This window comes from Bubalus bubalis, chromosome 6 (assembly GCF_019923935.1).
Source record: "Bubalus bubalis isolate 160015118507 breed Murrah chromosome 6, NDDB_SH_1, whole genome shotgun sequence".
In the NCBI taxonomy this organism is placed as follows: Eukaryota; Metazoa; Chordata; class Mammalia; order Artiodactyla; family Bovidae; genus Bubalus; species Bubalus bubalis.
In genome coordinates this window covers 107922491-108064119 of record NC_059162.1, presented here as the reverse complement: position 1 = coordinate 108064119, position 141629 = coordinate 107922491, and the positions used below count along the sequence as shown (strand labels likewise).

At 47.0% G+C, this 141629-nt stretch overlaps 5 protein-coding genes and 2 long non-coding RNA genes across 13 annotated transcripts; 3 read left to right on the top strand and 4 right to left on the bottom strand.

The window, feature by feature from the left end:
• Positions 1 to 1006: 1006 nt before the first annotated feature.
• On the bottom strand, positions 1007 to 3669 carry LOC112585720. Its single transcript, XR_003110263.3, has 2 exons — positions 3102 to 3669; positions 1007 to 1787 (listed from the first exon to the last, which is right to left on the bottom strand). It is a non-coding gene; the product is annotated as an uncharacterized LOC112585720 (long non-coding RNA).
• Positions 3670 to 19450: 15781 nt separating this feature from the next.
• On the top strand, positions 19451 to 28951 carry ZC3H12A (zinc finger CCCH-type containing 12A). 3 transcript variants are annotated; one of them, XM_006077570.4, is made up of 6 exons: positions 19451 to 19607; positions 20432 to 20906; positions 25016 to 25155; positions 26088 to 26322; positions 26822 to 26928; positions 27332 to 28951. In XM_006077570.4, the coding sequence occupies exons 2-6, from the start codon at positions 20512 to 20514 to the stop codon at positions 28204 to 28206; spliced, it is 1752 nt and encodes a 583-aa protein (XP_006077632.3). In that variant the 5' UTR covers positions 19451 to 19607; positions 20432 to 20511; the 3' UTR covers positions 28207 to 28951. The 3 variants fall into 3 exon arrangements, with proteins under 3 accessions (XP_006077632.3, XP_006077633.3, XP_025144848.3); XM_006077571.4 differs by lacking the exon at positions 19451 to 19607 and adding an exon at positions 19671 to 19890; XM_025289063.3 differs by lacking the exons at positions 19451 to 19607; positions 25016 to 25155 and having other exon boundaries at positions 20768 to 20906.
• An 8404-nt stretch (positions 28952 to 37355) lies between these two features.
• Positions 37356 to 63100, bottom strand: MEAF6 (MYST/Esa1 associated factor 6). Of its 3 annotated transcripts, XM_025289061.3 has the most exons (8): positions 62927 to 63098; positions 61616 to 61731; positions 58109 to 58196; positions 57876 to 57921; positions 44169 to 44361; positions 40295 to 40324; positions 39473 to 39506; positions 37356 to 38974 (listed from the first exon to the last, which is right to left on the bottom strand). In XM_025289061.3, the coding sequence occupies exons 1-8, from the start codon at positions 63014 to 63016 to the stop codon at positions 38966 to 38968; spliced, it is 606 nt and encodes a 201-aa protein (XP_025144846.1). In that variant the 5' UTR covers positions 63017 to 63098; the 3' UTR covers positions 37356 to 38965. The 3 variants fall into 3 exon arrangements, with proteins under 3 accessions (XP_025144846.1, XP_025144847.1, XP_044801176.1); XM_025289062.3 differs by lacking the exon at positions 40295 to 40324 and having other exon boundaries at positions 62927 to 63088; XM_044945241.2 differs by lacking the exons at positions 37356 to 38974; positions 39473 to 39506; positions 40295 to 40324 and adding an exon at positions 40340 to 43473 and having other exon boundaries at positions 62927 to 63100.
• On the top strand, positions 62080 to 77834 carry LOC123334165. Its single transcript, XR_006551987.2, has 3 exons — positions 62080 to 62199; positions 72510 to 72639; positions 77668 to 77834. It is a non-coding gene; the product is annotated as an uncharacterized LOC123334165 (long non-coding RNA).
• Positions 75496 to 92808, bottom strand: SNIP1 (Smad nuclear interacting protein 1). Of its 2 annotated transcripts, XM_044945240.2 has the most exons (5): positions 92599 to 92808; positions 91566 to 91802; positions 89476 to 89578; positions 78104 to 78708; positions 75496 to 76978 (listed from the first exon to the last, which is right to left on the bottom strand). In XM_044945240.2, the coding sequence occupies exons 2-5, from the start codon at positions 91790 to 91792 to the stop codon at positions 76714 to 76716; spliced, it is 1200 nt and encodes a 399-aa protein (XP_044801175.2). In that variant the 5' UTR covers positions 91793 to 91802; positions 92599 to 92808; the 3' UTR covers positions 75496 to 76713. The 2 variants fall into 2 exon arrangements, with proteins under 2 accessions (XP_044801175.2, XP_006077631.3); XM_006077569.4 differs by lacking the exon at positions 92599 to 92808 and having other exon boundaries at positions 91566 to 91871.
• A 90-nt stretch (positions 92809 to 92898) lies between these two features.
• Positions 92899 to 99980, top strand: DNALI1 (dynein axonemal light intermediate chain 1). Its single transcript, XM_006077567.3, has 6 exons — positions 92899 to 93071; positions 93590 to 93735; positions 95957 to 96126; positions 97271 to 97449; positions 97779 to 97943; positions 99857 to 99980. The coding sequence occupies exons 1-6, from the start codon at positions 92991 to 92993 to the stop codon at positions 99890 to 99892; spliced, it is 777 nt and encodes a 258-aa protein (XP_006077629.2). The 5' UTR covers positions 92899 to 92990; the 3' UTR covers positions 99893 to 99980.
• Positions 99981 to 101576: 1596 nt separating this feature from the next.
• On the bottom strand, positions 101577 to 126014 carry GNL2 (G protein nucleolar 2). 2 transcript variants are annotated; one of them, XM_006077566.4, is made up of 16 exons: positions 125793 to 126014; positions 124027 to 124111; positions 122738 to 122832; positions 121034 to 121173; positions 117821 to 118005; positions 115018 to 115084; positions 113949 to 114107; positions 113301 to 113414; positions 109567 to 109695; positions 108723 to 108827; positions 107787 to 107945; positions 107460 to 107573; positions 104063 to 104523; positions 103649 to 103734; positions 102461 to 102546; positions 101577 to 101773 (listed from the first exon to the last, which is right to left on the bottom strand). In XM_006077566.4, exons 1-16 carry the CDS (start codon positions 125854 to 125856, stop codon positions 101621 to 101623), a joined length of 2202 nt encoding a protein of 733 aa, XP_006077628.4. In that variant the 5' UTR covers positions 125857 to 126014; the 3' UTR covers positions 101577 to 101620. The 2 variants fall into 2 exon arrangements, with proteins under 2 accessions (XP_006077628.4, XP_044801174.2); XM_044945239.2 differs by lacking the exons at positions 121034 to 121173; positions 125793 to 126014 and having other exon boundaries at positions 124027 to 124044.
• Between the last annotated feature and the right edge of the window lie 15615 nt (positions 126015 to 141629).

The window sequence follows — 141629 nt, the reverse complement described above, 5'->3', positions numbered from 1 at the left end:
CACTGCAGAGGGCACAGGTTCAAACCCTGTTTGGGGAAATAGGATCCTGCCTGCCATGAGATGCAGCCAAAAAAAATGTCAGCTTTAACTATACTCATCCTGCCACTATGCTTCCATTCCCAGTGGACCGTTCTTGTCTACACATCCCCTCATCACTCAAAGGTCCTTTTAATGATGTCCTTGAGCTAAAGACAGCTTAGGGAGATGGGGGGTGAGGGGAGAGGTCTGATGAAAGATGGACGAACACCCATTCCCTGCCAATTCTTGTGGGCCAAATCAATTCATTAAAATGTTATTATCAATAGAATCTTCTCAAAGTAAGCCAGACTCCTCGGGTTCAAATCCCAGCTCCACCACTTACCAGTTGTTTGTGTGGGGGCAAGAGTCTTCTGGGCCTCAGTCTCTCAGTTAATAAAATGGGAACAATTAAGTGGATCAGCCACACGTTTTCATGGAGATCTAATAAAATAAGCTCTAAGGAGCACCCAGGGAATGGTCGCTGTTCTGCTTCAGGTCTGGAGGTCTGAGGCTGTGAAGACGAAGAAGAGGCTGGGCAGGTGATACCATAGTGACCTCAGGTCCCTGTTCAGCGCTGTTGCCATGAAGTCACTATTAACAGCACTCCCGTTCATTCTCAAAAGTGTTCTAATCTGGATGACTAATTATGTGATCATCCTACTCCACACCCCCCACTCCAGTGAGGGGGCCTTGGAGCTTGCCCCCGGGGTTTTGGGAAACAGGTCATGACTCTTGACCTGTTTTCTACCCGACCACAGAATCCTACCCCTAAGCCGTAACCTCACGCTTGGCTCAGGCTGCTGCTGCTGCTGCTGCTGCTAAATCGCTTCAGTCGTGTCCTGAAGAAGCTCATTACCTCAATAAGCATGATAAAGAGACGGGGTGGGGAGAGGCCTGGGAAAGGCCAACAGTGCCCGGAAGGTACTGGGAATGGAGTCTGGGATTCCAGGCCTCCTCTCTGCTGCTGGGGCAATTTACGCAACTCCTGATCCTCAACTTCCTCTTCTCTCTGGGGAAGGTGGGGGAGGACGGATTAGCCACAGCACTATCTCTACCAACGGCTGCAAGATCAGATCAAACCCACGACTGGATGTGAAACCGTTTTGCAAACGGTAAAGTGTTGCTCATGGTGTGATGAGAACCATCGGGAGGTCACTGACATCTGCTTAAGCCACCGAAGTAGAGTCTCCTGGTTCTCTTCCTGGAGGTGACCAGAGATGGGGACACAGAGGGGCACAGAGGGGCACAGGCAGGGAAGGGGGTGGTCAGGCTGGTGCCTCCACACACGCAGGTGCTGTAACTCACAGCCCCTGCCCTGCAGACCCTGATCCACCTCCCACAGGCCCCCAACACCTGCACAGGGCCCTCCAGCCCCCTCAGAGACCCATCCCCCAGGCGGCAGCAACGGCTGGCCCCCAAGCTCCATCCTCCCATCAGCAGAAGTCACCTTCTCAGAAAAGCTCAGAGAGGACATCTAAGTGGCTGCAAAGCAACATCCTTTTTATTCTAGGCAGAATTCTTCCAGTATTTCCCAAATTGTACACCAAGAAACACTCTCCCCACCTCAGGATTTAATGACAGTTCTGAGAGTGGGACCAAGTGGGTGAGGCTCCAGAGCAGCTCTATTTTATATCTTCTTTCCAAGGTTTTGCTTGCACAAGAATTTCCATTGTTAAAATACTTTTTCTGCTCCTTCTCTTCTCTTCTGTCCTTCCTGAACCTTTAGGTCCTAAAACCATCAGCGGCAGCAGAGCAGGGCAGACTCCAGCCTAAGAATGGAGAAACATGGTGGACGAGAAGGGGTGTCACAGCAGAGTGAGGAGGGGCCCATGTAGGAGGGGCAGGTTCAGCGCCCCAGCTGGTGGGGGAGAGCATCTGTCACAGAGGGACAGCCTGGCCTTGAGTGTTGGGGGTGTCAGAGGCTAAGCAGGGTGAGGAAGGGAGGGGTCAGTCACATGGAGGGGGATGGGCCCAGGGTGGGAAATGAGAGGCCAAGCTGGATGAGGAGGGGGCCTGGCTGGGCGCCTAAGGTGATGAGGACGGGCTCTAATGGAGGGAGAGGGTAACCCTGCCTGGGAAATCAGACTGTGAAACAGGGCCCTTCAGAAAGAGGACGGACAGCCCAGATCACTACCTCTCAAGCCTCCTCTTCTGCCTGCTCAAATCTAGTCTAAAGCCAAGGAGGAACTGGGGCCCTTCCCAAATCGACAGAAGTCATCAAATATTCACTGAGCACCAGCCATGCACTGGGCAGCATGCTGGGTGCTGGGAGGGAGCCAGGATGGAGCACAACAGCCCCCGAGGGAAAGACAGCCTGGAGCCGCCATCGTAGAAGAGGAGTGATGGGAGCACGAGGGGGACTGGGGTGGGGGGCGGGGGCGGGCAGTGGGACCTCTCCCAGAACTGTCTGGGGAAGAGGCAAGTTGAGTGGTAAAGGAAGATAACTTTGTCAAGTGGGGCGACTCTAAACCTTGATTTCTCCCCCAGCCCATTCTCACCTTCCCAGGTCCATCCTATCCCCAAGGGTGAGAATCACCAAGGATCTCATTAGAGGCCTTTCTACTCTGGGCCCCCAAGGACTTCACCCTAGGCACAGGCCCCTCAGACAGACAGGGAGCTTCAGGGGCGCCACCTACTTTTGTCTGGACCCCACTTCACCTGGGGGCTTGCCTCCATGGTAAGGTCCGCCCCACCCAACCCTGCTTCTAATTCTGACGTTCAACATCTCTCATCATTGTGACATTCTGCCTGGGGTTTAATGAGTCCCTCTTGCTTGCTTTATGAAGAAAAATGCCTCACTGAAAACCTTCCCCAATACCGCTGAGGCACTGATAAAATCTGTCCCGGGAGAAGCGGACCAGGTCAGTGAGTTGGGGGCCGCACCAAATCCCTCCCTCAGGCACAGGCTCCCTTCCTAGTCCTTTTTTTTTTTTTTTTTTTTTCTTTTTCTCAAAAGCCCTAAGCTACAATCCTTCCTTTGGGGCCCCTCCGTCCTTCCCACAGCCCAGCTGAGATCTTCACTCATGCACCGCCCCCTCACCATCCGCCCCCAACACACCCACCCCTCGTACCCACCCCCTCACCTTCGCACCCGCCCAGCACAGTAGTCCTTAGCCTGACTCCCCAAAAGTCTCTTTCAGCAGAGACATGCTGGCAGGGTCCTACTCCAGGCGGTTCCTTTCAATTGGGCCTCAAGGTGGTGTCCAGCCTAGCCGGCAACGGGACTATTGAGCTCCCTATGACCTTTCTTCCTGCAAACGGCCCCCGCGGGAGAAGTCGAGGCTGGACCCCAGAAAGGACTTCCTTTGATTAAAATGTGGCAATGACGTCTTCCGTGCACCGCCTCCCTGCCGTTACCGGGAGGGGGCGCCACAGCCCGGCCCACGGGCCTTGTAATTAGAAATCGGGCTGTGTTAGCCGAGGAGCCCCGAGGGTCTGGCGGGCCCCGGCGGGCTCTGGGGCGCGCGGACCTAGAGAAAGCTGCTGCAGGAGCCAGAGCCACCTGGTCGGAGGCGACACACCCGCGCAGAGCGGCCGGGACGCGGGAAAGGGAGTGGCGACGGATTCTGCCTAGTCATCGCTTGCGAAGGCTCGCGTCACCTCTGATGTCAGGGATTCCAGGGGCTTCTTTCCAGTTCTAGGCTCCAGGAAAGAGCGTGTCAGGGCGCAGAGGTTACACAACTTCCCCCCAGGTCGCGTCGGAAGGGACCCGCAGAGCCGGGATTCAAACCCACATCGGCGGGCATGTGTCCGCCTGGGTGGTCCACAGGTGGCCCGGCTCCGCGTAGCATCCTTCCCAAACTTATACAGCACAGCCCGCGCCGGCCTTGACCTGACTTCCTTCTTTCTAGCCTCTCAAATGATCTTTCATGGTAATATATCCTTGGCAGATTTTTTTTTAAAGAGAGCCTCCTGAATTCACAAATGTTTTTAAATGAATTCAGGTCCCAAATTCCCGGAGTAGGGTGGGGAGGTAGAAGATGATGGAGAGGCTTTCAGTGTGAAAGTTAGTCAAGGGCGCGGGGGCCCTCCTGGACCTCCCGAGCTGGCGCTGCGGAGACACGAGGGCCCCCCGCGCGCCTCCGCAAGTGTCTCCTTTTGAAAAAGCACCGATCCTTATGCTCTGAGTGTTTTGAGTCCGATCCATTATGAGAAAAATCTCCTTTTGAGGATGGACATATTCAAATCCAGATGTTGTCCTCGCAGAACAAAAAGCTCCCTCCAAACTCTCTTTATGATGAAATAGTTTCTCATCCTTTGAAGGGATAACATCTCTTGATAAGTGGAATTTTTTTCCCCTAGCCAAGAACCTTCTGTTCTGAATATGTTAAAAGCCGATTTAATAGCCTGTCTCGCTTCCGTTTCTGATGCCAGGATGGCAGCAACAGGGTAAACTGTCACCTGCTGCTGGATTCAATACATTTGAGTATGGCTTCACTAAGAAAGCTGTATTTTTTTTTGTACACATCATTTATTTAGATAGATTTCTGTAAAGTCAAGACATGCATTCTAATAGGGCAAATGTAAGATGAAATACAGATTGTCAGAACAACTTCTCAAAGTGTACACTTCATTTTGCTGATTCAAAAAAGCTTGAATAACAGCTTTTCAGAAAGAAGGATGCATTATGCATGAAGCGTACACACTGATTTAAGACAGTCCCAGTTTCTGAAATATTCATTTCATAAAGTACACCTTAAAATAGGGGAAATATGGATTACATATTTGTTGACTATAATATATGTGTATATAGCCAACAAAGGGTGGTTTTATCAGTACGGCCTAGTATTTTTGCTGAAACTGGGAGCTTGAAGCAGGAATCCTTTCCTCACTCCACTTGCATACTACCAGTGGTGGGGTGCTCACTACCTCCGAACACAATCATTTTCACTGAGGGACAGTTCTGTCGGAGTTGGTTCTCAGTGCTTTGTCATCTCCACGTTCTGCCCTTGGAGCCAGGCAGGGTTACTATTGCTCCCACCTCTGCCCCTCTGAGTCTCTTCTTCAAAGTCATTATCTCCCATTCCTCACTATCCTTTGCTCTTGCTGTCCAGTCGCTAAGTCATGTCCAGCACTTTTGTGACTCCATGGACTGTAGCCCACCAGGCTCTTCTGTCCATGGGATTTCCCAGGCAAGAATATTGGGATGGGTTGCCATTTTCTTCTCCATGGGCTCTTCCCGACGCAGGGATTGAATCCATGTCTCCTGCACTCACAGGCAGACTCTTTACCACTGAGCTACCTGGCAGTTCAGTTCAGTTCAGTTCAGTCATTCAGTCGTGTCCGACTCTTTTCGACCCCATGAATTGCAGCACTCCAGGCCTCCCTGTCCATCACCAACTCCCAGAGTTCACTCAGACTCACGTCCATCGAGTCAGTGATGCCATCCAGCCATCTCATCCTCTGTCGTCCCCTTCTCCTCCTGCCCCCAATCCCTCCCAGCATCAGAGTCTTTTCCAATGAGTCAACTCTTTGTATGAAGTGGCCAAAGTGCTGGAGTTTCAGCTTTAGCATCATTCCTTCCAAAGAAATCCCAGGCTGAGCTACCTGGCAAGCCCCTCGCTATCCTTTGCCCCTCCACAAACTGGACTCTGGTCTCTCCTGTACCCTCAAAAATACAGCAACCAGAACTGAACCCTACCTTCCAGTTGTCATCTCTCTCATCCTCAATCTATACCACCAGAGATGCTGCCTGAAGTCACATTAGATTGGGGGCAGCCATCTTAACATGGGATTGTTCTGAAACTTCAGCCAAAACCTTTTCTTGCAAAATCTTTTCATTTTACATCCACCCCTATTCCGTTTTACTTCAGGGGATTTAGTCTATCCTTTCACCTGCTTTACGTGCTTTTGAACCCTGCTGCTGCTGCTGCTGTCGCTTCATTTGTGTCCGACTCTGTGCGACCCCATACACGGCAGCCCACCAGGGTCCCCCATCCCTGGGATTCTCCAGGCAAGAACACTGGAGTGGGTTGCCATTTCCTTCTCCAATGCATGCGAGTGAAAAGTGAAAGTGAAGTCACTCAGTCGTGTCCGACTCTTCGCGACGCCATGGACTGCAGCCCACCAGGCTCCTCCGTCCATGGGATTTTCCAGACAAGAGTACTGAAGTGGGGTGCCATTGCCTTCTCCGTTTGAACCCTAGTATGAGTCATTTAAAATACCAGCCACTGGAACTTCTTTGGTGATCCAGTGGCTAAGACTGCACTCCCAATACAGGGGGTCCACTTTCTATCTCTGTCAGGGAACTGGATCCCATGTGCCACAACTAAGATCCAGTGCAGTCAAACAAATAAATGTTAAAAAAAAAAAAAAAAAAAAAAAACAGCTCCCGGACCTAGTTTTAAGTCATTTGCAAATCGAATAAGCATGCTTTCTGCACCATCACCCCCACTGCTTACAGAATGCTGCATGGTGACCTCACCCAGCCAGCCAGTGGCTGGCTCTGGGACTCAGTTGCCTCGTCTACTAATGACAAGTGAAGAGGCGATCTCTAGCACTAGAGTCCGTGTACAGTGTGGGAGATGCTGTGCCAAGCCTTTCACCTTAATTAACCTCGATGTTGATGACTCACCAATTCTGTGAGGGAAACATTATCATCCTCCCCATTCTGCAGATGAGAAAAACAAGGCTTTTCCAGATTTGAACCTGGTTCTGTCTGGGACCCAGTCCAGTGCTTTCAGCCCCAATGGTTCATTGCTTCTTCAGAGAGATGCATCTTTGATATGGTGCAGAATAGAGCCATTTCGGCCCCAACAGCAGTCCTCTTATATGTTATTAAACAGCACTCCTAGGGCACCCCTCCAAGATCCCCACATCCCGTGCATGGATCAGAAGCAATATAGAGTTGAAAGTTGAAGGGGAATTCAGCAAGGAATAACAGATGCTTCAGTTAGGACATGTGTGTGTCTATGAGTCTGTAAAGGTGTCTGTGGAGGTGTCTGTGTGGATACTGATGATCAAAGACAAATGATGGTTACAGAAAAATAGGCCCCTGCCCCCCCTCTTTCAATATGCCTTCAGAGTGAGGTGGAGTAAAAGCTTCAAGAATGACTGAAATGAAGGTGTTTGCCAGCTTGGTGGAATTGGGATGCTTGGCGTCAGAACTTCAGGCAGGTTTTTGTAAGTAAATAAAGCAATGCTTCTTACACACCTGAGTTAGTCTGGGAGTCAGGCCCACCATGCCCCAGAACCAGAGCCACATGGCCTCATTCCATATTCCCAGCCCTTGAAAAAGATGCTATTTTCAGAGGTCTGCTGTGAAGCTAAAAGGTTTTAACCTGTAAGTGAGAGGTTCCCCCCAGAACCTACAGGGACAGTGCTTCAGTTCACATTTGTAGTTTTTAGGAGGTGCCCCTGCCTAAACTGCAGGAACTTCAGGCCCTACCAAACCTTCTCTTTTTGCTTTCCCCATTTTGTAGATGAAGAAAAATGTGGCACAGAGATGTCAAGCAAGTTACCCAAGGTGTCAGGGCCGGAAGTCAGTGCAGTGAGTCAGGATTTAAACTCTCAACCCCCTCAGATGAATCAACGAGGGCTTGAGTTTTCCCAGGGGATTCATGTCTTTAAACGCAATACTAGCTTCTGTTTCAATCTTTGTATTTTAATCAGCTAAGGAATAGTTTGTAGGGACTTCCATGGTGACTCAGGGGCTAAGACATCATGCTTCTAATGCAGGGGTCCAGGTTCAACCTCTGGTCAGGGAACTAGATCCTGCATGCCGAAACTAAGGCGAGGTGCAGCCAAATAAACATTAAAAGAAAGAAAGAAACAGTTTGTATTGTTTAAAGGGAATGGCTTGAGAGACAAGAGGGCTTGTCAAATAGTGATTTGCAGTTATTCAGTCCTCTTATCACTTGGCTGAACACAGACAGCTCCTCATGTAGCTTTGCCTATGAAACGATTTTAAATTGTTTTTATTACAATAAAAAATTTATAGACTATACCCATGAGAGAAATCACTGTTTAAAGACAAAAATCCTAAAAAACAAAATTTGATACTGAAATAGAAATACAAGTTAATACGGGAAAAATATTAATGAAAATATTTCTGTGACCAGTCGTTAACATTCCAAGCTCCCAATGCAGGGAGCATGGGTTCCCTGGCCAGGGAACTAGATCCCACATGCCTGCAACTAAAGATCTCGCATGCCACAACTAAAGACCTTGGCATAAAAGATAAATAAATGAAAAAGAAAATATTTCTGCAAATTCCTCTTATGTACACAATGCTCACATCTGATCACAATTCTCGTCTGTTATTTGATAAATACTGTTGGGACCACTAAGTATCCATCATGATAACTAAATTGGGCCCCTACCTTACACCTGCACCAAAACTAATTCCAAAACATTTTTTTTAAACTATATATGTGGGAATTTCCTGGCAGTCTAGTGGGTAGAACTACACACTTCTTCTGATGGAGGTCCAATTTTGATCTCTGGTTAGGAAAATAAGATCCTGCAAGATGCACCACTTGGCTAAAATAAATTTAAAAAAATAAAAATTTTAAATAAAAGTATATATATATATAATTGTGTTACAAAAATGGGCAAATTTGTGTCATAATCCTAGAGTGGAAAAGGCCTTCTTAGGTCTCACAGAAAACCCCTAAACCATAAAAGAAAATGATCTGTTTCTCTACATAAAATTGAAAAAGTTTTCCTGAATTAAGGAGAAAAGAGCCACATATACAAAGTCAAATGACAACTGACTAATAGGAAAGGAAAATATTTGAAATCTATTACAAAGAGCTAATTTTCCTTATCTATAAAGCGCTCCTTCGAATCAATAAGGATAAAAGACCAATAATTCAAGAGAAAAATGGGCAAAGGATGTAAACGACTGGCCACCCCTCAAAGTGCAAATCCGCCTTAAATGTAAGAAAAGAGAACCTTTGTCTTCACTTACAAATAAGTGAAACACAAGGAGGTAAACTATTTTGCATCTACTCGGCTAGCAAAGATCAAATGTCTGGTGACCACGGTGGGGCAAGGATATGGTGACACGGGCCATTTTCATCATTGCCGGCGGGAGGGTAATGGTACAGTATATATGAAGAGCAACTTAGCAATATTTCTCTAAAGGTCAGTGCTCACACACCCTTTGTTATGGGCTGAATTGTGTCCCCCACACCATATTTACATGCTGAAGTCCTAATCCTCAGTACCTCAGAATATGACACTATTTGGAAATTGGGACACTACAGATGGAATTAAGATGAGATCATACCAGGTGGAGGAGGCTTCTCATCCAATATGACTGTTGCTGCTGCTGCTGCTAAGTCACTTCAGTCGTGTCCGACTCTGTATGACCCCATAGATGGCAGCCCACCAGGCTTCCCCGTCCCTGGGATTCTCCAGGCAAGAACACTGGAGTGGGTTGCCATTTCCTTCTCCAATGCAGGAAAGTGAAAAGTAAAAGTGAAGTCGCTCAGTCGCTCTTCGCGACCCCATGCACTGCAGCCTACCAGGCTCCTCCGTCCATGGGATTTTCCAGGCAAGAATACGGAGTGGGGTGTAAAAAGGAGAGATTTGGACACAGACATGCGCACACAAGAAGAATGCCATGTGAACATCAAGGCAGAAATGAGGTGATGCAGCTACAAGCCAAGGGACACCAAAAAGTGTCAGCAAACCACCAGGAACCACAGGAGAGACCTGGAACAGACGTTCCCCGACAGCTCTCAGAAGGAGTCACCCCGCCCCTACCTGATCTCAAACATCCTGCCTCCCGAACTGTGAAATAATATATTTCTCCTGCTTAACTACTCAGTTTGTAGTACTTTGTTACAGGAGCCTAGCAAACTAAAGCACTCATTTTATTATTTTATTTTCTCTACTTATTTTTGGCTCCCCTGGGTCTTCGTTGCTGTGTGCGGGCTTTCTCTAGTTGCGGAAAGTGGAGGCTGCACTCGAGTTTCAGCGCTCCAGCTTCTCATTGCGGTGGCTTCTCTTCTTGTGGAGCACAGTTCTCGGGCAGGCGGGCTTCGGTAGTTGCGTCTCTTGGGCTTAGTTGTCCTGAGGCATTTGGGAGCTTCCCAGTGAAAGTGAAAATGAAGTTGTTCAGTCATGTCAGACTCTTTGTGACCCATGGACTGTAGCCTACCAGGCTCCACCGTCCATAGCATTTTCCAGGCAAGAGGACTGGAGTGGGTTGCCATTTCCTTCTCCGGGAGATCTTCCCGACCCAGGGATCGAACCCAGGTCTCCCTCATTGCAGGCGGGCGCTTTACCGTCTGAACTACCAGGTAGTTGGGAGCTTCTCAGACCAGAGGTCAAGCCCGTGTACCCGGCACTCGCAGGCAGATTCTTACCCACTGGGCCACCAGGGAAGTCCCTAAGACATTCTTTGACCCAGTCAGATGAATTCATCCTGCTTTGTATTTGCACAGTTGCAAAGTGATGAGCAGATGACGGTCTACCTGCAGTGCTGTTTGTATAGCTAAAGGTCAGAAACAACCTAAATGTCTATCAGTCACATATAGTCAAATAAAGGACGGCACATTCTTACAATGGAAGATTCTTCAGCTGAAAATTTTTTAGTAATGAGGCGGCATAACACATATTGATTGGAATTATCTCAAAGGTCTATTAGGAAGTAAAAAAAAAAAAAACAAGGTGCAGTTGGTTATAGAGAGGGCCTCCTCTGTATAAAAATAAAGAGAAAGTAGGTGTGTGAGCAAATATATGCTTGTAGTTGCACAGATTCTATCTGGAAAGATACATAAGGAATTGCTACCTTCAGTTGTTCCTAGAGAATGGAATCACTTTAAGGACCATGGAAAGGAGATTTGGGTTCTACTCAAAACACGCCTGTACCAGGACTTCCCTGGTGGTCCAGCGGCAAAGACTCCAAGCTCCCAATGCAGGGGGGAACGGTTTGATCCCTGGCTGGGGAACTAGGTCCCACATGCTGCAATGAAAGATCCCACATGAGCAACGAGAGACTCTGCATGCCATAACTAAGACCCAGCACAATCAAAATAAATAGATAAACATGTTATTTTAAAAAAGTAAATGTCTCATTTAAAAAAAGCACACCTGTACGTTTTGAATCTTTTACACTGTTTGTGTAACACCTGTTCAAACAAACAAACAAAATAATCTATGTACAACATCAAGATTCCTCTAGTACTTCAAAAACCACAGGAAAAAGAGAAAATATAGCCATTTTAGCTTTTCATCTTTCAAAATAACAGCTATTCATACCTGAAATGGTTTATTTGAGGAGATGATATCTTCTCTCTTATCTCTTCATTTGGAAACAAGGCATAAAATGTGTTTTGAAAATAACCAAATAGATCATAAAAAATGAAGCACAAGATGCAAAAATTCGAAACTCCTCTGTATTGAAAATAAATATATTTTTTAATTCATAGCCATGTAGTTAAATTTCAATATATAATGACAATTTCAGCATACATTCAGTCTCCAAACCAAGGCTAACAAGATATTTTCATTTGTCTGTAAATCTCAATTTTTCCCCATAAAATTAATTTAAATTCTATTAAACTGTTGGCATCATTTATTAAATAGGAAAAGATCCAAAGTAGCCTTTAAAATAACAAATCTTGTTAAATATAAACTTTCTAATACAATCTTTGGAATCAGATTGATCTAAAATAATTTTTCTCAAAATATCTTTTCATCTTGCAGAAAAATGAAATTATCTTCTTTATTCAAAAAAGGGTTTGCGAGGTCACTGATCACTATGAAAACAATCTGAGTGTTCAAAAATGTTGAGAAGTGTAACCTGGGCTCATTGTGTATGGTTGTGTAAGCTGCGAACTGTACAACGCCAGGGGGCGCCACTCAGATCATAATTCAAACTGTGGAGTGCGCTGCCTGTGCAACTGGGCATATCAATCCTGTGGCTACTGAAAATGATGGGGACCATGGAAGGCTTCTGAGGAAGGAATTGTAGGTGTCAGAGCTGCGGTCACATAGACTGGGAGGCCAGAAACTCATGCATGCAACCTCGCATCTCTCCAGACTAGCCTCCCCTTTGGAAGCTCTGGCAACAGAAATAACCGAAGTCTTCTCTGAGCCTCAGAGGCTTGGTTTTCCTAAGGTTGGGCGGGGAGGACCATCTGCCTGGGTTGAGAATCACCTCCTTCAAATATACAACTCAAAGTCCTCTTTAATCACTTTGCAGCTTAGAAGTAAGGCCAGAAGAAGGGGCCCCTCCATGCCTTCATTTTACTCCTACCCTAAAGGAGGCAGAGGTGACTAGCACAAGGGGACAGGTGGAAGCAGCTGAACCTGAGTGACATTCAGGACATTTGGCTTCTGGGACTAGTTCTACCCCTGCCTTTCTGTGTGATCTTGGCAAATCTTTAAGCTTCTGGGCTTCTGCCTCCTTATTTACAAAATGAAGAGGATTGCTGCCATTCTTTCTCTGCCTTTTGGAAAAACAGAAAAAAAGGAAAAACATAAAGTCATGATTTCACAGGAAATGCACAGAAATTCAAGCATTCCAATTATTATCATTAAACATCAAGAATGAGGCTGGAGGCTCTACCGAGCAGCTATAAAACCTCAAGCAAATCTCATGACCTCCCTGGGCCTTCATTTTACCATGTGCCAAGGAATCAACCCTGAATATTCACTGGAAGGACTGATGCTGAAGCTGAAGTTCCAACACTTTGGCCACCTGACTCAAAGGGCCGACTCATTGGAAAAGACCCTGATGGTGGGAAAGACTGATGGTAAGATGACAAGGGGATAACCAAGGATGAGATGGTTGGATGGCATCACTGATTCAATAGACATGAGTTTGAGCAAACTCCAGGAGATGGTGAAGGACAGGGAAGCCTGGCACACGTGCCGCAGTTCATGGGGTCACAAAGAGTCAGACACAACTGAACGACTGAACAACAAATGGCAGAGCTTGAATTAGATCAGCAGTTTGCTGACCTTTTCACCACTGTTTTATTATTTCCAAACCACCCCCACAGACCTCATACTTTGTAAGATTTTATCCCCTAAGCTGTATTTGAAGTGAAGTGAGTCACACAGTCCTGTCCAACTCTTTGCAATCCCATGGACTATACAGTCCATGGATGGAATACTGGAGTGGATAGCCTTTCCCTTCTCCAGGGGATCTTCCCAACCCAGGGATCGAACCCAGGTCTCCCGCATTGCAGGTGGATTCTTTACCAGCTGAGCCACAAGGAAAGCCCAAGAATACTGGAGTGGGTAGCCTATTCATTCTCCAGCAGATCTTCCCGACTCAAGAATCGAACCGAGGTCTCCTGCATTCCAGGCAGATTCTTTGCCAACTGAGCTATCAGGGAAATCCCAAGCTGTATTTAGATAATTATTACACACTTAAGAGCTATTAGGCAATTATTGTTACCATCATAAAGGATATTTTTGGTTGTGATTGACAGAATTTATGGACTTACACAGATAAAAAGTCTAGAACTTGAAATAGCTTCCGGCAAGGCTTGATCCAGCAGCTATTACTAAGAACCAATGTTCTTGCAGTCTCTTGTCTCTGCCTCCTCTGAAGTGTCACAAGTTGGCTTCCAGAAACTCTTGGGACTACTTGCTTTTATCATGTGTGACTGGTAAGAAATAGAGAGCTTGCTGCCCAGTTAACACGAAGAAAAGACACAGGATTGAGACTCATTATCCTGTCAAATTGGCCTGATTTGGGTCACGTAACCTTTCCTGACCAATTACCATAGTCTGGAGGATAAGATATATTGATTTGCTTAAGCCAGTTAGGACCTGCTGATGGAATGGGGCCTTTTGTTTTTTTGTTTTTAATCATTTTTTATTAAGCTTTTTATTTTGTTTTGGAGTATGGTCAATTAACAATGTTGTGATAGTTTTAGGTGGACAGCAAAAGGATTCAGCCACACATGTACATGTCTCCATTCTCTCCCAAACTCTCCTCCCATCTAGGCTGCCACATAACATTGATCAGAGTTTGCTGTGTTATATAGTAGGTCTTTGTTAGTTATCTGGAATGGGGTCATTTCTAACCAGATCACATGGCTGGGAAATTCCCAGCACTATTAGGAAGGGGGAATTGGGCAAAGTGTGCTGGAGAGACATCAGCCAGTTTCCTGTGGCATGTTTATAAACCAGCGATATCTCAAACAGCCCATCAGAACCTCTGACCAGCATGTGACCTGCACATTAGTGACCTCCAGGGCCTTATGAACTGGTCTCAATGACAACCCCATAAGTGGGTGCCCACACTGGCCACGTGAACAGACGTCAACCTAGCTGTGGTTAGACCTGGCCCAAATGCAAATTCATCTCTGAAACTTCTTGTTCTCTACTCCCACCCAGACCTTCAGAGATGGCTCAGCTGGAGGCCCAGGTGAACCCCGGACTCCCCAGTTCCCAGTCTATGCCTGCTCTTTTCAGACACAAGGGGACATCCGTGACCTGGACTTGACAAAGAGGATGAAACAGTGATGCCCACAGCAAAACATGCCCGGAAGTACCCCGGTTGCCTGGCTCACTGACTCACCCCAGGTTTACCAACATCTGTGCCAGGACCTGTCCCAGGGACCTGTCAGTGGGGTGGGAGGCAGTGGCGCCCCAGAGTATTACAGTTTGGTGTACAAACCCAGCGAGGTGGACAGCAAAGGACAGGAACAGGCCCTCCCAAGCCCGGGCCTCAGGGCATGAATGTCCACCCAGCAGGGTAAGCACCAGGACCCCTCAGCCTAGCCCGGACTCTCCTAGCCTGAGGGAAGCTAGCTCTGGTAGCTTCAAGGATACCACCAAGGTTGTGCCCCCCAGGAAAGACTGGGGAGGGTTCAACCACAGGACTGGAGACCCAAGCCTCTGCACACTGTCGGGGCCTTACAGGATTCTCTCTGGCCCCTTCCCTGCAGTGGCTCTGTTGTCAGGGAGGAGTGGGCAGTGGGGAAGGGGGACAAGCCAGATCACGCTTTTTGCCCACCTTCAGCTCGGTCTCTTTCTGGAACTTCAAAACCAGGGGGGATTCACTGGTTAAGGGAGCACATGATGAGGCCAAAGGGGTCCCCTGCAACAGCTCTCTCCAACAGACACCTGAACAAGACCACTCCTTTGAACAAGACATTACCCTTATCGGGTCCTTAAGTAAGTCACCAGTACTTCTGAGCACCTGTATAGGTCTGACCTCCATTGTGTCTGGCAAAGGGGCCCAGGGATGCCTGGAATGGAGAAAGCCTGGCTAGTGCCTGTCTCAGCTTTGCCGAAATTAACCTGCCATGTGGCCAGATGCAAATCTCTTTCCTGCTTTGTCTTTCCATCTATAAAACCAAGATTCTGGGCTAACCAGTCTCTTTGGGGCTTTCCAGCTCTAACAGTCCAGAATGTGAGCATTCAAGGTTCAGAAAAGAGGGAGCAGGGGTGGCTGAAGTGGAGGAAGAGGGGTGGCAGGGGAACGGTCTGGCCAGGGCCTCATGGACTTTGGAGGCTATCTCCAAATGATAATACTCAATCACAGGAGAGATAGACAGACAGACAGACACCAACAGAAGTGAACAAAGCCTTCTGAACTTCTTACCAAAACAGACCACCTACAGTACCCATGAAATTAGGGTTTTTTTTTTTAATAAATTTTTAATTTCAGATTTAATTTTCAATTTACAGAAGAACTGCAAAGATAGTACACAGAGTTCCCTCATCTCACACCACTGTGGTACATTTGTCAAAGCCAGAAAAAAAAAACAACATCAGTACATCTCTAAAATCCAGACCCTGGGACTTCCCTTGTGGTCCAGTGGTTGACACTCCGCACTTCCAGTGCAAGGGCTATGAGTTCAATCCCTAGTCAGGAAAATGAGATGCTGCATGCCATGTGGTACAGCCAAAACAAAAATGTCCAGACCTTATTTGGATTTTACCAGCTTCTCCATTAATGCACTCCTTGTTCCAGGATCCAACCAGGAGCCATACTGCATCCATCTGGTGTGTCTCCTTGTATTCTCTGGTCTGTGCCTGTTTCTGTCTCTCCGTGCTTTTTGAGATCTTTTTCAGTTTTGAGGAGTCCTGGTCAAGTATTTTGCATAATGTTCTTCAATCAGTGTTTGAGGACTTCCTTGGTGGTACACTGGTTAAGAATCTGCCTGCCAGTGCAGGAGACGTAAGAGACACAGGTTCAATCCCTGGATTGGGAAGATCCCCTGGAGAAGGGCATGACAACCCACTCCAGTATTCTTGCTTGGAGAATCTCATGGACAGAGGAGCCTGGCAGGCTACAGTCCATAGAGTTGCCAAGAGTGGGACATGACTGAAGCAACTGAGCTCGCACGCACCTCATCACGTACTGATGGGGGCACATGATAGGGTAGTAACTTCGATCACTCGGTCAAGGTGGTATCTTGCCAGGTGTCTCCACTGTAAACTTACTATTGTTTCCTTTCCCTGCTCTATTATTTAGAAGTCACTAAGTCCAGTGTGGGGCTTCCCAGGTGGAGCTAGTGGTAAAGAACCCTCCTGTCAATGCAGGAGACATAAGAGATGCAGGTTGGATCCCTGCGTTGGGAAAATTCCCTGGAGGAGGGCATGACAACCCACTCCAGTATTCTAGCCTGGAGAATCCCTTGGACAGAGGAACCCAGTGGGCTACAGTCCATAGGGTCGCCAAGAGTCAGACATGACTGAAGCGACTTAGCACACACGCGTGCAAGCCCAGTGTACATTCAAGCGAAGAGGAAGGGATAATTAACCTGGAGGAGTGAGAACCTCCGCATGTTATTTGGAAGATTTGTCTCTCCTCCTCCAGCTAGTTATTTATCCAATAATTTATTTCTATCAGTGCCAACTCAGGGATATGGATTTTTATACTCTGGGTTACAACCAAACACTCAGTTACCCATTTTATTGCTCTAATTGTTGCAGCTTTGGCCATTGGGAGCTTCAGGCTCCTGAGGCCCTGTGACACACCCCTATCCTTTTGAGTTTGGACCACTTCCTAACTCTGGCACCACAGGACGCTCCAAGCTCACTTTTTTCCCTGTCCCAGCCCAAAAATCAGCCATTTCTCCAAGGAAATAATACATTTTTAAAAACAAATCCTCTAAATGTCTTGTCAGTAGTTCAAATACATTGCACTGAATTTGAATAGGTGATGAAAGAGTTAATTTGCTCAATTAAATGTTAAAACATACTTCAATTTTTATAGCTGTAGTGTGACAAGTCTTTTTAAAGTATATTAGGAGCCTCAAAACACTGGCCCTTTCTGCATTTCCAGGAGGCCCTGTGGAACTGAACCTCTGCAGCCCATGGCCAAGGCTTGGGGGCAGCCTGCCCACCCTTCCTACAGCAGTGATCTAGCAGTGATCTAGCTCTGTGTCATTCCCAGACTGAGCTGCCCGGTGAGCTTCCAAGAAAAAAAAAAAAAAAATTTTGGTCCAGTCTCTCTTCTTCATCTCAGATGGGCTCAGTTGCTCAGTCGTGTCCGACTCCTTGTGACCTCATGGACTGTAGCCCACCAGGCTCCTCTGTCCGTGGGATTTCCCTGGCAAGAATATTGGAGTGGGTTGCCATTTCCTCCTTCAGGGGATCTTCCCAAACCAGGGACCCGAACCTCAGACTCCTGTGTCTCCCGCATTGCAAGCAGGTTCTTTACATGCTGAGCCATTGTGGGGGAAAGTTTCCAAAGGCCAAGGTAATTCCTGGGACCTTTCCCTCTCCAGCCTCTCCTTGTCCCCCACCCACGGGTGACCAGTCCTGAACCTCTGCAGACCCCACCCAGGCTGGCCAGGTGGCAGGAGAGCAGGAAGGCTCCAGGAAGGAAGTTGGCAAGACAGGTGTGCAAAGAATGGTTGGGGGAGGGAGAAAGGCTGGGCACATTAGATCCAGAGGGCTCCTGGGGATTGAGGCCATTCCAGCTACAATTGGAGCAGGGTTTCCCCAGGAGCAGTCCTGGGTTCTGCAGAACAGATTCAGCTTCTTGGGAAAGAGCTGCCTTCATGAGCCGGAAGAGAGCGAGACTGCGGCTCACTCTGGGAGGACACAGAGCTGCGTGACTCATCGCCGCCCAGTGCTGCCGGCTCCCTCTGGCACAGTGCTGAGGAGCACGGGGCCTGGGAGTACAGGCGGAGTCCCATCTCAGTCCTGCACCCGGAAGGCGGTCCTTGGCCGGCGATTGCAATCCAACACGTAGGGACACAGGCAGGGTGCTGTGGGGGCACCGAGGAGGAAGCAACTCAGCACCAAAGGAGTCTGGGCAGGCCTCACAGAGGAGGTGACATCATCAAAAAGAGGAATTGAATTGGTCAGGCAGCAGCAGGGAGGGGAGAAGGGGAGGGCACTCCTGGCCGAGATAGGAGATGCAAAGGCACGGAAGTGTCTGCACAGCGTTGGCACAGTGCCCACCACCCAGTGAGTACTCCATAAATGCCAAGCATTATCGCTGTGGTTGGCTTATCTTCATTATGGTTATTAACCTGGACTCATTACTTAATATTTTTACTACCATAAAGGAGTTACTACAATGAATAAATGTCTAACTATACTGCACTTTTCCCTGAACTTTTCTCAACTATAAAAGGGGCTGTTGTGAAGATCAGGTCTATAGCACACACAGCACTGGGCAGGAGTGGTGGTGAGCAACATCGGAGGCGGCTTCATTTTCTCCCTCTCCTGGAGGCCAGCCCCTGGGGTTGCTGTGCCTGGGAGGCACAGAAGAAGAGGTATTTGGGGGGTTTTAAAGATGACCAGTCAACAAAGTAGGGACTTGGCTAGGTGGAGTCATTGGGGGTTTCAAAAGTGACAAAGGTGGCTGGAATAGGAGCTCCTGGCCCTGGATGCAAGTCTTTCCAGCTGGGACAAGGCAGGTTGTACCTGCCTTTCTATTCTGACAAGGTCCTGATTTCAGAAAAAAACTGTACCTGGCCCTGGGTGGGGCCCCAGTTCTGCGTGTACCAGTTCCAGTCACGCTGTACCTGTTGAGTGTTCCTGATTCTCAATGTGAAAAGTTACTTGCCTGGCTGTACCCTGTCTTGATAACTATGGCTCTGCCTCCAACCGTGTGTGAACCAAACTGTATACCCAATTCACTCGATCGTCCCGGACTGTGTGTGAACCAAACTGTATACCCAATTCACTCGATCGTCCCGGACTGTACCTTCTGCACACTTAGACGCGGACCTGGTACTGTGTAGCCGTACACTTGGTCCGCCGGTGACTGACTCGATGTGCGTACCTGCTTTAGCCTGGGCTTACCTCCCGCCTTGCGAGCCGTGCACTCCTGCCCTGCAGATCTCCCCACCGCCAGGGCCCAGAGGTTCAGAGGAAGGGGCTGCTGCCCGCGCCCCCTACCCCCATTCCAGGCCGGGCCGGCTACTCTGGGGCAGCGGGGGCGGGGCCGGAGGCCAGGACGGGGCGGGGCCGGAGGCCAGGACGGGGCGGGGCGGCGCGGCGCGGGGGCGGAGCAGGAAGGGGCGGTGGCCGCTCCGCCCCTCGCCGCCCGAGCCGGCTCTCGGCTCTCGCCTCCCCTGCCCCGCTTCCGCGTCACGGTCCCGGGCGCCACCTGCCCGCCCACTCGCCCCGTATAAAGTCGCCGGCGGCCTGGCCCCCGGGACTCGGCCCCATGGAGACGCCGCCGGCCGCGGCTGGCGCACGGCAGGGTGAGGCGCTCGCGGCTGGGAAGGGGAGCAGGCCTCCGGGGTGGGAGGAGGAGGGGGTGGGAAGGGCTGGAGCTGAGACCGACCGGAGCAGGAGGGACGTGGGGCCAGTCCACTCCGGCCTTGCCGATCCCCGGGGCCTCCTCCAACTTTGCCCAAGTCGGAGGATCCTGGGAGACCGAGGTCCGGAGTGGGAATCGGGCGAGAGCGAGGTTCTGGGTCGGGACACCCTCCGCGTCACCGAGCCCGGAGGCCAACCAGAGTTTCCCAGCAACTTTTCTCGCCGGTGGGTCGCCCTGGAAACTTCCCCTCCCCCGGTCCGGGAGTCCGGCCACGGGCCCCGCGCCTCCCGGCCTGGGCTTCGAGCAGTGGGCAGACGGACGCGAGGAGGCGATGGCTTCAACGGGGAAGCCCCCGCCACCCGCTTCCAGCGCACTTCCAACACAGCGGGTTTCCACCTGAGAGCCCCGCCCCGTTTGCTGTGGGGGCGCGGCCGGGTCCTCGGAGGCCTCCCACGATTTCTGGATCCCCTGGTTGGCGGGTGGGGGGGTGGGGTGGGTGGAGGAGTAAGACTGCCCAAGTTCAAATCCTTGCGTCACCAGCTAACAGCTGGATGACCTTGAGCAAGTTCTTAATGTCTGTAGCTGAACTTTCCTCCTTCATAAGATGGGAGTGATGCTCTCTAGCTGGGAAGGAGGATAATAGAGGGAACAGGCCAAGATGGCTTTGGTTACTGCCACCCATATTGTTGGATGGAGAGGGAGGGACAGGAGATGGGGTGAGCAGGAAATCCAATCCCATCCCTAACCCTCCTGGTTGTCCTACAGGAGCTGTGAAAAGTGCCTTCCACCAATCTGAGCTGTGAGTGGCCAGTGAAGAGAGGCTGAGGCAGGAAGCCAGCCCCACCATGAGCTTGTGGGAACTTGAAGACCGCAGAAGCTGCCAGGGGACCCCCAGGCCGGCCCAGGAGCCCACGGCCGAGGAGGCAACCACTGCAGAGCTGCAGATGAAGGTTGACTTCTTCCGGAAGCTGGGCTACTCATCTGCTGAGATCCACAGTGTCCTGCAGAAGCTGGGCGTCCAGGCAGACACCAACACAGTGCTGGGGGAGCTGGTGAAACATGGGTCAGCAGCCGAGCGGGAGCGCCAGGCATCGCCGGACCCCTGCCCTCAGCTGCCTCTGGTCCCCCGGGGTGGGGGCACCCCCAAGGCTCCCACCGTGGAGACTTCTCCACCCGAGGAAGACAAGGAGGGCAGTGACCTGAGACCCATAGTCATCGATGGGAGCAACGTGGCCATGAGGTACCTGTCACTTTTGTGTTCAAGACCATGGCCCCTGGCCGGGATTAGTGGCCATGTCTCTACACCTCTTGTAGAGAGGACTTCAGAAAGGAGTTTGGTCTCTTCTCTAGACTGGTCTAGAGGAAGGGAAAGCCCTCTATGGAAGTCCTACTGTGTGCCAGGAGTCTTCCTTAACCCTCGCAGCTTCTTGGAAGTGGGTTTTAGGGCTGTTTGAGGGGGCTCAAAGAGGTACTCTGGGGCCCACTTCTCGTAAATGCCGGAGCAAGGATTCGAACTCAGGTCCTTCTGACTCCAAAGCTGCCTTATGCTCTCCATGAGGGATCAGACTGTGGGCTCCAGCTTATTCACATAGGAGCCTTCTTCCTCCTCTGTGAGATGGGGCTCACCACCCTTGTGGTGGTGCTAGTGAGGAATGAATGCCTGGAACCTGGAGAGAAGGGCTTGTTCATCATTGGTGGTGGTTGTTCTCGTTACTGTTATTCAGAGTCTGGGACTGCTGGGGCCTTGTTGTCTCAGACCTGGGCTCGCGTGGAAGCCGGCCCAGCTACTGAGGCCTTTGCAGCTGTGACCAAGAATAACCTTGAGGACCAGGCGACATCAGGGGTGTGGGCGGGTAGCTTGATGCTTTGGCTCCAGGGGCTCAATGACTTGGGTCACCTCTGCTTCTGCTGCAGCCACCTAGGCTAGACTGGGCTCTCAGGGCCCCCCAGGGACCAGAGCTAGGCCTGGGCCCCAGTAACCATCCCCACCTCTCCCCTATGCAGGTTCCCATGGGGGGGCTCGGGGGTAGCTGCTGCTGACTCCAGAGAACTCAGACCTCCCTTCCATTCAGCCCTGCCCTCTGGCCTCGCTTTCTCCCTGTCCTTTCAAGACAGGCTGGTGAGTCAGGGCTGGGTGGCTAGTTCACAAAGAAAAGTTCCTGCGGGTGTGGATGGGGAGACCCCAGACACGGGTGTGGAGTGGGAAGGACTCCTTCCCCCACCTCCCTGAGGGCTCTCCCAGGTGGGCTTCATGAGGCCTCTATACCTCTGCCCACCCCGCGCCGCCCCCCGTCTGCCCCTCCCATACCTGGCCGAGCTCAGCTGTCTGCCTGGTCCCGGCCCAGCTCAGTAGATGTGCAGGTGGCCCTCCTCCAGCCACTTTTGGGTCCGTCATCCCATCTCTGAAATGGTTTCAGCCTAGGTGGAAACTGAGGCAAGCTGGCATCCACAAGCCCGCGGCAGCTGGTCACCCTACATGCTTTGAGAGTTGGGGGACCCCTCTCGGGCTGCAGTAGCAGTTGACTGGGTCAGGAGCTGGGATCCCTTAGTGACTCCCTCCTCTGGGGGGCGTGGGCCCGAGGGCTGAGCCCCGGGGGCAGCCATGTGCAGTGTGTGTTTGTATCCTGGCCGGAGGAGGAGGAGCCGGGCAGGAGGAGGGGCAGGTGGTGGGGGGCCTGGCCAGAGGCCGAGCAGCTCGGGGTTTTCTGAGCTGGGGCAGTAGCAAAAGGGGAATTCCAGCCTCTAGCTTCCTGTCTCAGCTGCTGCTGGGTTCCTACCCTCCTGCCCCCTCCCGCCCCAGGGCAGGCGGGCCAGCCCCTACCATATGCAAATCGTGGGGAAATTCACCTCTTGTTTCCTTCTAAGGGAATTTTTCTCCACTTGCTGGGCCGAGCCCAGGCAGATCTTTTCACCTGGGTAGCCTGCCTTGGCCCTGCCCTCTACCCAAGGCGGGCGTCTGGAGTCTCCAGCAGAAGCACACATCTTCCAATGTCTCGTTAGGCTGAGGGCCCCTGACTTTCTGGGCCAGCACGACTGCGGTGAGGGTGAGAGGATGTCTGGTTTTCCTCTGCCAGCAGAGCTTCCTCCAGGGCAGTGAGAAGGACTGAGGTTAGCTGCAGACAGGCGCTCCTGGCTTGGGAGGGCAGGATCTGGGCTTGACTCGAGGGACGGCCACACGTGCTCGACTTCTGCCAAGAGTAAGGCTCTGGCCGCCTGCTTAAGGAATATTCTGGGGGCTGGGACGACTGAGAGCAGACTTGTCCCCAGCTAAGGTTTCTGATTCCCAGAAGCAGTGCTCTGTCCCGGAAGCCCCAGTGGACCCCGAAGTCCCGGGGCCTGCGAGTGCTGGCCTGGGAGGGGACGTGTGCAGGTACACACAAGTGCACAGAAGGAGGCAGGGAGATGAGGAGCTGTCAGGACACCCCACCTGGGGTCCTGACAGAGGAGCAGGAGTTTGCCAGATACATGATTTTCCCTGTTCCCAGCCTGCCCCACCCACTGAACCCTTTTGTTCAAACTCAAGCTTGGGAGTTGTTGGGTTTTTTTTTTTCCTCTCCTAAAGAAACCTTAGCTCTCCTGTTAGGGGTCAGAAGGCAGTCTGACGTGGGTTCAAGTTCAACCTCTTACCAGTAGCCAGGGAGCTTTAGAAGGATCTCAGAGCCTTGTAAGGATGAAGCCAAGGAGGTATGCAGTGCACCTGGGCTCCGGTAGGGGCTGGGTACCCATCCATTCAGGCCTGCTGGGAGGGCTGTCGCTTGCCTTTGTACCATCTGGGCATCAGCACCCATAGGGGTTAAGAGCGCAGCTTCTGGGTGTGCATCTCTGTTTGACCATCGCTACTTGTGATGCTGGCAACTGGTTGCCCTCTGTGGACCAGTTTCCTCACCTGAATAAAAGGGCAAAGTTCCTCTCATGACAGTCCTCTCCTCAGAGGCTTACTGATGATTCAGTACTGAGCACGGAGATCAGGGCCTGGCTCACAGCTCTCAGTAAATGTTAACTTTTATTATAAGCGGGCCGGCGGATGGCAGCGAGGAGGCCCCACCTGGCAGGGATGAGCTCTGTCTTCAGGTTGGACTTTGCCTCACCTACAATTTACGGAGACCTTTAGCCCTGGGAGCCCCAGCCTCACTCCTCGACAGCCTCCATGCCTGCTCTCCCTCCCTTTCTATCTCTCTTGGGGCCCTAGCTATCGCCCGCCCCCCCCACCCAAACCCACCCACAGGATGTGGTCGGCCATGGAGTTGCCTCTTTTGCGTAATGCTTATTCTGTTTTATTTGCCAAATATGAGTCTGAGTTGTTCACTGAGGGGCAGGGGCTGTTGGGGAGGGAGGCCCATCTGGCTCCTTCCCATCCCCTCGCCTGGTCCTGGAGCCCTGTCATGACACCCGGTATTACCTGGGAGGCCCCGTCCCCTCCTGTGAAGCCAGATGGAACCTCCACTTTGTTGGACTGTCTTTGGCCTCCAGCAGACAGGACCATTGTCCCACTGACAGGGGGCCCTTCTGAAGGAGGCTGCGGTCCCTCAGGCCCATTTTTCAGATAGAGAAACTGAGCCAGGGCCACCTCAGAGCTTGCTTCTGGATCCAGCCGCATTTGGATGGGCTGAGGTCTGGTCCACAGCCCACAGCAGTAGGGGTGTCCCCTCTCCCAGCTCGGCTGCTGGCAGAGTCCCCAGAGGCTTCCAGACCCATCTTTTCACCTCGGGTCACGCCCTCCTGGGAGGGGTGAGGCGGTCCAGGCGTTCGCTCTAGGGAATCGGGGCAGTGGGAGGAAAAGCAGTCTCCTTTCACTTTCACACTGAAGGGCCCTGTGGCCGCCTCCTGCCCCAAAATGAGGGTTGACTCGAGGCTCCCCCCTCACCATCCTCAGTCCCACTCCCTGCAGTTTGAACAGGCCTGAACTCTAATCCAACTTTAATCCAGAGCAATCTGGTTTCTCCTCCCCAGCCCCCACCCACAGCCCTGCCAAGCCGGCAAGGGAGGGGTGGTGACTCAGTTCGCCTGTGGACATCTGTGTCCCTGTGGTCCCAGCGCCTTTCCCCCACCCCCAGGTGTGTTGTAAGCGGCCTGACCCTGCCCCATGTGGGGAGCAGGTGCTGCCAGATTCCTGGGCGTCTCCTTGCTGTCTGTTGGGAGATGGAACCTCAGGAAGAAAAAGCCCCAAGTCTGGTCATCACAGCCTGTGTGGGAACCAGCAGTGAATACAGGCGCAGGACCCCCAGCCAGAGGGTGGGGGGCCGAGCCCAGTGGCTCCACCAGCCAGGGCAGGGGCTGGAGGGCAGCCCACCTCCCTCCTGGGCTGGCCAAGGCGAAAGCAGGCTGACCCTGCCCTCCTCTCCTCCCCAGCCATGGGAACAAGGAGGTCTTCTCTTGCCGGGGGATTCTCCTGGCAGTGAATTGGTTCCTGGAGCGGGGCCACACAGACATCACCGTGTTTGTGCCATCCTGGAGGAAAGAGCAGCCTCGCTCAGATGTGCTCATCACTGGTGAGTGGCACCTCGGACGGGGCGTGGTCTCTCCACTGCGGTTCTCCTCCAGAGAGACCCTTTGGGTGTGAGCAACAGCTTCCAGGCCCCAAGCAGGAACCAGCATTTCTTTCCCTGGCTTTTGCTGTCTTCAGCATCCCTGCTCTGAACAGTGGTCCTTGGAGGTCACCCTGGGCAGCCTCTACCTCCGGGTAGTGGGCACCTCCCTCACCTAATGGTGGCAGGCTCTTGCCATATCCGCCGCGGCACAGGGGCAGGGTGACATAGCAGCTAAGTCCCTGGGCTCTGTAATCCTGGCTCAGTCCCTTCTGGCTAGGCCATCTGAGACACGGGTGGGGTGAGGGCTTGATAACTTTGCGGGGTGGGTGTCAGCATCACAGCAGTTAATCGACCTAAGCACTCAGCAGAACGCCTGGCACATAGCGGATGCCAGCTGCTGGCACGTAACGGGTTCTGGCTGCTACCTTTGCTCTTACATGAGCTCCTGATCTTTGTGGGGAGAGCCCAAGTTTGTTTCTCTGGACGTCTTGATGTGGGGGCAGGCTGGCTAGGGTCGCCCGTTCCAGGAAAAGAGGCCCCTTCTGGGTGGGTCCGTCTGTCCTGGCTGAGACACTCATCTGGCCTCAGCTTAAGCCAGAATCATTGCCAGATCCCCCCAGGACAGGCTGGGTGCGACCAGGCCTGGCGTCCATGGGGGAGAAGGAGGCAGCCCAGCCTTCTCTGGCCAGCCTGTTCTCGGGGGTTCTTGGTATCTGGGCAGGAGATAAGGCGCCAGGTCCAGCAAGGTGCGGGGGTCCTTGGCCTCCACAGAGCCCCTTCCTGTTCCCGTGACCCTGGAGTTGAGAGCCTGGCTACCAGGGGTCAGGGAGCCACGTGGGCTGGCTGCGAGTCCAGGCTGGGCCCTGATCTGCGTGTGCCCTGCTGCCTCCCAGACCAGCACATCCTGCGGGACCTGGAGAAGAAGAAGATCTTGGTGTTCACGCCGTCGCGGCGGGTGGGTGGCAAGCGGGTGGTCTGCTATGACGACCGCTTCATCGTGAAGCTGGCCTTTGAGTCGGACGGCATCGTGGTCTCCAATGACACGTACCGGGACCTGCAGGGCGAGCGGCAGGAGTGGAAGCGTTTCATCGAGGAGCGGCTGCTCATGTACTCCTTCGTCAACGACAAGTATGTCCCCGCCACTGCCGGAGCGGCTCGGGAGGGACTGGGCTGGGGCGGCTCTGTAGCTGAGCCGTGTGGCCTTGGGCCTGGGCAGCTCCGAGCGCAAGATGGACAGGATCCCACAGGGGAGCAGCCAGGCTGGGAGAGGGCTGGGCTTTCTGGTTTAGGGGCTGGGTCAGGAGCCTTTGGGACAAGATGTGGTCAGTGCTTCAGGATAGTCTCTCCAGTTCCCAGCCCCAAGGCTCTGACCAGAGGCCAGCAGATGCAGCTTTAGATCCAGACTTCAGGCCTCAGCGAGCTCCCAGCAGGAGAGTCACCCCTGACTGTGGCCCTCTGGACTGGGACCTCCTCCCTGCCTCAGGACAATCCCCCCAGCACCTGGGGGTATCCTACTGGGTGGACATTAGTTTTAGGAGCTGCCCGCTCTTCATCCTGGTGAGGTTCCCTATCCAGCCCCTCCCCAGCACTGGGAAGTCCCCCATCACCTCTTCCCTGTCCTCTGCAGGTTCATGCCCCCCGATGACCCTTTGGGCCGTCACGGGCCGAGCCTGGACAACTTCCTGCGTAAGAAGCCGCTCACAGCGGAGCACAGGAAGCAGCCGTGTCCCTATGGTAAGAGCCTGGGCCCCAGCCTCCCGGGCCATCCTCACAGCATCCCCTGATCGCTCGCCCAAATCAGCCTGCACCCATGTTCTTTCTCTCAGGGACCCCCCACCCCCACCCCACGTTTCTTGGACTGGCCCTTCCGTCTCCCACCTCCTGGTTCTAGGTAAAGGTGAAGCTGAAGTCGCTCAGTCGTGTCCGACTCTTTGCGACCCCATGGACTGTAGCCTACCAGGCTCCTCAGTCCATGGGATTTTTCAGGCAAGAGTACTAGAGTGGGGCCATTTCCTTCTCCAGGGGATCTTCCTGACCCAGGGACCGAACCCGGGTCTCCTGCGTTGCAGGCAGACACTTTACTGTCTGAGCCACCAGGGAAGCCCTGGTTCTAGATCCCCCCTGAATTCTCTCCCAGGGAGGAAATGCACCTACGGGATCAAGTGCCGATTCTCGCACCCCGAGCGGCCGAGCCGGCCCCAGCGCTCCGTGGCCGACGAGCTCCGCGCCAACGCCCTGCTGCCACCCTCCAGGGCCGCGAGCAAAGACAAAAGCGGCCGGCGGCCTTCACCCTCCTCTCAGCCCGGCTCTCTGCCAACAGAGCACGAGCAGTGCAGCCCGGACAGGAAGAAGCTGGGGGCCCAGGTGTCTCCAGGAACCCGCCGGGAGGGCCTGATGCAGACCTTTGCCCCGACAGGCAGGAACCTCCCTCCTAGTGGGAGCAGTGGCGGCAGCCTCGGGCCCTCGGACTGGTTCCCACAGACCCTGGACTCTCTCCCCTACGCCTCCCAGGACTGCCTGGACTCAGGCATTGGCTCCCTGGAGAGCCAGATGTCAGAACTCTGGGGGGTTCGAGGAGGGGGCCCTGGCGAGCCGGGTCCACCTCGGGGCCCTTATGCCGGCTACTGCACCTATGGGCCAGAGCTCCCCGCCACCCCGGCCTTCTCGGCCTTCAGCCAGGCCCTGGGTGCCGGCCACTTCAGCGTCCCCGCTGACTACGCACCCCCACCGGCCGCCTTTCCACCTCGGGAATACTGGTCTGAGCCATACCAGCTGCCCCCGCCCACCCCACGCCTGCAGGATCCCCAGGTGCCTGGCCCAGGAGCTGACAGGGGCCCCTGGGGCGGGGCAGGCAGGCTGGCGAAGGAGCAAGCCAGCGTGTACACTAAGCTGTGTGGAGTCTTCCCCCCACACCTGGTGGAGGCCGTGATGGCGCGCTTCCCGCAGCTCCTGGACCCCCAGCAGCTGGCCGCCGAGATCCTCTCCTACAAGTCCCAGCACCTCAGTGAATAAAGCCGGCCCAGCCGCTCCGGGGGCAGCACCTCCGAGAGCTGCCGGGCTGGGCCGTGGGCCCTTGAGCAGCCTGGCCCCGAGGCCCACCGCAAGAGGCTGGACAGAGGGAGGACTCAAGTAGGGAAGGGAACCCCAAACCAAAGATCCTGTAGGATTGCTTCTGGCCCCTCCAGCCGCCCCCGGCCCGAGGGCTCAGGAGCGATCAGCCTGTTGATGCACATTGTATCTGTAGTTTCAGGAGACGCTGCCAGTAACGGCTGTCAGTCCGTGGCTGAGGCCCAAACCCTCCTTTCTCTCAGAGGGCGGGGAGGGAGGCAGGGGGGTGCAGAGGCCTGGGCTGGGGGCCCTGTGCACGGCCCCCCCACCTCCGCCCCGCCGCTGGGACGCCGGCCTTGGCTGGCTCGTTGGGCACCGTGTGCCCGCCCTCTATGGGCTCTCCTCTTAAGCCAATGAGGCCTCTTCCGCGCTCTCCATGCGGTACACGGCTTCATGTTAGTAAGCAAGATGCTTCTTAATAACCCACCTCCGTCCCACTCTGTGCGCCTGTCCCCCGTGCCTGCGGGAGTCCAGGGCAGTCTATCCTACCCTTTCCGCCCCGCCCTCCTCTGTATTCAGAGCCATCTAGCCCTTCCCCAAGGGGGGGATACATATACGTCTGTGTACAGGTGTAAACATTAAATATTTTACACGGAAAGCCCTTGCCTCTCTTCACACTTCAATAAAGTACAATGTGAGTGCTCTAAAAGGTGATGGTCTTTGTTGCTTGGGGGTGGAGCTGGCTTCTGGGTGACGGAAGGTCAGCAGGTGGGCACCCCAGGTCTGCCTCCACGCTCGCTCTCTGACCCTTCTCTGAAGGAAGGTTGCTGAGTTCCATGGAAAGCGCTCTGTCCCTTGGGGCAGAAGCATCCTTCCCGAGGCTTGGGTCAGGCCCTGGGAGGAGGTAGCTGTGGACACATGGGCAGGGAGTCAGGAAGCAGCAGCGTAGAGCTTGGAGTCCTGAGCCTACAGCGTGAGGAAGAGGTGCTAGTGAGAGGACTGGGAGGTGGGCCAGGCTGTCCCCTTGCCTCTGCCCTGCAACCAGGCTGAGCGTTCAGGAGAGCCTGGGGAGTGGCTGTGGGGCTCAGCTCTGCCCCGTCCTCCCAGATGTTGCCCTGCTCCAGGCGAGGAGCCGAGTAGGAGGCCCTGGGGTGGAACCGTCCTGAAGAGGCCCTGCCAGGGTAACCCCCAAGCAGGAGGTTAGGGGTTCTGGCCCCAAACCCAAGAATAGGCTCTGCCACCACGTATGTCCCCTGGGTCTCAGTTTCCACATCTGTGAAGTGGGGATGATGATGCCTGCCTTCCAGTGTTGTACCTTATATTCACGTTGGTGCTCACTAACAGGCCTCACGTGGTGCTCACCTCCTGCTATCATCTCAACCTTCCCTTCTGCCCCTGCAAGGCAGGAGGCCCGGCAGGAGTTTGTTTTTCATTTTTTGGTTTTGGGGGTTTTGTTTGTTAGTTTGTTTTTCGAGATAAATGAGGTATAGGGACTTCGCTGGTGGTCCGGTGGCTAAGACGCCACGCTCCCAAGTGCAGGTGGCCCAGGTTCTATCCCTGGGCAGGGAACTAGATCCCACATGCCACATCTAAGAGCTCACACGCCACAGCTAAAGATCCCGCATGCCGAAATGAAGATCAAAGATCAAGCATGCCGCAACTAAGACCCAGCACAGCCAAATACACAAAACGTGTTTCAAAAAGGAGGTATAAATGTTAAATATTTTGAGTGAAAAGCTAGACTTGTCAGATGAGCCCTGAACACGATCAGCAATTAGTAATTATATCTTTGAACATCTCACAAATTTGTACTTAGAATTTGTGAAACTTTCTTTTTTTCAGAGAAGATTTATTTATTTATTTTGGCTGTGCTGGGTCTTTGTACTGCGTGCAGGCTTTGTCCAGTTGCAGCCAGCGAAAGCTGCTCTTTGTTGCCGGGCACGAGCTTCTCGTTGCAGTGACTTCTCTTGTTGGGGGGAAGAGCTCTGGGTGCACAGGCCTCAGTAGCTGCAGCGCCGTGGACTCAGGAGTTGTGGCTCACAGGTGTAGTTGCTCCTTGGTGTGTGGGATCTTCCTGGACCAGGGATCAAACCCATGTCCCCTTGCTTTGGCAGGCTTAATCACTGGACCACCAGAGAAGCCCTGTGAAGCTTTTATACTACTTTTTTTTTTTTCTTCCCTAGAAATAGCTTTCCCACACAACAACCATGCAGCCCGTTGTAGGAAAGGCAACGCTGGCCATCTCTCTGCTTGTTAGCCCTCCCACCCCACCCCACCCCGTTGTTCTTGGCCCTGAACACCCCATAGAAGCCTGCACTTGAGGCGAGAATCCGGGCATGACATGGGAGTGACTTCAGCAAACATGACTTCCAAGCCCCCACAGAGTGCTCGTCCAGGTAGGTGCCCTGTGCCTGCGACGTCCAGCCACCTTGGGAGGCTGTATCTGCAACCAAGAAAGGTCGTTGCCCTATTTATAAAATAGCTTTCCCAGTCAAGAACTGTATTCCAGATTAAAGGCCCTTTATGGGCCTTTGTGTTTATAGATGGGAAGCTAAAATACCGGACTGTCCAGTTCATTATCAGCCACTGACAAAGCTGTGACTTGCCCAAGGTCCCATGGAGGAAGACAAACCGGGGCAGGGCCTCAGCTTGGGCTCCCCTGGCCCCACAAACCTGAGGAAGGGAGGGTGCTCCAGACGCTAGTTCGCAGTGACTCTCAGGCCCCCGAGAGGGACGGAGGTGGTAGGGGTGCCCTCAGCCCTGCGCCTCACAGTCACCCAGGTTTACACCTGCATGTGCCGGGCTTAGTCGCTCAGTCGTGTCCACCTCTTTGCGACCCCATGGACTGTACGTAGCCCACCAAGCTCCTCTGTCCACGGGGATTCTCCGAGCAAGAATGCTAGAGTGGGTTACCATGCCCTCCTCCAGGGGATCTTCCCAATCAGGGATCACACCCAGGTCTCCCATATTGCAGGTGGATTCTTGACTGTCTGAACCACCAGGAAAGCTCAAGAATACTGTAGTGGATAGTCTATCCTTTCTCCTGGGGATCTTCCCAACCCGGGAATCAACCCAGGGTCTCCTGTATTGCAGATTCTTTACCAGCTGAGTTATGAGGGAAGCCCTTACATCTACGTGGTAACCTCTAACGCAAGAGCTGACCTGACACTCTCCCTGCCCAGCAGCTCCACCCATGCAGCACCCCCAACCCCACTGCATACCACAGGGTGGGGTGGGGTGAGGGGTGTGAAGGCCCTGAGGCCCCAAGGGAGGTCTGGAAGAAGTAGCTTGCCTTCACCCCTCTGCCAATCCCACCAGCCTGCATCCATAGACTTGAAGGCGCACACTGGGCGCTTGGCACAGAGCTGAACTCTGGTCATTCACGGCTTCTGCTCTGTAAGGAGCAGGCAGGGGAAGCAGATCTCACAGGCACGTGGGCAGGGGGCAGCTGGTCTGGGTGCTAGTGGACTGTCTAGGGGCCGTATCTGGGGAAGCAGATCTCACAGGCAGGTGGGCAGGGCGCAGGGGGCAGCAGGTCTGGGTGCTGGCGGACCAACTAGGGGCCATGTCTGGCCTTGCTGTCTCTTTGGCAGGCACAGACAAGGGCAGCAGAGCCCGAGCAGCCAGTGCCAGCTGGGGCCAGGCTCTCTGAGGACTGAGTCAGTTCAGTGCCCTGTCATCTGTACTTCCCCGGCAGCCTCGACCTGGCTGGGGCCGTCCGGGGCTCGGAGCCTCCCCTCCAGGCCTCTTTCTCAATCTGGCTTCCAGGCAGAGCTGCTTAGAGGCTGCCAGACCCAATGCCCAGCATGTTTCTTTCCCACAAGTTGGATTTTTAACTGTGAAGTTCTCCCCACCAACTCCCGCCCCACCCGCTGAAACATCTTTGTTCACAAGGCTTCAGCGTCCCCTCCCATGGCAGGGACGCAATGGTCCCTGCTTCTCCCTGGAATTGGCAAGAGGGCACCTCAGTCTGAGTGGTAGCAGCTCGGAATAAAGTAGCCCTGGGTCCAGGTCCCCGCCACTGGCTATATGGCTCTGGCCACCTCACTCACCTTTCTCACAGCCTGGCTTTTCTGGGGCACACACTACATGGTTGTGAAGTGTGAAAGAAAGACAAAGATCATATGATGTCACTTGCATGCGGAATCTAAAAAAGGGTACAAGCGAACTTATTTAGAAAACACAAGTATTAGTCACAGATGTAGACAACAAGCTTAATGGTAAGCCAGGGGAAGGGGGTGGTGGGGAGGGGTAAATTGGCAGGCTGGGGGTGACATAGACACTATTATATATAAAACAGATAACTAGTAAGGAGCTACTGTAGAGCGCAGGCAGCACTGCTCAATACTCTGAATGACCTGGATGGGAAGAGAATCTAAAAAAGAGTGTGTGTATGTATATGTATAACTGAATCATTTTGCTGTACACCTGAAACCACCACATTGTAAATCAACTATACTCCAATAAAAATTTAAAAAAATAAACACTTGGGGGGAAAAGGTGTGAAGTGGAGGGCGGTAGGGCCAGAACGTGACCCTGAGACAGGAGCTCAAGTCGCTGAGGTGCTGGAGGGATCAAGCTTCGGGCACTGCCCAGCCTCCTCTTTCCTCCTTTTGTTTTCCTGGTTCCAGAGACTGAAAAGCCAATGGGGAAAACAGAACATATGCAAATCTCTGCATTGGGAAATGATCCTGGGGCACTCACGGAGGAGGGCCTCCTGCCAGCCCTTCCCGGAACCCTACAGGCCCCCCACCCCACCCCACCTGACCCTGGGGCTCTCACCGGCTGGGGCCTGACCCTGAGTCTTCCTGCAAGTTCTGTCCCGTGCACAGGTTAACCACACTCCGGGAGCGCAGGGTGACTACGGAAAGCTCGGCCACCCCCTGGCAGAGAACTGGATGAAATCTTGTCCCCATCCCATTGAGCCCGCCTGAGAATCCAGCAGTCCCTAAAGACCTGGGGACCTAAACTAGGTACAAATGCCGTTCCCAGCCCCCAGGCTGTGAACCCCCCAGCAACGCTGGTCTCCTGCAGGGTGGCGCGGGCCGTGGCTGGGAGAGGCCGCCAGCCGCCATCGCAGCTGCCCGCCCTCCCCTCCCACCGGTGCTGTTCCGTGCCCTCCCTTCTCCCCTCAAGCCTCCTGAAAAGCCAGAGTTGGGGTCTCCCCTGCCCGCCCCGAAGGAGGCGCTGGGTGGGCCTCTACCTCAGACAGAGAAGCTGGGATTCAGTGAGTCACAAATCTAGAGTTGGGGGGAGGGGGAGGGCCATCAGCCCAAGCTCTGGGCCCAGATGGTCGCCGGGGCCCCACCCCGCAAGAAAGCGGTCCCGGGGTCCTAGCACTTTTGCCTTTGGGATGCTCCGACCTCTGGTTTATTTATTAATTTATTTTTCCCTATATACATAGTAGAGTGGGTAAAGGGTGGTGAGTAAGAGCCTGTTCTGGGGACCTCCTAGTTCATGGAAGGGCGTGGGAGATTTGGCTAAAAGGGACAGGAAGTAGAGCCCTACAATTAAGGAAACTGGAGCCCTGCCAGGCCACGGTATGTAAATCCTTCCGGCTAGTTCCTGGAGCGGGAGGAGGACCCGGCTGTCATTTTAGGGTGCGGCCTCAAAGCCCAGCTCAAGGTCGCTGCTGGTGATCTCAAACGGCTCACTCATTTAAGAAACGGCTGTAAAACTAGGTGGGGGGCGGGGGAGAATTGGGCAACCCACCCACCACACAGTTAGCCTTGCTGCTGGGAGGCAGGTCACTGGGACGGGTCCAAAGGCTCCTATCCTGGCTCCTCTCCAGGGAAGAGCCTCGCTAAGGCCAGGGGCGCTGGGGTGCTCTGCCTGCCACCTGCTGGCGCCTCCCAGTATGACAGTCTGGGGAGCAAGGGGCCCCCAGCTAGAGAAAGCCCACAGGCAGCAACAAAGACCCAGCACGGCCAAAAATAAATAATTTGTTTAATTTTTAAAAGAGTATGCTACCCACTTCTGTTACACGCGTGAATGTTGCTCATATAAGTACAAGGTTCTTCTGGAAGGACAACTGGGAGCAGAGAGCAGGTGGCCCAACTTTCCATTAACTTCAGTACCATTTGAATACACGTCATTTGAATGTATTACTTATTAAAATTACATATTTTAAAGTATCCTTGGGTAAGGGGCTTCCCTTATAGCTCAGATGGTAAAGAATCTGCCCAATGTGGGAAACCTGGGTTCAATCCCTATGTTGGGAAGATCCCCTGGAGGAGGGCATGGCAACCCACCCCAGTATTTTTGCCTTGAGAATTCCCATGGACAGAGGAGCCTGGTGGGCTACTGTCCAAGGAGTCACAGAGTAAGACACAACTGAGTGACTAAGTACATCCTTGGGTAGAGAAATAAGTTATGGGGGTGGGGATGGGAGTCTGAGGAGAGCTGTATTGGCCAGGGGTCTCTTTTTTTTCTTCCTGTCACTGCATAGCTCATTGGATCTTAGTTCCTCAATCAGGGATTGAACCCAGGTCCACAGCAATGAAAGCTCAAAGTCTTAACCAATGGACCGCCAGGGAATTCCCAGCTATTGTTTATTTTTGTGCATGATCGGTAGGAACTTGGTGCACACTTACCCCCAACACATGTATGTTGTTAAATCATGATAACTGCCATTTTGGAAGATCAAAATGGTTGATTGCTTGTGGTTCAACCCTAATACTTATAAATTATCTTACAAGTACTAATAAATGAATATATCCCTATACTCTATAACACAAAGTGAAGAACTAAATAAGACTGAGCCTGAAAGTAACATAAACCAAAGGCTCCCGTGTTCTTCCCAGCCCCCACCACCCTCCTTGGGGACCACACCCTTTGAAGTGGGGATCAGAATCAACTTTGTTACAGCTCATCTCAGTGGGAGAAAATAGTTACTCCACAGAGGCAGTTTTTCAAAGGGAAAATTGTTTCAAATTATGGAGCTTGCCACTTAATTAATTCAGGCTTGATAACATTAATTTAGATTAACACAGGAATAAGGACCCCAACCCCTTCTTCTTATCTCTGCATCTCTAATGCACATGGCCCCTGCAGGCACTGAACAGGAGCCAGCCCAGGAGAAGTAAATACGTACAAGGTACAATCCAACTCCCTCTCCATACCACGGCCAAACCAGAGCAGCGCCCTGAGTCAGGCTTCCGATGCAAGGCCTTAGTTTTTGTTTATGTAATTGTCCGCACTGGGTCTTAGCTACAGCGTGCAGGATCTTTAATTGTGGCGTGTGGGATCTAGTTCCCTGACCAGGGATTGAACCTGGGCCCCTGCATTGGGAGCTTGGAGTGTTAGCCACTGGACCACCAGGAAAGTCCCTCTGATGTTAGTTTTTAAGTGTAATGCCTCAGTAATTTGGAGTAAGGCTAAGGGGCATAGGAGTCAGAATAAAAGCAAAAACTAAGTCACAGTGTTTCAAAACAGCATCCTTACTGCTTTCAAGCTTAGGCCCTGTAATCCTGGTTTCAGTTCCCTTACTTACCACATAGCTCAAGATGTCAACATTGCCCTCTTTAGAATACACCCTTAGAGGGTACCCATATTACCCCAGCACCCAACGACCAGTCTGGGAATCAGAAGTAATGCTAATGCCTGCTTCCTCCTCTTCCATTATAAGGGATTTTCTTCTAAGTAAAGAGAATAAACTCCATTATCATGAAAACATTTCACCTATTTCCAGATCAATTTCCTACAGCACTCCGAAGGCCCCCAAGATGGGGACAGCAGCTTGGACAGGCCGGGTGCTCCACCCTCACTGGCCCTCATGACACTTCCCTCGGTCTCTCCCTAGGCCCCAAATAGCTTCTCAGCTTCTCTGTGGGTTGTTCCCACTCTCCATGTTCACCTTTGAGGGTCTGATGGTATTTACAACACTGTGAGCTAGTCCTCAGCTCCTGAAAGATAGGCATTTGAGACTCCCTCGGAAGCTTTGTACAGGCACCATCCTCCCAGAATGAGGCATAAAGTGCTTGTGCTTCTCCACGTTTTATAACTACTGTAAGGAGCAAAGGACATCCTATCCCCATCTTAGAGATGAGAAGGGTAAAGACAGGAAACCAAGTACTACTCCAAACACACCCAACCTGGTGAAGGCAGCACCTTTTCGGTGGTCCTAGCAGCCATTCCAGGGCAGGGGTCGCCGGTGGGAGTTGCCAGGATGGGAGGATGCAGGCCACCCAGCAGACCAGCTCACCAAGTGTTACACAGGGGAGCTTTGAAGGCAACGGCCACCTCAGTAAACATGTTCCTCCACTAGCATGGTCGCTATGATCAAAGTCATGACCTTATCCTCTTTTTATAGAAAGTCAAGCAAACTTAGCCAATAACCAAAGTTACAAATATCACAGGCACAGAAGACAGAGACCTCCTGATGGTTTTTTTTTTTTTTCCCCTAAACCAGGGAGCCTAAACAAACTCTCAGGCTCTTGTATCTTCAGTACGCCTGGCCAACTTACAGAAAAGTTCGGAGGTCTCCTAATCAGTGATGAAACTTCACAGAGAAAATATGTATAAAGCTACCCATGTCTCTAATCATGACTTTATATATATACAGAGGTATTCATTTACATAGATATGCTCTTAATAATACACCTTTTTAAAAGTAGGCATTCTATCTCTGGCTCCCCTGGCGGCTCAGATGGTAAAGAATCTGCCTGCAACATGGGAGAGCTGGAGTGGGAAGATCCTCTGGAGAAGGGAACAGCTACCCACTCCAGTATTTGGGCCTGGAGAATTCCATGGACAGAGGAGTCTGGCAGGCTCTAGTCCATGGTGTTGCAAAGCGTCGGACAGGATTGAGTGACTCATTTACTCTGTCTCTAGCAAATGTAAAGTTATGAGAGTCAAAACTATCTTCAGGCTTGCTGCGTGCTGTCCTCCCGGTTAAGGAAACCACAGAGATCCCATCATTTCCTCCTAGGAAAGGAGAAACAGGGGGAAAAAAAAAAAAGGATACAGAAAGTTTCTGGTTTCCATTGTCTTTAGCTTAGTGGGGTTTATCTGTGTCTTTTGGTAAATCTATATATAAGAAACTATTTCCTAAAAAAAATCCCTGAAGTTCTACTACCAAAAACATAAGCAAAGACATCTAAATAGCCACAGAGTCAAAAAAGGAAAGTTTATTTGAGAACAAGAGTGAAAGCTTCTGCAAACATTTGACAAGGTAGATGTGTCCTGATAATAGCCGCCATCCATATTTTAACTCTACCAATATTACCACAAATGGGACATATTTTTCCTAACAAAGATTTGGACGTATGTAAAGGGCTATGACTAAATAGAGTCAAAGGAAAGTTGAGGCCCCACAGCTTATCCCTTAGACATAGGACTTAAATCAAACAATCCAGTCTCCTAATGCAGTGGCTCTCAACTTGGCTTCTTATCAGAATGCCAGGGACTCTTGAAAAGAATATCTCCACTATTAGACTATACCCAAGCAAGAGTCTTTACGGGGCGGGTAGGACCCAGGCATCAGCATTTTTTTAAGCATACCAGGTGATTCCAACGTGCAGCCAAGGTGGGTGGCCGCTGCTCCAGAGGCAGGTAGCGGCCATCAGCAGGTTCCTCGGCCCATCCACTCCGTTAGGGAGGGGCATCTGCTGGTGTCGTGGCCTCTCCACGAACCTGTCATTTACTCTGCTCTTGAACTCCAGGTGTTACCAGTTTTGGGTACAATTTGGAGCCCTTCCATTTGCCTTAGTGATTTTTACAGCAATATTTAACCAGGCAAATATCATCAAAGAGAGAAAAGTTGGAAAAAGAGAAATTTCCATAAGGCATGATACGAATAAATAAGTGAAAAAACAAAAAACAATCTCAGGTTTAAAAGTAAAGCATGACACAAAATTCTGTAAAGCAATTATCCTTCAATTAAAATTTTTTTAAAAAAGTAAAGCATGAGAAGTCAAAGCCTGTGAAATTTTATTTATACAAAAGAATAAAAATATTTTAAAAGGGTTGATTTAAACTTATGTTTTTCAGTTTTTCTTGTTCCTTGAACATGAAACTGATTTCAACTCAGAAAGATTTAAGGTAGGTAATTATTAAATAAACACTCTTTACCTTCCCTCTGCAGAAAAACAAAAAGCCAAGCCCCATTCTATTTATGGTAAACCAGATTATATTCAGTTAAGAATATTGGCAACTGCACAAAACAGATTATCAGATATGTCAGCAGGAAGGTATGAGCTGTACAATGGCATTACAAAAAGTCCCCAAAGAAAATAAGATGGTAAAAACAATAATAGAAAAATGGTAAAACAAACAAAATAAGAAAACGTCAGATATTTACAGCCTCCCTCTGAAATGTGACCTGTGTTCTACATTCAGCATAAAACAAACCCAGAGAACATTTCTCCATGCGCATGATGGATGAAGCTGGTGCCAGCCAGTTCGGGGTCAGGGTGGGGGAGACATTCCTTCCGAGAAGGGAGGAATGAACAGTTAGCAACTTGTTGGGAGTCTAACTGTGTCGTGTGGCTTCCTGCAGTTCTGTTACTAAAAATGACACAAAGTAAACGACCCAATGCGGTCTTATGGGAAGGACTTGTTTGTCACCACATTTCAGAACAAACAACTCAAGAGTCACAGGCACTGGGGCCTGGGAAAGCAGAGGTGGATGGCCACGCACTCAGGTGAAGGATGCTCATCTTTGTGAGGTCGGAGGAGGGAAGCAGGGCTCTACAGCCTGGAAGCATCTGCACTAATGAGTCTTCTAATAGTCCTGAAGAGAGAAAAACAAAAGTCCCAATTTACCCTCAGCAGAACACTGATAAATTCTCATCAACAACCCTGCCAGGAGACTGTTCTGTAATCAAGATTCTGTTTCAAATGCAATGGACATTTCACATCTGAAAGTGGCCTGTCTTCTGAATCTCACAAAGGGACAGAAGTATCAAGTCTTCCTTATCAGACCTGAGAACTCACCAGTCAGAGGCATGGCGGGGGGTGGGGAGGATGAGGATGTGAGAAAGAGTAGTATGAACAGTTGATTATTTAATCAAATGGAGTTTTTCTTCACTTAAAAATATGTGACCCTTTCTCTCTCCAAAACATAACAAAAGAACATCAGTCTAAAAGTTGAACTGTGTCCAGATGGACACCCCAGACTTTAAAACAAGAACTGTGACCCCAGATTAGGAACATTCAAGAAGGCAAATACATCTTTCTAACCATTTTCAAAATTTACCAGCCTCTCTGAAATGGTCTGGCTGATACTTACAGCTCGTGGTTTTTTGTTTAACTTCAGATCAATCCTGTGATGGGAAAGATAAAAGAGATATTTGCATTTTAATTTACAGAAAAAGGGTCCAAGAACCAGCTACTGCATAGGGCACAAGCTATAACAATGACTATTTGGTTAAGTAAAATCCACATTCTTCATTAGACTAAGTCATATTTAGTTGTTTACCCAGATATTATTGAGCAAGTATTTATTAAAAACATGAGCAGATACTCTTGCCACAAGGTAAACTTAGATGACTCAAAAAGAAATAGACAACAGCAGTTACGAAAGCCATACAATTTTTAGAAATTATTCCAAAATGACACGTTAAAGGGCTTGGATTAAGAGGACATGCTCTACGTTAATATACTAGTTCTGCAACTACATCGCTGTCTGAGACACAGAGTAATTAAGAACAGAAAAGAGACTAGGAGTTTGTATTTCTGGACGTGAAACACAAAAGAAATTAAACAAATTTCAATTTTTAAATCTTCCCACAACAAAATATCAAGATCTTAAACTATTAACCTCCTTATGAAGCAAAGCCGGGACATCAATTTAAATATGAATTAAAGTAAAGGTTATCTTATTTTTCAAGAAATCGAAATGCATAAAAGTGAAGTTTACTTAACTTTGCTTAACTTATTAAAAAAATGTTACCTCCATCACGTTTTTGTTTTTAAAAAAACTTCCCAGCCTAACCTAATATACATACCTATAATTAAACAGATAAACTATGGGTTAGAAAGGTCTCAAAAAGGCATACTGGTCTCTACACACTAGACACACAGCACAAAGACTAGTTCAAATCAAACTTACTCAAAGTCATAATCAAACATGCCAGACGGGCTGAGGGCAGCATTTGAAAGGAAGAAAGCAATAGACGTTAATAATATACTAACTGAATAAATTAGTTGATTAGCCACCCTAGCAAGTTTGTAGAAACAATATCAGTTTTAAGAATCTTAAGCCACAAAGTTTCAAACATCAAAGCACCAAAGATTCTGGGGTTGGGAGACTCCCTTCCTTCAGTGGATTTCATATCAGAAGAAAAGACTATAATAAGAAAAGTTATTTCATTAGAAAACTATAGATACCTGCAGGCCTTCTATTAGCTGCTAGATTGAGAGTTAGAAATTTTAAAATATGTAATTGTAATCAAAAATAAACAGGGGATTAGAAGAAACAGAGAAAGAAGGGTTTAGTCACATAATGAAAGGTGCTCTGAAGACAGTACCAACAACTCAGTATAATGTACTTTCACTAAAATGAAAGATTAAAACATCATACATTTCTGGAGATAAAAAACATTTTGCAATTTCTAACTCAGGTTTTATATTTGTGTCCAAACACGGTATTACTTTTCCCAGCATTCATGCTAGAAGCCAAGGGTCGAATCAGAGTCTTATTCCGTAAATCATAGAGCCACATTACCCTGCCCCTGAAATGGTGGAAGGCAAGTTAACTGTTTATGTCAGCACTACTATTACGGAACACCAAAGTCTGCAGGGAAGCTGCCATCTACAAGCACCCAGGCCACAGGAGTCTAGCTGGGAGAAGCCCAGAGGAGCCACTCTGGGCCATCTCTGCGACAGGACCACGGGCTGGGGCAGACCTCCAAAGAAGACAATAACCAGGGGCACGACACCCATCCTTAGCTGGCTCCAGAACCTTGCAGGCTGGAGACAGATGGTAAAGCAATATGCAAAACGGCTGGTATTTCCTCCTAGCTAATGTTTGCAGGAACAAAGCTGGAATAAAGCTTAACTTCAACATCCTTTATGCAACAGTTTCACTTAAGACATTTGGGAAAAGTATACAGTAAGTGTACATACCAGGAACTGTCAGAAATTTAACTTTCAGTCTAACTTTGATCAGAAACTAAAGAAGTAGACTGTACCTACTTAATGAAAACTTCATAAACTACTAGAATTCTAGAGCTTGGTACAGTAGTAAAAACCTGTCAGAGCAGCTAGAGGTTGTAATTTCAACTTTCTTCTTTAAACACACTGGGATTTACTGTTCCGATATCATGTAAAGCATAAGAATTTAGAATCCTGTGATCAATTTATGAATGCTAAAGATTACTCGATAGATTTTCATATTCTTGAAAAGGTCAAATAAAAGTTATTTCTTTTGCTAAGGTACCTATTTATTTCCACTTTGTTTACTCATCACTAAATAATGCCTTGCACATGGTGGGTATTCATACCTTTACTGAAGTAATTTACCATTGACTTTTATCTGACGATATGGAGCGTGGAACACTGTAGGAGAAACAATACTGCACTGGGAGCAGAATCACAAACGTGTAGACAAAGTGCTCCCCCACCCCCACCCCCAACTGTGGGACCAACGAAGACACCGGTCAGGGATGAGGGGGTTGGGCCAGACACAATTCCATACTAAAGATGGCAGGAATCTGAGAAGGTGTGCTAAACGTGTTTTCTCCAGAAAGAAGGGAAATCAATTCCATTCTCTTCCCTTGGGGCAGGTGAGTCGTCCCTAAGGCCCACAGAGAAATCCAGCCAGATACTAAACCAGGGGGATGACAAAAGGATTCTGCTTTCCAAACAAAAAGCCCCACTGTGAAGGCAGTAACTACCACCGAAGATCTTTTTAAATCCTAGTATTTTTCTGGAAGGAGTTAGCTCCTAAGGCCAGGAGAAGAAAGGCAGGAAAAGCTATTCCTATGGAAATCTACTAGCAATCTGCAAGGAGAAAGTTAAGTTCAATGTCTAACTCCTTTTTATCAGCTGTTTGTATCATTAAGGAAAATAAGGTATAACCTGAAATACACAACAGCTATATACCAGGAATGGAAAAAGAAATGTCCCAGAAACTTACAAGGAATTTATCCCCTCCTCTAGATACTCTGAAATAGGAAAATAAATTATTACATTTAAAATGACACTGAAGTAAACTTAACAAAAGCAACACAGAGCATAACCTTTTTATCTTGACAATTAAAGAAAAAATACTTTAAAGAGTATGGTTCTCTGCTATTCATGATAAACTGGCATCAGTCCTGTCATAGTAATCAAATAACTTGTAGCCTTACTTAAGAAAAAAAAAGGGGAGACAAAGCGATGCAATTTTTGCTCTCTCTTACTATGCTTACAAGATTGGCCTGGTGATTTTTGGTTTGCAGAAAAATGTTCAGTTGCAGTCCTCAGTCACTATCTGGATATACTCCTGCATCTAAAACCACCACCAATGACAAGAAAGACTCTTCAAAGAATTAAAGCATCAGCTGATGCCAAGGAGGCTTAAACCTGGTAAGAGTTAATTGTATATCATCCCTGGTTGCCACATCCATCGAGCTAACGACTGTAATGCCCTGGGTTCGTGAGGGCATGTTCTACAGGAGAGCTCAGCCCAGAGGCAAGCTGAAAGGCAGGGGACCCCACCCATTCCTTGTACACCCCCTCGCATCTCCTCAGCATGCAGGCTCCTAAGAGGAGCAGAACAAAAGCCAGCCTGTTGGATGTCTGGTTTTCATACCTCCCAGAAGAAGGTTTGAGGCCAGGACAAGATTCCTTGCTGGAAAAACTAAGAATTTCCCTCTCTGACTCAACTGGACGGCTTCAGATTACCTGAGCTAAGAGGCCCCGGCACTATTATACAACCCCAAGCAGAGTGAACGCTGAAATCCTCTCTGGGTAACACCTGACCTCTCTGTCCACTGGTGTGATTCCTAGCTCATTAGGCACTACAAAAAAGCACAGTGAACAAACATTATCTAGGAAGGCGCTCTTGTAAATTACAGCCTTTATATTGTTCTCTGGCACTCAAATCAGCAATTTGTGAAGATATACAGAGAAATCATAAGCAATCACAAACCTTGTATTTAAAAAGTAAAAAGGCACATCAGCTCATTCTCTCCGTCCTCCAGGGAATAAGGGTAGGCAGGGATCAGGACTGGGAGGCAATAGACTTAGCTCATTCTGCAGCTCCCCAACAGGCTTCCCAGGCGGTGGTAGCGGTAAAGAACCCGGCTACCGATGCAGGAGACACAAGAGACAAAGGTTCAATCCCTGGGCCAGGAAGACGCCCTGGAGGAGGGCATGGCAACCCACTCCAGTATTCTTGCCTAGAGAATTCCACGGACAGAGGAGCCTGGGGGGCCGCAGTCCACAGGGTCCCAAAGAGTTGGACACAACTGAAGCGACTGAGCACGCGTGCACAGAGCTTGCCACAGGCGAGTGGCGCTTTGCCAGTACACAGATTGCGTTTCTAGTTCCCTTTACCTCCTCTGAAAGATTTCAAATTCATCTGACTAAACAAAAGTTTTATGGTCTGGAAGATCCCCTAGAGAAGGGAATGGCAACCCACTCCAGTATTCTTGCCTGGAGAATTCCATGGACAGAGCAGCCTGGCAGGCTACAGTCCATGGAGTTGCAAAGAGTCAGATACGACTGAGCGACTTTCACTTTTCACACTAGAAGCAGTAAGCAGGATATCTCCCTTCACAGTTACTCTAATGCCCACCAATTCCTTCCTTAGAGAAAAATTAGTCTGCTTCATTAAGACTAAATGAGTTTCTTCCCATCAACAACAGAAAGACCACACCAATCCTGAAGAACGTTTATTCCAGTAAAGACCCTTCACGACAATGGTCAGTGGAAGCTCTAAGTGGCTGGGGACAGGGCAGCAGTGCGGGGGTTGGGGAAGGGTGGTCCCTGCCACTGACCTGTGCCGGTTTTTATTCTTTCGCTTTTTATGGCTGCTGTGATGACTCCCTGTGGAGGTGGAAGAAGCAGCCTTCTGTGGTTTCACTCCCTGCACAGATCCATCCAGATCCTCAGGGTCCTCCTGGTTGGGCTCGTTTTCCTGATTGTGGAAGTCTGGAGAAGTGTCACTTTCCGTCCCACTTCCTGGCTCCCCTGGAGGGAAGAAACACAAGGCCCCCAAAGCATCATCAGTACTGATGGACTGATGGACAGGTAGTTTGTCCATCAGTCCAGAAAAGAATTTTCGAGCACTAAAATATATAGTACTACCCTCAAGGACCATATACTCCAACTGACAGGAAGATCAGTTCAGTTCAGTTCAGTCACTCAGTTGTGTCCAACTCTTTGCAACCCCATGAATCACAGCACGCCAGGCCTCCCTGTCCATCACAAACTCCCGGAGTTCATCCAAACTCACGTCCATCGAGTCGGTATTGCCATCCAGCCATCTCATCCTCTGTTGTCCCCTTCTCCTCCTGCCCCCAATCCCTCCCAGCATCAGAGTCTTTTCCAATGAGTCAACTCTTCGCATGAGGTGGCAAAAGATACATACAGTCAAAGCATCAAAGTTACCAGAGTGCTGAAAAACTTGTAATCTGAAACAGTGTAACCAGAGGCAGCAGATCTAAGGACAGCTGAGAGACTGTACCACACAAGATAACCTCGCTACATAGCAGTTACTGAAACACAGAATACACTAATGGGAGTAATAATTACACAAGAAGCATTATCAAAACCATTATATAAGTCTTCAGGAGGTGAGAGATGACCTTGGGAAAAGATCCTACAGCTGGCCCTGGTTCCTTGCCAAACTACACAGGAATCTTGACTTTCCATGAAGAGAAAGGGTCAAGGAGGAGAAGAGCTCCACCACCTAAGTTACTCTGAGACTCCTTAAGAATATTATTTTAAAAGTGGTAATAATACCTTTCAGTTGACACATATTCCCAATTTTAAAATATCCCTCAGATACATTAAATAAGCAAATCAAGAACAATTTGTATAAATACATGTTTTTAAGAAAAACTACACATACTTTGGTAAAGGTACACTTTTTCCTCCTGAAAGGAATTCCTTGAAACTTAATATAAAAGGACGGAGGAGGAGAAGACTATCACTTCACTGAACTGAGGAAGAATCCCAAATATGTGTACATGACCTGTTTTTAAAAATTTTCAAAAGGAGTTAGGTGAACAGCAGAACCAAGGATTAGCTTTCTTCTTGTTACGTCTTTGTAATATAAACTTCTAGGAAGAGATTTCAAATTGAGTAGCACAAGGATATTAGAGCTAAAACAAAGAGGTAGTCCCCAAAAAGCAGAAGGGAGAAATCGAAGCAGATCTCAGCAGTGACGAATCCCTGCCTTTGAACACTTTATGAAAACAGAAGAGGGAGCTCTAATGCCATTAAGCTAGAAAAAGTATACTAACCAATCCTGTCCTGAAACCAAAGTGGAATTCATAAAAAATCAGCACAAGAACTTCAGAACTCACTACACAAAGCTACAGTAACCAAGACTGTCTGGTATTGGCCTAAGACCAGACATATAGGTCAAGAGAACAGAATTCAGAGTCCAGATATAAATCCTTACATTTGTGGTCAACTGATTTTCAACAAATGACAAGACAATTCAATGAAAAAAGAACAATCTTTTTGACAAATGGTGTTGAGATAACTGGATATCCACACACAAAAGAATGATGTTGGAACACTATCTCACACCATATATAAAAATTAACTCAGACTGGACCAGAGACTCAAATGTAGAAGCTGTAAAACTCTTAGAACTCACTGGATTAGGCAATGGTTTCTTAGATAAGACCACAAAACCAAGCATAACAAAAGAAAAAATAAGTAAAGTGAACTATATCATTTATATACAATTCTTGAACTGAAAATTACACCCCAAAAGTAAAAACTCAACCCACAGGAGTGAGGCAGGGGCAAAATGGGCAAATGGGGTCAAGTATATGGTCACATATGGAAACTAAACTTTGGTAGTGAGCACGCTGCAGTGTATACAGAAGTCAAAATATGATTTGTTCATATCACACTTATAAATCAATGCTACCTAAACACACACACACACACACACACCCCACAGAATAGGAGAAAATATATTTGCAAATCATATATCTGATAAAGACTTGTATCTTGAATATATATTAAAGAATTCTTAGAACTCAGGAAGACAAAAAAAAAATTAAAACATCAGCAATGGATTTGAAGAGATAGTTCTCAAAAGAAGATATACAAATGGCCAAGGTGCACAGGAAAAGATGCTCAACATCATCAGTCATTAGGGAAATGCAAAACAAAACTACAAGGAGGGAACCCTTCCTAACACTAGGGTGGCTACAGCAGAAAAACAGTCACAGGTGCTGGTGAGGATGTGGAGAAACTGGAACCTTCCAGTGGGGCTGATGGGAACGTAAACTTGCACCCTCGCCTTGGAGAACACCTCAGAAGGTTAAACACTGAGTTAACAAACCACCACCAACTTTACACCTGAGAACATATTCAACAGAGATGGTAACACGTTCACACAAAACTGGTTATAAATGTTCACAGAAGCATTATTCACCGTGGGCGTCCCTGATGGCTCATGGGTAAAGAATCCACCTGCAATGCAGGAGACACAGGAGACATGGGTTCAATCCCTGGGTTGGGAAGATCCTCTGGAGAAGGAAATGGCAACCCACTCCAGTATTCTTGCCTGGGAAATTCCATGGACAGAGGAGCCTGGTGGGCTACAGTCAGTGGGATGATAGAGTTGGACACGACTGAGCAACTAAGCACGCAAAAGTCCGTCAACTGATGAATGCATAAATAAATAAAAATGGTATATCCATACATATCCAGCAAATTTGGAAAACTCAGCAGTGGCCACAGGACTGGAAAAGGTCAGTTTTCATTCCAATCCCAAAGAAAGGCAATGCCAAAGAATGCTCAAACTATCGCACACTTGCACTCATCTCACACGCTAGTAAAGTAATGCTCAAAATTCTCCAAGCCAGGCTTCAGCAATATGTGAACCATGAACTTCCTGATGTTCAAGCTGGTTTTAGAAAAGGCAGAGGAACCAGAGATCAAATTGCCAACATCCGCTGGATCATGGAAAAAGCAAGAGAGTTCCAGAAAAGCATCTATTTCTGCTTCATTGACTATGCCAAAGCCTTTGACTGTGTGGATCACAATAAACTGTGGAAAATTCTGAAAGAGATGGGAATACCAGACCACCTGATCTGCTTCTTGAGAAATTTGTATGCAAGTCAGGAAGCAACAGTTAGAACTGGACATGGAACAACAGACTGGTTCCAAATAGGAAAAGGAGTTCGTCAAGGCTGTATATTGTCACCCTGTTTATTAAATTTATATGCAGAGTATATCATGAGAAACGCCGGACTGGAAGAAACACAAGCTGGAATCAAGACTGCCAGGAGAAATATCAATAACCTCAGATATGCAGATGACACCACCCTTATGGCAGAAAGTGAAGAGGAACTAAAAAGCCTCTTGATGAAAGTGAAAGAGGAGAGTGAAAAAGCCGGCTTAAAGCTCAACATTCAGAAAATGAAGATCATGGCATCTGGTCCCATCACTTCATGGGAAATAGATGGGGAAACAGTGGAAACAGTGTCAGACTTTATTTTTCTGGGCTCCAAAATCACTACAGATGGTGACTGCAGCCATGAAATTAAAAGACGCTTACTCCTTGGAAGGAAAGTTATGACCAACCTAGATAGCATATTCAAAAGCAGAGACATTACTTTGCCAACAAAGCTTCGTCTAGTCAAGGCTATGGTTTTTCCAGTGGTCATGTATGGATGTGAGAGTTGGACTGTGAAAAAAGCTGAGCGCCAAAGAATTGATGCTTTTGAACTGTGGTGTTGGAGAAGCCTCTTGAGAGTCCCTTGGACTGAAAGGAGATCCAACCAGTTCATTCTGAAGGAGATCAGCCCTGGGATTTCTTTGGAAGGAATGATGCTCAAGCTGAAACTCCAGTACTTTGGCCACCTCATGCGAAGAGTTGACCCATTGGAAAAGACTCTGATGCTGGGAGGGATTGGGGGCAGGAGGAGAAGGGGATGACAGAGGATGAGATGGCTGGATGGCATCACTGACTCAATGCACGTGAGTCTCAGTGAACTCCGGGAGTTGGTGATGGACAGCGAGGCCTGGCATGCTGTGATTCATGGGGTCACAAAGAGTCGGACACAACTAAGCGACTGATCTGATCTGATCTGATATCCATACAATGGAATACAGGCATACCTTGTGGATTTGGTTCCAGACCACCACAACAGAGCAAGCATCAAAATAATAAGAGTTACACAAATTTCTTGGTTTCCCGGTACATGTAAGTTATATTTATACTATACTGTAGTCTATTAAGTGTGCAACAGCATTATGTCTAAAGAAATGTACACATCTTAATTTAAAAATCAGTTCAGTTCAGTGGCTCAGTCGTGTCCAACTCTTTGCAACCCCATGAACTGCAGCATGCCAGGCTTCCCTGTCCATCACCAACTCCCAGAGCTTGCTCAAACCCATGTCCATCGAGGTGGTGATGCCATCCAACCATCTCATCCTCTGTGGTCCCCTTCTCCTCCCGCCTTCAATCTTTCCCAGCATTAGGGTCTTTTCCAATGAGTCAGTTCTTCGCATCAGGTGGCCAAAGTATTGGAGCTTCAGCTTCAGCATCAGTCCTTCCAATGAATATTCAGGACTGATTTCCTTTAGGATTGACTAGCTGGATCTCCTTGCAGTTCATGGGACTCTCAAGAGTCTTCTCCAACAGCACAGTTCAAAACCATCAATTCTTCGTCGCTCAGCTTTCTTTATAGTCCAGCTCTCACTATATAGTCCAACTCCACACATGACTACTGGAAGAACCATAGCTTTGACTAGACGGACCTCTGTTGACAAAGTAATGTCTCTGCTTTTTAATGTGCTGTCTAGGTTGGTCATACCTTTTATTCCAAGGGGCAAGCGTCTTTTAATTTCATGGGTACAGTCACCATCTGTAGGGATTTTGGAGCCCAGAAAACTAGTCTGTCACTGTTTCCACTGTTTCCCCATATATTTGCCATGAAGTGATGGGACCAGATGCCATCTTAGTTTGCTGAATGTTGAGTTTTAAGCCAACTTTTTCACTCTCCTCTTTCACTTTCAACAAGAGGCTCTTTAGTTCTTCTTTGCTTTCTGCCAAAAGGGTGGTGTCACCTGTGTATCTGAGGTTACTGATATTTCTCCCAGCAATCCTGATTCCAGCTTGTGCTTCATCCAGCCCAGCATTTCACATGATGTACTCTGCATATAAGTTAAACAAGCAGGGTGACAGTACACAGCCTTGACATACTCCTTTCCCGATTTGGAACCAGTTTGTTTTTCCATGTCCAGTTCTAACTGTTGCTTCCTGACCTGCATAAAGATTTCTCAGGAGGCAGGTCAGGTGGTCTGGTATTTTCAACTCTTTAAGAATTTTCCACAGTTTGCTGTGATCCACACAGTCCAAGGCTTTGGCATAGTCAATAAAGCAAAAGTAGATGTTTTTTCTGGAACTCTCGTGCTTTTTCCATGATCCAGTGGATGTTGCCAATTTGATATTTTACTGCTAAACAATGTTAAACCATCTTCTGACCACACAGGGTTACCACAAATGTTCAATGTGTAAAAAGTGTAATATCTGCAAAGTGCAATAAAACAAAGTATGCCTGTATTATTCAGCATTAAAGAGATGTAGGACTTCTCTGGTTGATTAAGAATCCACCTGCCAATGCAAGGGGGCACAGGTTGGACCCCTGGTCCGGGAAGATTCCACATGCCACAGGACAACTAAGCCCATGCCGGTACCAAACTACTGAACCCCAGAGTCTAGAGCCAGCGTTCCGCAACAAGAGAAGACACCCCAGTGAGAAACCTGTGCACAGCAATGAAGAGTAGCCCCTGCTCACTGCAACTAGAGGAAGCCCGTGCAAACAACAAAGACCCAATGCAGCCCAAACTAAACAAATAAATAAATGCAGTACGAGGAAAGTTATGACCAACCTAGATAGCATATTGAAAAGCAGAGACATTACTTTGCCAACAAAGGTCCGTCTAATCAAGGCTATGGTTTTTCCAGCGGTCATATATGGATGTGAGAGTTGGGCTGTGAAGAAAGCTGAATGCCGAAGAATTGATGCTTTTGAACTGTGGTGTTGGAGAAGACTCTTGAGAGTCCCTTGGACTGCAAGGAGATCCAACCAGTCTAGTCTAAAGCATATCAGTCCTGGGTGTTCATTGGAAGGACTGATGCTGAAGCTGAAACTCCAATACTTTGGCCACCTCATGCGAAGAGTTGACTCATTTGAAAAGACCCTGATGCTTGGAGGGATTGGGAGCAGGAGGAGAAGGGGATGACAGAGGATGAGATGGCTGGATGGCATCACCAACTCAATGGACATGAGTTTGCGTGAACTCCAAGAGTTGGTGATGGATAGGGAGGCCTGGCGTGCTGTGATTCATGGAGTCACAGACAGTCAGACACGACTGAGTGACTGAACTGAACTGAACTGAATACATGCTGTGTTTAGGGGTTTTAAAGTGTAATTACAGTACAAACAGTCTACCGTTTATATAAGTACCATATGATCCAGTAATCCAAATTATGAGTATTTATCCAAAAGAACTGAATCAGGATCTTGAAGAGGTATCTGTGCTCCCATGTTCACTGCGGTTCAGTTCAGTCGTTCAGTCGTGTCTGACTCTTTGCGACACCATGGACTGCAGCACACCAGGCTTCCCTGTCTATCACCAACTCCTGGAGCTTGCTCATACTCATGTCCATCGAGTCAGTGATACCATCCAACCATCTCTTCCTCTGTCGTCCCCTTCTCCTCCCACCTTCAATCTTTCCCAGCATTAGGGTCTTTTCCAATGAGTCAGTTCTTCACATCAGGTAGAAAAAGTATTGGAGTTTCAGCTTCAGCATCAGTCCTTCCAATGAATATTCAGGAGTGATTTCCTTTAGGATTGACTGGTTGGATCTCCTTGCAGTCCAAGGGACTCTCAAGAGTCTTCTCCAACATCACCGTTCAAAAGTATCAATTCTTTGGTGCTCAGCTTTCTTCATAGTCCAACTCTCACATCCATACATGACTAGTGGAAAAACGATAGACCTTTGTTGGCAAAGTAATATCTTTGCTTTTTAATATGCCATCTAGGTGGGTCATAGCTTTTCTTCCAAGGAGCAAGTGTCTTTTAATTTCATGGCTGTAGTCACCATCTGCAGTGATTTTTGGAGCCCCCCAAAATAAAGTCTGTCACTGTTTCCATTGTTTCCCCATCTATTTGCCATGAAGTAATGGAACTGGGTGCCATGATCTTAGTTTTCTGAATGTTGAGTTTTAACAGTTTTTTCACTCTCATTGTGTTCACTGCAGCATCATTCAATAGCCCAGATGTGGATACAACTTAAATGTCCATCAACAGATGACTGGGTAAAGTCATAACAATGGAATACAGTATTCAGCCTTAAAAAGAAGGAAATCCTGTCATATGCCACAACATGGATGAACATGGAGGAATCACGCTAAATGAAATAAGCCAGTGACAGGAAAACGAATACTGCATGATTCACTTTTATGAGGAATCCAAAACAGTCAAACCCACAGAGGCAGAGAGCAGAACGGTGGGCACTGGTGGCTGGGGGAGGCGGTGAGCGCAGCGTCATTCTTTGATGAGAGATCTGCAGTGCAACTCTGCACAGTTCACAACACCACGCTGTGCACTTAAAACATCCGTGGATCTTATGTTTAGTGTTCTCACCACAATTTAAAAACGATCATTAGGAGATACATGGTGAAGGGTACACAAGAAACAGGCATAGATTTCTGAGACTTTCAGCATGATACAGGGGGTGGAGCTGAGGGCAGGTAGGGTGTGGATGAGACAGGACGAGCCATGGTGTGATGGTCGGGAGGCAGTGTGACAGGTACACAGGGATTCATTATTTTGTCTCTATTTGTGTAGATTGAAAATTTACTCTAATAAAGAGTAATAATAAAATGATCTTTTTCTCTCTTATTTTATCCCAGTGATTTCTCCCAAGGTATGCCTTTAAGAATGGGAATGACAAGATTCTTTTTGGTAAGTCCAGGGTTGTTTCCCAACACCAACAACCAATTCTTTGATTCCCGATATACCAACAATTCAACTTAATTCTGACCCTAACTACTGAAGTCAGGGCAGACCCGACAGTTTAAGGGCTCAGTCCCATAAGAGTGCTCCCTACTTTGGACACCACAAGTCCTGGGCCTCCCATACCGCCAACAGACCAGCTATAAATCAGAGGTCGATGATTCACTAGAATAGCTCACAAAACTCAGGAACACTACTTCCTGTCACTGGTTAATTATAAAGGATACAAGTCAGAAACAGGCCAAAGGACAAGGCACACAGGACCAGGCATGGGAAGGGGCGCAGAGTTCCTTGCCTTATCTGGGTTGGGAACCTTTCCAATGTCGCATCGTGTTCACCAACAGTAACTCCATCGTTTAGGGGTTTTCACAGAGGTTTCACTACGCATGGTCAGTCGCTCAGCCATGTCCAACTCTTTGTGACCCCATGGACTGCAGCCCATCAGGCTCCTCTGTTCATGGGATTTTCTAGGCTAGAATACTGGAGTGGGTTGCCATTTCCTTTTCCATTCACTATGCAAGTATGATTAATTAACTCAATCTCCAATCTCAAACTCAGCCCTCCCTGGAGGTTTCAGGGATAAGGTTCAAAGTTCCAAGCTTCTGAGCAAGGATTGGTCTTTCAGGGAAACAGCCCCATCTGAAGCTCTCTGACTGCTCTTTTGCGTACTAGTCATTCTTTATATTCTGGAGCATCCAAGAGTTTTAGGAGCTCTGTGCCAGGAAAGGGGACAAAGACCACATACACCTTACCCCTTACGCCACGGACAGTAACTATACTATATTTATGAATACCCCTCCGACACAGTAATGCCGCTTCTGGGATACTGTCATACAGAAATCAAAACTGCATTATAAACAAGCATATGGGTACAAGGATGTTTACTGTGACACCATTCACAGTGGGGAAAACAGAGATGATGGGAATATTCATCAACAGAGGAGGCACAACCAGACTAGCAGGTATTTTTCAGCTTTTAAAAAGAATGCAAGATGCTAGGACCTCCCTGGTGGTCCAGTGGTTAAGACTCCATGCTTACATTGCAGAGGGCATGGGTTCCATCCCTGGTTAGGGAAGTTCCACATGTCGAGCAGTACACCCAAAAAAAAAGAAATCTTATGGGACTTCCCTAGATCCCACATGCCACATGGCATGGCCAAAAAAAAAAAAAAGACGAATATAAGACACGAACAATAGCTGACACGACGGTCCTTACTGTAAGCCAGGTACTGCTGCACACACTTTAAATATATTAATACACGGAACCCTCACAAAAGCTCTATGGTTACGATGTCCATTTTACAGAGAAAGGAATGGAGGGCTGGAGAGGTTAAGGAACCTGCCTAGAGTCACACAGCTCAGAAGCTGTAGAGCTGGGATTCAAACCAGATGGCTTGAGTCCAAATCACACTCTTTAATCACAACTCAACACTGTTCTCAGTGTGTGTGTTGAACTGGCAGGGCCATGGGTGACAAAACAGTAAAAAGCAGACAGTATGCACCGATCCACTATCTCTATTAAAAACAACTCCAGCTCTGTGTGTGTGTGATTATGTCCAGAAATATGTTAGATTAAAACCAAGCTGTTAATGCTGGCTACCTCAGGAAATAAATAACCTTTTTCACATTCATCTCTGAACAGCCTGACTTATAATAAGAACGTGTTATTTTTCCAGCTCAGTTGTATCTGACTCTTTGCGACCCCACTGTAACCCGCCAGACTCCTCTGTCCACAGAATTCTCCAGGCAAGAATACTGGAGTGGGTGGCCATTCCCTTCTCCAGGGGATCTTCCCGACCCAGGGATCAAATCCAGGTCTCCTGCTTTGTAGGCAGATTCCTTACCATCTGAGCCACCAGGGAGGTCCAAAAAAAAAAAAATCTAATGAAATATAAAAAGATGAGTGTAAGATGGAGAAGTATGGTCAGGACAGTCTTTCTCTCCATTACCCAATTCTATTTATTCAAGTAAAAATTTATCATCTCCCGGGACTTCCCTGGAGGTCTAGTGGTTAAGAATCCACACTTGTCTATGCAGTGGGTCAACTAAGCCAGCACGCCGCAACTAGCAAAGCCCGCACACCACAACTACTGAGCCCACGCCCTCGAGGGCCCGAGTGTCAGAACGAGAGCAGCCCACTCTCCAAAGCGAGAGACAGCCTATGCACCACAGCAAAGACCCAGCGCGGCCACAAGAAGGAACAGCAAAACCATCATCGCAGAACACGCACGTGGTGGAGGGCTGGCTGCGGAGGTGACAGGCTGACAGGCCATGCGGTCACAGAAACACTTTGGATCCAGTGCCCTGCAATAACCTAGAGGGGAGGGATGGGGAGGGAGCTGAGTGGGAGAGGATGTGGCGTACCTACGGCTGATGCACGGTGATATAATGGCAGAAACCATCGCAACACTGTAAAATGATTATCCTCCAATTAAAAATAAAATTTCAAAAAAAGAGAGAAAACTTTGGATCCCATGAAGGGATATGGGACTAACGGAGGAGAGGCTGGGCACAGGGGAGAGAAAGTTTAACTAAAAAGGTGGGAGACAAGTAAGAAAAAGGCAAATTAGATATGGCAAATTTTATCTATGTTGCAGCTCTATTCAAATACATTCGGGAGCAAAATCAACTGCTGACTCATTTGGGGGCAGTTGCTGTGGGAGTTCTGATTCAATGGATGCATGAGTTGGTCATATTCTATAAAGCCGGTACACATGTACCCCACACACACATACAGAGCTGCCTTCATCAAATCAAAGCCCTAAGAACTGAGAACCCAGGCAGTAAATGGTTGATATGGATACTAAGTATTATGGGAGTCAGAGAAGAAAGAGTGGATTATTCTGGAAAAGCTTCACTGCAGGCGTGGAATTGACAGTGGACCTTGAAAGAAATGAGAAGCCAAAATAAGTATAAAATAGAGCACAAGCCGAAGCACAGAGGTGAGAAAACACAAGGTGTACTTGGAACAAATAAATCAAACAACACCTCTTAAACCGAGAGCCTGAGAAGTGACAGTTGAGAGGAGTCATAACTATCAGACTGGGAGATCTAATCTAAGGGGACGATACAAGCTGATGTTAAGAGAACTGATTTGTTGCTTAACCTTTCTGAGCCTGTTTTCTCGTCTGTAAAACAGGAATTCTATATCTCATGTGTTGAGTATCTCTATGATTAAGATATTGAGCTAGACACTGGGGGCTACAGCCATGTTCCCTACTTTCAAGGAACTGATAATCTATGCGTATCCTCAAGGAGTAGCTTTAGATTAAATGAGATAATGCAAAGTAAAGTGTTTCGTTTCCTTCGTGAACACAAGTAAGTGTTCAAATCTCAACATGTTTGAGATCTACAAATACACAAGTCAAACTCCAAACAATCAGTCAAGGTTATGTGCAGTAAAAGAGCTGCTAGAAGGAGATAAGAGAGGAAGTCATCCTGAATTTCAGAACAGGGAAGTAACACCAAACAACTAATATGTATTGCATTCTCTGTGCAAACCTATGTCTTAGGATTTTTAGGCTAGAAGCAGTTTGTAAGAGGGGCTGGAGCTAGGGAGACTAGATTAACCACGGTTAAAGTACAAAATGAGACCACAAAGTAATAATCGCTTTCTTCCTCAGCTCATGGAAGCAGAAGGCAAGTGACAGCAAGAGAACTGGGTTACAATATCTCAGAGTACAACAGGAAGGCATCAGTCAACTAATGCTGCCGCCGTGAAAAGACACGTGTTTGCCTCTCACTGACATAAAACTGAGCAACTCATTCTTAGAGCAAGTAACATCAGACTTTAAGTTAAATAAATCTACAAATGAGACACTCTACTTAAAGGACTAGCTACTGAACAGTCTGAGGCAGTGACTTCAGATCAACATGAAACGTTAAAAGGCAGAAAGGAAGATATGGAGAACCGTGCTCAAGCATCACTTACCTGCGCAATGATGTGGATGCCGGAGGGGTTTGCTGTGATGAAAACTTCAGAGAAGCCCAGGAAAACAGACAGGGGAGACTGCTGATCCTTTTACAGGAGAACTAGATAAAATCTGCCTGTTTTGTTTTCATTATTGTTTTACTTTATTCTTTTAACAAAAATATACAATGCTTTACTAATTAGCATACAATTCCCCTTTGGGACTATGCTAATCCATTCTCTTCCTAGTGCAGGTACATTAGAAACCAAAGCAAACAAAAGCAATGCATGTTTGAGGAAAAATTTCAAAACAGTTTAAAAATAAATGCCCAAAATATAAAACTCCAAAATCCTTGAGATATGAAGACATAAAAGTACAAATTCTAAGAGAAAAGGTTGTTTCCTCCATTGACCAAAGATCAAGAACACAGGAGTCATTCCACAGAATCTGTTATACAAAAATTTGGGGACAAGGGAGAGATTTTATACCATGGAAAAAAGAGTGAAAGGCAAAGCAAACCATTCTGACAGTCATAGTAAAGGGAAAAGAAAAAAAAAGGACTTAGTCCAACTGATGACGTTGGTAGAAAGGAGTCAAAGCCACATACCAAGTTTTGAAGGCGGGAGAACAGAGTACTCTAACAAAATAATTGGGCAGACACACTTTGAAGAAAATGGCACAGCTCGGTTTTAGACAAAATGAGTCTGACTGAGTGGAAATATCTAGAAGACATTTTCTAGAATTTTCTAGAAATGCATGACTAAAGCTCAGGGAAATGAGTTAGGGACGAGGCTAAAAACTCAGAAATCTGTATATAGAGATAATAACAGAAGTCACTGAGTAGTTCTAATTCCCAAACTACCAAAATCCATTTTCCTCAAACCACTGCCCTAATGCAAACAAAACAACTGGATCCCACAACAAGACATGCCATGGGAAAGTACCCAGCCCCCGTACAGAAAGCAGGGTGAGTTTCAGAGTGACCCGACCCACAGGGAGAGCATCCAGTCCATCTACCTAGAGTCTGGTGCAGAAAGGCAAACCCGCAGCTCTTAGTCTCATTATGAGAAATTAGAAAGGAGTCAGACTGTATGGCTTACGTACACAGAACGATACATTTCTCTACAAGGTAAATACAATCTGCTCTCCATTTTAAATTTAAGAACACACAGGTGCATTCCTGTCATAGTATCAGAATTTCCCAAGAATGATTACATTGGGTACATGGGGATTTATTAGATATGTCTGAAATGTTCCATGATAAAAGGGTTATTTTTAACTAAAAAAAAAATTTCCTAAAACTTAATAGGAGTGAAAACACATTTCCGTGTCTTTGAGCAGCTAAAGTCAATCTTCATGTGACTGAAAAGGCAGGAAGGATAGATACAGTAGTTTCTTCCACCTGAGAAACACATAATTAAGGATATCCAAAAGGGCTCCTAACTTCCAAAAAGAGGCAAGAAAAAGACATGCAGTCTTCAGATACACAGTTGGACAGAAGTTAACTATAGGAGTGATGGTGGCTCAAATATAAATTGATGAAAAAGTAAATAAATAAATAAATAAACTTACTCTTTTCAATGAGCTGGTCCTGAACTCCTGCCAAAGCACTCACTGCCTAAAAGAAAAAACTACCAGTTATCAAAAAAATTATTACAGGTCTCAGGAGAGCATTCACAGACAGAAAGGACAGAGACATCCTACTCACAGACAGACGGGAAAGGGAGAACGCACAGCAATTTAACCGAGGGCTTCCTGAACAATGGGCCACAGAAAGATCCTCCCCCCACCCCCACCTCACTTACAGCTGCTGAAGTAACTGAGGATTTACTGAAGAGCCGCTCTGCTTCCTTAAACTTCCGGTTCCTTCTATCATTTTTGCTATTGGAGTTTCTAAAACACACACAAGAAACTCATTGTAAGCACCAAGCTACTCCTATGGCTCAAGCTGAGGACGCCCCAGGACAAATACAAGGAAGTCTTTTTTTGTTTTAATTATGAAGTTCATTACGGAATCCACACCACTTGGATTGACCAAAATGACATTCATGCTGAATGCCTACATACATAGCAGTGTTTTCCAGTGTATGGTATGTGATCCACTGTGACACATGGGATTACTTTAGCTTTAGGTTCAGAGTCATTTTCATGTATTTAATATGTATTTATTTTAATGCCTATTATTAAAAACATCTAGCACAGACTAATGCTATGAAGTATCTCTGTTTAATAACCTGAATTTAAAAAATTTAAGGAAAGAACCAGGGGTCCTCAGAGAAATGACTGATGCCAGGCCTGGGACAAGAAAAGTACAAAGGGACAGCAAACAACCAAGTGCTCAGGATGCAGGGTCATGTCAAAGCAATCGGCTGCGGGGCTCCCTCCGGCCACTTCTGGGACAGTTTAAGCTTTCCTGGTGGCTCGGCTGGTAAAGAATCTACCTGCAATGTGGGAGACCGGGGTTCGATCCCTGGGTCGGGAAGATCCCCTGGAGAAGGGAATGGCAACCCACTCTAGCATTGTTGCCTGGAGAATCCCATGGACAAAGGCGCCTGGCAGGCGACAGTCCATAGAGTCGCAGAGTTGAACACACCTGAGTGACTAACAAGCATCAGAAACAATGATGATGGGTGTGCTGGGGTGTGAAAAGTCAGTGGGTTGTAAATTCATGATTTATGTACTTCTTTGTATAGATTTCAATAAATGAATTTATACTAAATAACAAAATAAATCCAGCATAAAAAGTGACAGTACTAGACCCCAGTGCACTGGGCGTTTTTTGGGTTTTGTTTTGTTTTTAAATCCATGCATCTACAAGGATTCTAAAGAGAGAGAGACAGAATGAAAGGGAAAGAAAGATAAAAAGGGACAACTCTTCTTTCGGAATGCTAGTAACAAATGTAAAAGGAACAGTAAAATTAGAATCATCATTTTGCAACCTCCATTATAATAACTGATTCAGATAAGAATCAACAATGGACACTAAAACCAGTGACAAAAATTGGGGGAGTAGCATATTCACACTTCTAAAAAAGTACAACCTCTGAAATTAATTGTTAATTATGAAGAGAAAAAAATAACTTTTGCAATTGTGAAATTACAGAATCAAACTTAGCAGCACCAACAATGGGGCAATCTGTCATTTTGAGCTGTCTGATAACACAAAGGTAAACATGGACTTCCCTGGTGGTCCAGTGGTTAAAACTCCATGCTTCCACTGCAGGAGCTCAGGTTCGATCCCTGGTCAGGGAACTAAGATCTGACATATGCCATGGGGCAGTCAAAAAAAGAAAAAACAACTTGGAGTTAAACAAGAGGTACACAATCAGTAATGCAACATTTTTGCCAAAAATATTTAAAGGATCCTCATGAAGTCACAACAAGAAAAACCTAGAATTTGTACATTCTACAAGATAATGTCGTAAACAAGTTCACCAATGAAAATGTTGCTGCTGCTGCTGCTAAGTTGCTTCATTCATGTCCGACTCTGTGCGACCCCACAGACGGCAGCCCACCAGGCTCCCCCTGTCCCTGGGATTCTCCAGGCAAGAACACTGGAGTGGGTTGCCATTTCCTTCTCCAATGCATGAAAGTGAAAAGTGAAAGTGAAGTCGCTCAGTCGTGTCCGACTCTGAGCGACACCATGGACTGCAGCCTTCCAGGCTCCTCTGCCCATGGGATTTTCCAGGCAAGAGTACTGGAGTGGGGTGCCACTGCCTTCTCCATGAAAAGGTTGGGAAGATCCTAAATTAAGAGACTAAAGACACATAACAGCCAAATGCAATGCACAAACACTACCTGGTTGAAAACAAGCTAGCAATGCATTTTGGGGCCATTAGGGGAAGTATGAATAAAGACTGTATATTAGATAATACTATTAATGTAGCGCTAATTTTCTAGGCCTAATTGTGGTTAAGAAAGATGTTCTTATTCTTAGGAGGTATCTGCTGACACAATTAGGGACGAAGTGTCCAAGATCTGCTTTTAACTTTTGAATGGTTTAGCAAAAAGTATATATACACATATGTGGAAGAAAGGGGAGCTACAACTACAGAGGGGTGGCGTGAGGGAGATCTTTGTGGGGACAGAACAGTTCTGTATCTTGACTGCGGTGGTGGTTACAGGAAGCTCCCCACGTGATAAAACGACAGAACTAAACATACACATTGTACCAATGTCAGTTTCCTGGCTTTACCATCCTACTATATGGTTACATAAAACCCAACCACTGGGGAAAACTGAGTGAAGGCTATATGGAACCTCTGTGTATTGTTTTTTGCCTATGTATCTATAATTATTTAAAAAAAAAAAATTTTTTTTAAGTATAGATATGGGGATGTATGGGCTTCCCTGGTGGCTCAGATGGTAAAGAATCTGCCTGCAATTCAGGAGATCTGGGTTTGATCCCTGGGTCAGGAAGATCCCCTGGAGAAGGTAATGACTACCTACTTTAGTAATTCTTGCCTGGAGAATCCCATGGACAGAGGAGCCTGGCATGCTATAGTCTGTGGGGTCACAAAGAGTTGGACACCACTGAGCGACTAAGCAGGCATGCCTGCATAGAGGTGTGTGCTTATAAATTACAGAAAGAGGAGAGAAAGCAAATGTGGCAGCAACCTAACAACTGGTGATCGGTGAAGGGTATCAAGAGATCATGAACTAGTCTTTCAATTTTTCTCTAAATTCGAAAATTTTCAAAAAAAATTAGAACATTTTTAAGAATAACATTACTAAATAAACCATGGCACAGTTGGCATACAGGTAGGGCAAATCCTGTGAGGGTGGAACTCTTGACTGATTAAAATGTACAAAATAGCAAGAGGCATGCTGGTATATAAAGTATTATATGCTGTATTCCATTTAAGCCTCACACAACCCTGTGCCATCGGCCAGACTTCCCCTACTGTGTAGGATTTGTCCAGGGTTACTCAGTGAGGCAGGGGCTGAACCAGAGACCAAGCTCAAATGCAGACCTCTGTCCCCCCCACCTTACTACTGCTTCCCTCCAAAGCTACTACCAAGGACATCATAGTCCCAATCACAAATACAGTTGTTGTTTAGTCGCAAGTCATGTCAGATGCTTTGAGACCCCATGGACTGCAGCCCACCAGGCTCCTCTGTCCATGGGATTTTCCAGGCAAGAATACTAGAGTGGGTTGGCATTTCCTTCTCCAGGGAATCCTCCTGACCCAGGGAAGGAACCCACATCTCCTGCACTGGCAGGCGGGGTCTTTACCATTGAGCCACCAGGGAAGCCCCATATGCAAACATTACTAGGGCACAAAGCAACACTACAGGCCTCTGTCACTCACTTTTGGTTGGTCAGATACCGATCCCAGCCACGAATAATGTTGCCATACATCTGAGTGTCTTCCAGGTAGCTTCCTTCAAAAGCATAGATCTGTCTCTCCAAGTTTGCCAGTGTTTCCTGGGGTGAAAGACAAGGAAGCAGTTGATGCCTTTTACATGCAAGCATTAAGTCGGACCAACCTGACATCCTGGTAACAGGCTTAGAAATTCAAGTTAAACGACACCGCCTCAGCCTTCTGAAGACAGGGATGACAGGGGCAGGGGCAGGCTGTTTCAGACAAGACAGTCTAGACCCGTCTTGCTGGGTGCCTTTAAGAATAAAATGAAATAGACTCTGTCCCCAGAAAAATGTACACCCAGGCAAAAGTCTGCATATACTCGGAGGCTTCGTGGAAACCCAGCTGTCAAGAAACTCCGCGGAGAAAGAAGGTAAGCAGTCGCCACTCCCACGCATAGAAGATACCGCTACTGGAGAGGGAAGAGTGAGCAGCCTTCCAGCGCCAACTCGCTCCCCTCCCTGCAAGCTCCGAAAGGCCGCCTGCACTGGGCTGCCGGTTGCTATGGAGACCTGGAAGGGCAGCTTCAGGTAAGATGCGCCTCCCGGTGCTCAAGCCAAAAACGCAAGGGGAGGGAGGGCTTAGCCACCAGGGAGCAAGGGGCCCCAGGCTTGTGTCACAATTCCTAATTTCCTAGACTGAGTCCGCTCCCCCTCACCTGTCATCTAAGAAGTCCCCGAACACATCCCACGCCTGCCCATCAAAAGCCCCATCCAACGGATCTACTCCTATTCCCCGCAAAGACATTAACGCCCCTCCATCCTCCAAAGGTCAGAATGGATGTGTGGGTCTCCCCTCCCACATCCGTCTCCTACCCAACCTCCCCAGAGCCCACAGCCAAGCCCGAGCCGATCTCCTCCACCCTGCCGGCACGCTTGCTGCCCAATAGCTCCAAGAGCCCGGAGCCGCCCGCCCTCATCCAGCCAGCAGAGCTCGCGGACCCTCGCCGCCGCAGGGCTCCCACACGGAAGCCCCCACCCGCGGGCGCCACCCTCCCTCCACGCCTCCGCCGGCCTAGCCTCCCTCCCCCTCCCCCGCTCCGCGCCCCGCCCCCGGCTCCCGGCTCCAGATCCGCCCGGCCGGGAAGTCGAGGCGCCGGCGGGCTGCGCAACGCGCAGCCGTCCTCAGGCCGGCGGACTCCCAGCCGCCGCGCTGCGCCCGGGGAGTAACGAACGGCCCGGAGCGGCTGGGCCCGGACCCGGAGACGGGGACAAGCGCGGGGGCCCCCACCCGGGCACCCCCGGTGCCGGCCCTCACCGCCAGCTCCTGCTTCCGCTTCACGAGCTCCGCCAGCTCCCGCCGGGTGTCGGGGATCTGTGGCGGCGCCGCCTTGTTGTGCATCGCCATGTTGGGCTGAGTCGGGCGGCGGCGGCGGCAGCGCTAGGCTGGGGGCGGTCCCTTCGCGCCACCGCCCGCCAGGGGGCGCCCGCCGCCACACTGCGCCTGCGCGCGCGGCTTCCGGAGGCGCGTTGGGCAACTCCTAGAGCTCCCGCCAGTGGGCTCAGCGCGCCTCTGCCAGCAGGACCAGAGGGCTGGCTTCTGCCCTAGGTGCCGGCCGCATTTCTGCACTGCCGATTCACCGTGTCCAAAATAAGACTTCTCAGAAGTCTCATCAGTGAATGACTTTTAGTGTCCGCGGAATTACTCGAGTCAGAAACCTTTGTACCGGCCTCACCCTTCTTCACCCCCTTAATCCGATCCAAAACCAAGTCCTGTGGACTTGACTCGAGCAGAGCTCGCAAATCTGTTTTCTTTTGTCTGCCACCTCCCTCATTCATCCAGGCTCTCATTTTTGGAGACATTCCAACAGCCTCCTGTTTCTAGCCTTAGCTCCATTTAATCCATTATCCAAAGTGGTGCCAGGATGATTTGTTTTTAGAACACAAATGTGTCACCTTCTGGGTAAAAACCTTTCAGTGGCTCCCTATTGCCCTTTACACAGACAAGCGAGTGTGATGGTTAAGGGCACAAACGAGCCAGAACGGACACCTGGCTGGCGGTAGAAATGGAGGAGGAGGAACAAAGCTGAGGTCTGGAAGATGATTATTCTGTGTGTTTTCAGACACAGAAAACAAATTTATGATTACCAAAGGGAGCAGAGGGCAAGGAATAAACTAGGAGTCTAGGATTAATATACAGGCACTACTATATATAATATAAATAACCAATGAAGAACCTACTCTATAGCACAGGAAACTATACTCATTATATTGTAATAACTTATAATGGAAAAGATTTGTACACTTGAAAGTAATACAACATTGTGAATTAACAATACTTCAATAAAAAATTAAAATTAAAAAAATCCTACCTCTACCATTGATGAGGCTGTGCCACCTTGAGCAGGTAGCTAAATTTCACTTGTCTCAATTTCCTCATCTGTATAATGGAGGTAATAGTGCATACCTAACACAATGGCTGTAAGTCTAATGTTGTTATGGAAAGCTTGGCCTCTCCGGACACTAATGCCAAATCAAATCTTGGAGACAGAGTTTTGGGGGAAGTAGAAAAGGACAGCTCTATCACTTCGCCAGGCAAAGGGAGACACACTGGGCTTCTGTCTCAAAAAACTATGTGTTCCACCCTGGGAGGATGTGATGAAGGGTTTTATAACAATAATTCAAAACTGCTCTCTAATTGTGGTGCTAAGGCTTCTCCTCGTGGTGGCTCCTCTTGCTGCGGAGCACAGGCTCTAGAGAGTTCAAGTTTCAGTAGTTACTGCACGTGGGCTCAGTAGCTGTGGCTGCTGGGCTCTGGAACAGAGGCTCAGCAGAACACGGGCTTAGTTGTCCTGCAGCATGTGAAATCTTCATGGACCAGGGATCGAACCCATATCTCCTGCATGTTGAGCAGTTTGACATAGGTTGGTAAAGAATTTCCAGACACACAGCATTCCAGCAGGGAGCGAGTATATTAAGAACAAAGAGCAGAGATAAAGTAGGCACCGAGAGCACAGTGGGCGAACCTCCTGACAGACCGGAAAGAGTTGACGGTTTTTGTGGGTTAATAGCCAATTTTAATAGCCTCAAGCCAAAGAAAATGCCTGCTGGAAGGCTGGTGTTAGGTGATTGGTTGGGGTGCTATAGGGTGTTTGCTGAAGTGGGCATCTTTGCCTAAGTGGGAGTCAGGAAGTCAAGGGGGCTTTTGGAAACAAAAGGGGCTCAGTTACAAAGGGGCTCAGTCAGCTTCAGAGGTGACCTTGGTTCTGCGCTCCGCTAATGTGGCCTTATGGGCAGGACTCAACACTGCATTGGCAGGCAGGTTCTTTATCACTGAGCCACCAGGGAAGCCTCTATTTATTTGTTTTTGGTGGCACTGGGTCTTTTGTTGCTGCAGAGGGTTTTCTCCAGTTGCAGTGAGTGGGAGCTACTCTCGCAGTACACAGACTTCTCATTGCAGTGGCTTCTCTTTGTTGCCAAGCACGGGCTTCATAGTTTGGGCTCACAGGCTCTAGAGCATGGGCTCAGTAGTTGTGGCACACGGGCTTAGTTGCTCTGCAGCAATGTTCAAATCCTTCATTGGGACTTTTTTAAATAGACAATCATTTTATCTGCAAATAGGGAAGTTTGTTTTCTTTTTTCCCTTTCCAATCTATGTGCTTTCTATTTCCTTTTCTTGTCTTACTGCGTTGGCTAGACTTTCAGTACTCTGTTGAATAAGAATGGCCAGAGCAGATATCCTTGACTTTTTCCTTAAGAGGAAGGTATTCAGTCTTATCAAGTTGAGGAAGTTCCCCTGTATTTCTGGTTTACTGATAGTTTTTTTTTATCATAAATGGGTGCTGAGGTACTTTTCTGGTGGTCCAGTAGCTAAGAATCCACCTACCAATGCAGGGAACACAGGTTTGATCTCTGGTCCGGGATGATTCCGAGAAGACTCTTGCGAGTCCCTTGGACTGCTGCAAGGAGATCCAACCAGTCCATTCTGAAGGAGATTAGCCCTGGGATTTCTTTGGAAGGAATGATGCTCAAGCTGAAACTCCAGTACTTTGGCCACCTCATGTGAAGAGTTGACTCATTGGAAAAGACTCTGATGCTGGGAGGGATTGGAGGCAGGAGGAGGAGGGGATGAGAGAGGATGAGATGGCTGGATGGCATCACTGACTCGATGGACGTGAGTCTGAGTGAACTCCGGGAGTTAGTGATGGACAGGGATGCCTGGCGTGCTGCGATTCATGGGGTCGCAAAGAGTCGGACACGACTGAGCGACTGAACTGAACTGAACTGAACTAAGCCCATGCCCCACAACTACTGAGCCTGCGTACTCTAGAACCTATGCCACACACAAGAGAAACCCTTGTTCCACAACAAAACAGCCCATGCGCAGCAATGAAAACCCAGGGCAGCCAAAGAATGGATGCTGAATTTTGTTACTCAAAAATAATTGACATGATTATATGATTTTTATTTATCTTTAGCTTCTTGATACAGTGGATTACTACATCAATATATTTTCAAATGTTAAATCAATTCACTTTCACATGTTGAACCAGCCTTACATATTGGAATAAACCCTGTGGCCATCTTGCATAATTCTTATTATGTACTGCTAGATTCAATTGGCTAATATTTTACTGAAGATTTTAGTAGCTAAGTTCATGGGATATTGGTCTGTAGCTTTTTGTTTTGTACTGTCCAGTCTGGTTTTCATATCAAAATAATAACGGCATTATAAATTGAAACAGTAATGGCATTATAAAGTGAGCTGAGAGGTATTCCCTACTTTTCTAATTTCTGGAGATTGTACAGAATGGTGCTAATTCCTCTTGTAATGATTGGTAGAATACTTCAATGAAACTATCACCAACTGGGCCTGGATGTTATTTTTTTTAAGTTTTTAATTACAAATTCAATTTTAAAAATAGTTATAGGATTATTCAGATGATCTATTTTATATCAGGTGAATTTTGGTATTTTATGGGTTTTGAGAATTGATCCATTTTCTCTAAGGTGTTAAATGTATGTGTTAATAAATAGTTGTTAAATAATTTCTTTTGACCTATATTCCAGTTCACTAATTCTCCCTGAAGCTTCTGTTAAAGGAGTTCATTGATGGATTTAGTTATTATATTTTTCATTTCTAAAAAGGTTCTAGTTGGTCTTTTGAATAACTCTCATTTCACTCATTGCCATTTCTTGTTCCCTGTGGGTATTTTTAAGTTTGTCATGTATTTCTTGGAAAATAGCAACCATGAACATTTTATATATATTACCTTGAGTTCAAGTATCTGAAGCCTTTGACAATCAGTTTATTTTATCCATTATTTCTGTTGGCAATAATCTTTACTTGTATACTTTAAAAAATAATTGGTTCTTTGCAGAATAAGATTGGAAATACTGGAGGGGAGATAAAATATTTCTTCCTCCAAAGACTAATTTCATTAATTTATTTATATCAGACATCTGGAGGCCCGAATAGTACAGGGTCATTTTCTTTTCTTCTTTTTTTTCCTTTGTATTTAGTACAGGGTCATCTTAAGCCAAGTTCAAGACTTGAGGTTTTCTGAGCTCCCAGCCTGCAAATCCCTGGGAGGATTCAATTTCTGACCCACTCTTTTATTCTGAAAAATATAGCCCTTTGGTGTGCCAAGCTTTTTGTTGGAAAGATGTTCTATTAAATTCATTGTATGTGTGCTCTGGGTTTTGAGTTTTGTCCCATTCAATCCAGCATATTCGATACGCTAGAACCGAATATGGTTTGCCTTTATATTGGAAGTAGTTTCCAGGTATCTGTGCTCCATTTCTCTCTGGATTATTATCTTCACTTTGGGCTTGATAACTCTACTTGTCAGTTCCTGGATGCCTTAAGAATTTTTTTTTTAAGTTTTATTACTATTTATTCATTTTTAAAATTTTTATTTTTTTTTGTTTTTTTTTAAATTTTTGGCTGCACTGGGTCTTTGGCTGTGCACAGGATTTCTCTAGTTGTGAGTAGGGCATGCTCTCTACTTGCAGTTCATGGGCTTCTAATTGTGGTGGCTTCTCTCGTTGCAGAGCACAGCCTGCAGAGCACTGACTCAGTAGTTATGTCCTCGGGCGTGGTTGCCCCTTGGTACGTTGGATCTTCCCAGACCAGGGGCTGAACCTATGTCCCCTGCATTGGCCGGCGGATTCCTAACTGCTAGACTACAAGGGAAGCCCAAGAGATTTTTTAAATTTATCTTTTATTCAGAAATTTTAGCTGTTTTCAGCAGGAGGATTCATAAAAATAACTTCATTTCAGTTCAGTCGCTCAGTCATGTCCAACTCTTTGCGACCCCATGAACCGCAGCAGCACGCCAGGCCTCCCTGTCCATCACCAACTCCCAGAGTCCACCCATACCCATGTCCATTGAGTGGGTGATGCCATCCAACCATCTCATCCTCTGTCGTCCCCTTTTCCTCCTGCCCTCAATCTTTCCCAGCATCAGGGTCTCTTCAAATGAGTCAGCTCTTCTCATCACGTGGCCAAAATATTGGAGTTTCAGCTTCAACATCAGTCCTTCCAATGAACACCCAGGACTGATCTCCTTTAGGATGGACCAGTTGGATCTCCTTGCAGTCCAAGGGACTCTCAAGAGTCTTCTCCAACACCACAGTTCAAAAGCATCAATTCTTTGGCAGTCATTAATAGAAGCCAGAAGTCTCAATCACCCTCTTTCCCCTACTGAACTTCAAGTGCTTCCAAAGCCTCATTGAACACCTTAGGCATTTCTGAGTGCTAGTCTCTGTCTAGAAATTGTTGGTGTTGTTCAGTCATGTCCGACACTTTCCATCCCCATGGACTGAAGCATGCCAGGCTTCCCTGTCCTTCACTAACTCCCGGAGTTTGCTCAAACTCATGCCCATTGAGTCAATGATGCCATCCAACCATCTCATCTTCTGTTGCCCCCTTCGCCTCCTGCCTTCAGTCTTTCCCCCAAGAGTCTTTTCCAATGAGTCAGCTCTTCACATCAAGTCTAGAAATTATTTTCCTGTTTTGGCATCTGAAAAATGTAATGATAATAGAAGCCCCACTCATAAGGTTATGTGGATGAAATGAATTAATGTATGTGCTTGTTGTGCACATGTTAAATGCTCCATCTAGTCAAAGCTCTGGTTTTTCCAGTAGTCATATATAGATGTGAGAGCTGGACTATAAAGAAGGCTGAGCACCGAAGAACTGATGCTTTCGAACTGTGGTGTTGGAGAAGACTCTTGAGAGTCCCTTGGACAGCAAGGAGATCAAACCAGTCAATCCGAAAGGAAATCAACCCTGAATATTCACTGGAGGGACTGATGCTGGAGCTGAAGCTTCAATACTTTGGCCACCTGATGCAAAGAGCCAGCTCACTGGAAAAGACCCTGATGCTGGGAAAGACTGAAGGCAGGAGAAGGCAGCAACAGAGGATAAGGTGGTTGGATGGCATCATCGGCTCAATGGATTTGAACAAACTCCAGGAGATTGTGAAGGACAGGGAAGCTTGGCATGCTGCAGTCCATGGGGTAGCAAAGAGTTGGACACAACTGAGAGACTTAACAGCAACAACACACACACAAATATACACACACACACACACACACAAGTATATATATAATCTTTTTCAGATTATTTTCCCTTATAAGTTATTACAAAATATTGGAGTATAGTTCCCTGTGCTATACAGTAGGTCCCTGTTGGTTACCTATTTTATATGTGTGTGTACAATTGAATCACTGTGCTGTATACCTGAAACTAACATTGTAAATCAAATACACTTCAAATAAAAACTAAAAACAAATCCATCTTTTGTACAAGGTGCACGGCACCTCCAAATTACTGCTCCATTTCTAACTCAGCTGTACACCAATTACTAGCATAGTAATTTTATGCAATCATTGATTGGATTAATTCACTTTAGTGTATAAGTGTGAAAGTGTTAGTTACTTAGTAGTGTCCAACTCTTTGTGACCCCATAGACTGTAGCCCACCAGGCTCCTCTGTGCATGGAATTCTCCAGGCAAGAATACTACAGTGGGTAGCCGTTGCCTTCTCCATGGATTTTCCCAGTCCAGGAATCAAACCCGCGTTTCCTGCACCGCAGCTACCAGGGAAGCCCCAACTTTAGAGTAATATAAACAAATCAACTGTCTTTTAAAATTGTCTCCCACTTGATGAATATACTAGAAAGTTGACCCAGGAGGCTGAATGAAGCTTTAAATTCCAAACCTTTGATTTAAATCAAGTAGCCCTTTTACCTGATATAAACTCACACATCCAGGAAACTTGAGGGTCCAGAACATTCTCTCACAAGTAGGCATAACTGGCGTGTTATGTGCATGTCACACTTAGATTCTGATTAATGTAGCATCATTTTATTCCTCTCATCAACTACTAATTTCCACAAATGGAAGGGTGTTAACAAATATAACCATGTGTGTTATACTAAAATAAACTAAAAATGGATTAAAGATCTAAACGTAAGACCAGAAACTATAAAACTCCTAGAGGAAAACATAGGCAAAACACTCTCCGACATAAATCACAGCAGGATCCTCTATGACCCACCTCCCAGAGTAATGGAAATAAAAGCAAAAATAAACAAATGGGACCTAATTAAACTTAAAAGCTTTTGCACAACAAAGGAAACTCTAAGCAAGGTAAAAAGACAGCCTTCAGAATGGGAGAAAATAATAGCAAATGAAGCAACTGACAAAGAATTAATCTCAAAAATATACAAGCAGCTCCTGCAGTTCAATTCCAGAAAAATAAACAACCCAATCAAAAATGGGCCAAAGAACTAAACAGACATTTCTCCAAAGAAGACATACAGATGGCTAACAAACACATGAAAAGATGCTCAACATCACTCATTATCAGAGAAATGCAAATCAAAACCACAATGAGGTACCATTTCATGCCAGTCAGGATGGCTACCATCCAAAAGTCTACAAGCAATAAATGCTGGAGAGGGTGCAGAGAAAAGGGAACCCTCTTACACTGTTGGTGGGAATGCAAACTAGTACAGCCACTATGGAGAACAGTGTGTAGATTCCTTAAAAAACTGGAAATAGAACTGCCATATGACCCACCAATCCCACTGCTGGGCATACACACCAAGGAAACCAGAATTGAAAGAGACACGTGTACCCCAATGTTCATCGCAGCACTTTACAATAGCCAGGACATGGAAGCAACCTAGATGTCCATCAGCAGATGAATGGATAAGAAAGCTGTGGTACATATACACACTGGAATATTACTCAGCCATTAAAAAGAATACATTTGAATCAGTGCTAATGAGGTGGATAAAACTGGAGCCTATTTTACAGAGTGAGGTAAGTCAGAAAGAAAAGCACCAATACAGTATATTAATCCATATATATGGAATTTAGAAAGATGGTAATGATGACCCTATATGCAAGACAGCAAAAGAGACACAGATGTAAAGAACAGACTTTTGGACTCTGTGGGAGAAGGCAAGGGTGGGATGATTTGAGAGAATAGCATTGAAACATGTATATTATCATATGTGAAACAGATTGCCAGTCCGGGTTTGATGCATGAGACAGGGTGCTCAGGGCTAGTGCACTGGGATCACCCTGAGGGATGGGATGCAGAGGGAGGTGGGAGAGGGGTTCAGGATGGGGGACACATGTACACCCATGGCTGATTCATGTCAAAGTATGGCAAAAACCACTATAATATTGTAAAGTAATTAGCCTCCAATTAAAATAAATTAATTAAAAATAAGTAAATAAAATACTAAAAAAAACCATGTGTGTACCATATAAAATCATAATTATATATAAGAACATATATATAACTTCTAAGCCTTTAAAAACCAAGCCATACTGTGACACCTTAGTACAATAATACAAAAAAATTTTTTTTAATTTTTTAGATACACACGAATGTGTCACTGAATCACTTTGCTGTACACCTGAAACGATCACAACATTGTTAATCATCTATACTCCAAAATAAAGTAAAAAGTTAAAAAAAAATTTCCCAGTTATCTGAATTGATTACTGTTTTCCCTTATCATCAGGATACAATAAGAGTATTTAAAATTTAAATACTTTTAAATAAGTAAAAAAGTATCTAAAAATACAATAAGAGAATTCCCTGGCAGTCCAATGGTTAGGACTCTGCCCTTCCAATGTAGGGGGCACAGGTTCTATCTCTGGTCAGGGAACTAAGATCCCCCATGCTGTGCTGCACGGTGGGGGGAAAAAGGTCTATCACTGGTTACACTTAATGAGCTATCCTTTATCAGCGGTCAGAAAGAGGAAACTAGAAGATGACTGGAATGAGGCCTCGACAGAACTATGAACCACAGAGGATTTGAGGGAGGGGCTCAGAAGCACAGAGCTGTTCTGCAGATGGCTCGATTTTGACAGCTATGACTTGCAGACAAGTCAGCCAAGGTGGAGAAAGGGTGGGGAGTAAAGCAATTGTAAACAGCTAAAATGAACATGAGTCTCTAAGCAATGAATTAATTCAAGACGAAAGCTTCAGAATTGGGACCTCCCTGGTGGTCCATCCTCCAGTGTGGGGGTGACGGTCCATCGCTGGTCAGGGAACTAAGATCCCACAATGCTACACCTCAGTTACTGAGCTCACACTAGAAACCTGGCACTGCAGTGAAAATCCCATGTGCCAAAACTAAGACCCAGCCAAAACCAAGTTGTGTGTGTGTTTTTTTTTTTTTTTAAAGAAACCTTTAGGATTAACTCATTCTACTTGGTGATACCTGGCCTGGCCTCAGAGATGAGTAGTTTTTGTCTTTGACTCTCTTAAAAAAACAAAAGTGTGGGTGGGAAACACTGTCCCATACATTTGGCATGAAAAATCTCTTAATCCAGGAAGCAAAAGTTAACTATGTAACTGGCACCTCTAGTTGAAAAATATAGGAAAAGTGATCATCTATCAGTGTCCACCAGGATGGTGCATGAAGTCAAGCCAAAAGCTGCCAGGAAGCAGGAGTAGCTGCATAAACTCAACAAGGAGGCCCTGGAATGAGATGCCAGGTAAGTACCTAATTCCAGGAAGAGAAAACCATTCTTCTGGATCAAGAGAAAAATTCATCCAAACATAACCTTTTAGACATGCACGTATTTAATATGCACATCCACGGGCCAAATTAGAGCACTTTGGGTGAGGATGCTAATTGCTCTTACATTGTTTCTTCCCTCAGGTAAGCTTCTACCTAATTAACCCTTAAGTATTCACTCTTCAAAGGGGATTTTTTTTTTTCTAGTTTTTGCCCCAAGGCATGTGAGATCTTTATTGTGCCCATCTTTGCATGAAATGTTGCTTTGAGATCTCCAGTTTTCTTGGAGATCTCTATATTTCATGCAAAGATGGGCACAATAAAGGACAGAAACGGTGAAAATCTAATAGAAGCAGAAGAGATCAAGAAGAGATAGCAAGAATACACAGAGGAACTGTACAAAAAAGATTTTAATGACCCTGATAACCACAGTGGTGCGGTCACTCACCTAGAGTCAGACATCCAGGAGTGTGAAGTCAAGTGGCCTTAGGAAGTACTGCTGCCAATAAAGCTAATGGAGGCAATGAAATTCTAGCAGAGCTATTTAAAATCCTCAAAGATGATTCTGTTAAAGTGCTGCACTCAATGTCAGCAAATTTGGACTGGAAATTTGGAGATTGCAGTGGCCACAGGAAAAGGTCAATCTTCATCCCAATTCCCAGGAAGGGGGGTACTAAAGAATGTTCAAACTACTGGACAGTTGCAGTCACTTCCCATTCTAGTAAGGTGATGCTCAAAATCCTTAAGCTAGGTTTTAGCAGTATGTGAACCGAGAACTTCTAGACGTCCAAGCTGGGTTTAGAAAGGGCAGAGAAACCAGAGATCAAATTGCCAACATTCACTGGATCATACAGAAAGCAAGGGAATTCCAGAAAAACATCTGTTTCATTGACTACGCTAAAGTCTTTGACTGTGTGGATCATAACAAACTGTGGAAAACTCTTAAAGAGATGGGAATACCAGATCATCTTACCTGTCTCCTGAGAAACCTGTATGCGGGTCAAGAAGCAACAGTTAGAACCTTATATGGAACAACCGACTGTTTCAAAATTGAGAAAGAAGGACAAGGTTTATTTGTCACCCTGTTTATTTAACTTATATGCAGAGTGTGTCATGCAAAATGCCAGGCTGGATGAGTTACAAGCTAGAATCAAGGTTTCTGGGAGAAATATCAACAACCTCAGATATGCAGATACACTTTAATGGCAGAAAGCGAAGAGGAACTAAAGAGTCTCTTGATGAGGGTGAAAGAGAAGAGTGAAAAAGCGGGCTTAAAACTCAATATTAAAAAAACTAAGATCACAGCATTCAATCCCATGACTTCATGGCAATTAAAAGGGGAAAAGGTGGAAGCAGTGACAGATTTTATTTTCTTGAGCTCTGAAATCACTGCTGATGGTGACTGCAGTCATGAAATTAGAAGATGATTGGCTCTCGGAAGAAAAGTTATGACAAACCTAGACAGCATATTTAAAAAGCAAAGACATCACTTTGCTGACAAAGGTCCATATAGTCAAGGCTATGGTCTTTCCAGTAGTCATGTACGGATGTGAAAGTTGGACCATAAAGAAGGCAGAGTGCCAAAGAATTGAGGCTTCTGAACTGTGGTGCTGGAGAAGACTCTTGAGAGTCCCTTGGGCTACAAGATCAAACCAGTCAATCTGAAAGAAAGTCAATTCTGAATATTAATTGGAGGGACTGATGGCGGAGGCTGAAGCTCCAATACTTTGTCCACCTGATGTGAAGAGCCGACTCATTGGAAAAGACCCTGATGCTGAGAAAGACTGAAGGCAGAAGAAGAGGGAGACACAGGATGAAATGATTGGACGGCATCACCAATTCAATGGGCATGAACTTGGGCAAACTCCGGGAGATGTTGAGGGACAGGGAGGCCTGCAGTGCTGCACTCCATGGGGTTGCAAATAACTGGACAGGACTTGGTGACTGAACAATGCGGGCTCTTAGTTCCCCCACCAGGGATAGAACACATACTCCCTGCAGTGGACAGGAGAGTCCTAACCACTGGACTGCCAGAGAAGTCCCTAGAGGGGATCTTTTCATTTCTTTTGAATAAAATTAGTCAGCTGCTCCTCCCCCCACTAGGTACTAGTCAACATTTAATGTCGAGTACATACAGGTATGAGACCTCAATGGGAATATAATGGTAAGCAAGATCAGCCAACGTTAATGTTGTCTAGTCACTAAGTCACTTGTGTCCCGACTCTTTTGCAACCCCATGGACTCGACAGCCTGCCAGGCTCCTCTGGTCCATGGGATTTTCTAGGCAAGAATACTTGAGTGGGTTGCCATGTCCTTCTACAGGTGATCTTCCCAACTCAGGGATGGAATCTGATTTTCCTGCATTGGCAGGTGGATTCTTTTACCACTGAGCCACCAGAGAAGCCCAATAATATAATTAGTTTCCACCCAAGGGGACCAGCTAGCAGCAGCACTGAGTGACTTGCATCATCTCTCCTTCCCATCTCACACCCCCATCACCACCTGAGGGTGAGGAGGCAGGGACAGGTGTCAACTGGTATGAGGCCCACGACAGATAACCTGCCCCAACTCGACTCTTCTGGGAAGAAAAACCCCTCCACTGCCAACTCAGAAAGCCCTGCTGCTTCATCAGGACCACCACTCAAGTCACTGAGACGTGAAGATCTGGATTCCAGGGCAGGTGTGAGCCCTATCACTCCCATTCCCTTGACACCCTCCACAACTGTCGACTTCTACTCCCGCAATACTGATTCAAAGATTTCCTTAGCACCAAAATATACCTGTGAACACAAGGTCTTCTGTGCTAGCAAAGAAGTACATTTTGAAAGGGGGCTATATTTACAAATTTTATTATTTTTTATTCCAAAAATACATATAAATGAAAACCTGCTCCTCAAATGCAGGGAGGCCTTTGCCTATGATATTGTATTATGTTTACATCACAAAACATTCTCATAGGAAACTCAGTATGCGGCTCTTTCACACACAATTTTTTAAATATGTACATATATACATACATACAACAGATGTAAGCAGCTGTGACTTTTCTACTTACACATAGTCCTCTGGTGGAAAATCAGAAAATTGGGCAAATCCCATATTTTCCAGCCTTGGGAAGGTAAATACAACTTCTCTGAACGTTATTTTAAAAAGATGAAATATGTAAACCACACAACCATCTTTTGACATGTATATGTTGTTAAGATAAAGCAAAGATCCTGCTACATAAATGACTATTTCTCTCAAGGAAGAAAGAATGGAGAAAACCTCTAAATAAAAATGTGTAATTGAAGAACAGCTACGATGATCAAAATTGTTCATGTTCTGTGGAGAAATCAGTTCTCTCCCAGGAAACAGACCCACGACCCATTTCGGCCTCCTATGACATGCAGTCAGCACCCGCTGGCAGTGGCCATGGTCCTCCTGTACAGTCGTGAGCTGAAGCAGGCTCCATAAAGCATCTGTTTGAGTCCAACAGCCAATAATGAGGTCATGTGGTAAATCCCACCCACCCACCCAAACCAACCAAGTGCAAAATCAATTTCTATGACTCAAGAGCTCAACCAGGTCAAAGCTTTGGTATATTCTGGAGGCTATTTTGGTGATAACCAAAGCTTAGTAAGATTCTCTGTTCAGGGGTTTGCCCCCGAGATAAAAACAAACCCGGTCCACAAAGCTTAACAACTATATAAATAGGGTTAACTGTACAAAGAAAACAAGCCACAACTCCCCGTTAACCAAGGGTTTATAGTTTCCTAGGCAGCAGTTCTGAAAGCACCAACTCAAGCCATGATGCTTCCACTAAAACACGATGTGTCGGTGAGACTGTTAGGAAAATAAATGCCCACAGGCATGTGGCCAACGTGTCACAGAAAGAAGTTCAACCAAACTAAGTCATTTTTTTTTACACTGGACATAAGCTGGTCAGCAACAGAAGAAAGACTTAAGGCAGTAAGAGGCATTACAGAGAGCACTGCGGTGCCCCGTGGGTCAGTCCCAAAGCCTTCTCGCAAAGAAAGGTCTCTCGAGAGCCTGGGCTGTTTTCAGTTTGCTAGCTGTCAGACACCTCCTCCTCTTCCTCGTCGTCCTCGTCTTCTTTCCTGTCTACTTCAGAGGTGTCAGAGGACTCGTGGAGCAGAACATACTCTCTACTGCTGAACCCAAACTTAAGGACATCCTTTTCCTTCAGTTCATAGTATCTCTGTGGCTCAATTCGCTTGTTGTTCAGGAATGTCCCGTTGCCGGAGCCAAGGTCAATGATGTAGGGCTTCACCCTGCGGCCAACTGTCCCATCAGCACGGGTATACTCCACAAGCCTAGCGGAGTAAAGGAGAGAAAGCTGTGAGCGAGATCCGGCCTCAGAGCCTCCAGCTCTTTGCTAACAGTCTGGACAATGTAAATACCTGGCTGAGACTCAGTTCAAGTTCAAACTGTAGAAATCAATGGGAAGGCACAGTCATGGATTTCGAAATTGGGAGCAAGTTAAATCGGTGAGAACTGGGCACTGGGAAAGAGGAATTCATGGTAGATCATAGCTTAAAATGCAGAATCCAAGGCCTCTTGCCATGGTTAAGAAATACTTTTTTTTTGTATTTTTAAAAATTTGACATTTTTTGTATTGTTAATAATCAACATAATGCTTCTTTTACCTATATTTCAACATATTTTAGATTCTGTCCCAATAGGAATAAACCAGTATATCTGGACTTCAGAGTCAAGGGAACAGATAAGATGATCAAAATTATTCAAATCAAAACCAATTTGAGCCAGCATGCTACCTCAGTGATTATTTATTAGGCAGGCCACCTGGCTTTGCTGAGCTTCATCGGCTCATCTGTTCAATGGGGTATTAAGACTAGTCCTTGCCTCCCCAGAGGATTGTTGTGAGCATCCAACAATAACAGATGTACTAGAGAAATTGCCAAGATACAGATTCGGCTAACATATGCCAGGCTTTCTCAGCTTTATTTTCATTATCGGCTTTACTTCCATTTACCTATCATAGCCCTGCAAGGGACGTAGAAACTGAGGCCCAGAAGAGCGGCTGGCCCCGGGTAAGTGGCATTGGCAGGATTCAAAATCTCGATTTCGGACACCAACATCTATCCTCTTACACAAATGTTGGCAATTATTCATATAAAGTGATTATACATTAGAGGAATAATACTCCTTAAATTAGAAGGAATTCCCTGACGGTCCGGGGGTTAGGACTCCACGCTCTCACCGACAAGGACTTGGGTTCGATCCCAGGATGGGGAACTAAAATCCCATAAACCATGCAGGTTCAGCCAAAAAGATAAAAATTAAAAAAAAAATACTATTAGGTATGAGGGATATGGGCTTCTTGTGCACACACACATACACAGATCTCACTAATCCTAACTGGCCGAGGCGTCGGGCTTCTGCTGGCACCGTGGTTTCCTCCGCAGATGGACACTTACCGGTACTGAAAGACGGCGTGCTGCTTTGAACAGGAGGGGTGATCGATGGGAATGTCTGCAATGCGGCGGTGCCGGCCCAGGAGGTAAGCACTCTGCCGGTGGATGTACATCACTGGAAGCACTTCATCGTTTTTAAAGGGGTAGAGACGCCACCGTTTTTTGGGGATACGTGCTTCCGGGGGCTCGCTGTATTTAATAACTACACCCCGAAAGGTGTTAGTGTCCTCAAGAAGTGCCCCAGAAAGTTCGAAGCTTGGCTTCTCTTTAACAGGCACCTCTCTGTCCTTGTTGTTGCCTCCAGGTCCAGGCCGAGGCAGCGCGTCCTGAGACGCGTTACTGCCGGCGCTAACTTCGCTCTTCTGGCGGTGCTCGCGGCGCCGGGTGTTGTGGAACTCCCGCTCGGCTTCCTGAGCCTGCAGGTTCTGAGCATCTCGATCACGTCCCTGAGGCTGCCCGCTGCCAGGCCTCTCGCCTGAGCTTCTCCTCTGGTGGGAATGGCCGCGGTGCCTGTCTCGGTCACTGTTTCGAGCTCGCTTGTGTTCCTGTCCTGAGGGTTCTCGGTGTGGCCGATCTTCCCGGCCTCTCCGAGGATGGTCCTCACGTTCCTGAAATTCAAACAGATTCAGGAAAGTAAAGCCAGTTCATGGTCTCTAAACAGAGCTGCATTCGAGATGTCATTTCTGATTTGGTGTTCAGAGCAAAATGTCCCACAGAAATAAGGTTACCAGTGGTGGTCATGTTCGCTTGCAAGGCTACCACCCAGTGAAAGTGTTAGCCGCTCCGTTGTGTTAGACTCTTTGCGACCCCACAGACTGTAGCCTGCCAGGCTCCTCTGTCCATGAGATTTCCCAGCCAAGAATACTGGAGTGGGGTGCCATCTCCTTCTCCAAGCTGCCCAAATATAGCTCTAACAGCACACGCCCAGGTTCAGAGCCTGAGAAACAAGAATACCTACAGGCAAACTTAGGGAAAACACAACTCACAGAGAGAATTAAGTAGTCACATACAAGATAATTCAGTTCAGTTCAGTTGCTCAGTCGTGTCCAACTCTTTTCGACCCCTTGGACTGCAGCATGCCAGGCCTCCCTGTCCATCACCAACTCCCGGAGTTTACTCAAACTCATGTCCATTGAGTCAGTGATGCCATCCAACCATCTCATCCTCTGTCGTCCCCTTCTTCTCTCGCCTTCAATCCTTCCCAGCATCAGGGTCTTTTCAAATGAGTCCGCTCTTCGCATCAGGTAGCCAAAGTATTGAAGTTTCGGCTTCAACATCAGTCCTTCCAATGAACGTTCAGGACTGATTTCCTTTAGGATGGACCGGTTGGATTTCCTTGCAGTCCAAGATAATTACATAAAGAAAAAAGCTACCTTTCTCTTATGCCAGAAATGAAAATGTATTAATAGTAATTTTGAAAGATCTTATTTCAACAGTAACAAAGATTACTCAATACCTAGGAATAAAATTAAGCATTATATAAGAAGAAACCTGTAAAAATTTACTGCAGCTGACCCTTGAACAATGAGGGGGCTGGGGCACAGGGGAACCAACCCTCCAGGCAGCTGTAGTCAGCCCTCTGTATATATGGTTTCTCTATATGTGGTCCCTCTGTATTTGAGGGTCTGCACCTGCAAATTCAACCAACCCAGGACACGGAGTACTGCAGCCTCTACTATTGAAAACAATCTGCATATACGTGGACCAGTGCAACTCAAACCCATGTTGTCCAAGGGTCAATTGTAACAGATATATTTTTTAAAGATGTGAAGAAATGAAGAAACATACCAAGGCTTCTTTAAAAAAGTACTGAAAATCAGCCTAGTAGGATAATGGGGAAAGGATAGTAATAAGCAATTTTCAAAAGAAGTATTAATAAATACCTAATGAACACATGAAAATAGGTTTATCCTTACTAATCTTATAGCTAAAGTATCAGAGTTCAAGAGGGGGACCTGCCACTATGAAGTGAGGCTCCTCTCCTGGGAAGGGGTAGAGAGGAAATCCCGAGCATCAGGACTGGGACCTTGCCCCCACTTCCTCACCGACCCCCATCCCTAGCCCTTGCCTCAAGGCCTTCTCCCTACCATCCATAGAGGTCAAGTAGGAGTCTGTTTGCTCAGAGCCAGACCCAGTTTTCCTAGACTTCCTAACCTCCAAAGACAAGTACCAAGGGGGAGGGAGCCTCAGACACCCATCCCTCCTACTTCAAGACATTCACCAGCTTGCCACCACCATCTGCCTTGAGTTCACCAGAGCTAATCTCATTATCCCCTTTCAGTTCAGTTCAGTTCAGTCGCTCAGTCATGTCTGTCTCTTTGCGACCCCATGAATCGCAAAGGCCTCCTTGTCCATCATCAACTCCCGGAGTTTACTCAAACTCATGTCCATCGAGTCGGTGATGCCATCCAGCCATCTCATCCTCTGTTATCGCCTTCTCCTGCCCCCAATCCCTCCCAGCATCAGGGTCTTTTCCAATGAGTCAACTCTTTGCATGAGGTGGCCAAAGTACTGGAGTTTCAGCTTCAGCATCAGTCCTTCCAATGAACACCCAGGACTGATCTCCTTTAGAATGAACTGGCTGGATCTTCTTGCAGTCCAAGAGACTCTCAAGAGTCTTCTCCAACACCACAGTTCAAAAGCATCAATTCTTCGGTGCTCAGCTTTCTTCACAGTCCAACTCTCACATCCATACATGACCACTGGAAAAACCATAGCCTTGACTAGATGGACCTTTGTTGACAAAATAATGTCTGTGCTTTTTAATACACTATCTAGGTTGGTCATAACTTTCCTTCTAAGGAGTAAGCGTGTTTTAATTTCATGGCTGCAGTCACCATCTGCAGTGATTTTGGAGCCCAAAAAAATAAAGTCTGACACTGTTTCCACTGTTTCCCCATCTATTTCCCATGAAGTGATGGGACCAGATGCCATGATCTTCATTTTCTGAATGTTGAGCTTTAAGCCAACTTTTTCACTCTCCTCTTTCACTTTCATCAAGAGGCTCTTTAGTTCTTCTTCACTTTCTGCCATAAGGGTGGTGTCATCTGCATATCTGAGGTGACTGATATTTCTCCCAGCAATCCTGATTCCAGCTTGTGCTTCTTCCAGCCCAGTGTTTCTCATGATGTACTCTGCATAGAAGTTAAATAAACAGGGTGACAATATACAGCCTTGACCTACTCCTTTTCCTATTTGGAACCAGTCTGTTGTTCCATATCCACTTCTAACTGTTGCTTCCTGACCTGCATATAGGTTTCTCAAGAGGCAGGTCAGGTGGTCTGGTATTCCCATCTCTTTCGGAATTTTCCACAGTTTATTGTGATCCACACAGTCAAAGGCTTTGGCATAGTCAATAAAGCAGAAATAGATGTTTTTCTGGAACTCTCTTGCTTTTTCGATGATCAAGTGGATGTTGGCAATTTGATCTCTGGTTCCTCTGCCTTTTCTAAAACCAGATTGAACATCTGGATGTTCAGTTCACATATTACTGAAGCCTGGCTTGGAGAATTTAAAGCATTACTTTACTAGCATGTGAGATGAGTGCAATTGTGTGGTAGTTTGAGCATTCTTTGGCATTGCCTTTCTTTGGGATTGGAATGAAAGCTGATCTTTTCCAGTCCTGTGGCCACTGCTGAGTTTTCCAAATTTGCTGGCATATTGAGTGCAGCACTTTCACAGCATCATCTTTTAGGATTTGAAATAGCTCAACTGGAATTCCATCACCTCCACTAGCTTTGTTCATAGTGATGCTTTCTAAGGCCCACTTGACTTCACACTCCAGGATGTCTGGCTCTAGGTGAGTGATCACACCACCGTAATTATCTTGGTCATGAAGATCTTTTTTGTACAGTTCTTCTGTGTATTCTTGCCACCTCCTCTTAATATCTTCTGCTTCTGTTAGGTCCATACCATTTCTGTCCTTTATCGAGCCCATCCTTGCATGAAATGTTCCCTTGGTATCTCTAATTTTCTTGAAGAGATCTCTAAGTCTTCCCCATTCTGTTGTTTTCCTCCATTTCTTGGCATTGATCGCTGAGGAAGGCTTTCTTATCTATTTCTTATGCTATTCTTTGGAACTGTGCATTCAGATGCTTATATCTTTCCTTTCCTCCTTTGCTTTTCACTTCTCTTCTTTTCACAGCTATTTGTAAGGCCTCCCCAGACAGCCATTTTGCTTTTTTGCATTTCTTTTCCATGGGGATGGTCTTGATCCCCGCCTCCTGTACAACGTCATGAACCTCTGTCCATAGTTCATCAGGCACTCTATCAGATCTAGTCCCTTAAATCTATTTCTCACTTCCACTGTATAATCATAAGGGATTTGATTTAGGTCATACCTGAATGGCCTAGTGGTTTTCCCTACTTTCTTCAATTTAAGTCTGAATTTGACAATAAGAAGTTCATGGTCTGAGCCACAGTCAGCTCCCGGTCTTGTTTTTGCTGACTGTATAGAGCTTCTCCATCTTTGGCTGCAAAGAATATAATCAATCTGACTTCAGTGTTGACCATCTGGTGATGTCCATGTGTAGAGTCTTCTCTTGTGTTGTTGGAAGAGGGTGTTTGTTATGACCAGTGCATTTTCTTGGCAAAACTCTATTAGCCTTTGCCCTGCTTCATTCCGTATTCCAAGGCCAAATTTGCCTGTTACCCCAGGTGTTTCTTGACTTCCTACTTTTGCATTCCAGTCCCCTAAAATGAAAAGGACATCTTTTCTGGGTGTTAGTTCTAAAAGGTCTTGTAGGTCTTCATAGAACCGTTCAACTTCAGCTTCTTCAGTGTTACTGGTCGGGGCATAGGCTTGGATTACCATGATATTGAATGGTTTGCCTTGGAAACAAACAGAGATCATTCTGTCGTTTTTGAGACTGCATCCAAGTACTGCGTTTCAGACTCTTTTGTTGACCATGATGGCTACTCCATTTCTTCTAAGGGATTCCTGCCCACAGTAGTAGATATAATGGTCATCTCACTTCCAACTTGCCTTGATTCATGGAATTACCCCCTTTATCCCTGATTAAATGAGTCACTGTAAGAAGTCACAGGCTCCGGGCCATCACCTCCACCTCCCTTGTACTCTAATTCCCATAAGGCTCTGTATATGATGGATTCTGCCCCCAAATTCCACCCTTTTTCAACTCCTAAAGCCACTGTACTTTCTATTTCTTCTGGAAATGGGAAGCTTGGCAAAACCATCCTACATCCTCCACGTCTTCTCAGATAGTTCCTGTCTCTGTTCACTCTGCCTGAGCACACTGTTCCCCCACAGCTCTCTCTAGGAGCTGGTTTTCTCCTTCTGACCTCCCCTCAGCCCCCGCCATCTTCAGGCCTGGACATATGGCAGGCATTGCCCTTTCTTCTCACTGCCAATTCTAAAACATTCCCCACCTTTTTCTTTTTCCCTAAAAAGATGCAGCACTGAATCTCATGTAAGACCACTGTCACCCATTACTCTCACCGCTGCTGTCATTTACTAATCCTAAATCATGTCCCTTCACTTTATACCAGTTTTACTTCTAGCTCAAGTCATTCTCTCCAGCATTACCTTTGCTGATTTCAGTACCATGCTGACCTCTCCATTCTTCGCGTTTCTCTCTTCCCATTATCTTATCTGTCACCTCCTTTCTCCTCAGCCACTCACCTCATGGTTACACAGACCTTTTCACTTCTAATAACTGCAGCCCCTCCATAATTTCACTTTCAAGCAGTCCTCTGTCTGCCCATCTTCCAAGTTCGCATTTTACCCAACTCTAACAATCATCCCAGTAAGACTCATCCCAGCCTTTGATACTCTCGCCTCTGCACAGTCCCTCACTCTCTTGATGTGCTCTCTTCCGTTCCCCTCTAACTGAAATTCCAGGGTCAAGCAGTATGATCACTCCCTCAATCCCCTGTCCCATGCCATTCATGCTGCACTGTCCTGGTAAAACCACAGCCAGCATCAAGCACATCGAAGCAGCAAGAGAAAAGCACAAGCCATCTTGACGGTCCCACCTTGGTCCCACCTCAGAAGCATGACCCAAGCCTCCTTAATGATGCCCAGCAACCACCCTACATTTTCTTGATCTATTCCTCCTCCCAGATGACTGTTTCAGCCCTTCCCTCTCTCCCTACATAGCCCTCTACATCTCTTACTTACTCAGAAGGGCTTTTCTATGTCTGCCCACCTACCAGTATCTACACCCATTTACTGTTTTCCCTTCCTTTGCCTGTAAGGAAACTATCTGTGCTTCTGTCTAAAGCTGATTCCCAGCCCTGGGAGTTTCCCTCTCATCCAGAGTATCTCTGCAGTGATTCGTGCCTCTCCTGTACACAGTCTACTTCCCTGACCTGCACTGAACCACCCCTGTCAGCACAGGCGTCTGCTCTTTTCCAAAGCCCATTTCCCATGTTGGCTTCCACTCTATTTCTTCACTCTCTGAGTAAAATTCCTTAAAAGAGTTTGGTGTTACTCAGTCCCCAATTCTTTTTCCATCTTTTTTTTAATTCTCCAATTAGGCTTCACCCTTACTACTCCACTAAAATTGCTGGTCAAGGTCACCAATGACCTACATGTTGCTAAATCCAATGGGCGATTCTGTCTTCGTTTCTAGTACATGTATGTATACTAGGCAAAATCAGTAGAAACTTTGAAGAGAATATGACAAATTACATAACCAGACAACACAAAATAACTAACATTTCAACATACACTCTCAACTATTGATAAGTCAAGTAGGATAACAGATACAATATGATTCTTTTTGTTAACATCTTTGCACAGAATACACACACACACCAACATATAAAGGAAAAGAAGAGAACATAAGCATTATAGAACGCTGAAGTATAAATACCAAACTATTAAAATGGTGACCTCTGGGGATTAAGGAGGTTTTTTTGTTCATGGGGAGGGGTGTGATTCTGGGGCTAATGACAGAAGTAACCATATACTATGTAAATCATCCTCTCACTTTTTATTTTACAGACTTCCGTGTTATGATGATGAATAAGCAATTGACAAATTTTTTCCTCAGGTTTCCACAATCCTGTCCCCCACCTCCTTTAAAAAAAACAAACAAACCGAAATATAGTTGATTTACAATGTTGTATTCATTTCCGGCATATACAAAGTATTCTGTTACACACATAGACACATTCTTTTTCAAATTCTTTTCCATATTAGGTTATTAAATTATATTGAATATAACTCTGTGTTGAACTTTTTTTTTTTTTTAATGGTGGCTGAGTAGTGCAGAAAAGAATATCTCTAAGTACAAGTCAGAGGCCGTGTGTGCTCTTACAATCCAGGTGAAAGTCACTGATTTTTCAACTGCCTATCAAGTCCTCAATTCCCTCTGTTGAGAACCATTTCCAAGTTTCTAGCTGATACAAACAAAGTCAGCTTTTTAAGAGATTATTTGAGGTCAGAAGGGAAGTTAGCATAGATAAGCAAACTAAGACACTCCAAAGTAACAATAATCACAAAACAGTTCCACGTGATAGGCCCCAGGATTTACTATAAGTTGCTGATTTAGAAACCAGAGGTAAAAATCTGCAAGCTGAAAAAAGTGTAACACACACACCTTTCTCCAGGGGATCTTCCTGACCCAGGGATAAAACCTAGGTCGCCTACACTGCAGGCAAATGTTTGCTGTCTGAGCCACCAGGGAAGCTCCTTTATTTATATATATATAAACAATCAGGGAGTAAAATGGTGGTCACTAGGAGATGGGAGGTGGGAGGACAAGACTGATGGTATTTAAGGGTACTAACAGTAACGAATAGTAAATAAGCCATAGATAGGGATCTAATGCCCAGAAAAATGAATATAGACAGTAACACTACTCTATAATGATGTAACTTGGTAAATACTGCTTCCATGGCAATCGTATAACAATTTATAAATGTATCCAACTAACAGGCTACGTACTGTACCTTTTAAATCTACAAAATGTTAACATGCCAAAATTATTAAATCATAACCGTGGCAAGTTGTACAAACACACACACAAAGCTACAAGTGGTTTGAGAGGTTTGATCTGGGTATTGTGGTTCCAGCGGCTGAATTCTGAGATAATGAAGGTGATGGCTGACCAACTCATACAACAGATCATCAAGACTGGCTCTGAATCTTTTTAGGTAGCAGAAGTTGGCTCAAATTCACAGGCAAATCCATTTTGTTAATGCCAGTGTCTCTATTTGCACTTTGTAACCCAGAGGTTCTTTAAAGAGAAGACTGAGGACTTCCCTGGTGGTCCAGTGGTTAAGAATCTGCCAATGCAGGGAACATGGGTTTGATCCCTGGTCCGGGAAGATTTCACATGCCACAGGGCAACTAAGCCTGCAAACCACAACAAGAGTGTAGCCTCTGCTCACTACAACTAGAGAAAGTCCACACACAGCAATGAAGACCCAGCACTGTCAAAAATTAAATAAAACTTATAGGAAAGAGCACAAGACATGACTGAACGCCTGTCCCTGGGGACTAAGGACAGGGCAGGAGTGCCTGCTCTGACTGCTCTTGCTCAACTCAGTGCCAGAGTCCCAGCCATGCAGCAAGGGGAAATAAAATGAACATGCTTTGTAAAGGGAGACAGACAGAACTGCCCCTGTGCCGACATGACTATATGTAGAAAATCCCAAGTTTTAGGTTGGGATTTATTTAGGCAAAATAAATGAGTTCAATAAGGTCACAGGATGTAAGATAAACATACAAAAATTGATCATACTTCTATGTGTTAGCAATGAACAAGTAAATACTGAAATTCAAAATATCACTTAATGATAACTTAAAAAAATTACTTAAGTGCAACTCTAACAAAACGCATACAGGACTTGTACACTGAAACACTGATAAAAGAAATCAAAGATCTAAATAAACAGAGACACATCTATATTCAAAGACTGGAAGACTCTACATATTTAAAAATTCTCAAAAAGTACAAGATGAATATAATTTCAATCAAAATCCTAGCAAGTTTTTTTTATAGATATAAACAAGATTGTTCTAAAATGTATATACGGAAAGACAAAGGAACGAGAATTCCTAAACAATTATTTATTTATTTGGCCATGTCCTGTGGCATGTGTTGTCTTAGTTCCGCCCAGCCAGGGGTCAAACCTATGCCTCAGAGTCTTAACCACTGGCCTACCAGGGAAGCCCCAACAAGTTTTAAAAAGAAGAAAGTGAAAGAATCAGTCTGTCCGATTTTAAGACATTATATAGCTACAGTAATCAAGACTGTGGTACTGGCAGAATGACAGATCAATGGCACCGGACAGAGGACCCAGAAATAAAGGCACACACACACACTTTTGATTTTTGACAAAGCAAAAGCAATTAAAGGGAGGAAAAATCGTCTTTCAACACCTAGTGCTGGAGTAAATGGATATCCATGGGCGAAAAAGGAAATTTGATTTAAGGCTCCTGCCTTATATTAAAACAAACTCAAAACAGATCATGGACTTTAAATGAACATTAAAGAAAAAACATATCTTCAGGTTCTAGGGTCAGGGAAGTTCTTAGACATAACACCAAAAGCATAATCTGTAAAAGGAAAAACAGACAAGCTGAACTCCAAACAAATCAAAAACTTTTGCTCTGAGGAAAACTCTTTTAAGAGAATGAACAGACAAGATACAGACGGAAAGAAAATATTGGAAAACCTCTCACTCCAAAAAGGCCTGGTATCTAAGAATATATTACCAAAAAAAAAAAAAACAAAAACCTCTTAAAATTCGATAGTAAAAAACCCAAAACAATCCAACTAGAAAATAGGCAAAAGATCTGAAGAGACATTTTACCTAAAAGGAAATAAGATGGCAAATAAACACATGAAAAGATGCTCAACATTGTTCGCCACCAGGGACATGCAAATTAAAATCACAGTATCACTATCACTTGTCAGAATGGTCAAAATGGTCACAATACCAAATGCTGGATCACTCACATTATAAAAAGGGATAGCCACTCTAAGGACTAAATTGTGCCCCCTCCAAATTTATATACTGAAGTCTCAACCCCCACACCTCAGACTGTAACCAGATTTTTTGTAGGTAAGGTCTTTGAAGAACTGATTGAGTTAAAATGAGTAAGGCCCTAATCCAATATGGCTGACGTGGTTAAAGAACATGTGAGTCAGAGATGGGAGCACACAGAGGGAAAGACTATGAGGACCCAACAGAGAAGGCAAGCCAAGGAGAAAGGCCTCAGGAGACCAAACTGCTGAAACTTTGATCTCTGACTTCTACCCTCTAGAACTGTGTGAAAATTAATAGTTTCCATTGTTTAAGGCAACCAGTCTATGGTATTTTGTTATGGAAGACCTGGCAAACTAACATAGCACTCTGGAAAACAATTGATTTCTTAGGGGAAAAAACGGAGAAGGCAATGGCACCCCACTCCAGTACTCTTGCCTGGAAAATTCCATGGATGGAGGAGCCTGGTAGGCTGCAGTCCATGGGGTTGCGAAGAGTCAGACACGACTGAGCGATTTCACTTTCACTTTTCACCTTCATGCATTGGAGAAGGAAATGGCAGCCCACTCCAGTGTTCTTGCCTGGAGAATCCCAGGGACGGTGGAGCCTAGTGGGCTGCTGTCTATGGGGTCACACAGAGTTGGACACGACTGAAGCGACTTAGCAGCAGCAGGGGGGAAAAAAAAAAAAACGCGACTACCATACCATCTAGAAACTGCACTCCTGGGCACCTATCCCAGAGAAACGAAAACTTATGTTCACACAAAAACCTGTACAGAAATGTGTACACAGCAGTCTTATGTCTAATAGCCAAAAACTGCTAACAACCCAGATATACTTTAATGGGCAAATGGTTAAATCCATACCACTGAATACCATTCAGCAATAAAAAGGAAGGAACTACAGACAAAAGCAACAATATAAATGAATTCCAAAAGAATTTAGCTGAGTGGAAAAAGCTAATCCAGAAAGGCTACATACTGTGTGATTCTATTTACATAGCATTCTTGAAGAAACAAAATTACAGAAATGGAGAAGTGGTTAGAAGCTGCCAGGAGTTGGAGGGGTAAGGGTGGGAGGGAACTGGGTGTGATATAAAAGAACTACTTGAGGGATCCTGTGGTGATGGAAATGTTTTGTATCTTGACAGAACCGATGTCAACATTTTGGGTGGGGTATTGTTCTATATTCTGTAAGATGCTACTATCGGGACAAACTGTTGCTTTACAACTGCATGCGAATCAACCGTTATCTCAAAATAAAAAGTTTAACAAAGAAAGAAGAAAAAAGAAAAAAAAAAAAAGCCCAGTTTTTGGAGAAGCCCACTGCAGATACAGGAAAACACACACAACACTTTAGCTATGATGGAGAGGTGCTAGGTTTGGAGCCAGTAGAAAACATCTCAGTCCACTTACCTGCTTTACTTTGATTGCTGAGTGGTGAGGACTTCGGCTTCTCTTACTCCGGGGAGACTTGCTTCTTCTCCCTGAGGATTTGTTTTTCTTTTTGGCTGGGGACCTGTTCAGAAAATGGTACACACATTTATCTCAACTTTCATTCCCTCATACAAAACAGCTCCAAGTGTCAGGCATACCCAACTAACACAAACACCATGTCTTTGCTGATCACGCTAAAAGAATCAGGAGCTTCACTTTTCTGGTCCTGTGTCTTCCACATATGTAACTGCCTACTGGAACTTCTCACTTAGATGACAACTCTGGATTCCCAACCACCCAAGACACTTTTCCTCTGTTTTCTGCCAGCTGGGTAATTAGTGCCACCATCCACCCTGTTCCTCAGGCAAAAACCCTAGAAGTCAGCCTGATTCTTTTTCTCCCCTCGACCAACAGCCCCCCATGCTCCTTCCCCACACAATCACAATTTATCAGCAAAGTCTCTGGCTCTATCTCCTGGCTCTCCAAAGTCATTCCTACCACTCTCCTTGATTACTACACTGGATTTCCCCTCCCACCCCCATTTCTAGAAGAACACAATTAATTCCACTTCAGTTTCTGTGTATGGGTTGTTCCCTCTGCCTAGATCTTCAACAAGGCAGATTATTCCTATCATTCAGGTCTTAGGTCAAATAGCAGACTTTTCAGACAGCAGCTCAGGGAAAACCACCTCCCTCCACTCTCTCACTATCACATTAACCTACCCCTCAAATACTTGTTACTAACTGAGACTGCTTTTCCAAATTTGCTTGTTATTTTGTCTCAGGGCTAGAGCACCATCTAGGAGCACCATCTAGAGGCAGACCATCTAAGTTCACCCTTGCAGCCCCAGAACCTAGGACGCTCTTCTTCCCCAACCCTTCACCATTTCCAATTTTATCTGCATATAATTCTACACTATTTTAAGTCAAATTCCACATATTACACATTTGTATGTATTTTTTTAATGTTGCATATTTTCCCACATTATTTTATAACCTAGAATGGTCTTTAGCACATAATAGGTACTCAGTCCAAAATCACTGCAGATGGCAATTGCAGCAATGAAATTAAAAGACGCTTACTCCTTGGACGGAAAGTTATGACCAACCTAGACAGCATATTAAAAAGCAGAGACATTACTTTGCCAACAAAGGTCGGTCTAGTCAAGGCTATGGTTTTTCCAGCGGTCATGTATGGATGTGAGAGTTGGACTATAAAGAAAACTGAGCGCCAAAGAATTGATGCTTTTGAACTGTGGTGTTGAGAGTCCCTTGGACTGTAGGGAAATCCAACCAGTCCATCCTAAAGGAGATCAGTCCTGGGTGTTCACTGAAAGGACTGATGTTTAGGCTGAAACTCCAATACTTTGGCCACCTGATGCGAAGAGCGGACTCATTGGAAAAGACCCTGATGCTGAGAAAGATTGAGGGCGGGAAGAGAAGGAGACGACAGAGGATGAGATGGTTGGATGGCATCATCGACTCGATGGACATGGGTTTGGGTGGACTCCAGGAGTTGGTGATGGACAGGGAGGCCTGGCATGCTGCGGTTCATGGGGTCGCAAAGAGTCGGACAAGACTGTGCGACTGAACTGAATTGAACTGAAAACTACGTCGAATGAATGAATAAATGAAGGTGTCTATCAAGAGACATTCTCTCCCCGCAAGAATATCAGGTAGATTGCCTAGGCCCTCGATATGTAAACTTCTTGGGACAGATAATTGAAAAGATAACGCCTGCACTCCATTTGCAGGCAGATGGGGAAAATCTTTCAACTTAAATTTTCACTGCTATCAACTGGACTATATTCGGTGAAATGCTGGGTACACAGAAATGAAGGGGCGAGAGACTGCGCAACAGGCATTGAGCGCTTAACGTCCAGCTGCAACCCAAGTATTAGGTACCGAAGTAAACATTCTTCCACACAAGCACAACTGGTCACTTCCATCGCTTTAGGATTAAGTCCAAGCTGTCGCGTTCCTCGTTCAAGGTGTGTTTCTGGCGCTAGCCCTGTCCTCCCTTCTCAACGAGCCCTATCTAAGACCCACCCCGGGATGATTCCCACCTACCGGCTACCTCCTCGGGCTCGGTTCCCGCGGTGACTTGGGCGGCCGGACTCGCCGGCCGGTGGGGACGGGCTACCGCAGGAGGAATCCGGACGGCGGTGGACCGGAGGCGCGGACTCCGGGCTGAGTCGCTCCTGCTTCACCACTACCGCCGGCGCTATCGCCACCATGTCCCCGTCCCGGTGCCTTCGCCGGCTCCCCCGCTCCCGCTCGCTCTTCACCTCCTTCATGCCGAGAGATCTGCGGAGCCAAGGAAAATAGGTCCGTTGCCCTCCTGTCCCAAAGGAAATGACGGACTTGCCTCCGGGACTTCCGCTTCCGGCTGCGCGCTCTCCCAGAAGCCCTTGCAGCGGAGATAACGTGACAAGATTCCGAAGTGGGCGGGGCCTTAGTGACCCGTCTCGAGAGGCGGGAGATTCAAGTTTCAAAAGCAAACTTAGGGAAAAGCTCCTATCAAGGATGGCTTCCCTGGTGGCTCAGACGGTAAAGAACCCACCTGCAATGCGGAAGGCTGGGTTGGGAAGATCCTCTGGAGAAGGGATCGGCTACCCACTCCTGTATTCTGGATACTCCAGTCAGTATCCTGGAGAATTCCATGGACAGAGGAGCCTGGCCCGGATACACGACTCAGCAACTTTCACTTCACTCACTTTCAAGGATGTTTAACTAGTAATTACTAAACAGAGACAACCTGCACTCCCAGCGGTAGGAAAGATGTTCTGTCGCCATTCGCAATGCTATTTATAAGAAAAGTGAAAGTGTCCGACACTGCAGGAAGATTCTTTACCGCCACCAGGGAAGCCCATTTGAATTACAGTTTGCTATTTACAAACTATATGACAAATGGAAAACAAAAAAAACCTGACTTGTTAAACAAAATTGTACACGGATTGTGATTACATTTACGTTTGGAGACACCAAGGAAAAAGAAAATGCAATCACAGATGGCAGCCCGTGGGCACATCATTAGCATTTCCCCTCTGTTCCTCCACTATCTGATATGTTGTCATTTCTCCATTTAATTAAAAACAAATACCTTTTAAAACGTGGGAACTTCAGATGCCTTCCACTGAGAATCTTTCCCAACCCTTTGCTAAGGAGTCAGACGACTCCCCATTTTGCAGATGACAAAATGGAGGGTCAAAGAAGGTGGCAAGCATCTAATTCAAATTGCGAGCTAGACGCAGCACAGGGATTCAGAACTGATGTTTTTCTCCCTGCTTCCAAGAGTACCGAGGCGACCTGTTGAGTAGGTGGTCTGATGAGCACTGGAAAACTTTCTGCGAAGGCTAAGTTTGAACTCGCGCGCTGCTGGCCTCACCCCGAAGCCCCGCCCAGGCCATGAGGGCGGAGCGGAGGTTTCCATGGCGACGGCAAACAAGGCCCTGACTGGAGGGCGGCTCCTGGGCTGCTTCTCCCGCCGCCACCATGATTCCCCCAGCGGACTCTCTGCTTAAGTATGACACCCCGGTGTTGGTGAGCCGGAACACTGAAAAACGGAGCCCCAAAGTAAGGACGAGTCTCAGAGGGTGGGGGAGCACGAAGCTCCGCTGGGGTAAGACAGGGGCTGCGCTGAAGTTCGGGAGTCCCCAGGGGCAGAGGCTGAAGTCACTGGGAGTAAAGGACTGGGACCTGAGGAGAGAGAGAGAAGACCAAATGCTGGGTGATCCCAAAGGGCAGATTAGTATGGGGAAGAAAGTCACAGGGCGATGTGACAAGTCTTTTTAGGGTCGCAGGGTCCCAGAATAGATCTGATAGTGATGCCCCATCACTAGAGTAGAGGCCTGAGCAGCTGGGCCAGAAACATCTGTTCAAGGAGATGCAAGCATTGGGTTGGGGTGGAACCAGAGATGCTACATGGCCTCCTTCAGTTCTGAAACATAACTTCTGCTGAGAGGACAGATGGGGGAAAGTGAGTTGGGGATAGGGGAGGGATGTGCAGGAAACCTGGAGCAATCCAGGGGCCCACGGAGTGTGGAGCTGAGTGTCCGAGTCGCCTCCTGCCCCAACTTGTCCCTCCTTCTCAGGCTCGGCCACTGAAAGTCAGCCCCCAGCAGCCTGGACCCTCAGGTCCCGTCCCACAGCCACCCAAGACCAAGCTCCCCTCAACTTCCTGTGTCCCAGATCCTACAAAGCAAGCAGAAGAAATCTTGAATGCCATCCTGCCCCCAAGGTAAGCAAGCAGTGGCTAGGAGGAGGCCCAGGCTTTTGCTTCCCGGAACTTGGGAATGTGAGAGGAGGCACCCTGACTCTGTTTCTGACTGAGATTTCTTCCCAACATCCCAGAGTTTCTCTAGAACTTGCAGATGGCTAGATCCTGGGAGGGTCCAGGGAGACCTCTTCTCTATTCGCCATCATTTCCTGAGTGCTCTCTCACCCAGGCTCCTTCGTGGCTTTAAATATCATCTGTATACTAATGGTTGCCATGGGTCTTTTTGCACCCCTTTCCTCTCCCCTAAACTCCAAAGGTATATATTCTACTAGTTACTCATTACCTTCATGAAGACGTCCAAGGAACATCTCAAACTCAACATGTTCAAAGTAGATCACAATGTCTTTCTTCCCCTAACCAGCTCATTCTCAGTCTTCTCCTTTCCACTAGGGGCTCAGGCCACTTTTCATTCCCTTTGATCTCTCCCATCACATGTCTGGGAATGCTAACATTCTCTTGTCTACATTGTTCTTGTTTTCAGTCACTAAGTCGTATCTGATTCTTTGTAACCTCATGGACTGTAGCACGCCAGGCTCCTCTGTCCTCCACTGTCTCCCAGAGTTTGCTCAGATTCATGTCCATTGAGTCAGTGATGCCATCTAACCATCTTATCTTCTGTCACCCCTTTCTCCTTTTGCCTCTGCCTTCAAATTACTTTCCAAATCTGACCGCTTTTCACTCTGCTCCCACCGTCTTATTCCTAGTGACTGTCACCTGCACTACTGTGATGGCCTCCTACCCGAAAACTCTTCCACTCTCTGCTCCTACAATCTATTCCCCACACAACCCCCAAATCACAAGTCAGATCGTGCAAGTCTTCTTACAGAAACTCTAATGGCATCCCACCTCACTCAGACTAAAATTCAAAGTCCTTACAACAACCCAGAAGACGTGGCAGGACCTGACCCCTGAGGTATCTGGGATCTTCTCTCTCGTTATTCTCTTCTTAGTTCACGGGGCTAATTCCACGAGGGCCTCTGCTTGCTGTTTCTGAAACACATCAATGACTTTCCCACCATAGGACCTTCTCACTGCCAGGGATCCTCTTCCCCTGATATCCTCCTGATTCCCTTGTTCCTTCACTCAGTTCAGTTCAATCACTCAGTCATGTCTGACTCTCTGCAACCCCATGAGCTGCAGCACGCCAGACCTCCCTGTCCATCACCAACTGCCAGAGCCCACCCAAACTCATGTGCATCGAGTCGGTGATGCCATCCAGACATCTCATCCTCTGTCGTCCCCTTCTCCTCCTGCCCCCAATCCTTCCCAGCATCAGGGTCTTTTCCAATGAGGCAACTCTTCACATGAGGTGGCCGAAGTATTGGAGTTTCAGCTTCAACATCAGACCTTCCAGTGAACACCCAGGACTGATCTTTAGGATGGACTGGTTGGATTTCCCTGCAGTCCAAGGGACTCTTAAGAATCTTCTCCAACACCACAGTCAAATCTTGCTCAAATGTTGTCTCCTCAAAGAAACTTCTGCAGACTCCTTTAGAAAAGGAGAGCTCCCTTCTTCTTACCCTGCTGCTTTCTTCCACAGCCACATTGATCACTAACATCCTTTTCAACTATTTTTATGTAATAAGGTGATAGAAGTTTTGAGGGTGATTTTCACTTGCTTCCCTCTCAGCAATGCATGGAATCCTCTCCATCAAGGTGACTCTGCCCTCAGACTTCCCCTTGTGATTCCAGAACCTGGTTGTGTCTCTGAAACAAGGTTCACTATGGGCATCCATATAGGTACACTCCCCCGCCGCCAATACATATCTTCACCTCTTTTTGTTGACACAAGGCTTATAGTCTCCTGTGTCTCCTACCCCCCAAGTCAGTGGGTATTGCCACTGGGCCTCCCATTCAGATCAAGCAACATCCACCATAAATCTGTGCTCAGCATGTTAGGAGTGGGAGATCTGGAACGTGGGTGATGACTTCACAGAGGATCGTGGGAGAATGAAGACTGCCCAGCCCCAAGGTAGGGGCCCTATGGAGGTGGCACCGTGGGTGTGGCTTTGGAGCCACACACTCTTCAAGGAAGAGAGAGATGGGGGACTCTGGTGGGTCGGGGACAGAGCTGCTCCTCCCTCCTCTCAGGCAGAGAGTGCCAAGGGCCACCTCTGCTCAGGTCCTGAGGACCTTGTGTGGTGGATGGGGCTGGCTCAGCCTGGCTGTGTCTGTCCCACAGGGAGTGGGTGGAGGACACACAGCTATGGATCCAGCAGGTGTCCAGCACGCCCAGCACCAGGATGGACGTGGTACACCTCCAGGAGCAACTGGACCTGAAGCTGCAGCAGCGGCAGGCCCGGGAGACCGGCATCTGCCCAGTGCGCCGGGAGCTGTACTCACAGTGTTTCGGTGAGTGGTTAGAGAGGGAGGCTACACCACCCTCTACTGCCTCCTTCCCCTTCCCTTCAGTAGAGACCCAGGCCCTGAGTCCCCCCGAGCTGAGCCCATCCCATCCTGGAACGCCTGTCTCCCCCCACCTACCCCACCCAGGAACTGCTAACTGCACCGTCTTCCCCCCGCCCGTCTCTCCTACCAGTCCCCACCTTGTCAGTCACAGTGTTCCTGATGACTTGGTTCCTCACCCCTCAGCAGCTGCTTAGAGTAAGATGAGAACTTCCCACCTCCATGGGACCCCTTCCATTTGGTTCTTTTCAAAGGTTTCTATAATAAATATAGATTAATTTTTCAATCTGAAAAAGTTCATGTTCTATATTTATATCCATCTATCTACATCAGGCCTTGGTCCAGAAAAGTATTTCAGGGTGATTTGTTGTGACTCAACAGACACAGGGCCTTTTTGTTTTTTATAGCCCATACCGTGCGGCATGTGGGATCTTAGTTCCCCAACCAAGGATTGAACCCAGGCTCTCTGCGTTGGGAGCATGGAGTCTTAACCATTGGACCACCAGGGAAGTCCCCAGACCCAGGGATTTGAGATCTCCTCCTTGGATGCTAGTGTCAGATGACTGGCCCTCAGTCCAGTCTCACTGGCCCACGTGGACTCGGACATGCAAAGCATGTCCGAATCCAAACCCTGTGGCAGCTGCTGCCCAGGGGCTGGCAGGTTCCCTTCAGTTTGAGGGTGATTCTGGCTTGTGCTCCCTGTCAGCATTTATGGAGGAGATGTTTCCAGCCCCAAACCAGTCCAGCCAAGGGGGCACAGAGGATTTCCCAGCTGCTTTAAAACAGCCACCATCTTTATATTGAAAAAGTCAGGTTGCTTTGAATAGCACCCAGTTTCTGCCTAACAGTGGACCAGAAGGGCCCCAGGCTGTAGAAACACCAAGCTCTTGTCTCCGTTTGCCCTGGCCAAGCCAGGCTTGCTGATGGCCTGTGCTCCCAAGTGCTGAGTTCAGAGAAGTCCTGACAGGGCCCCCAAGACCTGCCTGTCTCCAAGTGAGGAGGACACACCCTACTGCCCTTCCCGGTGGAAGAGCGGTTTCCCTCCTGCCTGCTTTCTCCGACCTCGACCTCGCTGTGTGCACCTTGGCAGATGAGCTGATCCGCGAGGTCACCATCAACTGTGCGGAGCGGGGGCTGCTGCTGCTGCGGGTGCGGGACGAGATCCGCATGACCATCGCCGCCTACCAGACCCTGTATGAGAGCAGCGTGGCGTTCGGCATGAGGAAGGCGCTGCAGGCCGAGCAGGGGAAGTCAGACATGGAGAGGAAAGTGAGTGGGTTCACCAGGAGCCTCTGCGAGCCTTCTGTCCACCTCAGGGCCACAGCCTGTCACGCCAGCACCCAACTCTGGCCTCCGAGGGTGCTCTCCCATCACCTCAGCGAGAACCGTTTGGTTCAGTGTCATGGCCGGTCCTGGGGTGACGGAACTGTCTCTCCTTGGACAAGCCCTGCCAGTCACTGGCCTCCCACTGGGTGGCAGTACAGACCCTGGCAATGCCTTGGGTCGGGCAGCTGTGTCCCAAGTCCCCTCCACCCAGGGACTCACACCACCCCATCCTCTTGGTGACGTCGCAGGATGACTGGGGTTTCTGTCCGCAGATTGCAGAGTTAGAAACGGAAAAGCGAGATCTGGAGAGGCAAGTGAACGAGCAGAAGGCAAAATGTGAGGCCGTTGAGAAGCGGGAGAGCGAGAGGAGACAGGTGGAGGAGAAGAAACACAATGAGGAGATCCAGTTCCTGAAGCGGACGAATCAGCAGCTGAAGGTAACTGTTGCACCGGCCCAGGTGGAGCGCCCCCAGCCCCGGCCCCGGCCCCAGGCCCTGCCAGCCAAGCAGAGCAGCCCAAGCCTTTTGTCCTACACTGCCTTTCAGTACACCCAAGGAGTCAAGGAAGCTGACTCTTTTGGGGAGAGGTGAGGGATCAGAACGCAGATTCTCTGTCCTTCTGGTTTTGGAGACAGGTTCTGTTCTCAACTCTGAACCCCCATGACTCCTCAGCCTGGCTCTCCAGTGGATTTTTGTTTCCCTTCGGGTAAAAGTTCCTATCTTCTGGGAGAGGTTGGTGCGTCAAAGGTGGGACTTCTGTCCTGTGGCAGCTGGCATTTCGGAGCCTCCTCAGAGGGGGCTGGGTCTCTCCAGTGGGCTTTCGGGGGTGTGCTTTCCTATTGCAGTTGCCTAGAAAGAGGCACTGCATTTGTGGGGGCAGGGGGTAAGGGAAGGCCCTTTGAGAGGGAAGAACCAAATCAGGAAACTTCTCCTGGTGCACGATCAGAGGAACTCAGCTGTAGGTGTTTTTCATCAAAGCCCTTTTGCTGACAGTATACTTTAATCCGACTGAGCTGGAGGGAGGGAGGGGGACTTGGTGAAAAGGGCTGGGCAAGGGGCCAGGCCTCTCGAACTCCAGGCTGTCTGTCTGGTCCAGAGGTTCTCAGAAGTTGGGCTCCAGACAGCATCATCCTCATCACCACAGCTTTTAGAAATACAGATCGCTGGGTCCGGTCCAGAGCTGCCCAATCAGAAACTTTGGGGTTGGGGGCCAGCAAGCCAGTCTAACCGGGTCTCCAGGCGATTCTGATCCTCGCTCAAGTTTGAGAACCACTGCTCTAGACATACGGCCTATTGGTGTACAGTGTCCATCTCCCATGGCCCTGGCTCGGAGGGGCCCCTGGATGTATCTCCCTCTCCTCCCTAGTTTCACAGAAGCTTACATTCTTATGATTGGCAGGCTTGTGGGTGCTACAAGCCAAGAAGGCCAAGCCTTTGAGATAAAGAAGGGCTTGTGTTAATTGCTAGTGGAGGATGACAGATTTTCTCCTTGGCAAGTTGAACAAAACAAATTTTCGCAGCCAGATGTGAATCTGTTTACTTAGCAGTCTCTGAGGCTGCCTCCCTTATCTGCCTTATTCTTTCATCATAAGCCCAAGTTCCCCAGTGCCTCCTATGGTATTGGCGGCAAGAGCAAAGCAGCATACCTTGGCATCTTTCTAACATTTGCAAGCAACCTTGTTATCCCCGGGGCGAAGGACTCTTTAGAAGTGAGTTATTTTTATTGGCTCAAAGCTGCATTCCAAATAAAGCATTGTTTGCAGTCCCCAGGATAGACCTACTTAAAGGTCTGTCCACACACCATGATAGTGAATTATTTTACTGGCTGCCACAGGAGCAGAGTAAGTAACTCCCAAGTGTCTGAAGCTTTACATACAAGATGGACAGCTCCCTACTCACCAGTAGCAATTTTCTCTAATTGGGTGTCAAGTTGTCTCAGTGGCTGAAAATTTGCTGTTTCCCAAACCTCTTGTCCCAGCACAGAGCTCCCAGGCTCCCAAATGAGAGAGCCAAATGTTTAACTTAGTAGAAGTATTCAGGCCTGAAATGTGAGCCGTGAAAAAACCACTATTTCAACAACTTTTATTCAATTTCCTTTTCAATGCCTTATATTATACACTGAGCAGCTATTGTATGGAAAGCAGGCCAGCTCTGATTTCTCCTAATGCAGCAAGACTGAATGCCAAGCCATAAACCAGCTAATCTAGAAAACATGGAGTTGGAAATGAAGGGAAAAAATCATTGGAGTGGCAGCATCTGGATCATTCCTCCAGGAGACTTTTGTCACCTCTCAGCTGTTTGTGTTAGGCTGCATGTTTCAAATATTAATGGAGTTTGTTTCTGTTTTTCAGGCCCAACTGGAAGGCATTATTGTGCCAAAGAAGTGATAATTTCCACGTGGGTCTCGGCAAGCACTAACGACCCCATCATAAGCCCTTTGTAATAAAAAGCTAGTTTCCTGCGTGAAGGAAGCCATCCCCCGCCCCTTAGCACCACCTACATATCTGTCAGAAGTCACACCACTGCCCGTGTTGTGCAGCACCTCAGGTCTGCCAGCCAGGCTCCAGGCTGGACAACGGAAGGCAGTGCAGCCCAGGTGGTCTCCGCACGTGGCCAACCTTGGCACTTGCCAACTCCGACAGTGAGACTTAGAACTCACCCCTCTTGGCTGTACCCGTCTCAGGTGGAGCGGCTGCTTTCTCGTCGTCTCTCCACTGCATCACTTATTTCCGGTCATAGGAAGCTGCTTCTCTGCCCCGTTTCTGGTCCACAGCTCACCTTGTCCCTTAACCTTGTCCTTATTTGATGTCTTTTCATTGTCCATACTCCAATGAAGTTCTAACACCTCATTTTGGAGTTTTCCGTTGATACCGTTTCATCTTATCCCTGCTCACCAAGTCACTGGGCCCTTTCCTCCCTGCCACTGCATACTGCTGGGTAAGAGGCAATGGCAGGGAGTCACACCCACAAGTTTCAAGAAAGTGAGTGTCTGCCGGAAAGAAATACAGGTCGAGGTGTCCACTGTGAGCTGCCCGGACCTTGCTCCTCCCCCACTGATTGGATCTTTTTACCTTACTCTGCAGAAAATCAAACCCCAGCCCTACAACCCTCTGACTAGCCCACACCTCACATGCAGTTCTCATTATTATTAGTGGCCGGGCCACGGCGAGGAGACAACTGCATTTTATTCTTCCTCATAAGCTAGACTCAAAGTTGGAGGCTCAGAACTCCTCTGGTTTCACAGACCCAGAGACTAAATTAGCGACGTAAATCTGATTCAGGGCAGACTAGCAAAATGACTAAGTTCCATCATTCAAACTTCCCAAGTAGCATAACTAAGAAAGCACTAATATCTCCCCTCGCTGGAAGGCGCTAGGTGCGCGGACCTGACGCCTGTCTGGCGAGGGCTTCCAGGCTCCCTCAGAGAACTGCAGGCCAACAAGAAGAGCTGTGTTCCACTGAGTCCAACAAGCCCTCTATACTTTCATCTCAAATCTAAAGTCACAGCTTTTGCCCTCATCCAGGTGTCCCAAGGCACCAGCCCCCAGATTCCACTAAAACAGCCTGTCTGTGCTCCGTTATCTTCATGGGAAAGAGCTGTGGTCACGGAGATGTTCTAGATCCACAACTCCTTGACTGTAAAGCAGTCATGTCCTAACTGGGTTCTCCTAACAGACCCAATGAGGAACACTGCAAGCTGCTGTGGCCTTTTCTTCGTATTTTAAAGCCTAGGCTCTGTACACAACATCCATAATATTAAAACAAAAAACAGTTCTATTCCAAACTAAACCGCTCATTGCTAGTACAAAATAAATACCACACTCCGTCTTTTCTAGACCTCGGCCCTGTTTCTGTCAGACCCCTGTTTCATGCCAGGGTTATACTCTTAGGACTCAGAGGACTAACTCATTCGTCAGGAGTTCGAGTGGACTCCATCACTGAAATCCTCGGGGGTGAGGAGTTCTCTTTACTCTCACTAGTACTGGTGGGTGGTTTCAACTGTCCAATCTCAGAACAGATGCATCATGGCCTTTGAAATGCCAACTGGGCATGAAGAAAATGAACAGTTTCTAGTTGTGAATCTTCATATAATTTAATAGACAACTTTTAACACGTTACTGCTTATGTTTGGCTTTCTTGTGTCTGTGTTTCTGCCCTTCTGAGTCGGTGGTCTTCTTTTTGTTCCTGTTCCTATTCTTCACGTTGTGTGTTTCATAGTAGCGTACGCCGACTTTTCTAGATCGCTGCTGCCGTGCTTCTCGCCTCCTCTGTAAAAAATGGCACACACACCAAGAGGGGAAAAAAACCAATCAAACAAATGCTGGAAGGCATAAAGAGGCCCCTCTGTTTCTCTGTGCTCCGTTCCCACGCGGCTCCCACGAGTACTGGCGGCAGCACGGACGAGGGCGGCTTCACCTCCCAGACTCAAGCCTGCACCTCCTCTGTAGCTTGTGACAACTCCGAGTGACAGGCTGTGATGCGGCCCAACCCTCAGCCAACGCCCGAATCTTTTCTCTGCACTCCTGCCAAGTGGTCCTCGGGTCTAAGGCTGGACACTCATTACAAGCTCGCCACCTCCCAAAGGGGACCCTCCAGCTCTCGAGAGCCTGGTTACAGAGCTGAGCTTCACGGACGGCAGCCATCTGTCTGCCTACACAACTCGGCTTGTCATGTGTCATTTCCCTGAGGCCACGTAAACCCAGCATTCTTTCCAATAGCAGTCCGCGAGTTTGAGGACACTGATTGGCATTCTTGAAACAAGACATACATTCAGCTGACCTTCATGCAGTCAAGGTCAACTCTTGATCCTATTTCACTGACCCCAACCAGGTCACTTAGGACTGGGGTTCCTTGACTTAAACTCTAGAGCATTAATTTCATAAAGTGTGAGTTGTAAGAAATGGACTTCCCCGCTCTACTCTATACTGGGTGATGCTGAAGACCAAAACACGTGCCTCCTTAGATGTAAGCGTCCTGCGAGTTTTGTCTGGCTGCTCCTCTTCCCTCTGGGCCTTCCTCTTCTTTCCCTTTTTGGGAGGTGCTGGAAACGAAACACGAACACACACAGAAAAGAAATGGGAATTTTTAATTTAAAATGTGCCTGTGAATCCTAAAGTGGGAATGAGCTTGATATGCTGGAGGAGGAAGGCAGAAGGCCGGTGTGAACACAGAGTGGTGTGAAACACGGATAAAATCAGGACGAGGCCAGGAGGCTGCCAGATCGGGGGCAGGGGTGGGGGTGTGCTCCCAGGCCTCCAGTTTATCTTGAAAACATACTCGATGTAGAAGTTATTAGAATGACTGCATAAAGAATAAATATATGAACCATCTGCCCGCCCGAAGAAAATCTGTCTTTGGATCCACCCTTAGATTCCAAGTTTAAAAATGTATTCTTTTTAGAGGAAGTTTCTTGAATTACCAATTTAACCCCAAGAAATGTGCAGAATAAAAACACGATAAGGACTCCCCTGAGAGCTCAGTTGGTAAAGAATCCGCCCGCAGTGCACAAGACCCGTTGGATTCCTAGGTCAGGAAGATCCACTGGAGAAGGGATAAGCTACCCACTCCAGTACTGCTGGGCTTTTCCCTTGTGGTTCAGCTGGTAAAGAATCTGCCTGCAATGCGGGAGACCTGAGTATGATCCCTGGGCTGGGAAGATCCCCTGGAGAAGGGAAAGGCTACCCTCTCCAGTATTCTGTCCTGGAGAATTCCATGGACAGTATAGTCCATGGGTTCACAGAATTGGACACGACTGGGTTGAAGGGTTCAATCCCTGATCTGGGAGGATCCCACAGGCCATGCGGCAATTAAGCCTTGCACCACAACTACTGAGCTGGAGCTCTACAACAACAGAAACCATCAAAATGAGAACCTGTGCATTGCAACGATGAGGAGCCACCGCTCGCCACAACTAGGGAGAGCCTAATAGCAGCAATGAAGACCCAAAGCAGCCATAAAAGATGTTTTTAAAAAAAGATAAAGACAATTTGTGTGATAAATAGTAAGTGGAACCAAGATAATTTGCCAGATATGATAACTATCAGGATGACAGTACAAAAGATAATTCCCGAGATGAAACTTAAATTTCCCAAAGTTTTGAAGATGTATATCGCATCTACCTGATTTCAGTAATTTAACTGTACCTGTATCATCTACATCTTCTTCAGCTTTTCTTTTTTTTTGTCCTTCGGATTTTGCAAAAACCATTTCACTCAGTCCCTTGGATATCCTAAAAGGGAAGAGTCAGATAATGAAACCGTCTGACATTTCCCTCCACTGCCCACAGCCCACACAAACGTGAGGATGCTGACAAGCTCCCAGATGAAAGAAACCTGCTCCTCTTCATGTGGTTAACGCCACTGGTAGAAGCAACACCATTTCTGCAGCCCCTGGACATTTGTAAAAGACCCAACCACTACGCTTCTCAAGGTTCAGGCAGCTGTACATTTAAAAAATGTATAGCAACACCTTCCCCTACCCTATAAAAAACTCCTTATGGCAAGTTTCTGGGAAAATGAATAAGCGCACAGCAATCTGTGAGATCAAGAGGACACTACCTGATTGCTGAAAACTTCTTAGCTTTGGCTTTGTTTAAAAACCTCTGGTACTTGGCAATCTTTTCATCCAGGGCTTGAATAACGGCCTTAGTGGTGCGTCCCACGTGTTCCTCCTCGGACTCTGCATAAGACTCGTCCTCATCGTCTCCTGGGTACTCCTGTTCCTCCTCCTCCTCCTCCCTCTCCGCAGAAAGGCTCTCCAGCTCATCATCGATATCGGACATCTCCAGAGGAACCAGATCATCCCCAGAAAACTGAGGCGCAACGTTGATCTTGCCAAAGTTCTGCCGGACCCGCGCCAGAATCTGCTGCATTTCTGAATCGATGCCACAGTGCCGGGGCTCCTCTTTTTCCTTCTTGAGGATGGATTCCGACTCCTCACCTACTGTTTCTGTGTCTTTCTCTCCTGGGTTGTTCTGGGTTGTTTCTGCAGCAACTTCCAAAGATGAGGAGGATGGAAGCTAATCAGGACAGAAGGGTGGGGGTGGAAGAGAAATGGAATCGGAAAATGAAAACTCAATTTCTTTTTTTATTTTGTTACATTGGAGTACAGTTGATTAACGGTGTTGTGTTAGTTTCAGGTGTAGAACCGAGTGATTCAGTTACACATATACTTGTATCTCTTCTTTTTCAAAAAATTTTCCCAATTTATAATACTGCGCAGAAGTCCCTGCTGAATTTCTGAACTTACACATCATGCTCTCAAACAATGCAGGCCTCTTCTCAGGACCAAGGCAAAGTGTCAAAAAAACATGCACGTCTCAGTCATGTTGTTAATGTAGCATTTAGTCAATGTGCACTAAGCCCTGAACCCAGCATAGAGGATGAGAGGAATACAGCTACGCTCCAAAAGGGTGCATCAACTCAAGAGTACTCAGCCATCAAAACCAAAACCACTAGACACTGTGGACACAGGAGGTTGCCTACACCATCCCTGAGGACTGAAGGATCAGGGCTGCTGAGAAAGCACGTCCCCAGGGAGCACACACCCCAGGGGAAGAATGGAGGCCCAACAGAACGCTGAGGGCCCAGGAGGTGCTAGTTTAGAAAGTGCTGAGGGTGGAGGAGAGGCACCGATGAAGCGCTGCGCAAGAGGAGTGGGAGGAAACGGAAGGTTCAGAACCAGCCCTGAGGTGGCGAACACTTAGATGCCAGGCATGTTTTGGGGAAGGGGCAGAGGGAAACGTGGGCTGGCAGTGTGAGGCCTCATGTAGTGTCACTGGGCACTCAGAGCTGAGGCTGGAAGAACCCATGGGATTTTCCAAAGGCGAGGTGGCTGCACAAAGCACTAAATACATCAGGAATCCATGAAATTCAGGAAACAGTATACAAAATTCCTACATATGCTTTCATGTTTTTCTGTTGAGGTAGATTTTTAGCTTTGGGATTCTCAAGGGAGTTTCTGCCACCACCAAAAAGAGAGAAGGGCAAGTCACAGAGCGGGGAAAACTGACTGTCTCAACTTAACAGCTAGACATGGAGGAAGAGTTAGAGAAAACCCCACCGTTTCCACACAGGGTCACATGGGGGCAAAGATGGTCTCCTTGGGCCAGAGGCCTCAGCCCCACCAGCCACAGTGCTGCCCACCCTGTGGCCGCCCTCCAGAACCAGGGCACATCGGGCTCCCCTTGCCTCAGCTGTTAGGGGATACCGCTCCCGACACCTGGAACCTCTTCTGTGACATCCATGGAGCTCCTGCTTCAGGTTACCAAGGTCTCCCCTAAAAGGCCCCTTCCCCAGAGGCCATCCCTAACCACCTCACTTACAAAGCACTCCTGTCTCCCACAAACCCTCAACCTGGTTTAGTTTCCCTCATGGCAATCGGTACATCCTGACATCACATATTTATCTGTGTACTACGTGTCTTCCAATAGTGTAATAAAAATATGCATTTGGCCTTTGACCCCCAGTTCCTGGCACAAGAGTTCCTAAAACCTTTGGTGTCTCTTGTTATTCTTAGTAAGTCCCTCTGCCCCAATTCAGTTAACGCTAGTGAGATAACCGTGCTAGGACCCAGCTTCAGACTAGGAGCGGCCACCGATCCCAAGCAACTGCTGACAAGGCTGGAAATTGAGTTCAATCACTGACGGCTACTGAGCCTGTCAACTGCACCTGTGTAAGGAAGCCTCTGGGCTGGTGAGCACCCTGACGTGCTGAGAGCGTGGCCTGCCTGGAGAGGGTGTGGACACTCCATGCCACCCTCCACCCCATAGGTGCCCTATGCACCTGACATTCGGCTATTCCTGTCTTATATTTTTTATAACAAACCAGTAATCACAAGCAAATCACTTTCCTGAGTTCTGCAAGTCCTTTCAGCAAATGATCACACATGGGAAGCCCTGAATTCGTAGTCAGCTGGGCAGATGTGTGGGTAGCCTGAGAACGCCATCTATCCTGGCACATGAAGTGGGGGCAGTCTTGTGGGATTTCAGCCCTTAACCTGTGCAGTGTGCACTAACTCTGGCAGTTACCCAGCTGGTGTCCGGAGCTTGCATAACAGGTACAGAAAGATGAAGCCTATCTGGGATCAGCAAACACCTCCACTGGCACATGGACCCCTCCACTGGCACATGGACATGGACATGTGTGTGTGCGCGTGTACAGGAGGGCAGGGCCCTGTCCTGCAGTACTGGTTGTCTGGTGGATTTAGGGGGAGAGGAGAAAAGGTTGAGTAACATCAGTTTCAGGTATGTTGATTTTGAAATGCTGGAGAAAATATTCAAACGGAAATTTCTAGCTGACAATGGAAACTCTGGGACTGGAGCCAAGTGAGAGGATATAAGAGAAATATGGACCCCAAAGACTGGCATGAAGCAAAACTTAAAGCCATCTCTTCAAGAGACTTGGCTGAGCTCTGAAGAAGACCCTAGAAATAGAAAACCAAAGTGCCCAAGTTGGAGTCTTGCGCAGCCCACTGCCGGGAGAGAGACATGGAATGGTTGGGAAGCTTCTCAGGGTAGCTCAGAGCCCCCAGACGTAAGACTTTCCCTGAGCATCCACTGTACCACTCTCCTTTCCCGCCTGATCACGCGATTCCTGAGGGCAAGGACCATGCTATCTAATCCCGTGCTCCCAGTGCCCAGCACCTGGCTGGGCTTGTGAAACAAAACAAACCTTGGAAACGTCTCTGTTCTTCCAGCAGAAGACTAGACATTGAAGCTGTAAGCGAGCACTCGCATGTAATGAGCTCTCCTCCTTCAAAGCCCTGAAGACTGGCATTTACACGCAGTCTCCTATCACACCTCTACTTCCAGGTAACCCCCCACAAGGTCACAGCCAGTGGCACCTGGGGAGACACTGCAGTTCAAAGTTATACCCCAAAGGAAGATGACTGCAGTCCAAAGACATGCGGGTCAGTAACCCCACTTCCAGAGAGGTGGGTCCACCCTTGTCTTACCTCGGGGGCTGCTGGGGGTTCTGCATTGGGCGGCTTGACAAAGAAAGGAATTCGGCCCCTCTGCCAGTCATTGAGGACCATCTTCCCCACAGTCCGCAGGTCGGGCTCTCCACCCTGAAACATTGCAGAAAGATGCCCGATTCAAACAACCAAGCCGCCTCCCGCTTTGGTGGCACGTCGCTGTCCCAGCTGTCAGTCACCACCTTGCCGAGGTTCATACTTCACACTGCTCACACACATGTATCAAAAAAAAAAGGTCCACACCACACATTGTGCACACAGGCCTGAAGCAGGTCCCAGTCTGAATTCTCACAAACCTTGGCTCACCTTTAATAACTTCCCTGTCCGGAAAGCTAGCTTCTCCAGAAAGTCCTCAGTGTTCTCCCAAGAATCAATCTTGTATGTCTTGCTGATATATTCTGGTTTTGCTCGTTCAAGTACAGCACCAATGTGGTCTTCAGGAGTCTTAATTTTTTCAACTTGAACCTAAATGTTGAAGGGAAAGCTCCTGCTTACAAACTTCAGTATGGAAAGAGTGAAGCTCCGCGTGCTCTTTGTAGTCATGTCTGAAAATAGATTTCAACGCCTCAAAGCACTCGAGCCCGGAGGTGATGAGACATGGTTGGCTGGAAGGAGCGCCATGGAGAGCCAACCGCAGCCGGGAACCCGGAACCCCGCTCTAATCTGGCTCTAATCCGGCTCACCACAAACGGATGGCACGGCTTCCGCAAGCACCTTAAACTCAGAATGCTTTGTGCTACTGACTTGCAGAAATGGTTAAAAGTCTGCCGATTCCAGGACACAAAGAGAAGGGGATAAATAGTTTAAGGAAGGAGGGGAGGAACCGTCCAGGATGTATATAGCCAGAAACACTGGCAAAGGTTAAGTGGAATCATTTAAAGCTCTCGGTTGTCTTCAGAAACAAGTGAGGAAATGACCGAGTTCCAAAATGACTCAATCCATAAACCCACGAAGATGAATTATTGCTAAACATAAACAGGCCCTGCTTCCCTCTGGATCCCGTGTGTAAACGACAAACGCTCTTGTGGGATGACGTTGACCAGATATGCCCTTCAGCATCCTCAAACAGGCTGAAGTGGAACAGAGAGGCCGCCCTGTTCAGTGTCATGTTCCTCTAGTCTGGCCAGACAGGCTGACCCCAAGCTGCCTGCTGAATGAGTAAAAAGCAGAGGTCTCCAGAGCTCCCCACAGCACGCTCCCCTCAAAGGCAAACAAAGAGCCTCCCGGGACCAAAATACTCACGACTCCTTTCAGCACAATGTCCGTCTCCGAGTCCTCGGAGGGGTAAACCACACCCGGACAGTCGATGAGGAAGATCCGACGCATCAAGGTAATGTACTGCCAGACCTAAAAGCAGAGACTTCCGTTTCTGACTGCTCCGGGTCAGTCCCGGAGGGGTTTCACGAAGCCCTGATGCTCACCGAACAAGAGAGGGGGCTGGGGCTGGGGGTCAGGTACGGAGGTGGTCATAGAGCAGCAGCCTGCTAGGTAATGAAGCTCCAAAGCCCCTCCTCTGTATGCCACGCACGAGGCACTTCCACGAGGCATAAACTATAGTTTCCATCAGCTAAGCGTCTAAAAATAATGCAGAGGCAGGCTCTCCATCCAGGATTGTGCAATGACGTCCAGTAAAGCTTTCTCTGACGTCTCTAAAAGTGCTTCTGGAAGCTTCACGCTGCTTGGCCCCAGTTCCTTTCAGCAGAACCATGCTGCACCCCACACTCCGTGTTCCAGGGCAGGCCCCCTACCCAACACAGTCTATCTTAAACTTGAATTTTCTTTCTTAAGCCAGACACCAAATTTTCTCTAGTTTTGTTTATCAAAGCAAAAGGTTGGAGTGACAAGAAAACAAGACTCAAGTGGCACACAGCAAACCATGGCAAAAGCAGGCAGTGGCGCACAGAGTACTCTTAGTCTTATCAAAAGGGCAGACACAGCTCCAGGACATCGCCACCTGCGACAAGGAGGCCAAACTCCCAGCGGAAATCTTCATCCGAGAGAGGCAGACAGACATGTCCGTGTCCTGAATTACCACCCTCCGTGGGAAATAAGTCAGAGTAAATAAGACCCCTTGAGCCAGATGTACCTTTGTTTCACCTGCGATGGGGGCCACGTTGCAGACCTTCTTGGAGCGCAGTGTGTTTATCACAGAGCTCTTGCCAACGTTTGGATAGCCAATGAACCCCACACTGATCTGCTTCTTGTCGGTGTGCAACTGTTCAAAGAAATGAATACACGCCACACACACCAGAGTGAGCGTCCTGGGACAAACAGGTTGTGTTCCTTTGCTGCCATAAAGAATACAGTACAAAACTACCGACGCGACTTGGTTTAAAGCCCAGACACGCACCACCAGCCTATTCTGAGTGGGCTGCATACACATCCTCATTAATAAATCAGAGGTGAGTCGGCGCCTCAGTCACTCATGTGAGGCTATTCTTGAATGTTTTAAGGTTGAAAGTATGTAGGCTGAGAAACAAAGAAAGAAACAGCTCGTTAGTCATCAGTTTAGAAGAATGCTGTCCACTGATACAATGTCTTCAGGGAGAACCTTAGCAGATGTACCAATCCCATGACCCACCCCTCCTCTTCTCTGCATACCACATTTTGCATTTTCACTGCCAAAGACAAACGGCAAAAGAAAAGAAAGGCAGTCTCAAAAGCTAGATAGCTGGATGAGAGTCTCAAGGAGGCAGAGCTCAAGAACAGTCTACAAATCAATGGGGGCTTCTGACTAGAGACAGAGGACTGAACATCCATGATTGCCTCACTCCCTCCACAAACCCCCTAGAACCACAGCAGTGAGAATTCACACACACACCCTCACACCCACAGAGCCAATAGCAGTGTGAATTCACATCCCCTCCACCCCCATGCCTGGTCCCCAGAGAGCCAAACACATAAAACAGAAGCATGAGCTAGAGATGAGACAAAACAAACTAATGTGTGATGTTAACAGAATATTACCAGTTAAAAAGCAGTATCTAACTTGACCCACTACAAAATATGAAAGCTACGTGGCTGCAAAGGTAGAAAAACTAAAAACGCAGCAAATACACTGCAAAATGCAGTGAATACAGGCCTTGGGAACAGGCAGTACAGTCCTCTCTAAGGCTGGGACTCAAATCCAGAGGACTGACCAGTGGACTGTCTGTACAGACAGTCACACCTCTCCTTCCCCTGCCCAGCACAGGCGTCCCAACTTCTCTGCCCCGGAGTCTTAGGAGACAATAACTGTTTTGGAACCCTGTATGTCTGAAAATATTCCTAATTTTCAGGCCTGACAAGGACCCTAGATTTAGACATGACAGTTGCTGAAAGCAAGTGTTCAACGTCTAAATACTGAATAGGGCAACTCCAGGCCCCTACTCCCACTGCACTCCTAGAATCCTGGCAACTAAGTCCACACACCCCCAAGCTGGAGACAGGAAGACTCCCTTCTAGGGAAACTCACAGGTCCAGGAGTAAGATCTACAGACGGGGACATCCTTGATGAGTCAGTGGACAGGGCTCAGCACTTCCACTGCAAGGGGCACAGGTCTGATCCCTGGTCAGGGATCCAAGATTCTGCATGCTGCATGGGGCAGCTAAAATAATAATAAGAATAGACCTACAGAGAGCAACATCTAGAATGCCCTCCAACAAAATTCTGTTTCTTCCCAGTCACCCTACGGTAAAGCCTCTCAACAAGCCTACCCCCTGCATAAAGCTTCTATAGCCTTTTTTTTTTTGGTGGCTCACTCTTAAACATGAATGGAGAACCAAGAGTAAGCAGACACTGCAAGTGTGACTCTAGTAGAAAAGACAGGAAAACCACAACCTGGAGGCGACAGTGTCAGTGCAGGAAAATGTGGAGGACAATCCCCAATACCACTATCCTCATCGTCCTCAGACAGAGAAGCCAGTGAATCCAGGAAACAAAAACAGGCTGTTAAAGCGGGGAGGGCGACTGGGAGTTAAATAAGAGCTTTCGGAAGTTAAACATTAAAAGGGAGAGGCAAAACATTTCATGATAGAAGAACTAAATGACTGAATCAAGGTAACTGCCCAGAAAATTGGACAAAATGTCATAAATGTACTGAAGCAAAGAAAATTCAACAATTGGGACTTCCCTGGCAGTGCAGTGGTTAGAACTCTGCACACCCACTGCAGGGGCATGGGTTCGCTCCCTGGTCGGGGAACTAAAACCCCACAAGCCACGTGGCAAGGCCAAAAATAAAAACAAAGAAGATTCAATGTGGTACCTTCAACATTCTAAGAACAAATGGTGTGAGGGTAGAATGAAGAAATTTGCAGAAGGCAAGGTCTCAAAAAAATGTTCCCCCAAAGTACTCTTCCTCAGAAAGCTTTTGGAAAACACATTTCATCAAAAAGAAGGAATAAACCAAGAAAGAAAAGAGATTCAATGAACAAGGGAGTCAACACAGGAAACAGCCATATGAATTCTCAGATGATGGTGAAAGATCCCAGGAAGACCCGGCAGCAGTTTGGGATGTGGCCCCACCTGGACGGGAGATGCTGGACACTCTGAAAGTTTCCACGCTATCAAGGATTTGGTGACACATCAGTGACAAAGCGGAGCTACTTAACACCAGATAAAACTGAAGGTCCTATTAGAAAGGAATTATAATCATAGCATTGTGGATCAGCAGGGACTGACACTTCAGTCATAATACTGTAAACACTGAGCAAATAGTAGTTTAACCAAATGCCGTACAAGGACACAGGAAGTGGGGAGAGAGGACGGGGTAAGAAACCTAACTCTCATTTTCCACAGCAGGAGCTTAACAAACACATAAAACTGAGCAGGGTGGGGAACGAAGAAACAAACTCATCAGATCAGATCAGTCAGATCAGTCGCTCAGTCGTGTCCGACTCTTTGCGACCCCATGAATTGCAGCATGCCAGGCCTCCCTGTCCATCACCAACTCCCGGAGTTCACTCAGACTCATGTCCATCGAGTCAGTGATGCCATCCAGCCATCTCATCCTCTGTTGTCCCCTTCTCCTCTTGCCCCCAATCCCTCCCAGCATCAGAGTCTTTTCCAATGAGTCAACTCTTCGCATGAGGTGGCCAAAGTACTGGAGTTTCAGCTTTAGCATCATTCCTTCCAAAGAAATCCCAGGGCTGATCTCCTTTAGAATGGACTGGTTGGATCTCCTTGCAGTGCAAGAGACTCTCAAGAGTCTTCTCCAACACCACAGTTCAAAAACATCAATTCTTCGGCGCCACCATCAATTTAAACTCATAAGTGTGTACAAAAACATGGAAGAAAATGCCAGAAGTAACAGCCATGAATTTCTTCTGGGAAGCAAGGAAGGGTAGGACAGAGGTCATGTATCCTTTGTTAGAAGCCAGGTAAGATGAACTGAACTCATGAATATAGAGTCACAGGTGCAGAACAGGAAATTTTGAGGAGGTCTGCTTTCAGGGCCTCCCTGAGGAACTAGTATCTGACCAGGGATCAGAGGCTGGAGTCCAGCAGAGTCCCTTCTAGGCAGAGGGGAGAGAATGCATGGCCCAGGAGCCCAGAGTGGAGACAGTGTTAGGAGTGGGCAGGTCATCAACCCGAGCAGAGGGTGGACCATTCAACTCCAGGGACATGGCAGAAAGCAAAGCAACGTTCGTCGGGGAAGGGGGTACAGGCTGAGCTAGAGAACATCTGAGGATCCCCTGAGGCTCTGTGAGTGTTTACATCTCCGGAACACACCATCCTCACTACCAAGAAGATGTAGGAGGTGAGACACACTCTGGGAAGAGAACTTCTCACACCAACCCACAGCCTTCCAACTCCAGGAGGGGCAGGCCAGGTTTCGATACCTTTCCAAACTGCCGCAGAAGCTGAATAAACGCTCCTTTGCCAAAGGGATTAGTAAGACTCGCATGAAAAGCAAGTGTCGGGTAATCCTGGGAGAGGACGGCAACCCATCGTTTCTAAAGGGAGACAAGAAAGAAGCTGGTAAATTGGAAGTTGTTTATTTACAGCACAGGAAGAACCAGAGAGTGAATGGCAGGACGGTGCTTCACATACACAGCTGTCCAAGGAAAATGCTAGCTGTACCTCTTTGAAATATTTTTTCAAGTATGACAGTTGATGCTGTTTTTTGTCTTATAAACACAAAACAGTATTCCCAAAATGCCTTCACTGTTACTAAATGCAATTAACCTAACATAATGTGAAACGGGCCAGGGGCTGCAGCTGCCGCCCCTTCTAAAGGGCCCACACCAGTCCTCCTGTGGGCACTGCGGCTGTGCCACTGCCAACCATCAGGGATCAAAGGTAACTGCCCATCATCAATGAAGCCCATTTGAGTTTTGCTCTCAGTGAAGACACCTCAGTAACTACAACCTCAACAGTGCAACACTTTATCTGCTGCCCCAAATCCTAGTAATCACGACACCTACTTATTCATGGATAACGAGCCACGTGGCCTTGGTTATCTGTTTTGCATTAGCAGCTGTACTTACCGTTGCCCAGGTTGGAACAAGGTCACATTTGTTAAGAACAAAAATGAGATGTTTCCAGGGTTTCTCTTTTTTCAGGTAAGTCTCAATGTGAGGGGAACGTGTACCCATTGGATCTCTAGCATCAAGAACTTGAACCACAACATCTGAGGAATCTATCACCTGCAAATTCAAAGAAGAAAAAGTGATTTGCTACAGTAGTACAAAGGCAAAATGAAAGCGAGAAGGCATTTAAGGGAACCTGGGAAAAATAAAGCAATAACACGGATAACCTCTCAACAGTCTTAGGAGGAGGGCAGGTTGTAGCCAATCGCAAAACCCAGTAGTCAGTATTCTAAAAAGTGTTTTTCATCCTGTGGGTATCTGAAACTTGTCAAAATTTCAAGCAGAACTGGCTTGGATGAAACCAGTCTATTTCACGACTGCTATGCAATAGTGAGTAGAATCATTTATTTCTTAAACCTCTAAGTTTCCTGTTATAAGTGTTATGTATTTTACCAAAAAGCTAAAAAATTTAGTTTGCCTTCATGGTACTAATTTCATTATGTTACCGTTTAATTACGTGACTATACTTGAAAGATTTTGTTACTGAGAACACTACTCAAATTCAGCTCAGCTAGTTGAATAGCACTGGACCAGGACTCAGGAGACACAAAGCCTCCTGCACCAACCACCTGGGTGAGCTGGGGAAGGTACTCAAGCTTTCTAGACCTGCATTCTCTTCTGTAAAACAAGAGGGCTGGACTAAGGAATTTAAAAATTTTCATGCAGCTCTAACAAATATAATAAATCTCAGTAGGAATATCATTTTAGCAGGCAATCCAAAGAAATGTCAATACAAACAGAGAATATATGAATCCATGTAATCTGGCTGTTACTATTATGTTAGTAATAAAGAAAAACGCAGTTATCTAAAACAACAGTAGTATATGCAAAGTCATATCCATCCTGGTTTCTCCATGGAGAGAGGATGGATGGATGGACAGAGCATCAGTAGGTCCAAGTCTGTTTTCTCACATAAGATCATGAAGGCCAAAGGAACCACTCAATGAGAGAAACTTTAAAGTCTTACCTTGTAGAGCTCACCCCATATTCTTTTAGACTGTCCCTTTTTAAATATCTCTTCTTGGGCTTCATTTCTAAATAAGAAAGCAACCAAAGTGAGCAACTGATGCACTATAACGATTAAAAGGATATTTTAAGGAAAAATCAATCACGTGCTCAGGGAACAGGGTATCAGGACTAGTTGTTATCAACATTGGTAATGATTAGAGAAATGCAAATTGTAACTACAATGAGGTATATCTCACACCAGTCAGAATGGCCATCATCAACAAGTTTACAAAAAATAAATGCTGGAGAGGGTTTTGAGAAAAAGGACCTCTCCGACACTGTTCATGGAAATGTAAATTGATACAGCCACTATGGAGAACAGTATGTGGGTTCCGTAAAAAACTAAAAAACAGAGAAAATATATCTAGAGAACAGAGAAAATATGTATCTAGAGAAAATTGTAATTCAAAAGGATGGATGAACCTCAGTATTCAATGCAGCACTATCCACAATAGCCAGGATGTGGAAGCAACCTCCATGTCCACTGACAGAGGAACAGATAAAGAAGATGTGGTACATATATACAATGGACTACTACTCAGCCATAAAAAGGAACAAAATAGTGCCATATGCAGAGATGTGGATGTACCCAGAGACTGTCATACAGACTGAAGTAAGACAGAAAGAGATAAATATTGTGTAATATTGCTTGTGCATAGAATCTATAAAAATGGTACATATGAATTTATTTGCAAAGCAGAAACAGAGTCACAGATGTGGAAAACAAACTTATGGTTACCAAGTAGGGAAAGGGGGGTGGGATGAACTGGGAGATTGGGATAGACATATATATACTACTATGTATAATACAGATAACGACATGAGAACCTCCTACATATAGCACAGGGAACTCTACTTAAAGCTCTGTGGTGGGACTTCCCTGGTGGTCCAGTGGTTAAGAATCTGCCCTGCAAAGCACGGGATGTGAGTTTAACCCCTGATCGGGGAACTAAGATCCCACATGCTGTGGGCAGCTAAGCCCAGGTGACAGTTACTGAGCCCACGAGCTGTAACTACTGAAGCCTGCGTGCCCCAGAGTCCATTCTCCACAGTGAGATAAGCCCCCACAGTGAGAAGCCTGCACGCCGCAACCAGAGAGACGCCTCCACTCGCCACACCAGAGAAAGGCCAAGTGCAGCAACCAAGACCCAGTGCAGCAAACATAAATGATAAATATATATATAAAAAAAATTTTAAGAGGCAGCTATAATTTAGGCAGTCTGTCACAGAGAATTATGAAAAGACAATCAGCAGGACCTGAAATGTAATTCACATGCCACAGCTCCAAAAGAGAGTGAAACTTTGCTGGTAAGGTTGAGAATCTGTTTACTAGCCTCAAAGATATTTACCCAATGTCTCTGGCACAAAAAAAATAGTTTTATGTTTCCCCTATTGCTGACTGAGGGCTTCCCTGGTGGCTCAGATAGTAAAGAATCTGCCTGCAATGCTGGAGACCCAGGTTCAATTCCTGGGTGGGGAAGACCCCTTGGAGAAGGGAATGGCCATCCATTCCAGTATTTTTGCCTAGAGAATTCCATGGACAGAGGAGCCTGGTGGGCTACAGTCCATGGGGTTGCAAAGAGTCGGATATGATTGAGAACTAACATTATTGCTGACTGTACCTTTTTGAGGTAGAAAAAATTCAAATCAGCAAAAACATACAAAGTTCAAAAAGCTCTAGGAAAAAATGAACTTGCTGCCTCTTCCTGCTTGGTCTCAAGTAGCTCGACTTTACCTCCAGGAGTCCCAGGGTTAGCGATGGGTGGAGGACAGCACCAAGGCGGTGGCGCTGATGCAGGGACGGCACATTTCCACCAGTGTGCCTGAGGGACGCGGGAGGGGGCACCGGGAGTGCCAGACTGGAAGACCCTTTCCGGAGGGCAATGGGGCAGCCACCGATCAAAAACCTGCCTACTCTTGGACACTGTCCTTTCCCCTAAGAATTTATCCTTGGGGGGCAATTCAGGATGAGAAAGAACTAGTCACACTAGCATTTTACCCTACAATTGTCTACCACAGGGGAAAACTTTGAACAGTATAAAATCTCCAAACGTGGAACTGGCCACGACAAAAACCTGCTCTGATGTGAAACATTCTGAAGGAGATCAGCCCTGGGATTTCTTTGGAAGGAATGATGCTAAAGCTGAAACTCCAGTACTTTGGCCACCTCAGGCGAAGAGTTGATTCACTGGAAAAGACCCTGATACTGGGAGGGATTGGGGGCAGGAGGAGAAGGGGACGACAGAGGATGAGATGGCTGGATGGCATCACTGACTCGATGGACATGAGTCTGGGTGAACTCCGGGAGTTGGTGATGGACAGGGAGGCCTGGCGTGCTGCAATTCATGGGGTCGTGACAAGTCGGACACGACTGAGCGACTGATCTGATCTGATCTGATAGTCACCAAAATATTAATAACAACAGAGGTGGTGGAATTAGGGGTTCTTCTTTTCTTTCTACTGCATTTCCAATTTAACTATATTTTTAAAAATTGCCTGTGACAGAATATACTGCTATTATTACGAAGAAAGTGTCACTTATTTTTATTTGGGGAGATTAAGAGGCCAATAGTAAATCATCTACCTTAAATTATCTTCCATCTGGCCCCAACCAATTTCACTAATTTTTCTAGTATAAGGGAAGAGGCTAACTCCATCTATGAGATAAGTCACTGAGCTTCTTGCAGGTAAATAACTGTATAGAAGATATCTGTTTTACAAAAGAGCAAATGCTGACATGTGCACGAACTTCAAAACAGTACCTCACACCAGTGTCTTCAGCTACCAAGTCACGATCCTTGCCCTGGTCATAGCTCTCAGTGGATGTTTCTGCATTTTCTATAAGTGACTGCATATCACTTGCAAATAAATTTGGCCGCTTCCTCTGCGCTTTGGGGCCAAATGTTGTTTCGAAGCTTTCAGTATCAAGGATGTGCACCTTTGCATTCTAAAGAGAAAGGAGAATTATAGGTAATGCTAAACAAAGCACAGAGAAAAAGCAAAAAGTTCAAAACCTACCCAGGAAAGGCTTTCTGCTCTCATTTTCACAAAGCTCAACCCATACCAAAATATGTAACATGAATACAGCCTGACTTCTCATCAGAAATGCTTATTTAAATAGCAAACACACTTGTTCCCCTCTTCTTCAAGTTCTGTAAGCTTCCTTGGAGAAATACAAAATACAAATAATCAAAGCAAATATGAATAGCTGTGTGTAAGACTTGCCAAAACTCAGCTTTATTTCATTTATCATAAACTTTTAGTCAAATGTAATTAAGGCTACAAAACTGAAAATTAGCTTCTCTTTTCTAACCCCCTTTTCCTCTTAAAGTTTTCAAACAAGTGCATAAAATTCGCCAAATTCACAGATTTTGTCAAGGACAATCATACTCAAATTTGTGTTTTTTTTTTAAACCAACTGTAAATGCCAACTTTTTCCTGGAAGTTAATTTCCTTCATGGCTAAAAGGAATTGCTTGTTTTGTAAGATGCATTTTAGTTTCAGATAACATTTTCCCTAATTTAGGTAACATTTTTTATTAAATGCACATGGAAAGTCTTCAGATGAAAAACATCTAGCAAAACTCCAAAATAATAGTTTAGATGTGATAAAAGGAACCTGATCCTAACTAGAATTTGATGTGCCTATAAAGGAGTTACGAGCAGAGGAATTTTTGAAGCAGGATGAAAGTCACAGTCTGGGTTAGGATCTATCACATAACAGTATGTTATTAATAGCCAGCAGAGAATATTCTCCGTTTTTAAAAAAAAATCACCTTCTGTCCTCAGTATAGGCTCCTGTATAAGCACCAGCTACTAAATTCAGAAGACAAAACAACCCCATGGCTTCTAAACAGAATCCCCTCCAACTCCTAAAGATCCTTAAGATATTATCATTTTCTCAGAGTCTCTAACCCATCTCTTGGTTTACTTTTACTCACTACACTCCAACAAGGGAACATCCCCACACAAAACAGTCACACTTCACATGAAAACTAGGTTCTAAAGTCACTGGGAAAATTATGACCAAAATTATCCTTAAAAATCTCTTAGCCTATAAAATACAGTACACCTGGATCTGTGTCTGTAAACCTATACCTCAGGAAGTACAATGTAGTGATATGCAGGGTACAATAAAATACACAAAGTACATTACAGTATTTTGACTGTAGTATTGCTATAGAAACATAGTAATTATTATGCACATATAGGTGAATGTGCAAAAGTTAAAAGTACATCTGATTTGACTACGTATGTGCGTGCGTGTGTGAGCTCAGTCACGCTCGACTCTGTGCAACTCCATGGACGCCAGTCTGCCAGGCTCCTGTCCACGGGCCTGGGCTGCACTGTGCGGCACATCTCAGAATCAGATTTTATACTGAGCATGGACACTGCGGTGGTGCAGTGGCAAAGAAGCCACTTGCCAATGCACGAGATGCAACAGACTTGAGTTTGATCCCTGGGCTGGGAAGATCCCCTGTAGAAGGAAATGGTAACCCACTCCAATATTCTTGCCTGGGAAATCCCTTGGACAGAGGAGCCTGGAGGGCTGTAGTCCACGGGGTCTCAGAGTCAGACATGACTGAGCGACTGAGCACACACAAACACACGCAAGGTTTGTCAAGGCCAGAGCAGGAAACTTGCCAGTTACTCTGAGTACCTGCACCAAAATACAAGCTGGCCGCTGCAGCCACGGGCCCTCCGATCTTCACCACCAGACATTTACACACTGCATTTTAAAAACACCGAACAACTGGCATGTGCAACAAAGCAATAAATCCACAATAGAGCTTCTCTGTTCTTCTCATAAACAGGACTCAACAGTTTGTTAAAAGATGGCTTTAGGGAGAACAGACAGAGAGAACAAGAGAAATGAGCAACTTGTCTGTGTTTCACGAATTACACCCATGTGTTTCCCTGACAGAAAACAGTCACTCTGCTAATAGGTGCCATTCTTCTAGTCCATCATAGAACAAAGTGTAACTGACAAAACCCGAGGCAATAACCAGGCCCTGGGTTTTATTCTGTTCTGCAAGTAAACACTTCTCTTTGAACTGTTTAATTCTTGTATGTATGTCAATGTTTTCTTCCCCTCCTGATGCTGGAACCGAAGCTCTGTGCTGTAACTGATGGATATTTGGGGAAATTACTATTCAGTTCATGTAAAAACGTGCAGGCAAGCTTTAGGCCACTTCTCTGGTTCCCTGTGAAACTCACTCCACTCGAGCCAGATTCAGTCCTTACTGCACTTTGAACTTCATCAATTTTAACAACCAATCTGACAAGTACCCTTTCCTTCAGGGGACGAGACTCTTCAAGGAACTCACTGAAGCTGAAAGTACTCAACACCAAAGTCTCCTTTCCTACCAACCCAGTCCTAATTCTACATTTCCCCAAAGTTTGATGCAATTACCACTTAAACCAGTTTGCCTGCAAAAACTTTTAAAAATGGTATTGGTGATAGCCATGATCTGCTGCCGCTGCTGCTACTAAGTCGCTTCAGTCGTGTCCGACTCTTTGAGACCCCATGGACTACAGCCTACCAGGCTCCTCCATCCATGGGATTTTCCCGGCAAGAGTACTGGAGTGGGGTGCCATTGCCTTCTCCGAGCCATGATCTATTTAGCTCTAATTAAGTGGCGGCCTAAGTGCTTGCTTTGTGCCAAGAGCCTTAGTGGATTTTTCATCTGCATCCAATCACCCAGGAAAGTGGAAGCTCACAGAGACACCCAAGGCCACAGAAAGGGCCACAGCAAAAAGGTTAAAAGTCAGGCCTGTACTCTGGTCCACCATGCTATCGAACCTCTCTGACAGAATTCAGTTCATGCTAAAGGTGAGACCTTTAATAACGGCGAAAGGAGAAGTCTCAGAAAGCTCACCAGTACTGCATCAGGCACTATTCTCTATAGAAAAAGCAAGAGCTAAATATGGTAGAGAGGGATCTGTGTTGTCTGCCAGGGACACCCTCTGTCTTACATGTGGCCGGATTCGATCATGGAGAAGAGACATGGGTAACTTGCTTTGCTTCATGACAACTTTGTATGGATCCTTCAAGACTGTGTCCATTTCCTCTTGAAATTTTTGTAATGATGACTGCTTAATCACACGTGTATTTCCTGTTTTACAAAAGAATGTTGCTGTTTAATAAATTGCTCCTTATTGCTTTTGCCTCCATCTTCCCAGTGACACAGTGAAAGGCAAGATTTTTAAACTGCCCTCACTTACCCGAACACCTGACACATCTACCCTAAAGCCATTTTCAAACTTAAAAGGAAAAAACCAAAAAACACAAAAACTGCCTCTTGCACTCATATACAACGAACTAAATCACCAACCCAGACACACAAAGGGTTTCAGTGGTTTTCCAAGTCCAATTTCCTGACTGGACAAAACTGAAAAATTAACATCACTGAATGGAACTGAGATTTGACAGATGCCCCACTTCTGGCTAGACGTGGCAAAGAAATTTGGAGCCAATCACAGCTGATCAGGTAGTGTACGCAGAGAATCCCAGCACAGCACCTCCTAAGAGTCATAGCTCCTGTTTTGATTAAGAAAGCTTGAAGGAACTTTTACAGTAACCAACCAAGCCCTGCAAGGAAACAAAATAAAACTAGGTAACACCTCCCGGAGCACACCTTGGAAGTGAGAGACTTGGAAGTGTGAGACTCAAAGGCACACTGCGGCACACATGCCAAACCCCAGGGGAAGACCACGCCAGGGGGATGGCGACAGCGACAGCAGCTAATGCTCCTACTGCACGGCTTGCTGGGCGCTATTCTAGACACTTATTCATCACCTGTTAACCCACTCAATTACCACAGCAGACCTACAAAACAGGTGCTCTTTCTGTCTTCATTTTGCAGACGGAAAACTGACAAGCACCCTTAAGAACTTGCTCACGGTCCCAGACAGGGTAGAATGAGGACTCGCACCCAGGAGGTCTGGATCTAGAGTCACAGGACCTTGCCACGTGCTAAAGGCCTCTTCTCTAGGACACTTTCCTGTGCTGCAGTTTTCTAGGGGATACCCGTCCCACCCAGAGATGTTTCGAGATGTTCAAGGACAGTTCAAACACCAGGCAAACAATGCCAGGCCCCCTGACATGTCCATACAGCTGGCAGCGCTGAGGGAAAGGCTGAGAGCCCCAACGGAGATGAACGTGGGGTTTCCAAAGGAAGAAACCCTGCCTCCCCACTGCCTCTGGAGCCAGCTACTCGCTCCCGGGAAGGACTAAGAGGTCCTTTGACTGTCACTCAGCCCAAACACAACTGCACTGAGATAAAGGGTTTCAGAGGAACTCCAGGCTAAAGGCACAGACACACCTCAAAGCACCTCCCAAACAGGCATCTCTCCAGGCGATCAGAAATTAGAAGAGGAACACAGGAGCGCTCCGAGATCTGTGAATGCTAGTCATTAAGGATGATCTCGTCTGTCTAAGAGGTTCACTCTCAGAGAACAATGATGAGCTCTTGTCAAAAGAGGAAGCCATTTATGAAAGCCACCGGTACCACTTTTCTCTGCATTTTTCCCATGGCAGGGGCTTCTTATCTCATTCCTTTCTCACACTGTCCTTGACAGTTTCCCAAAACCCCAACACCTTTTAGACACCTGAACATTCTACCCTTTCCCACACAGTGCACATTTTCTAAGGCAAAAGTAGCAGAGGATCACACTCACCAAACCACTTAATGTTTGGTTCCACTCTTGCCACTGTGCCAGAAGCCACCGTTGACTGATACTGCAGAGGCTTAATCACTTTACCACGGCTGTTCCTAAATGAAGGAAACAAAAGATATGGGTTGAGGACAGAAGAAAGACAAGGGCAAATTTCGGTTTACAGAATACCCTTTCCAACAAAAGGACCTCTTCCCCCCACTACCCACCCCCCTGCCACTTTCCTGGTTTTAAATGATCATGAAATACAGATTTTGGTAAACAAAAAGTCCTTCAACATTCAAAATAGATGGCCCCAAGCCATTTAACCTCTTGCAACAGAGCATGTAATGATTTTTGCTCGATGAATAACAACTAATGCCCGTGTTTAAAAATCTGTTTACTGTTTGCTTTTAAATAAAAAGTCACATACTTGAGCCTTTTTAGGATACTCATTTAAAGGCTGGTTTAAATGAATTTTGAGTAGAGGGTGATTTATGCTGGAACTCGAAATTTTAAAACAAACTGCAGAGTAGGTGACTAAAGCAGATTAAGTTCACTGACTTTGTGTTTTAGACACATCTTTTGGAACGGATGAAGAATCCAATCACCAAACAAATTAAGACCAGCTCACAAAACGTCAGAGTCAGCAAGTCCCTGTGGTCGAGGCTGCCTCAGCAGAACTCAGAGTTGTGATGAGTGTTCAAGTCCCACAGCGTGGTAATCTAAAGTCTGGCCTTAAAAAACAACTTTTTTGGCTGCTTTCATGACACTGCCCTATATGCTTTGTTCAAGAAAAGCAGATTTCTATCTGATGGACATTTACCCTGAGATGTAACACACGATTTGTGGAGGCCGAAGCTGTGAGGAACAGGGCTATTGTAGGGTAAGGACTATGACATGATCACTATTTCACCACTCACTACCCATGTCTCTAATTCAAAATTCACAGTTGATCATATAAAACAGTATTTGAAAACACGCTCAGCTGAACAAATGTTGAGTGCCTGCTCCAGGCAAAGCATCAGGAAGATTCTGTATGATTCTGACACATAACTGTTCCTAATGTACCAGTTTCTTAATCTCTTAATGTTTGATCTTAGTTTAATCAACAGCAAAGTAGACAGTAATTCTTGCTTTACATCTCAGAGAGAAAGAGAAGGACAAATTAGGATAGCAATGCTGGCTTGGTATCACATTTGGGGGTGCCTATTTGGGGAAAGTGGGGGTGGGAATATCAAGGGCTTCACAGGTGCAGCTACAAGTCCAGGGCAGGAAGGGAAGAGGGAGGGGACAACAGTGTCCAGGCTCACCTGCGCTCCTTCTGTCTGTACATATTCAGGCGTCGAATTGTGGCCCGGTCCCTCATGTTGTGGCCTCCTGCTCCCTGCACTCGATCTAGGAAACACAAGAGCAGTCTGCACACTGTTTGATAACCAACAAGTCTAACTATAGCCATTGCTTTAAGCACACCAACCAGTTCATTGAAAGTAGGCAAGCTGCCACCTCAGTGCAAAATCTCCACTTTCTCCACGTGTTGCTCCAACAGAATCATTCCTGGAAGCTACATGGTATGACAAAGCTGACCTAATCTTGAATCCTCCGTAGGACTGTTTTGAAAATGGTAACAGGTAATGTTTCTGAGCACTCGTTATGGCACTGTGCTATCCATATTAGAGGCATCGTCTTATAATCCATACAACAATCCTATAAGGAGGGACACATTATCCCCATTGTGCAGGTTAAGAAACTGAGGCACAGTGGGCAGCCATCCTGTACAAAGACAAAGATGGCACAGACAGAATTTGAACAAAAGCACTGGATCACCATCTCTGCTCTTAACCACTAAGATGCCTACGTCTGGGTCTCAGTTGAACAAATACTGAGTACCTGCTCCAGGAAAAGCACTGTGAAAGTTCTGTACGATTCTGATACCTAAGTGTTCCCAATGTACCAGGTTCTTAATTTCCTAATGCTTGATCTTAGTTTATTCAACAGAAAAATAGACAGTAATTTTTGCCTTACACCTCAGAGAGAAAGAGAAAGACAAACTAGCATAGTAATACTAGCTTCACATTTGGGGATGCCTTCCCTGGTGGGCTACAGTCCACAGGGTTGCAGAGTCAGATGTGACTATCAACTGAGCATCAAGTCGCCTGTCTACTCCTGAAGTCAGGCGGTAGAAAACAGGCTGAAACCACAGGACTGGTGGCTCAGCTCACTAAGGTGTCAACTGTGAGAAGCCACTTCCCCTATATTGGCTCAGTCTCTTCGCCTATAACATCATGATCTCTAAGGGCCTTTTCAGGCTTAATACTGTAAGATGCCAGTCTACACAAACTGAATAATTTAGCAGCAGTCCAGGGAAAATATTCAACATGAATTAAAACCAAAACCTTTAAGCCATATTTTAATATGTTTGATTAACTAAACCCAAATGGCAAGGACTCTCACAAGGGCTATCTTGTTCACTCCGTGGTGGAACCTCAAAATTCATACACATCTCCAAAAACATCTTTCCTGACTATATTTACTTATCTGTAACGTTTTCTATGCACTTGGACGACCCCAAGAGCTAAATCTACAGTCCTTTTCTCATTTAAACGGCCAAAGGTAAGGTGGCAGGCAAGTGTGGCCAAGTATAAAAGGCCAGTTGGGTCGGTCTACATCACTTTTATCTGACTTTATCTACCTTACTTCTAGCAATTCCTTGAGCTGTACTCATACAAGACTGACCTATACTGGGGGAGGGGCTTCAACACCCGACACACAGGAAAACAAGAAAAGGTCAAATTTAAGTGCCCTTCCAACTCTGAGCTTCCCAGTCTCACCTTGGAGACTCCCCAAGGCTGCCAGGCCTGAGAGTTCCCTTTCCCGGCTTCAGACCTGGTGCCCGGCATCTACCCTTAACAGGCGCGCAAGACTCAGTCCTCCTCAGTGCCTCTGAACAAGAAATCACCTTCTCCCTTCTCATACCCAAAGGCCACAGTGCTTGAAGTCACTCCAAGCAAGGCCACTCGGGTTCCCTAACCCCAAGCTTCCTCAAAGCCCCACCCTCCGCAAGCCCAGCCGCCCGTACCGGGATTTGTGCTGGCATTAGAGGGGTTGATAGTGCTCCGTCCTTTGTACTTGGGCTTCACCATCTTGCCGACAGGACTGGTACCAGACCGTTGGGCTCGGCCTGCGTGGGGTACAAAAGCTCGTAACTTCCCGAAGCGGACCAAGGAAACTCGCGCGAACCACGCTGGACCGCGTGTGCGGGACGACGTCACTTCCGCTCGCACTCTTCTTTCCCCGCGCGACTTCCTGCGATCGCGAGGAGCGCGCCGCCGCACTCTTAGCTCCGCCCCCACCCCGCCTCTTAGACATTGCCCAGCGTCGAGCCCTGCCCCTCTCACTCCCTAGCAACCGCCAAGCTGCCCTCCGTAGCAACCACCCAGTTGCGGCCTAGAACTCCTAGGTTTAAGAGTCCTGCCTGCAAACGTAGATGCCCCTTCCTAAGCCAATGACGCAAGCTTAAGTTTAATTATCTTCTGAATTTGTCCTCTAAGCCCTTCCAAAAGTGGCCGACTACCCAACAGCCAAATACCAATCAGAACTTGTCATCCCTCAGAAAACTCCACTAGCGTATCATCACTCTCAGGGTTAAAGGAGAAAAAGAGAAACTCAAACTCTTTGCTATCCCTACAGAATTTTGAGTGATCTGGTCCCTGCCTACTTATTTTACCTCATTTGTACCTTCCTCCCTCTGGTCATTTTCGCTGAATGTTCCTTCTGCCTGAATCATTATTTCCCTAAACCTTTGCATGGCTACTTCCTTCCGGTCATTCAGGCCTCAGCTCAAATGTCATCTACAAGTAAGGTTGCAAGATTTAGCAAATAAAAATACAGGATGCTTAATTAAATTTGAATTTCAGACAAGCAATGCAATAATACATTTTAGTATAAATATGTCCCATGTAATATTTGGGACATACTGCAAGGAGATCCTGGAGAAGGCAGTGACACCCCACTCCAGCACTCTTGCCTGGAAAATCCCATGGATGGAGGAGCCTGGTAGGCTGCAGTCCGTGGGGTCGCTAAGAGTCGGACAGGACTGAGCGACTTCACTTTCACTTTTCACTTTCATGCATTGGAGAAGGAAATGGCAACCCATTCCAGTGTTCTCGCCTGGAGAATCCCAGGGACAGGGGAGCCTGGTGAGCTGCCGTCTATGGGGTCGCACAGAGTCGGACACGACTGAAGCGACTTAGCAGCAGCAGCAGCAAGGAGATCCAACCAGTCCATTCTGAAGGAGATCAGCCCTGGGATTTCTTTGGAAGGAATGATGCTAAAGCTGAAACTCCAGTACTTTGGCCACCTCATGCGAAGAGTTGACTCATTGGAAAAGACTCTGATGCTGGGAGGAATTGGGGGCAGGAGGAGAAGGGGACGACAGAGGATGAGATGGCTGGATGGCATCACTGACTCGATGGATGTGGGTCTGAGTGAACTCTGGGAGTTGGTGATGGACAGGGAGGCCTGGCATGCTGCGATTCATGGGGTCGCAAAGAGTCGGACACGACTGAGCGACTGGACTGAACTGAACTGTACTAAAAAAATTCATTCTTTATGTGAAATTCAGATGTGATTGGGAAGACTTCCTTGGTGGTCCCAGTGGTTAAGAATTCGCCTGCCAATGTAGGAGACACAGGTTCAAGCCCTGGTCTGGGAAGATTTCACATGCTATGGGGCAACTAAGCCCATATACCACAATTACTGAGCCTGCACTCTACAGCCCACGCTCCAAAAAAGCCACTGCAATGAGAAGCCCACTCTCAGCTACTAGGGAAAGCCCACATGCAGCAATGAAGACCCTGCTGCTGCTAAGTCACTTCAGTCATGTCCGACTCTGTGCGACCCCATAGACGGCGGCCCACCAGGCTCCCCCATACCTGGGATTCTCCAGGCGAGAACACTGGAGTGGGCTGACATTTCCTTCTCCAATGCATGAAAGCGAAAAGTGAAAGTGAAGTCGCTGAGTCTTGTCCGACTCTTAGCAACCCCATGGACTGCGGCCCACCAGGCTCCTCCGTCCTTGGGATTTTCCAGGCAAGAGTGCTGGAGTGGGGTGCCATTGCCTACTCCGAATGAAGACCCAGGGCAACCAAAAATAAATAAATTAATTAAATTTTTAAAATCATTACATGATTTAATTAAAATCATGAACATGATTTAATTAAAAAATATGATAGGGTTGTTGTTGTTCAGTTGCTCAGTCATGTCCGACTCTTTGCGATCCCATGGACTACAGCACGCCAGGCTTCCCTGTCTTTCACCATCTTCCAGAGCTTGCTCAAATTCGTGTTCATTGAGTCAATGATGCCATCCAACCAACTCATCCTCTGTTGTCCCTTTCTCCTCCTGCCCTCAATCTTTCCCAGCATCAGGGTCTTTTTCAATGAGTTGGCTTTTTGCATCAGGTGGCCAAAGTATTGGAGCTTCAGCTTCAACATCAGTCCCCTCAATGAATATTCAGGATTAACTTTCTTTCGGATTGATTGGTTTGATCTCCTTGCAGTCCAAGGGACTCTCAAGAGTCTTCTCCCACACCACACTTCAAAAGCATTGAAGCTGTTTAGCTTTCTTTGTGGTCCAACTCTCACATCCATACATGACTACTGGAAAAACCAGAGCTTTGACTAGACAGACCTTTTTCGGCAAAGTAATGTCTCTGCTTTGTAATATGCTGTCTGGGTTTGTCATAGCTTTTCTTCCAAGGAGAAAGCATCTTTTAATTTCATGGCTGCAGTCACCATCTGCAGTGATTCTGGAGCCCAAGAAAATAAAGTCTGTCACTGTTTCCATTGTTCCCCCATCTATTTGCCATGAGGTGATGGCGAATGATTGGGTATCCTGTATTTTATCCAGCAACTCTTCCTCCTAGGGTAAGTTTCCAGTCTAACCTGTCTAAATCACAATCTCTCACTCTTCTGCAGTTATTCTGGTATGGCATTCTGTTCTGTTTACTTCATGGCATTTATTACTAGCTGAAATTATTTTATTTACAAGTTTATCAGTTGCTTCCCCAAAACGAGAATGTAAGCATCTTGAGAGCAGGGACCTTGAAAATTTGTTCACCACTGTGTCTTCAAGACTTCGAAAGGCATTTGAAACAAAGCAAGGACTAAAAAAATATTCACTGAAGTAAGGAATGAATAAATGGCATCTTAGCTGGGGCTGCTGTAGCAAAATACCATAGACTGAGTGACTTAAACCACAAACATTCATTTCTCACAATTCTGGCAGCTGGGAAGTCTAAGGTCAGAGTGCCAATATGGTTGCCTTCCTAGTGAGAACTCTCTTCCTGGCTTATAGACAGCTGTCTTCTCACTGTGACCTCACATGCTGGGGAAAGGAGGAGGACTCTGGTGTCTTTCTCTTTTTATTTAAAAAAAATTATTTATTTATCTGACTGCATGAAGTCTTAATTGAGGCATGCAGGATCTTCATTCTTTAGCTGCTGCATGTGAACTCTTAGTTGTGGCTTGCAAACCCTTAGTTGCGGCGTGTGGGATCCAGTTCGCTGACCAGGGATGAAACCTGGGGCCCCTGCACTGGGAGTGTGGCGTCTTAGCCACTGGACCCCCATCTTTCTCTTCTTACAAGGGCACTAATTCCATCATGGGGGCTCCATCCTCACGACCTCATCTAGACATAATCATCCCCTCTTCCTCCAAATACCATCACATTGGGGATTAGAATCTCAATGACATGAGTTTTAGGAGGACACAAACATTTAGTCAATAGCAGATGGAAATGTCTCTTCATTCCTAAGGGGGTATGAGGGTAGTAAGACCCATACTCGTCAAAATAAAGTCTCTCGATGTCTGTGCAGTGACCAAGAAGCCTCCCTCTTTTTTTGGCACCACAAGTTGTCTGGAAGTGTCCATCACTCTGCCTTTACAGGAGGATTACCTGTGAAGAGGTGGTTAGGCAGGAAGAAAGTGGATCCTGGGCTGTGGGGTAGCTCATTCTGTAAAAACAAACAACTTGGTATAAAGCAAGGTTCTCTCATTGTGGGATGGATGATTGAGTTCTTATTTCTCTGAGTCTGAAACAAACAAACCCCAAACTATTTTTTCTAGAGGAAAGCCAGGCCATGTCCTAGACAAGAGTGGGAAATACCTCCTCCCTTGAGACTCACTTTTATTGCCCCCAGGGCAAGCATCATGAGTTTAAACACAACTTTGCTAGAACATTCCTACCTCTGCCATGGTGTTTGAGGAAAGTCTCTCAAAGCTGGTCAGAAGCAACTTGACACCCAGTGAAGACCCAAAGGTGTCCCCATCTGCCTCACCCTGTCCCTTTGGTCCCTCAAACAGAGAGGCAAGAGCCCACTTCCGGAGACGAGACTAGGATAATGTGTTTCTGATGCCTCAATTTGGTTCAAACCAGAATAAACACGAATGGCAAAAATCAGCCCATGAGCTCATTCAGGCTTTGATCAGAGACATAATTTCATTATGAAATTTTGAATCAGGCTGTTGTGAAGTCTTGCCAAGGAGTTTCATTTTCCCAGATGATATGGTGGGTTGTTTCTCTCCTGTTCTCATACTCTGCTTGCGTTTAACATATGAACTTTCCATCTATTTTTATCATGTGATCCATCAATTCTTTTACAGCAGTATTTGCTGATCCTGACAACTGGACTGCAGTTCTACCAGCAGATAAAAGCCTCATCAAGGAAGGTCAGGCTAAAGTTATGGGTTTGGTGTGCCTGCTTTGCTCAATGCATGTGTAATACATTTTTCACATACACCCTTCCTGATGTCATGGTGACCAGAAGAGGCAAGGCATACCTCCAGGCCTATAATTTCTCAGCTTTAAAACTGACATGTTCATTTAACCACCCAGCAAGACTGCAGTGTGATCATATGAATTATAATACATGAAAGCATTGTATACCCAGCACATGCCATGTAGATAGAAGCTTTCTCTTTCCCTCCGGACCCAGAGTTAGCACTTCACTCCCTGGAGTCTTGCTCTGAATAAGCACAGGTTTGTGTGAATGGGAAGATCCCAACAGGAATAGAGTAGGAAGGTGGTTCAAAATCAAGCTTTGTGCCAAGTGCTGACAGGAAAAAATGGACTAGTGTTTTCATGGGAAGCAGAGAATCTTTTTTGGTTGTTGTCATTTAATTTTTTTTATTGGAGTTTAATTGCTTTACAATTTTGTGTTACTTTCTGCTGTACAACAACATGGATCAGCATACGTATACAAATCCCCCTCCCTCTTGAGCCTTCCCCCCATACCACCCCCTCTCGGTCATCAAAGAGCACTGATCTTAGCTCCCTGTGCTATACACAGCACGGAAGCAGAGAATCTCGACCTCACTTCCTTCTTCATTCTGTAAAAACCTTTTCATTGGGATCTAATGGACAAGTAGCAGCAGCTTTTTCAAGAGGTGTTTTTTTCAAAGCATGATCTGAGGACCACCAGCATCAGAAACACTTGGGGGAGTCGATGAAAAATGCAAACTTTAAAAAATTTTATTTATTTATTTACTTATTTATTTGGCTGTGCTGGGTCTTAGTTGTGGCATGAGGGATCTTTAGCTAAGGCAAGCAAACTCTTAGTTTTGGCATGTTGGATCTAGTTCCCTGATCAGGTATCGAACCTAGTCCCCCTGCACTGAGAGCATGGAGTTTTGGCCACTGGACCACCAGGGCAGTCCCCAGACTCTTTTTTTTAAATTGAAGTACAGTTGATTTACAATGTTGTGTTAGTTTTTGCTCTACAGCAAACTGATTTGCTTATACACACACACACACACACACACACACACATACATTCTTTTTAAATATTCTTTTCCATTATAGTTTATCATGTGTGCATATGCCAGTCGCTCAGGCATGTCTGACTCTTTGGGACCCCATGGACTACAGCCCACCAGGCTCCTCTGTCCATGGGATTATCCAGGCAAGAATGCTGGAGGGGTTGCCATTTCCTCCTCCAGGGGATCCTCCTGACCTTGGGATGGAACCTGAGTCTCCTGCACTGGGATGCGGATTCTCTACCACCAAGCCGCCTGGAAGCCCATTACGGCTTTTCACAGGATATTGAATATAGTTCCCTGTGCTGTACCGTGGGGCCTTGTTGTTTATCCATCCTACATGTCATAGTCTGCATCTGCTCACCCCAAACTCCCACTCCTCCCCCCACCAACCCCTTGGTAACAACACATCTGTTCTCTATGTCTGTGAGTCCGTTTCTGTTTCATATGTAAGTTCATTTGTGTCATATTTCAGATTCCACATATAACTGATATCATATGGTATTTGTCTTTCTCTTTCTGATTTACTTCACTTCTCTAGGCCCCTCCATGTTGCTGCAAATGCCATTATTTCATTCTTTTTAAGGCTCAGTAATATTCCATTGTGTGTGTGTGTGTGTGTGTGTGTGTGTGTATATATATATATATATATATATACACCACATTTCTTTTATCCATTCACTTGCTGATGGACATTTAAGTTGTTTTCATGTCTTGGCTATTGTGAATAGTGGTGCTATGAACATAGAAGTACAAATATCTTCTTGAATGATAGTTTTCTCCAGATAGAAGCCCAGGAGTGGAATTGCTGAATCATATGGCAACTCTAAAATACGCAGACTCTTGAGTTTCACCCAAGAACTACTGAAACCAGACTCTCTGGAGGTGGGGTCCAGGAAACATATATCTTAAAAAACTTCTGTAATGATCCCTCTGTACATAAAAATTTGAGATCTGAAAAGCAAAGTCTTTCCCCAAAGTCCCCCTGGGGTTTTCTGATGAACTGACCCGAACTGATAAGACCAGTCCAAGTAAGACCTAGTTCCTTTCCCACCTATCTTAAATCCGGTCTTTTTTCTCAGCAGAGCAGGGTGAGAAAGGCTGCAGCAATGTCTCCTGCACTCTGAAAATATATGTCTTGGCTCTGCCCCAAATGCCTTGATATTTATGCTGCAGCCAGAGGGTCGGTATCCTTTGGCAATGCTCCATTTTAAGGCCATTAGCTCTTAATTAGTGCCAGCTTGTTGGTGTAGGCTTCCCAGCTGAACTAAGAGCAGAGGCTTCTCTACTCAGCCTCCCGTGTTTCTCTGGCAAGTCCTGATGAAGTGACTCCTGCTAGGTGGGGCCAAGAGTTGGGCTCTTGAAGTGGCTGCTCCTCACTCTGAAAGAGTTACCAGCTCCCCACCCCACGCAGAGGCTCTGGGGCCCTGGAAGAACAGAGAAGCACTCTAAATAAATGTTTAGGGTTTTGTTACATTTGCTGAAAGCAAAAAGAGAGAGTCTTCAGACACCCTCAACAGTTTACAAGGGAATATAAGAAAAATAAAGTGTGTTCAACTGGAGCTTTATGGACCAAACTGCCCCCTAACCCCACTTTCAATCTCGAGTTCCAGGGAGATTTTAGACAAGCATATAGCCAGCTGATGAGCTGGGTGGCTATGGAAAGCTATTAAAAGCTGAGAGATTCACCCCAGGAATCTCAAGAAAATTCTCTTCATGGATGATGTATCTGGTCACCACTTCTAAGTGGGAAAAAGAGAGTCTATATTGTTCTTGGCATTCATCTCATTACTCGGTAAGGAGCTCTTCAAAAAGATCCCTAGATTAAGCTTTGGAAAAATAACTAGCAGCATTTTGCTCCTTCCTATCAGTGAGTCCCTGTGGTCCTCAGCATATTCCACTGAAGAAAATCCGAGAAGCAATTTTTTGAGATGCTATTAATGGCCTCTAGTTTGCAGCCGGGTTTAGATAACTCAAGATTGCTGGCTGCCTCCTGAGAAGTGGATCCAGAACACACACTGATGTGGGAATCTGAAGGATAATTCCAAATCGCAGATAATTGTTTAAGCTCCAAGGAGGCTGGAGAGCCCATATTAAGTCATCTCCCCAGGATCAGTGTGTTTCCTATTACACTTGATATCTATCTGTCCAATGATCCTTTTGATTTTTAAGCTGTTAGACTAAATCTTTGTGTAATTCTCCCCCCGCTCCTGCCCACCTCCCTCCTTTTCCTTAGAAAAACACATTTTAAAAATGTTAACCAGGTACCTTAGATTGTTTCCAGAAGAATAATATCACGTTGAAGCATCTGAACTCTACTTCTGAAGCTGATGTGTCAGGGGAACCTCTGTCTGTCAGGTCAGCCTTGCCCTGGGGGAAGCTTCTGCTCAGCAAGACACTGAGGTTTTCCTTGGCCTCCTGCATCCCTCTTGCTCCTTTGTCTAGTCTAGTCTAGACTGGGAACAAAATCTGACTTCCAAAGGAGAGACACAGACTAAGATATGGAAGAAAGTTAGGACAAATACTTTCTCAAGCAGCGAAGCAAGAAGTGGTCAAAACCTTGATTTATGTAATTTTTTAGAACCTTGATTAGAAAAAGACAGATCTGCCAACTTCCTCATTTCAGGAAAAATCGATCCTTCCAACTCACTGTATCAAGGTTGGAGGAATCTTCTAGATGCTTTCCATGTCTATTAGAGAGAATTTAGAACTCTAAGTTGCACTTCCAGCCAGGGATGGACAAATCCCCCAGATGCCTGGCTACTGTGCCCAGCACCTGGGGACTCAGATTTCTACTGTGTCCCTCGCCTCCCAGTGCACTAGGCATAAACCAAGTAGCTTATTTCTGAGGGCAGGGATCTCCTGTCAAATCCACCAGGTGCCTGTTTTTATAGGGCTCACAAGCTAAAAATGGTCTTCATATTTTGCAGTGATCAAAAAAAACATAAAAAATAATATGTTGTGACACGTGAAGCTGTTAAGAAATGCAAATTTCAGAGTTCATTAATAAGGTTTTATTGGAACACAGCCACCCCGCTTGTTTAAAAAATGGTCTGGGGACTTTCCTGGTGGTCCAGTGGTTGGGATTCTGTGCTTCCACTGCAGGGGGCTGCAGGTTTGATCCCTGGTCGGGGAACTTGGGTGCTACACGGTATGGCAAAAAAAAAATTTTTTTAACGGTCTACAACTGATTTTGCTCTACATCAGCAGAGATGAAGAGCCGTCCTGCAAACCTAAAATATTTACTACCTGGGTCTTTACAGAAAAAGCTTGCCACGACTCTGTCCTGGTCTCTGGTGTGTGTTCTGTGCATTGAACATGCATGCAACTGACTAGAGCTGACTGTTAGTTTCCATTACCCTCCGAGAGTGAAAGTTGCCTGTCTCAACATGGAGATAGTTATTTTTTTTCTGCCCTGGGAATTCAAACGATGGGGTTCCCTACACATCTGAGTGTAGCTGATGCTTTAGTGGGCCAGCAGGGGGCTCTCTGCAGAGGTTTATATTTCAAGGGGAGGGGGCAGAGGGAGCCTGCACGGAGGTGAAACCAGAGTCTGGGAAGAGCGATGCTGGCCTGTTTCTGTCAGCCTAAAGGAGAAGCAGCTTCAGGCACAAATCTGAAGAGCCCCTTTTTCCAGAGTCTTTATGAGATTGGTTTCAGCCATCTTGAGGCAACTACCACACAGGTAGAGAAGAGAGAATCTCTGCTTTGTCCAGCGAGATTTAGGAACTCTGGGGTCTTCAAGGTCTGCAGCTAGGGTGGGCAGTTTCAGGAGCATTCTGAGGAAGCCCCCTGGGGCCCAAGGCTGGTGCACATGCTGGCAGTCATGCGGTTTAAGGCTGCCCTGAGCAGCTTCACAGCAATGACTGATGAGGGTGTGGCCAGGAGAGGCAGGGCCTGGTGGATGCCTGTGAGGATCCTGTGGTATTGCTTGTGGGCACATAGGATCTGTGCCCTGGATCCCCCTCCTCGATAAACAAGTGAGACCTGAACAGGCTGGGTGGGGAGAAGTGCAAATGTGAGCGCAAAAATGCAAAATGTGAGTTTTCATACGGCTCAGCGGCAGTGCAGCCAAACTCCTTGAGTTCAAGTCTTGGCTCCACTATTAGCTGTGTGCCCTGCTCACTTCCCTTGACCTCTTCATGCTCAGTTTTCTCATCTGTAAAATGGGCATAATAAAGGTACCCAAGCCACAGGGCTGTGCTGAGGATGAAGTAAGGCAATGCAAGCAAAGGACTTAAGATAGTCTATGTGCTATATAAATGTTAGCCATTGTTATTTTGAGTATGTCTCCAACTGTACCCACAGCTTTGTGAGACTTGGGAAATGCAAGAACGAATCCCACAATCTCTGCTCTCAGAGCTGACACTGGGCTGGGGACACTTAGATGTCATAAAGGTTTATAGATAGTCCATAGGAAACACAGAGGATGGGGAGCACCTTCACATGCAAATTAAATCTAAAGATGACATATGAGTAGACCCACAGAGGACAGCACAGGGATCACATTTTAGGGGGAGGGAACAGCACGGACAAAGGCACTTACATTTTGGAAAATTCATTTGAACTAGGTAGCACTGAATAGTTCTGGGTAGAAGAGAAGATGGGAGGGGGGAGGGGAGTGAAGGGAGGTGACTCTGGAAAACTGGGTTGTCACACCAGTGGTGGCCAATGACAAAGAGATCAAGGTCTGGTTGCTCTGGTCCAGTGCCCTAATGGACTTTGATGCTGGTCTTATTTTTCCTCCCGGAAGGAAAAAGGAGAAAGCCCTATTGATAACTACCATCTCCAGGAATATCATGAGATTAAAGACATTCAAATGAGACCTTTCCGTTCGTTCACTTTTTTTTTTCATTCTTTCGACAAACATCTAGCATGCAATAACAAAAGACGCATGCAATTGGTGGAAAATACAGGGGACATATGGGCTGAGCAAGGGCTGGGTGTGAAGAATGTGGGGCAGCACATGGAAGGGAAAGCAAGACGCAGGAAGTGGTTGGGAGAGGGCTGCAAGAGCTGTGGGGGGAACAGGGATGTCACAGTTGATCAATGGAGAGGAATCAGAAGGACCAAAAGAGGGAAGAAGGATTTTTAGAAAACGAGGGAATTAGGGAGGGGGAAACCATGGGAATGCAAAGAGAATGTGTTTGTGAGAAACTGAGACGCAATGTCTGTGGATATTTTGTTGGTTTGGGGGCAGGAAAAGAATTGTAAATATGCATGGTCGGCAAATACCTCATACAACAAAATACCTTGTGAGAATGGATATGAGGCAGGAGAGAAATCAAACAGTCTTCAGCAGTGGTTCTGCCCTTGGGAGACAGGCCAAGTATACATTGAAGGCAGTTGCTGTTAGTCTCCCAGCCCCTGGGGCAGATCCCAAGTCTGAACCAGATGGGTTTTCTGTGAATCTCAACTGGCACAAGCAGCTGATGGGCCACCGTGAGGCTTTTCTGTCTGCTCCCCTCCTTCTCTGTGGAGCTCGGCCCTTGGGAGGTGGCCCGAGAGGCCAGGATTCCACTTGGTGGCCAAAGTCAGGTGGTTCCAGCTTCAGGCCTGTCCCAGAGTAAGGCTTACTTTGGACTTTACTCTGCCTTCGACGCCCCAGCCCCATGGCGCATCAGATCGAATGAGTGGAGAGCAGTCCGTGCCCTACAGAATGTGGTTTCCTCATGCCCCAGGCGGTGAAGAGCACAGAAGAGGGACGCTGGCCCAAACCAGAAACTTTATCCAAATGTAAAGCCCTAAAAGATGACTCTAACGATAGAGATGTTCAGGTGACAATGCTGAGTTCCACAATCATGAGCCTGCTCTTCACGGGGCCTTGACACCTGAGTCCTCCCCCTTGGAATCCTCCGAGATGAGACAGTGGATTTGACAACCTACATGGGCATCTGCACGTGCCCTCCTGGCAGTCCTGGGGCCAGCAGAGCCAGAGCTCTTGGGGCCACCGTCTCAACTGCCCCAGCCTCCTTCAAAGTCAGTGTCTTGCTCCAGCTGCCTTGAGAGGACTCTTCTCATGATTCCTGAGATTGTGACACCCTCATTGTCAGCGCCATTGCCAAGGGAGCCATCCAGGGCTGGCCTGGGAAAGCACTTTGCTTTGTTCCTTGAGCTGCCAGCTTGTTTGACAGGCTTGGATCTGGTCTGGCTGTTCCAGCATCACTTAACCCCCTCCACTGCCCCTGAATCCCTGTTCCCCCTCCTCCTGTTCCCCTGCCCTGAAGGCTGCCGGCTTATTCCTTTTGGAGATGAACTCATTGTTGACTTTAACTCACTTCGATGTTTCCCAGGGAAGCATGCTGGCTGGAGGCCCACCCCAGCTCCTAGAAGAAGACAGCAGGGCCAGTGCCAAGATGGGGTGCCAGGGGCCTTGGAACTGCCAAAATGCCTCCCATTTTTATGGACGGGCCTGGATCAACCTGAAGACATTCCAAGTATTTAATCAGCAGCCCATGGTACATATTGGGTTGCAGAGGGAGCCCTCAGAAGCCAGCCCTTTCAGGAGATGAAACTCAGCCAGAGGAAGGAGCCGGCCTTCTCCATGGGCCAGGCTGATGCTCCGCAGATGGAAAAAGTGCCTCCCAATAACAATAATCAATAACCAAAGGCTGGCAGCTGCTGTGGCCCGGCTTGAGGCGCCCTTGTGGGCTTGGCTCTGCCCTCTTCCCTGCACAGGACTGAGTCCAGCCAGGAATCCATCTCACCCACCACCCTGCACCAAGCTCCGGGAGAGCAAACAGGCGAGGGAGGAACCATATTTCACATACTTTCTCTTTCAAAATGTAGCCCTGTTTCGCAATTTCCTACTTAAGTTCTGGAAGGCTCTAGGGTAGGACCCAAGCCACCTTCTCCAGCCACTGGCCAGGTCTCTCCTTCTTCTCACCACCAACGTTGTAGGCTAGAGGTAGGAGAGACAGGTGTGGATCCATGTTGAGCAACCTTTCCACCCTCCCCCATCAGGGCTGCTGATCCATGGTCTATTTGATGCTGAAGCCAAGCGAGGCTTCAGACAAAACCTGTTTATTCCTCACCCTGTGTCGGCTCTTTCCCTCAGGAGAGCCAGGAGGGACGCCACACCAAAGCAGGTGCACCCAGCTCAGGCATGCTGGTCTCAGCAACCCCTGGGGCACCTAATCTCCAGATCTTCCCTACTCCCCTGTAACAAGGCTTTTGTTCCGGCTCACTTTTACTAGCCAGGCAGCACTCCAGCCCCATTGCAATAAATCCATCTAATCCTTCAAAATGGAATCTGTTCTCTCTGGTGGTTTTTCTCCTTTCTTACCACGCTTCACCAGGCTTTCCACCTGTTGTCTGTTTCAATCTAATCTGGACCACAGCTGGAGGAGTCAGGAGCAAAAAAAGCTCGCACCTGGATTCCTGGCCCTGTGTCAGGGACTTGAATCAGGGCCCAGGAAGCTGACCCTTTTAATTCTCTCTGTCCTTCTGAACCAAATCAAACAAACCAGGGAAGGGGCTGGGGGGAAACCTACTTAAAAAACAACAGCAAATTCAGCATGCACAATCCCATCACCCAAAATATTGAAATGGAAGACAAATGCTTTCCCTGGAGAATCAGTCTGAAACATACCAGAGCTGGCATTGGGTAAGGTGGACAGAAATGTGTTAGTCTGAGAGATTCTGGGACCCTGTAGAGGAAGGAGCTAACATTTTCCAAATGACACCATAGCCAGATGACAGCTGTATACACATCCCATGCTGTTGTTGCCTAAACCTGGGAGTAGGGTCTGCAATCTTGACCTGACTCCTCACTTCAGCACCCCCTAATTCTGAAAATCACAAAGTGTGACTTCCCATCCATCCTAACGGTCTCCAGCCTCAGGTGGGCTGCTTCCAAGGCTGCGAGCAGGTAACCACTCTCCACCTTGAAACCCATACCTTATCTCCATCTCAAAAACACATTGTTAGTCTTGAAAGGACAGAGTGAGACAGACCAGGGTAAGGACGCACTGGAATTGCACCTGGACACACCAGCCTATCAGCCTCAGAATTTGCTCCTATGGGTAATTCTGTAGATGTGGCAGCTCAGAACCACCTGGAGCCCCTATTAAGTTCCCTCCTTTAACTGCCTAGAGCACCAGGAGTGGCTTGAGAAGAGATGAAGGGGAGCAGAATGCCTCAGCATCACCCAGGTGATGCAGGAGATATGGGAGGATCCAGCTCCTTCTTTGATTTAGGTTTTGGTTTTGATGTTTTAGAGGAAAGTTGAAGGCAATGCTTCTGAAGAGTTTAACATGTGTGTGAATTACCTGGGGGATCTGTTGCAAGCCAGATTCTGATTTCTATGTCTGGGAGGGGCTTGAGAGTCTGCATTTTTAGCAAGCTCCCTGTTGAGGCTGATGTTGTTGATACATGGCCACCCTTTGAGTAGCGAGGACCTAGGTTCTAGGAGATGAGGACAAATCAGTGCCAGACATGGCCAAGACGAGCCTGATGCCCAGAGACAGAAAAACAGGAAAACAGTGATACACACGCATAGAGCTAGAGGCTGGGAACAGAGAAAGACATAGCGACAAAAAGTAGGGCAGAGAAAGGACAGAGTCCGAGAAACACGGAAGGGCAAAAGAGAGAAACCGAATGAGAGATGGGTGAGGCAGAGGGCCGGAGAGACTGACAGAGTTGGGGCAGAGAGAAAGGCAGAGTAATGGGACTGGGTAGAGGCTGCAGCCAGCCGTGGTCACCCAGGCTCCTGACACGCAGTGAAGGCGCTCAGAGACATGAGTGGGTCAAACCCCACAGTGAGTCAGGGGCACAGATCTGAGACCCCCATCTTCCAAACCTTCCAGCCTTCCCACACCGGCACTGCCATCTCCTTGCCCCTGTAGAACTATCCCCCTCAGAGCCTTCCACTACTGATTTCCCCCTTCTCTCTCCTGTGTGTTCAACCTCTACCTTTTAACTGCACCCTTCCCAGCAGGTTTGAAACATTGTCAAGTCTTCCCCATCTAAAACAAAACAAAACAACTCTTTCTTGACACCATATCTCTTTCTAGCCCCTGGCTTATTTCTCTCTGTTTCTGAGCTAAACTTCCAGAAAGTATTTGTGCTGAATTCTGCCTCCATCACCCTCTGCAAAAAGCTCTGGAGGAGGCCACAGTTGGTGTGTGGGTTGCAAATCCAGGGGTCAGCTTCCAGGGCCCGTTCATCTGTCTCTAGCAGCTTTTGGTCCTCTCGATCCCTCCTCCTGCTTGCTGGCTTTTGGGATATGCCACTCTCCTGGTTTTCCCTTTGCCTGCTTCTTCTCTGACTCCTTGGCTTACTGATCTTCTGTTATCTGAGCTTTATCCTCAGAGGGCTGCAGAGCTGGGTCCTGAGACTTCTCTTTACCCAGGGCGCTTCCCAACCCACAGCCCCAAGGATCTTCTCTACACCAGCTGGCATTCCAGCTCAGATGTCCCCTGTGTGCTCTAGGCCTGCATTTGTGTCAAGGCAATGTCTACCTTGACATTTCCTTGCTGGGAAAGATTGAAGGTGGGAGGAGAAGGGGACAACAGAGGATGAGATGGCTGGATGGCATCACCAACTCAATGGACATGAGTTTGAGTAAACTCTGGGAATTGGTGATGGATAGGGAGGCCTGGCGTGCTGCAGTCCATGGTGTCGCAAAGAGTCGGACACGACTGAGCGACTGAAGTGAACTGAGTGTCTACCCACCACTGTCACCAGGACATCTCATTGGTTTCTCAAATTCAACTTGATCAAAACCAAAGTCTTTTTTCTCTTCCCGAACTGGTCTTCCTCGTGGATTCCCCATCTCAGAACACAGCATCATCCTCTGTCTGGATGTTCGAGCCAGAAATGGGGACTTTGTCCTTGACACCTTCCTCTCCTTTCTCCCTTCGTCCGTGTCCAGTTTATCACCAAACTCTGCCAACTTTGTTCTCCAAATACCTGTGACTTTGTCCTCCTCTCTCCATTACCACTGTCACCTCCACCAACACGTGTCACCTGGATGACGACGACAGACTCCTAAACAGCTTCCTGATAATCTGTCTTCTATACCACAGCCAACATGCTCAGTCTTTCAAAATTTGCAAAGCTTCACATCTGATCATGCTGGCTTGCTGCTTAACTCTTCA

Bases quoted from the DNA above. Each gene is read 5' to 3' on its own strand.
- ZC3H12A (XM_006077570.4), top strand. From the start codon at position 20,512: ATGAGCTTGTGGGAACTTGAAGACCGCAGAAGCTGCCAGGGGACCCCC. The intron at 25,156-26,087 runs GTGAGTGGCACC...GCTGCCTCCCAG, and splicing joins CTCAGATGTGCTCATCACTG to ACCAGCACATCCTGCGGGAC. The intron at 26,323-26,821 runs GTATGTCCCCGC...TGTCCTCTGCAG, and splicing joins TACTCCTTCGTCAACGACAA to GTTCATGCCCCCCGATGACC.
- MEAF6 (XM_025289061.3), bottom strand. From the start codon at position 63,016: ATGGCGATGCACAACAAGGCGGCGCCGCCACAGATCCCCGACACCCGG. The intron at 58,197-61,615 runs GTGAGTGACAGA...TGTGTGTTTTAG, and splicing joins CGGTATCTGACCAACCAAAA to AAACTCCAATAGCAAAAATG. The intron at 44,362-57,875 runs GTAAGTTTATTT...TCTTCCCTCCAG, and splicing joins GGACCAGCTCATTGAAAAGA to GGGAGCCAGGAAGTGGGACG.
- SNIP1 (XM_044945240.2), bottom strand. From the start codon at position 91,792: ATGAAGGAGGTGAAGAGCGAGCGGGAGCGGGGGAGCCGGCGAAGGCAC. The intron at 78,709-89,475 runs GTAAGTGGACTG...TTTGAATTTCAG, and splicing joins CAGCAATCAAAGTAAAGCAG to GAACGTGAGGACCATCCTCG. The intron at 76,979-78,103 runs GTAAGTGTCCAT...TTACTCCGCTAG, and splicing joins CACGCCGTCTTTCAGTACCG to GCTTGTGGAGTATACCCGTG.
- DNALI1 (XM_006077567.3), top strand. From the start codon at position 92,991: ATGATTCCCCCAGCGGACTCTCTGCTTAAGTATGACACCCCGGTGTTG. The intron at 93,736-95,956 runs GTAAGCAAGCAG...TCTGTCCCACAG, and splicing joins AATGCCATCCTGCCCCCAAG to GGAGTGGGTGGAGGACACAC. The intron at 97,450-97,778 runs GTGAGTGGGTTC...TTCTGTCCGCAG, and splicing joins AGTCAGACATGGAGAGGAAA to ATTGCAGAGTTAGAAACGGA.
- GNL2 (XM_006077566.4), bottom strand. From the start codon at position 125,856: ATGGTGAAGCCCAAGTACAAAGGACGGAGCACTATCAACCCCTCTAAT. The intron at 122,833-124,026 runs GTGAGCCTGGAC...TCCTTCATTTAG, and splicing joins TACAGACAGAAGGAGCGCAG to GAACAGCCGTGGTAAAGTGA. The intron at 104,524-107,459 runs GTAAGACAAGGG...TGTCCTGATTAG, and splicing joins AACCCCCAGCAGCCCCCGAG to CTTCCATCCTCCTCATCTTT.